The 144,179-nt window shown below is 37.3% G+C and overlaps 1 protein-coding gene across 2 annotated transcripts; it reads left to right on the top strand.

Annotated features, from left to right (window-relative positions):
- The first annotated feature begins 35,623 nt into the window (after positions 1–35,623).
- On the top strand, positions 35,624–110,975 carry VEGFC (vascular endothelial growth factor C). 2 transcript variants are annotated; one of them, XM_033059327.1, is made up of 7 exons: positions 35,624–36,212; positions 90,219–90,432; positions 92,438–92,628; positions 99,367–99,518; positions 103,008–103,117; positions 103,337–103,667; positions 108,153–110,975. In XM_033059327.1, exons 1-7 carry the CDS (start codon positions 36,069–36,071, stop codon positions 108,265–108,267), a joined length of 1,257 nt encoding a protein of 418 aa, XP_032915218.1. In that variant the 5' UTR covers positions 35,624–36,068; the 3' UTR covers positions 108,268–110,975. The 2 variants fall into 2 exon arrangements, with proteins under 2 accessions (XP_032915218.1, XP_032915219.1); XM_033059328.1 differs by lacking the exon at positions 35,624–36,212 and adding an exon at positions 36,731–36,787.
- The last annotated feature ends 33,204 nt before the right edge of the window (positions 110,976–144,179 follow it).

Below are 144,179 nucleotides of genomic sequence, written 5' to 3'. Positions count from 1 at the left end.
GATTTTTAGTTAGAAGGATTATATGTACAGCCTATCTAAAATAAAAAGAAGTTATTTTAAAACTGAAATTTAGCCTCAAGCAATACACACATGGATGATAAGTCTTCACTCTTTTGATGCTGCTTAATGGCCATTTAATGGACAATAAAGCTTGGTCCCTAAATGCACTGTACTGTGTAGTTTGTCCTTGAACTCTCAAGCGTTGCATTGGCCTCCAGCTGTTGGCAGGGCACCACACTAATATTAGCAAGAGGTATCATTAGTGCTGCTAAATGTGAAGAGTATTTAAGTTACCATGATCTGGAACATAAATAAACTGTTATTTCTTGTCCTCTATTCAACTGCTGTCTATGGCAGTGTTTGCATCTTCCTGCTGAGACATATTATGGCATGCACTACAGTCCAAATTAGACATGTGTTCAGGGAGTGTCATGGTTTTCATCTAAATCAGAAGTCTGTGAGGAATAAAAACCAGTTCACAAGGAAAAAAAAATTTAAAAATCAATCTTCTTGGGTGTTTCTTCAAACACTATGACTGCAGTAACTCATAGGCATCCCACTTCCTAAATTTTCTGATCATTTTTTTTCTTTTTCACTTGGTACTTTTAGAAATAGCAATTCTACAACATTTAAATTGTTTTGTTAAGAAAAAAACCATTCTAATAAAAAAATTGCAGTAACTTTATTTTCACCAAACTCTTAACTTTATGCAGCATAAATTAATAAATTAAGAAATGCTTTTATTCTCCTAATTATTTATTAATCATTCTACTCATTATCTCCTAACATCTAAAAAATTTTACAGTAAGAGCTTAATGTAGGAAGAGGGATGGCAGACTTATTTTTGAACACTCCCTGGTTCCAAGAAACAATCCTGCATTCTGTATCTTTGTCTCCTTTGAGCTATGCTTAAGTGAAGTTATAGTATGCTGCCTGATTTCACTGTTCCCACCAACACGGCATAACTTTGAAAACTTGGGAATGAAGGAAGACATGAATAAAAAGTCTTGCATTCCAGAGCAAGGGAGTATACTCAAGAAGGGGGAAAGCAGTAGGGAAAGGGAAACTAGGGCTTTGTCTTCCAAAGCATAGCAGCATGTTTACAATAGAGGAAACACATACCCTTTAAAAACTGACTCGATTGGAAGAAAATTACTTTTAGCCAGCTACTGAAATCCCTAAGCACATGCTGGTTTGTTTAATGGGAACCGATTTTGAAAGCATTTATGGAATGTATAGAGGGATCCTGTCTGAAAACATATACAAGGAAGGCATACCAGCTGCAGCTATTCCCTTCATCCTCACTGACATTAGCAATTTAAGATTTAGCCAAGCACAAAACACCCATGACCTTCTGAGCTATGCAGTCCCACAGAAAGCAGTCAACCTCTGCAGTTAGGCAAGCCATCGTGAAGAAACATCACTGTACCACAGAGGACATAAAATAAATCTGCAACGGTATTGAAAACTGTGGGACACTCAAATAAGAAAAGTCATAAATCTGTGTTCTCCCCTGTCTGTTGCAATACTCTATTCTCAGGATCTTTATCCCTGTAAAGCTAGCCAGAGAACAAGACTGAAGAGGACTATAACTCACCACGTTTGATTCCTATTGTTTTCCCTGACATCCATTTTTCTAGCTTTAAAAGTCATCCAAAACCAAATGTTGAATCATGCTTCTACCTGGTTTCTGCCTTAAATAAATAATCCCCGGTTTACAGAGAGATCTCCATGCTATATTAATTCCTTGCATGGCCGATCAGTTGTTTGTGGAAGTAGCGCCATTGCCATTCCACCTCCCTAGGCTGCCCATTTTTAAGAAGTATCGGTTCATTACAGAAAAATGTACATGGCTGGGTAAATTTTTTTTTGCCCAAAGTTAGTGCAGAATACCTAACAATATACATAAAGGAGGGGGGTTTATTACTGAATTAAAGCTGCTTTTTAGTAGTTATCTTTGTTGTTGTTAATCAGGGCTTTTTCAGTGATCTAGCATGACTCTCCAAACAGGGGCATCAGCATTTAATGAGGGTAGAAGTGAACAGAGTAAGGGAGAAAATGAGCTGGTGGAGACAAAGTGGATGTGGGAAATTCCTAAGTTAAATCATTAATTTACAGTTCTAAAACCTACTCTAAGCACATTAATGTGGGACATTTTATTACAACTTGCTTAGTTATTTTCTCAGATTGGATGTCAACAGAAGAAATCGAGAAAAAACTCCCAAAGCAGATTTTTGCCTTTTACTTTTGAAATGCAAAGCACTGTCTAGAAGGCAAGCATTCCTACAGGCTCCTAGGTCCCAGATAAATTACTTTCTCCCTCAGATACCCTGAGGAATGTCACAACATGTCAAAAAGTTCACTTAAGGTGTAAGGTACTCACCTATTCCAATTACAAGTGAAAAAAAAATCTTTGGAATTAATGGAATTATTGTTCTCAATAGAGAAAAGAAAACCATCCACCTGAACACCTGAATTCAAATTTGTAAGGAAAGACTGACTTAAAAATTTGTATCCTTAAAATTTGTAAACAAAGACTGACTTAAAAATTTGTATCCTTTGCAAATATAGACTTGTGGGTGAAAATAGTTTCATGATACTTCAAGCAAAAGTTCTAGGCAAAATCCATCTTCATAATAAAAAGAAATTTTCTCCTGCAAATAAAAGGATGGGAAATTTCCCAAATGGCTCTTGTGAGCCCTCAGTATATTTTTTTTCTCCTTCCATAGGGAAAGTTGAAGGAAGGATGATTAATGTTGCCAGCATTCTTGGCAGAATTGTAACATATATTTATCCACTGAGTTCAAATTTCTAAATAATATTATAACAAATGTGCTTCATTAGTGGTGTACATAGCATTATAAGATCATTGCAAGCATTATGAAAGTTCAAAAAATGCCCAAGGCAGTCTGAACATGGGAGATTAGGGGGTCATTTTTCACTCTTATTTTAAAAAGAAGCTTCCTTAATTAATACATAATGATTAGCTATTTCTTATCAGCATTATCAAATACATTTTTATTGATTGAAAGCTACAGTTTTAAGTTAATTCTTTTAGTGTGATTAAATTCTCATCCCTTGCAGTACATTACATTTGTATTTATTATTTCCCTTTCTAAGACACAGCTGAGAAATAAGAACTTCTAACCTTTTGCTATTGACTTGAATATTTATTTTACAGCTTCATAGCCTGGGAAAATTTTATTTCAGATGGAGAATGGGAAGAAAAACCCTTATCTTTAATACAAATACCATGCCTCTTCCTATCTTCTCTTTAGTAGACAGTCATGTTGTATGTTGAGAACTTCTAATACAAAGGTTATTTCATGCTCCTAGTCATTCTTCTGGCCTATGACTATGTGCTGTGATTTTGTTGTTTATCATTTGAATGAGTGAGACCTTATTTTAGCTAAGCCACAGATCAGTCAGGTCTTGTTTTTTACCCTTATACCAGAACGAAGAGCTTGGCATATTGGAACAACAGTAATTTCCCTTGGCAAATCTCTTTCGCTGAATGAAAAGCAATCTTACTATAGGTATTGCTTCAGAAATTCTTTCAGGTGATCCCTCAGTTGTGTGGTTAGGCCAATCTAAAGCCAAGATTTTGTAAGTGCTGCCAAAACCCACTTCCAAGGAGGATCAGCAGAGATTACAATTATCTAACTCAAAGTACACTCAAATATTCAAAATAATAAAATGCTCTGTTGGATAGTTTTGGTCCGATAGCTGGCATTGATTGAGTAGAAGTTTTCACTGAATCTTCCATGCTTATCTTTCTAATCATCCTTCTTCCCTGAAAGATTAGCTACTTCAGACCACATACAACGTGAGCAACATTTGGTACAGGGAGAAACCAATCTAAACAAAAAATCCCTGAAAGCAAAAATAAAAGAGCAAAAAGTTCAAACTTTTAGGGAATATGGGGAATATTCAAAAATTGCTTTTATTTTCATGGTATCTGACTAAGCTGAACAACTTACAGTGTTTATCCCACTTACTGAAAACTGTTAGAGTATGGCAGCAAGAATGGAATCAATGGACCTTAGAAACTCATCAGGCTCAACCACTCTACAGAAACGGGGTCAACTAATCCTATGTAATTCCTGGAAGGTACTTAACTAGCCTTAAACATCCCCAGACAGATACACCATATATCTTCACATTCCAACCTGTTTCAGTCCTTAATTATGACCCACCTTTGGATTCTTCTAATGAAAAATTAAAATCCCTTGTTTCTTCCTTGTTTTCTACCTGTTCAGAGAATACATTGCTCCCTTTCCCTTATATCTATCTGAATATTGTTTCCATGCCCACCACTGCTTTTCTCCTCCTCAGATGAAACGATCATGTTTTTCCAGTTTTTTCTATAAAGTCATATTTTCAAAGTATCTGATAGACTCCTACTACACCAAGAGTTATGTACTGAAACCTGCACTGTGCATTGCTTCCCATATAAATCAAGTAGGCAAGCCATCACATTTTCAAACAGGTACCAGAAGAAGAAAATAAGGAAGAATTTAAGCTTTTTCTAGATAAAGCTGCTAAGTTACTATCCTTATAAAATGGTACTTCTGTTATGTTGAGGGAGTAGGAAAAGTGGTCAGAAGTACCCATTTTTACATTAAAACCTTCTCCATTTCATGAATTCATTAGGAATTACATGTGCAGCTCTGGTAGAAGACAGGAAACATTTATAATGAGGCTCTAAAGAAAGCTGAAGGAGTCTGAGTGCCCCCAGGAAAGCTGCTTTTGACCTATGACAGAGGCTGAACAATTTTATTCCCCTTTGAATTATAGATTGGCTAGAAGACCATGAATAGATACCCTTGCAGATTGCTTTAAAGAAAATGAAAAATGTTTCTGTTGTATGTGCTCAGAAAAAGTTATGAAATAATCAAAATTCTTTTTGACAGATTGAGAATTAAGAAGAGAGATGTACTGGAGAGTTATGTTGTCAAATGTTTTTCACCACTTGACATGTCAGCAACAGGATTTGGGCAGGTGCTATGAGAAAAACAAAGTATGTGTTTATGCACATTCAACACTCTTCTGCAGGCACTCTTGCCTCACACTGTCACACTGGGCTGCTTTCAGCACATAATGTGCTTCACAGGGATAAAAATAGCATAGATATGTGATTTTGCAGGACACAGCAATGTTTGACAGAGAGAAAGGAATAGTTTTGGAAAGAGCCGTGCTACCTGGGCTAAAGCTCAGAAAAGGGAAGGAGATGAATGTCAGTCCTCTACAAGTGAGAGAGCTCTTTTTTAATGTGTGCCAATATGGAGGATAAATTGCTGTATGGAGTATGCTATTGCCAGCATGTCTTTTTCAACAAACAATAAATAGATTTTTGAGATATTTAAAAAGCAAATACCCATAGAGAAATTGATTTTTAGGTGCTCTGCAATAGCTGAAGCTGCAGTTCTAAGATTTTATAATAAGGTATTTGAGAGTTTTTCTACAGATCTCAAGGAAAATTTGCTTTTTTCTAACTGAAATTTAGATAAAACTCATATTTCCCAAAAGGAATGGGCAAATATTCATGAGATTAGGATTCTTCGCTTGTTATTTGGTTGGGGGTTGGTTTTGTTTTTGGGAGGTGGATTTGAATAGATTTTTGTTTGGGTAGGGTTTTTTTTTTTTTTTTTTTGGGTTTGTGGTTTTGAAGTTTTTTGTTTGGTTAGTTTTTGGGGAGAGAGGGAGTTTTTTGAGGGGTGTTGATTTTTTGGTTTTGGGTGATTTTTTGGTGGTTGTGGTGTTGGTATTTTGTTTTGACTCTGTAATAGGATCATTTGCAAACTGAAGGAAGTAGCTGGTGATTTTACACTCACTCCACGCAATTAAGGAAAATAAAAGAAATATCCAAACCTAGACGCATACCAATTTACTTACGAGGAAACTTTTCCAAGTCAGAATTGATATTCAGCTTCATTGCAAAACCTGAAACCACAGAGAGATTAAGAAAGGTTATTGGTACAAGAACTGTCAGCATACTCTCCTTTTTGGAATCTCATATTACTTCTATAGTGCTAACAGATATACAGTAATACAAAGTCACTATTTCAAGAAAGAAGGACCTGAAAAATGGAAGTACTACCAGGGTCCTTTCTCAAATGAAGGAGGGAGAATTTTTATTATGTGATTTATCGAAAGATCTCAGGACCATGTTGAAATATGTGTTTAACCTTATACAAGAAGATTATTAGGGACTGAAAAAGCATGCACTAAGTGATCTTAAATAAAGAGTGACACTGAAGAAACTACTGATTCTTCCCATCCATGCTGAAGATTGAAGTCAAATCAAGCAAAAGAATATAATTAATTAAAAAGCAATGATGGATGTTTTTATTGATGCCTACATTAATATGAATTTAACCTTTTGTAGACTGGTCTTAATTCATTGGTATAACTTTATTAGAAGTAATTTTTTAAAAAGCAAGGCTATGTTCTTTTTAGTGGAAAGAACAATTTTGCATGTTTTTTACTTAAATAAAGTTTGGACCTATCTCCACAAAAATATGATTATATTTCGTTTCTTTATCACCTTCTGGCTTTCCAGCAGATAAAGGTGAACAAAAGGTTATCATTAGAAAATAATTTGCAATTATTCTGGTCATATCAATGAAGAAAAATATCAATGTTTATATCTTGGATATGTAAAAGATTAAGAGAAAAACACCAACTTGTTATATTCATTACTAACAGATGCATAAGAGTACAAGGTCACTACCCTAAGAAAGGTACCTCAAAATATTTAGATCTTACTGATAGATTCAGGTCAGCTTTCTTTTTGTCTTGACTCTGAAAAGCTCCAGAGTTTCCTTACTGATTGCACAAAATCTTGTGTGCAAGTTGCTCAGGGGCTTAAAATTTTTAAGTCCATGTGAAGTATCCCAAGAGCATGAAACCAAGGCTGAAGGTCCTTCCATGGAAGAAGAAAGTTTTGCACTCTGCATATTTTTTCCAGTTAATGAAATGTAGAAAATCACCATGAGAGGATATGCAATAATTCCAAGAAACAAACTTAACAAAACAGTTGGAAAAATCTAAGACAACCATAAATACGTGTGCCATAAAATTCTGCTGATGTGTCATGTAAAAATATATGGCTGATTTGCAGAAGATCACTGTCACAGGTACTGATCAAGCTATTAATTTTTGGACATCACAAGCCTTCATGTTAACTTTGAAGGGGGAATGCTCAAGAAAAGTCTTGAGCTAACCAAAACTGAGAAGTTAATTAACATAACTGGGCCAAGGACAGTGACTGGTCCTTTCATGACTTCATATCATATCTCCAATTTAAACTCTGTAGGTTAATTCAGACTTAGTCTGAGGGTTTAAGTAAGATTTATAGGGCTTTATTGCAAAATTGATGAAACACAGTTCTGTCTCCCTCTTTTAAATCATCTAACTTGAATATGTACTAATCACTTAAGAAAAGGTTGGGTTTTTTGTCAGTTTTTTTTTGTTTGTTTGTTTGTTTTCTAAGGTGACAGGTCCCTGTTTGAGCAGGAAGGGTAATGTAATAAAGAATCATTGCAAAGTACATTATTTTTATTTAACCTAGAAAAGCTGGCAATCAAGCTTCTGAAGGCCTATAGTTTTGAGCTAGAAATATTAAGTTTCATTCTTAGACAACCATATTCAGCAAGACTCCTGTCCAGCCTAGTTCCTAGGTATGACTGCAGTTAACTAGAATGCATGTAGTAAAGCAAATTACACTAGATAACCAATAAAGTTATGTATATGCTTACATGTCCTTTGAAGCAAAATCCAGTGGAATAATGCTTTGGCTTCCTGGGGGATACAGTTGCTCTCACAATGCAAAGAAATGCATTATAGAGAAGTTCTAATACAGCATGGAAAGAGCCCTTACCACATCCAAATCAGATCTTTTTTTAACTAAGTGCAATTCTTTGAAACTGCGGTTGAAAATGAAATAGTCAGTTAAGAAATAGCTCATCTCAGCAAAGAGAAGAGTGTACTTTGCCCAGTTTTGGGGGAGATGTAGGTTTTGAAGAACATCATAAGTGTTTGGGGTCTGCCTTGCAAAGTCATTTCTATAACATGAGAAACAGAGGACACAGGAAAACACATAAACATCCACATGAGTCTGTGTAGCCTCAGTAAACAAAGAGGGCTCATCTCTGCCAGAACTATACCAGTCTGGAAGAAGGTGACTAGTAAAAATGGCTACCCTTATACATATATAAGTATTCTACTTTTTCTTTCCACAGGTGTCTAGTAGGTCTATATTAGAGCTGTAACATCCTTCACGTGCTTGAAATAAGCAAAAGAATAATCAGCATTACTATCTTTAAAATTACTCAAAAAGGAATAAAACAATCAAAGCAATTTTTAATGGGTAACCTCTTAATCCTCTTTTCCCTCATTATTTTGGCATAAATTTTTCTGTTAAGAAATTCCCCAGCATCATCAAACTGTGTAACAAGTCCTCATACTGCTTCAGGTTAATAAAATGAATATACTAGGTTTGATGATCCATATTATTCCACCTTGTTTCAATGCAAAGTTATTAACTTCCTTCCATTCTGGAAGGAATTAAGAACCAGCTGTCTTTAATCTTCTCTGCTGTTCTAGTCAATCACAGTTCTCCTGAGCAGCAGAGAAAGGAAGATTCAGGTGTTGACACTTGCTTCTGATTCCTGTGTGGTGATGAGGCACAGCTGCCCAGATGAGGTGCAAGTAGCATGCTTCTCCAAGCCTTAGTTTTTTTCAGTAGGGCATCATATCCGTTGGTTAGTTTTTTATTAATACAATACTTTTTTTTGTGTCATGTTTTTGTTTGTGGCAGTCTATAGCTATGTAGATAGATAGATATATTAATAGATGGATTAATATCCACCTAAGGCTAGATTAAAGGATTAAGTCTTTGTATAAAAGCTTATTGTTGTTGTTTGACTTTAAACACAGTAGTCACATAGGTGAATTTATATTTTCTGAAAACGAGCCTAATTTGGTAGGCCTTTTGTCACTGTGTTTAGCTAAAATTCACTACCTTTAATATTACAGTGTTATATAGCATAGAAGCTGTAGAGAGTAAGTAGAAGTGAGGTAAAGATTTCAATAGCTGTTTCTCTTTAAATGTGCTTCAGTATTGGCATTCTCATTTCTTTATGGTAAAGGAATTGGAATGACAGAATGTCTTTGGTTTAATGTTTCAGTACTCTAGCAAAAGAGTAACAAAGGTAACAATCAACACTCTCTGTAAGAGAAATTATGTTCCAGAAATGGCTAATATTTGTACTAATTTTAAATTAAAATATGGCCAGAAAACATGGTCTAAAGTCTTGCGACAAAAAAAAAAAAGAAATTGGGCAGTATTTTCTTGTTTCCAAAAGAATCCTGTTTTGATCCCTAGAAGAAAATCAAATTATACTTAATTTATAGTAGACTATTCCAAATCAGATGACTTTTAATCATTAATGTAATATTACTTAATGTTATAAACTAATGTGGATAATATTTCTTTTGATGACAAAATGTCTGCTGTGATGAGTGGGAAAGGAGTTTAGAAAAGCTTTCACGGAATTAATCGTTAAAGGAAGCACATCCTCTCACACATGTGCATTTAGCACCTGATTTTTATTATCTTCTTTGGTGAAGCTCTCATTTTACTAGGAGTAAACCTTATGATGTATAATACTTTATTGAATACTTGTTTTCTCATTTATGTATGCTGTTGACTTCATAGGACCTTTAGGTGGTGAATTGAGGGAACAGCATGAAATATAAAAATCAAGGAAAAATAGCATTAAGATCACAAACAAGAAATACTTGTATTTTAAAAAGAAATCTAATTCAGTATTTCTGAAGAAGTAATGTTTCAGTAGTATTATATAGATCAACAGGAGTGAATATGTTGTTGTTTATATACCACAAATTGCAAACAAATTAAGTCCAGCTCTGTTGTTGTTATGACAAGTGCTGTTTTTACAGTCTGGTTATGTTTTCTCTTTTTAACTGCTGAAATCACTCAAGCTTATTACTGTGTCTAGCTTCTTAGCCAGACAGCTGTTACTGAAACCGCCTCAGTGAATAAGTCTTCCTAATTTCTTACGTCTAACCCTACATAATTTACTAAAGGGGATTGTTCTTACAGAAATAAGATTTTACAAAGGGAACCCAGTTTTAAATAGGTGCCATACAGAGACTGTAAAAGTAATTTTTTAGTTGCCTTTTGATGTATTTTTAATTGGTGGATATATTTCTGGAATTAGGAGGGAAATAGAATAAGATCCAGGGTAATTTCTGGAACTGTGGAAAGTTATATTAATCCCTTGGGATTTGGTGGTTGGGTCAAAATTCAGGCGATCATACTACTTTGACACGTTTTTTCTTTTAAAGAATTTTCAATCGGTGTAGTAGATGTTTTCTAATTTGAGTGACCTAATTAGTTTTAGCTAGTGGGTTGCTTTTTTAAAAGTGAGATGAGCTGGATGGGCAAATGAAAGAAACTATATCTCAGCTGACAATCGGTAACTGAAGGAAAACGAATGGAGTAAGTGAAGAGAAAAATTTAAATGAAATGAGATCTTCCTGTGAAAAGTGTTATTTATTTCTTCTCAGAGTAGAAAAATGATCATTAGAAAGGTGTTTTCATGTTTGAGTTTGTAGTGTTGATAATTCATTTTAGGTTGCTGTCACATTTTCTACTCTTACTAAAAATCTGTGACCTGAGTGTCTAACTACTGTTCTGTTCCCTACTCAGTGGATTTGGACAATCAATACAAAGCACATTACAAAAAAGCAACTTTAAATGTGTAAAACATGCTAATTGGTAGCCTGTAATTTGACTTTTCTCTCTTTTCTCATGAGTAAAGTTTGAACATAGGGAAATAATACGCAGAGAGTAGAACCTTAATTTGCCATCCACCCCTTCAGCACAACTGGCTGGTTAGATCTAATTAACAAACACCACTGGCATTGTTAAACTTTTTTTTCTTCAATCTATTTTTGTGTGCAATTTTATACTGGATTTTCTTCAGTGCAATCAGATTTCTGATAAGTGACTACCCATGATTCCTGGAAAAGTTCAATGGAAGAGATCAAAGCAAAAGGTTATATCTTACTTTGTCAGGCTTTGTGCTGTTTTTTTATGTAGAGCCCAACAGACTGGGATGTTTATGTACAGGCAAAATTTTGGCCAAAAATATTAACCAGGAAAAAGTTACCAAAACAGTAGGTCTAAATGTATTTACACTTGCAGTAAGGAGAGAGGGATTTGGTATTAAATACAGTAAAGAGGGAGGTTGTTTCTCAATCTTGAAATATTATTATATCATTAAACAACTTTGATATTCTAAAAAAAAAAACCAAAAACCAAGTGTTTTTGAAGAATTAGTGGTAACTCTAGAGTGTCTAATTTTCTATTACCTGTCCAAGGAAAAGACATGGTTTCTGTTGCCTAAACCTTGGAAATAAGGAAATTACATCAGTTTCCCATCTCTTAAATAAGTTTATTTAGTAGATTTAAAATGTATTTTTAAGTTCTGTTCTGTTTTTGATCCAATAAACCTTTAGTTACTGTTTCAGGAGCTCTTCCAGCTCTCAAAAAACAGTTAAAAATATAGTCTGAATTTGTTTATTTGGTAGTCTTCTGAGGGGAAGGACAAATCTTGTGACTTTTGCATCTCGGGTAAATGACCACAACTCCACATATATTGATGTACTTAATATGGCTGGAGCCTACCTAAATGTATGGTTATTGTTAGTGCTTTAACAGCCTGAATGACATACCAAGCAATAGTAGAGCAGGAGAATAAAGGAAAATTTTTACCCTAGCTCATTCTTTCTATTTTGAGCAAAGTGCTACTGAATCATGGCCAGTTGTCCTGTGACTTCACTCTGTGTATCCCTCTAAATACACAGTACTGGATGTTGATGTATCTCTTAATTCTTGGCACTTTAAGGTGTTTCCTAAGGAAACTGAATTGAAGGAGAAACAAATAAGAGATGATGCATCATTCCAACAGGAATCATCCCATTTGTCACACTAATATCTATTGAAACATAACAAGGCTATATATGTATGTTATTTGTTGGAGTAAAGTGAAATAATTAGAGATTCTGTTCCTTTCTTCTGGTGGAAGTGTTGGGCTTCTAGTTACCCCTTATCATAATATTTTTTCTGTAGGCTCTGAATACATTAAACTAAGAGAAGGTATGGAACTCACTGGCAACAAGAATTGGACATACCTAGATAAACTGCCTGTCTAATTTGCATTTTCCTCCTCTTTCCATATCATATTTTAGGAATGTATTTATGCCCATATAAGAGAAAGCAGAAATACTGAATTTATCTAATACTGAATTTATTTAAAGCAAGATCACTCAAGCAAATTAGAGACTGATAATGGATGTATTTTCCTTTTCATCTGCTGTGTAATATTTCTAATTTAAAAAACAAACTGAATTGAATATTTATGCTGACTCATACCAGCTAAGTTCCTAAAATAGCATAGCAGCATTATTATCTACAATTCTAAAACTAAACTGCCATGCCATTGATCAGGCATTATTTAAAAGGCTTAAGCAGACATCCCAGGGAGGCTCATTTCCATCCAAATCAAACCTATAGCGAGTGTAACCTCACCTTATTTGTAATGCCTGGTGGGATACATAGAGCTTCTGTTGTTTATGAAGTATTGCAGTGTAAGTAATTTGCCCACGTAAGAGATCTATAGCTGGAAGGTCAAAGGTCTTGGTCGCCTATGACCCAGAAACAAGAAATGTTTAGCCTTTCTGTGTACATAAAGTTTGGCCACTTCAAAACCTTTTGAATGTGCCTGTGCTGTGCCGTGCCTCTGCAGATTTATGTTACTCTTCTCTCAACAGTAATTGTTTCAAAAATTCCTTTAAAAATCGTACCTTGCGGGAACTGCTTGGCCTCCCAGAGGGTGAATAAAAAATGCATTCACTGTCACATTTGAGCTCTTGAGAGTGAATGATATACTTGCCTAAATATTTGTTACCTCAGGTTATTATGAAAACAGTAGCTTAAATTGTGATTTCAAAGACAGTATTTATCTCCATGGTTTTAATTACCTGTACAGCTTTGCGTATGATAATTAGCCTTGTTGGTTTTTTCATCTTTCATAAAAATCTCAGTTTACCATAATGCATTATGTATAAGTAACACATTACCTAAGCAAATGACTTAATTTGGTCATGTTCAGGTATCTCTCAGATGAAGAAAGGATTTTCCCAAATGATCTGGAATTTATCCCTGCAGCTGCTGAATCAGGTAAGCAAGACAAGTCAATTCAAAAATAAGACAAAAATTTGTACAAACCAGGGATTTTAGTGCAGTCTCTTTCTCAGTCTCAAGTGTGATCTCAGCAACATTTTAACTCTTTTTATTTAAAATTAACTAACCATGGCGTGATGATCCCTCAAGGATCTTGACTTGAAATGAGATTTTTATAGAGAGTTTGATGTACCTTCTGCCTTGTGCTGAGTGTTTTCAAAACATTCCCTTCTTTTTAGTAGAGTACTGCTTTACCACTAAGAGAAATAGCCTAAATCCATTTGGGGGCAAAATAGTTCTGAAGATGGTCAGTCAAATAACCATTGGTCTCCAATTTGTAGATCTTTTCACTAATGATTGGAAAAAAAATAGGGTATTAAGAACAAAAACCTGATTAATCTGTAGAGTGGCAAACTGTGGGTTAATAGGAAGAGCAAGGCTCTGTATTCAACAATCATTCAGGATACAAATTTAGTTTCAATGCTCACTAGAAAAGTTCTCCCTGACATTACTCCAGCAGAGAGCTTCTCTTATGCAGCTGTGCTGGTCTCTCTAGCTGTGTACAGGTGAAACATCAGAACATGCAGTAGGCAAGTGATGGTGGACTGCAATTAGGATAAGAGTTTACACTTGAGAGGTTGAAGCAATTCTAGATTAAGTCACCCAGACTTGGTGTTTAATGGATATTTTACTGGGATAAAATGTCCATATTGCTGCAGTTACATGCTTATTTAGCTGATTTAAGGCATAAGCCCATTAAATTATTCAATTTGACTCAAGTTTTTTTGTAAGGTTTAATCTCTGAGCTACTGCTTTCTCAAATTTTCCCAAATTTCCCTTTTTTTACAACCTTTTCTTATGGAAAGAGTGACTAGAGAAAAACATGTGTTGACCATTTAAGCTTTTAAATTTTCTTCTCAAGGGCTAGGGCAAGAGTAGAGAGAAAAAGCATCACTATTAAATTTGACTGTAAACAATTACCGGTAGTCTATGTAAAGTACATATGCTGAATTCTTGACTGCATCTTGTTATAAATTAGTTATTAGTGTTTCTGTTCTTTTTCTTCCCCCTCCAGTTACCTCAAGTAAGCCTTAGAAAAAATATTCAAATTAATTTCATTATTCTAATTATCTTATTGTGTGAAGCCTTGTGATTGGATAGATATTTATGAAGTTAAACAACTAATTCAAACAGGGTTGAATGTATTTTTGCATGGTATTTTAAAAGGTCTCTGTCTCCTTAAAGCTTTTGTTATGTCTGAGCTGCTTAAAGATAGGATGACAACAGAAAACCAGATGGACAGAAAAACTAGGATACAGTTCCATGTTTCATTTATTTTCATGATATCTTTAAGAAAACTGCAGAAAATAGGAACATAATATGCTTTTCTAACTACATCATTTTTGCATAGCATATCACATTTTGGCAGTGGATACTAGTGTAGTCTTACATGGAAATGTAACTTAGGATAAGCAGGTTTATTGAAATTCTGAGACAGGCACAGCATTTCTGCCTTTACTGATTGTCATAGCTTTAATATTTATAGCTGACGATGTTTTATCTCTTTTGTACATGGATCTCAGTCCCTCGTAGATTAGATCCAACTATTAATTTTCCTTGAAGGGATGGCATCTTACAGGTCAGTGCTGACTTTAAATCACCATTTATTTTTAAAGAAACTCAAGTAGTCAGCAGACCACATGGGCTGCTTTTCACTTCGGAAGATACCCATAATTGTAATGCTATTTGTCATTTTAAGACTAGGAATATGACCTAAGTTCCCAGGCCCACACAGTAAATAAACACTCAGTGTCTCTTGGGAGCAGTACTACCACTCCGCTACTAACTTGGGCTCATTATACTGAGTTTGCTGAACATTTAGCCCTTTCAATGTACTGTGTATGTGATATATGAGAGTGAGTGAGTGGGTGTTGCTTGCAAATGTCCTCTGTTCATCCATAATATAAACAGGCCATCCTTACTGGTCCCTAGGTAACTAGTTTCTGGCTCAGTGTTTAAGCTGCAGTCTCCTGGAAAGATTGTATGTTGGATCTGGTTCTGTTTGCATTAGAAAGTTATCTAGAGTTTGTAGAAATTCTAATAATTTACTGTACATGATTCTAGCATATATGACCGAATTTTAATGCCCTGATAACTAACTCCTTTATCCTATATATCATAAATGGTTAAGCAATAAATCATTTTAATCCTTGAGTTTGACCGCTACATCTTTTCTTTGTCTTTTGGACACTACAGCCAGCCAACCGACGTTCATTAACTCATGGCCTAGCAGTGTTGTACTTTGTTCTTTTCCCTGGATGCCTTCGCCTTAATTTTGTTACCAGCACTTTAAAAATATTTATTAATGATTTCTATAGAGTAAATAAACCCACTATAATGATTTGAAAAAAGTTTTGTCCCATTTTAAGTTCTTATCTGAGACTCCTAGCATTAGAAAACAGAAAATGAGAAGGGTGTGTGGGAGAGTCTGCTTCACCAATTGTAATTTTGTCATTATACTTACTTGTATTGCACTTACCACCTCTTGCACTGAGGTTGTGATTTTTTTCTAGATGTTCTGCTTTGTATCCAAATGGCAAATTATCAATCTTAGCATAATGGAGCCTTCATCTTATACTTTCTTTTCGATTAGAACTTGGAAAAAATGTTCAGGCTTTCAGAGAAACCAGTTCTTATTTGATTAGGATTTTTTTGTTTGTTTGTTTTTTGTTTTTTGTTTTTTACATTTTCAGAAAGAGGAATTTTAAGATTAATTTTAGGCCTTTCCTCTTACACTAGTCTCTCAAAGTGTCTTTATATATGAAGTTCCCCTATCTGATGTATGTCAGAGTCTTGTCTGCTCTTGTCGTCAGTCCTCTCCTCTATTCTATTTGCTGGAGACCATGCACTATCCAGCTCTTGTAATGTTTATCAAACAAAAGCATTCTCTTCACCACAGACTCAACCATGATAGTTGCTTTCCTCTCTTACGATTGCTATGTTGTCTTTTGCATTAGACCTGTGCTTCATCCATCACAAAACAGTACCGTAATTTTGTGTCCTGCTCAAGCAGAGATAGATCTCTATGTAGATGATATCCTGAATATAATTTTGTAAGTAGCGGGAGTGAATGCCTCCTGTTTCTCTGCACCCCAGCCACCTCTTGAGCACTGTGTTGCACCAGCAATCATGTCTCTGTAACACAGGCATTCCTCTGGAGCAGCACTTACAACACAACATGGAACAGCCCTCTGGAACAACACTTACAATGTGCAAGCAGAATACAGTACACACTAATCTGGGAATTGGTTGTGACATGAATTTTTGGAAGACCACATTACCTGAGCATTTTCATTCTAAAGCTGCTGTTTGTACCTCTTAAATAGTTACATTACAATAAACGAGTAGAAAAAAGCTTAATGAATTTCAGCCATGACTGCAGAGATATAATTTCTATCATAAAACATTTTACATAGTGGTAAATGTGGCATAATATATAGTTCAACATAAGTTTACATGTATTAGCAACTTATGTCAGGGTATTCCGAAAAGCTAATAGAACATAGTGACTCTTCTTTTTAATTTTACTTCACTTCTATAAATTTCACAGTTTTAGTATTTAGTTCAGAGCTCTCTTGTTAGGTAGTACCTCAGGGGCATGTCAAATTCTAACCAAGAAGTAAAAAAACTGCAAAAACGAGGCTTATGACCTGCTTTTAGGTTACTATTCACTTGGACAAATAAGCCTGAGTTCACCAGTGCATATGGATCCATTTACATAATTTAAACTGTGCTTGTATGGATGTTCCATGCTGAGCAACAGGAAAGGAGAAGCAGAGAAGTGAAAGTACAGGGAGCCACAACTTGCAGTTTGATAATTCGTATCACAAGAACTCTTAACTGAAATACACAGGACTTTTAAGATGAACACAGTTAAAATTGGTATTTCAGAGACCATATTAATTACAAATTTTGGTGCTGTGAGCTTGAGCAGTAACAAACGTTTTCTGGTTTATAGCCTGTCTTTCCAAGTACTTTTGATGCCAAAAGTACTAATAAATATGACATGACCATACCTATACTTTCTGAAAAAGGGCCAATAGGCCTTTCAGATCCTTGCCACACTGTATTTTGTGGGCTAGGAGATCAAGGTCATCTGATTAAAAAGTGCACATAGCACTGATGTGTAAGTACTCTGTTTCACTAGGAAACATTGGAAGTTTGGAAGAGAGAAAGGAATAAAATACATCTTTTGTTTTTCCAGATTTAAAGCTGATCAGACCAGCATAACACTGTATTGTAAGAATTTGTTAGCTTGAGTTTACTAACCTAGAACATATCTTCAAAAATATGTAGCTCTAGCTAGAGGACTTGTAGTTATGGTTTGTTTTGATAAGTGCTGCACTTACTCATTACAAATCAATCTCTTTATTAGTACTTGCTTTAGTGCATTGGTTGTCTTATAGTTCTGCTACATTAAATGTTCTCATTTCTACCATTGATTTTTCATTTGGTTTAAGCTTTCTGGAGCAAAATGTCTTAAATAAAGGCAGGATTGGGATTGTAACAAGACTCCATTTTACTTGGTCTGTTAAGATTTTTTGCTCTTTAACTAACCCAAAATTCAAACTGAAGAGCATTTGAAATTATCTTTTATTGTATAATAGAAAACTCAAACTGAAAACCGTAAATCTTTTGAGAGCTGGCTGCAGGAAACATCTTGACCACAACCCAACTGAATATTTTATCTCCTGTATACACAGCTTTTCATATGAATGTAATTTTCCAGAAATGACGGTCAGTTGAATGCCTGTGACAGATGTCACTGTCAGTTGCTCATTGGGCAAAACAGCCTCTGATAATTCTGAGTGATACATCACTGGCAGTGCTACAACTGACTGATGCAGCACCAGCAGCTTGCAGAAGATCACTCTGCTGCTGCAAGCCTTGGTTCATACAGGGCATTAATATAAATTACTCTCCATTACATAGAAAAATGCTATGGGGTTCATGTGGGGTGACAGTAACAGAGTGCCTGATCTTATTCTAGCAGCAGTAGCACTGTTACTCCCTTTCAGATGCTACAGTACATTGTTGAGCTGCTTCTTGTCCACAAAATGAAGGCCTAAAGTATTAATGCGTCTTTATTTCTCAAGAAGATTCTGGATGGTCTGTATGAGTTAGATAAGACTTTAGGAAGAACAATTTATGGCAGCATTAGTATGCTGTCCTGGAAACACTAACACTACTTCTCAGCAAGGGCAGGTTTTGTGATATTAGAAAACTGAGCACTTTTTTTTTTAACATTGCTTAGTTTCTACTTTAGACCTTTAGTAAAGCATCTGTAACTTTAAAATTGATTCATAGGCTTGGCACAAAAAGCTGTAAGACTTGCAATATGAAAGCAAACTTTTGCTTGTTTAGATTTCTCTCCAGGAGCATATTTTTTTAACTATATAGGGAATATTTTTTACTCAATGATTAGTAATTAAGGAAGTAATCAATGTTAAAAATTATTTAGAATGCAATAAATAAATTAAATAGAAAACACCATTGTGGTTATTTTTATCTGTAAAAAATATACAAAAACTGTATACAGTTCTTTTTTATTCATTTAAGTTATGAATGAAAAAGGTTTAGAGAAGGATGACAAAGATAATCAAATGTATAAAACCATCATCTGCATGAGCAAAAAGCATACTACTAGGAGTCTTGACAAAAAAGAAAATATAAGAATATATGGAATGAAGTTTACAGAATAAAGTGTGGAGGAGAATATGGATAGGGATTTATTTCACTTCTGTCATAAGAATGAGAGGCATAAAATAAAACTAGTAGTATTCAGAGCAAACCAAAGAAGTTGATTCTTCACACAACTTACTGAGCTGCCATATGGTGTTATGGATAGTGGAAGTCCACATAATCACAAAGTATGACAGGTCAGATTCCTGGAAGAAAAATAAGAACTGTTACATAGAAAAATAGATAATGTTTCTGCTCAATAAGTTTTTTAAGCTGCATCTTGCTGAGGTTCAGATAATATTCTGAGAAATTATAGTTATTTGCTTGCTTTCTTCTTCCTCAGGTTCCTGCTGTTGGTCACTGTAAGGGTCAAGATAGCAGGCTAGAGAGACCCTTTTGCCCCAATATTTCCACTCAACATACAAACTGCATCTATTCCAGAAATATTTGATGGTACCTAACAAGAAAACAGAAAGTAGGAAAGAATTTTATATATTATATCAAGTTTATCTCTAGAAAAACTCTTATTTTCCTAAAAAATAAACATTTTTGTGGGGATACAGCTGCCTGAAAAAGGCTTTATGATTTTCATGTTTTTTGCTTCTCAGTCACTTTCAGTTCACATAAGTTATTCTTTCTCACTTAGCCTATATAAGCAATATCATCTATGAAGACAATTATATGTTGATATGATCACTTTTAAATTGACTAATATATTGAATCAGAGAGAATTTTGCATCTTCTAAAAAATATGTGTTCAGATTCTTTCATGTCCTTACTGATTTCCTTTATTGACATTTTACATAGTTTTCATAGTTATTCTGATTGGACAACAATATACTCATATCCACTTTTTTGAAGTAGAAAATAGAAAACAAAATTATAGTACTGTCTGTTACATACGAGCAAAATAATTCATCTAGTTTGATACATGCTGCTTAATCTAGTACTGTTATTATTCTTGTCTCCTCTTGATTACTTATTTCTTATTCTATACTTTGAGCTAAAATACTGTAGTAATAAGAGAGGTAAAATAGCTGCATTATTTCTTTTTACTAGAGAAAGTATTTTCGTCTGTTAACTGCTTGGGGTTTGCTTTCTATTTTTTCTTTTTTTTGTCTTAACTGAGATCACTCATTATTTATTTACTAGTTTATTCTAGGTCTCTATTCTGACAAATGCTTTTTTTTATTCGCCTTTTGTATGTTTGTTTCTGGCATTTTTCCTAATTTTTGTAGCCAGAAAGTTTGGGATTTTTGTCCCAAATGCAAATTCCTTTCAAAGAATTCAATTTCAGAGTCACATAAAAGAGTCCTTGACTAGGATTGCATTTTCTTTGCAACACTAAAATATACATTTCGCAATTTTTCTCTGCTTGGTCAAAGCAGTGTCATTAAAATTACTTAACATGCAACCTTAAAACTAAATGTTCAATCTTAGAAACTCCTGTACTTTCAGTTTATGGGCTGAAGTAGTACACTATATATACTGAAAATAATATACTTCCATCTTTCTCAATTTGTACTTATTTCATTTTATGTGATACCAAGGAAAAGAAACTTGGTAATATGTGGTTTTGGTTTTTGGCTCATGCTCTATGGTGGTTTACTGTGGGTTCCCAGTAGTCATCTCTAACAGTATAGTTGGAGTTGTACAGAGACTGGCAAGAACTCCCTGCTTCTGATGGACTTCTATGGCTTTGCAAACCCTGCTAAATCACCGTTACAAATTTTTATTCATACAAAGTTCAAGAAGGAATAATTAATTTTTTTTTAACAGAAAAAAAAATCTGACGCTCAGTATCTGAAGAGAAAAATCCTGGGGTTTTAGCGAATTTCCTATGCATAGCATTTGTTTTTACTATACCTCTTCTTCAAAGCTGCAAAACAGTAATTTAAATGCTTTATTTAAGGGAGGAGGAATATTTTGGTGGTTTTCTTGTTTTGCTTTCAGAACTAGGTATAAATATTTCAAGAGGCATACAATGGTATATGAGGTTGTGCCTGCTCCATCAGTTGTGATTAGATGGGGGAAAATATAGAAAAAAATCCTTTTTTTTACAGAAGGAAAACAAATAGTTAAGCTTTGTCCTCCACTTCTGAACTTACACACCTGTAAGTTACCACAGTTTAAAAAGAAGTATTCTTGTGGGAACTGTTTGTTAAAATAGTAAAAACTGTCAAGATTCTTGGCTTGTTTTCTTCTATCCAAAATTAGTACTAATTTTTAAAAGGAAAATAAAGCACTTTTGTAATGACAGAATCAGCTTAGTGTAAGCCCCATCTTGTCCTTAAATTAAATTTTCATTCCTATAGAATGAAGAAATAGAAAGATACGCTGCTGAGTATGCCAAGTTGGAAAAAGGAACACTTCCCTTGCTTTCAATACAGGACCAAACTTGATGGAGAATTAGTGATTGGTTTTGCAATACAAAACACTAGTGCTATGTTGCTTTCAGTTTTGCATTTGTAAAACCAAAAAGTGTCTAGATTTCTTCATCATGTACTGTTCTGCCTAAAACGTAAAACATTGGGCATGAAGCTTTCTCACTGAAGATAGTGAAAAATGTTGTTACTGATTTTTAGTAAATTTTGGGTTTTATTGCTATAGAATATCGCTTCCCCTTCACCGCCATCCCCAAGGCAAATAATGATCACAAGGCTCTAAATAATATCCAAAGTGTAACTTATAAACACTGTGACTTGAGTCAGATTTGCAGGTAAATGCTTGGAAATTTTTTCTGCTAATTAAGTACAACATAGGTGTTAATTCATTTTTACACTTTGGTTTTTGAATTGAAAATAAAATCTTACTGAAGGGAAATGGGAAAAATCATGGAAATGGAGACAGCAAATCTTTAGAGTAGGACAAGGTAATTCTTTCAGAGTTAAATATTGGATGCCAAAAGGGGAAAATACCTTTTAAAATACCATATTTGCAGGATCTTTATGATTTTTCTATAGGTAACCAATCTTAAACAACATTTTGTGTACATGGTTTATTCATCTCATTTTAACTATTATGGTAGCATGCATTTGACTGAGCAGCAGGATATCTTTCATGTACAAAACACCAAGTATTAGTAAATTGTATCCCTGTCAATCTATTATTTAAACAAAAGGAAAAAGAACTTAAAGACTCTAGGAAAAACTAAAGTTTTGTGTTGCTTTCTAGGATGATTACAAGTGTGGGAAGATATCAAGCCGAAATTTTCTGATATGAAAGTATAAATAAATATTTTAATAAAATATTAATGTACTGTAAGAATGTTAGTGACATGCTTTTGACTTTCCATAGATGTCTTATGGCCTTCTGCCTGATCTTTGGAAACAATAACTGTGACACTGATGTATTCAGTGCTATTGTGCCTGTTGTATTAGGAAAAAAAAAAAAAAAAAAAAAAGACACTTCAGAGTAAGATATTCTGCTTAAGACACATTTGGATGAACCTGGGGTAAATCTGCCTGGGAAAATGGGATTTAAGTGTCTAGAAAACAAGATTAGCCTTTTCCATTTGATCTTTGGTGAAATCATGTTGAACTGAGATGTTTTAGAGTTGACAGCTCCGAGTGAATTCGCTTTTTCTTCACATTACAGAAATGGAGAGCAGAGGCCACAGGCCCTTCTGCCCTTTTATTGTCTTATAGCTCTGTTGTGTCAATTCTCATGCAAGAACTTGTGTTGCATGTACTGAGTAGCTAAAGCTTCACTAATAGTATTTGACATTATAATAGATGTCTAGCCAAAATCATAGAAAAAGATTAGATGGATTCAAATCTCTGTGATTAATAGGATATGTTACTTCATGCAATTTTTTTCTTCTTTGAGGTAAGAATACATAATGAATGCCATAATGTAATTATGATTTTTGCAACTTCCTAGAATTTACCTCAATGTTACCTCATTCCTAGAATGTTACCTCAAATAGGTGGCAAAAAAGGTAAAGACAATTACTACCTCTTCCTTGTTTTAATAAAAGTCAAGCAGAAGCCTCTGTAGATAATAAAAGAGAAAGTTAAGTGCTACTTTATTTTCCTAACTATGTAATGCTGAAAGCTACATACGTGGTACCATTAAAAAAAATACTATGTGGCAGACCAGCAAGATTCAGGAGAAAAAAATCACAGTGGAATTTTAATCTGTTCATAACTTTGTAAAAGATAATCAGCACTCTATGTAAGAGATAAAAAGTACTCTGAAGAACAGATCTCTGATTTGGAAATCATACCTTGGTTGTTGTTCTCTTTCTAGCCTGCTGTTAATTCAGCTGAGCAGTTCGTATTTACTGCACAAGAAACTTATGGCAAATAAGTATGGAATTTCCTCATTCCCAGACAGGCGTTTACCATTCACAATGAGAATGCCTGTAAAGAAATTAGGCACAATTTTCTAACCCTCAAATATTAGAGAAATCAAGGGTTTCATTCAGATAAACTAAATTTAGTAGCCCATAAAGCATGGTACTTCTGAAAATCACCTCACTTATATGGAATGATTTGATATTTAGCTATAAATGAAAGAATACCTGAATACCTGGAACACAGTTGTCTCATTTCCATGTAATTCTTGTGACATGTAAATAGGAAAAATGGTGCAGTTTAAATTTTAACCATAAACATGGTTCCAACAGAGGAATGGATCAACTTGTGGGGAGTTTTCACATCTGGTTTTCTAAAAAAGCCATCTCATAATACATTTAGAGTATAAGGACTATCCCAGTGATTCGTGAGTAAGGGTAATCTGCATGCTCTTCTACCAGGTTGTGAAAAGCTGAGGCTACTGAAACCACCATTCCATGATAGTCTTCAAAAGCCTGATTTGGACATAGACTCAGTCCTGCATAACTGGAAGAGGATCTCTTATGATCAGAGCTGTGGTTTGAATCAGAGGAGGTTTCATGCAATGAGATAGAGGTGTGCACTTTGTTTCAGGTATCTATATTTCTAATTCAGGAGATTTCATAATTTTAAGCAAAATGCTTCATGTTCCTCCCCTCCTCAAGAAGAGTTGGGGTTTCTTTTCTCAGTTTTGGATTTTTTTAACCTTTCTCACTTCTGTTGGGAGCATAATTCTAAATCTAGTTTGGAAGCAAGGAAATGAAATGATGGATTTTAAAGCTTAATATTAGATATGTTCGTCATCCATGATATAATCTAAGAGATTTTGTGGGAGGTTTTTATAAATGGCTTTTTTTAAATCTACAATACAATTGGACTTTTAAAATACCCAGCTGCCTACTTTTTTACATGGCAGAGTTAGTATGTTTTGTATGTACAATGTGATACACATAACAATTCCAGGAATAAATGTACTCTATAGAAACATACCAGTTCTATAGAAATCTCTTCTAGTTCACAGAAAAAAAAAAAACAAAACAAAACAAAAAAATAACCAGAGTCCAGCAAGGCACTTTACTGTGTTACGTTAAAATTCTCATAAAGTTATGATTATCAAAAAGACATGTTGTTTAAACTTGTAGTTGCAGGGAGAAAAAAAAAAAAAAATAAAAGAGTAGAAAATGGCAAGCTCTCTCTAATGGCAAAAAACAATAAAAAACAATGAACCTTCAAATGTTGTTTCTCCTTGATAAAATGATAACCAGAACACTTTGAATGCATTTCTGCTGAAATACCAAAGGAGCCATGAAGGAGTCAGTTCCACCTATGTATAAAAGATTACAGTAAATTCACGAATACAAGCCGCACTGAATATAAGCCGCATCACTGGGTGTTGGCAAACATTTTGGTTTTTGTCCATAGATAAGCCGCACCCGAATATAAGCCGCTTTGTCGTTCGCAGAGAGGACCCGCGTGCAATTAGTAACAGAACCACGGGAGGGCGGGGTTTACTGGCTGAGCTAAGGCTGTGCAGGCTCGGCCCGCTAGGGGCCGCTGACAGGGCCAGGTGGCCCAGCACGGTGCTGCAGCTCGGGGCCGGCCGCCGCTGCCACTGGGCTCGGTCACCCTGGGTCGGCGCTGCCCCGCGGTGGCAGGCAGGGACGGAGCTTCCCCCGCTCCTACGGCAGCGGCGGCGGGCGGGGACGGAGCTTTCCCGCGCCCGTGGCGCCAGCGGCGGGCAGGGACGGAGTTTCCCCGCTCCTGCCGCGGCAGCAGCGGGCGGGGACAAAGCACCCCGTCGGCTCCCCGAGCCGCGGCAATGGCTGCGCGGGGCTCCTGTCGGCTCCCCGGGCCACAGCAATGGCGGCGCGCGCTTCCCCCCCCCTCCCCGGGCCGCAGCAATGGCGGCGCGGGCTTCCCCCCCCTCCCCGGGCCGCGGTAGGGGCGGCCCGGGTCCCCCCTCTCCTCCCCGGGCCACAGCAATGGCGGCGCTGGGCCCCCCCCGTCTCTCCCCTGGGCTGTGGCAGAGGAGGAAAGAGAGCTCTCCCGCCTCTCTCCCCGCCCCCCGTGCTGCCTACAGGGAGCCAGGCTCCACCCGCGGTGCAACAGAGTAGCGATTTGTAACAATCGCAAAATGCCGACTTTGCAGCAGCTCGGCTCGGCGCTCTGGCTGGCACTTCTGAGGTTGTATTAGCCGCTCCTGATTATTAGCCGCATTTCCGGTTTAGGAGCAAAATCTTAGTCAAATTGGTGCGGCTTGTATTCGTGAAATTACTGTAATCAGATCACGAAAATTGTTAGCAAGTTTGTCTCACAATGTAGATTTCCATAAGAGAGGTTCTCTAACCAAAAAGAGCAAATTGATTCTTAGTTTCTGGAGTTTAAAAGAAAAAAATGTGTGTAGAGGGGGAGATGTCAGGTTTTTCTGGGCCTAGGGGTATTAAATGAAGCTTTTGACTCAGTTATTGCTCTAGTTAGGGTTACTTTAAAAAGACTTCATAATGACCAGATGAAATGTAGGATTTTTTTTCTTTTTTGACCTGGAATCAACCTGTTTTTTGGTCTACCTCAGCTTTTTCAGCTTTTTCCATACCTGCTCTGTCTCACATGAAATGGCCTTCATTTAATCTGTAGTTTACTTTCACACTTTGTAGATCACGTAGCTTTTTTAATGGCATATTTGCCAACAGATGACTGCATCCCAAAATTCAATCAGAATGTCTGATTATCTAGAAATATCCTATTTCGGTCCAAATGTTTCAGCTAGAAATTAAAGTACTTTAATAGAAAGCACTCCTTGAACAAGATGGGAATATTAAGGTACTATCAGCTTTTTAGTCTGACTTAATCAATTGCAATATTATTTTTTTCATTCACTCATTTGATAATTCTCCAGTAAAAGCTACTGACATGTCCTAATCACCTTTTGTCAACTTTCAGTTTTTGTTCTATAGAGAGTAAAAAGATGAGCAATACACCAATTTTAATATGAAAGCATTATCAGTCAACAATCAAATACTCCCCTTCTTTTATCAATTATGCCTCTATAATGTTTGCTCTATTTTGATAATCAAATGGCCATGCTCAAGACTAAGTTCCCTTATGGTATTCCCTTATGGCACTGGATCTCCCCAGGGACAGATATTCTAATGTAGATTCTCAACATGAAACTTCTATTCTGTAACTTTAGGGATCTCAAAGTTAGGATATAGTCACCTCCTGTCACTAACAGAGAGAAAACCTTTTTTGGGGGCCACATGTCCTAAAATGCCAAAGAAAAGGAAAACTACTTCCTCTTTGGAAGGAGCCTGTTTTGTTTTTCATTGACTGTAACGAAACATCAGACACTTGGTTTTAGACTGGAGCCTTAATTCTGGGATGACAGAAGGGAGATGAAATCCTCTCCCATTTGTTTTACTCTTTCTGTGTAGAGCTAATTTTGATGAATATCTGCCCACACATGACTGCTGTTGAAAACAATTGTAGTTCTCCATTTGGATTTCACATTCTTTGGTCAGTAAATGTTGGCATGATGCAAGAGGAATATCAAGGCAACAATGCCCTTGAGGCATCCTGGCATTAGCTGGGATTTGAAGATTCCAATGTGTTCTAAACCCTAGAACAAATACAGTTCAACTGATGACCTTAATAAAATGTCATGAAAGCAGAAACATTTTTTTAAAAATCTTTACATGGTAAAAATTAGTAGAAATAGCCAGTAAATGTCTATTTTAATGATAAACTAGCTTTTTAATGAAAGAAAGCATTTAAACATGCTTTGAAATTTCAAACTGACAGCTCTGTTTTGTTAAAAGCAAATGTTTGGCTTTGCATCTTAGGAAGGGCAAAAAAAGGAGTTTGCTTATAAGGTCAAGTATTCAAGCCAACCTGAAAAAAAGAGCTGTGTTATAATTACTCCCACTGCTGTGCAAACATGAAGTTGTGAAGTTGACTGATGAAATGAGTCTTCTTAATTATGAACTTTGATACTGTATATTTAGGGTAAGCTTTTGAAAACTCACTGAGCTTGATCCCAGCTCTTTTTGACCTTGACTGAGAGTAGATTGAACTCAAAAAGTTGTTTTATTCCTATTGGCACTCAGCATTATTATTTAACAAGGGATCTGTTACACAGTTTAACTATACAATAGATCACACAATGTGCAGAAAATCCTTTGAATCTATCACACATCTAGACTTTGATGTTCTGTTTAAAAAAAAAAGGAATCAAATCAAATTACTTTTCAAGAGCTATGAATATTAACAGCCTTTCTGTGAATATCTCTAAACTAATACAACTCTTTCTCATTGAGTCTTACCCCTTTTGGCTTAGGTGATCAACATATGTGGATAAAGATAAGAAGAGGAATAGGGACTTAGAAAATCAGATGTGATTTGAAAAAAGACTATTACAATGTAAAAGGATATTATTACAATTAATTATGGCTCCTAATTCCCTCCAGTTGCCTTAAAGATTCCAGTGCAAAACTCTGGGCCATAAACACTAGTTTGCCAGGTGAATAGTTTCCGAATTGAGTGGAAACAAATATTTTTTGGACTATTTTGATTTTTATGTAGTTTTATCAGCTAGAATAATAGAACTCCATAAATCCACTAACACCTATTTTCATTCTAAAATGTTAGAAACTTACTAGGAGTAACCCAAGAGCAAAAGGTGTGTGGTGAAGCCATCTGCTATCTGCAATGCCTTGGAAGCAGAAAAATGCTTTTAAAACTATAGCATAACTTGTGTCATCTCTCCTGTGGCTGTCTTTATATCTCAGCAGCAGCACCATGTAGTTGGGGTTCCCTGAGCTTCACCAGGTTATTTACCTAATATGGCCAAATCCCAGAAAAAAGAATGCTGTCTCTTGTTTCTTCTCTTTGCATGTAACTGAGCTCATGGGCTTGAAGTGACTGTCCTTGCCTGTATACTAGTCCATAAAACAGATTAAAGTTAACATCAGGTGCTCTGACAGTCCAACTTCCTCTGTACCTCCTCAGCTGGGGCAACTCAGAACCCAGCACCACACCAACATGTTCCCTCATCCCAGAGTCCTTCCATAGCAGAGGGGCAGAGGGGCTGCTCCTGCTAGGAGCAGAAAAATATGATGGAAGGATGACTCAAACTTTGCTCTATCCTGCCTAAGCAAATTATCTGTGAGTGGCCATGTGTTACATAAAAGGTAACTTTTTGACCTCTCAGAATTATAAGGCAGAAAATGTAAGCAGAGGTAATGTCTGTGCATCTCTGAAAATTATTTTAATGCAATAATCCATATTTGGAACCTATTTTTTTTTAATAAAATATTTGCAATTTCTAGCTATTTTTAATATACATGCTTGTCTCCTCCTCCTCCTCCTCCTCTCTTCAGATCAGCTGCTTACCCTGGGCAGATGCCATCACTGCAGGGAGTCTTACTGAGAAGCTGGGGTTAGTTCATTACCAATACAGAAGATTAGGTTGAGTTCCACAGCTGGAATCTGCTCCTGGAAGTGATCTGTTGATCTACCCTTTGCACTTAAGAATTTTATGCTGGGACAGATTAGTTGAAGTGTCCCTGTGGAGTATAGCTGTAGATTTGTGATGGGATAGGAATTCAAAAAATAGATTAGGCCCAGCATGCTACCTGCTTTTTAGGTCAGTAGTAGCTGCTTGAATTCAAGTTAGAAAGAGATAAGCACTCAGAAGGATGATGGATGTGCTCCACTGCAGCCTTCTTTGCCCAGTGACGGTCTTGTACCAGTTGCATCAGTTGCCTAGTTTAGCCTGGAGTGTTGAACATCAAGACTCTGGTGAGAGACAGATTACCAAGTTGTGCTGAAAGTAGGAAGCAGTCAAGAACTGGTCTAAGCATGTCTCTTATTGCATAAATTCATTAATGATAATGAGGTGAAATTAGCATGGCTTTCACTGTATCACAGGGAGGTAGGACCTCTGCCACCCCGTGTTAAGTGTGTAGCAAAATGAAACTTTCTGGCCAGACAGTGAAAGAAGGAATTATTTTCAGGGGCCTCTGACGCAATCTCCATATCAGAGCACTTTTGTTCTTTAATCTGTTGTCATTGCTTTTCCTTGTTTGTTTTTTCTTAGCAGCTTGTGAAAAGTGAAAATCTTAGGGATTGAATTTTGAATTCCTAGAGATGTTGGGTCCTCATCCCCCTAGGTCTGTGCCCAGGATGCATACTGAAGTCTGATAGCAACAATAATGCTCTTGATTCAGCACAAAACCTAGAACTTTTTGAAGGGAACACGTCACAGTTTTTATTAAGCAATTGTTTAGCAGAGAACAAAACCTTCTTAGTAACCAAGTTAAGCATGCTGCAAATTCAAACTTAGTAATGGTAACTTCCTGACTGAAAGTTTGTATGTAGTGTAGGTTTCCCATTTTGCTTTGTCTTAGTTGTTATTAAAAAAAACCCAAAACAACAAAAACAAAACAAAACAGAGGAAATAAAATATCTGAAACTGCTGCCTCACTGTTTTTCTGTGAGATGTAATGTATCCAAAAAGCTGATACATGGAGTTTGGTTTAGGTTTTTTTCTCTTTCTGACTGAATGATTAAATCTAGTTTCAATGAGGATGGCAATAGCACTCTATATTAATTTCATTGAGAATCATGAAGACTATTTTACAGATTTTATTTCTTACGTACTTCCATTCAACCGTATCTGTTGGACTGACATTTGGTGTAATAATGATGTGTAAAAATAAGTATTTTTGTTATGACAAGTATAGTGGTCTGAACATGAGACTGTAAGACAAGAACAAACTTACTCTGTGGTTTGGACCTGAATCAATGAGAAATTGATTCAGTTTCCCTCAAAATATATGATACTGGCTTAGACAAGCCATCTGTCTAGACTGTTTATCTATTTTTTTTTGTTTCCAAAAATTACAATTGAACATGCTATTTAAGGAAAGCACAGTGAATGTTGTACTGCAGTCCATTTCCTTCATGCTTTTCCAGCATCTGTATTCATTGAATAAAGTATTCAACATTGGACTAATCCTACCTTTCAGCCCTCCTGCTCCCTTTTACTTAAAAATAATTTTATGATCCTGATATCCAGAACTGATGCATTTTTAATCCTCACAGTTTAAACCTGTCACTACAACAAATTCCAGAGGTTCACTACCTGGCATATCAAGGAAAACAAAAGAAAAACCCAACAAACCAGAAAACCCAAACCAGTATCCAACCCAAACCATAAATATCTCTTTCATAATTTTTAAATTAATCTCCAACTATTTTCAACTGGGTGAAAAATGAAGTTGGACCTAAGCAAGAATCTCAGACCTGAATGTCCCCACATTTTGGTATTTATGGTTTCTGAATCAGTACGATGGGCTGACGCAAACCCTGCAGTGTGGATCAGAATGTCAGAAGGGCATTTTCAACCTTTAAACTTTGCAAGAGATCAGTAAAAACACTTTTTCTGACCACAGGGAATCAAGGGCAGAACAGGGGCAATACTCCTCTAGTTTGTTATATGTAAAGATGCAACTTAGGGAGCAAGGACAGCAAAGACAGACTTAAAATAGAAGTAATTTTATCAAAGTGAAAAAATTACTAGAAAAAAATAGGAGATAGTGGACACCTTTCTCTTGGGAAATGCGCATGTTCCACTTACGTTGGAAGAGTCAGATCTACAACTGCAGGAAAAGGAACATCTGGCTGAATAGAAAAATCCTCAAAGAATATGCAAGAATTACATCCCATTGCAAGCTTAAAATGCATCTGCCCGAACAACAAATACCTCGTGGGAATGTACATGCAGAAGAATGGGTTGGGGTGTTTTGTTTTGCCCAACACAGACAGTTTTGGAGTACCTTTTTTCAGTCTCAGCATCATCTTTCAATGAACCCCTGGATAAATATTATTCAAATGACAGTTACAAGCATAACTTTGGAAAACAAAAAATTATAAAGACTTTGAAAACACTGATCTTATTTAGCTTAAAACTAGAAGATTAGGTAAGGAAGGTAAGAAGTGTTCAAATATGTAAAAGGCTATTTTAAATAGGAGAAAAGAATTGACTTTTTAAAAGAAACCCTATTAAACAAAAAAATGGGATTATTAAAATAATGCATTTACACTATTCTCGGTTTGGAAGTGAACTGGTCTCAATACTATTTGACAATTTTTTAAGGCTTTAATACTTCAGCATTTTACATTTGTAGAGTTTAGCATATTCTAATTTCTAGAATAGGCCAAATATTGAACAGGAAGTTTGAAGCACTAAAGAAAAATGAAGGAATGCACCAGATATATAAGTGGAGGTACACAGGAACAAACTCAGGGGAAACTGCATCTCTTTAAAGAGACAGTAATTTCTGCCATTGTTTTAGCAATTATATAGAAGTGTCTTTTGCATTGATTTGGAACCACCTTGCCCCGCTATACTACTAAATTTTGTAAATATAACTGGGAAGAAAAATTTTGAATATTCTCATAGCTCGTCACTTGGAAAACTACTGCAGGAAGGTATGTATCATGCTAAGTGTTTGTATGTTTAGTGGTCATATGCTGTTAGCTTCTGATGTTTTTGTTGAATGTAAGGCTGTTTATTTAGTGACATGGCTTCAGCTATACACAGTTTAGGTTGTGCACAGCTTTCAGTTAAGAGGCAGCATAAATTTGCAATCAGTCATTTTATTGTTTTTACTCAGAGGTTATAATAATGAACATCATCAGTTTACAGGATGTTAAATTAGTATTCTATGGATACCTGTTGTTGTGCGAGAACTTACATCACAAGAGGGAAGAAAAACTATGGTAAAGACAAAATGATAATGTAAGTCAGCTGAATAAAATGTGTGCAAGGGCTTTCTCCATTCTAAGCTTTGGAGATATATAATTTACTTTGATTAATTCAAACACTTTTCTTGAGATGCAGCCTGGTGCTGTCCATTTTTGCATCATACTAACTCCTTATTATAGCAAGAGTGGGAAGGGTTTTGCACTAGTCTGTAACAGAGAAATTCTAATGTTAGATGCCAATGGTTTTGATTTTAACAGTTTAAAAAGGGAATCCCTGAGAACAAAGAAATCCCAATAATCCTGTAATCCTTGAATATCAACTGGTGTCAAAAAGCTGAATTCTAAGGATTCTTGTCTTGTTAATTAATTTTCAAAAGGGAACAACTTTTGTACTAAACAAAAGAGAAATTTCTAGGCAACAAAGTGCAGGCTGCTAGGTCAAGCATTGCAAAAAATGATCTTGCAGCAATGATGTCTTTCTCATTGAAGTGATGTTATTTGTCCTGGCAATAATGAGAAATGAATGGATAAAACTACATTTCAGGAGTCCTAGCTAGAAGTTTGGTGTAGAACAGTTTCCCATGGGGTTTTACAAGTGAGGATGTCTGATCAAAGCCAAGGAAAATATTTCAGTAGCTATTGATTATCTCCAAGCTACCACGCTTAGATCCTTTCCTAGGACTATATGAGGAAATACTAAATGAGGGCCCAAACCAAGAAAAAGATAGGGTTTTAAATGTGCTTTTGATGAGTGAGGAAGGACATTACATGTACTCTCATAATCAGTAAAACTGGCAGTACTCCTAAATATTTCTATTATGTTTCACACAAATAAGAAATGTACAGAAATGGACTACAGCCTCAAATCCACTGTACCTCCCTTTCTCAGTAGCTAAGTCTTCTGTAAAGCTGGTTTCTCTGAGTAGATAAACAATATGAAAAGAAATACGTAATAAAACTTTGGATTGAAGGATTCAATTCAGTGTGCAGTTTTTGTGTTCACTTTGGCACTGAATCTGGATTACCTTTCCTTTTTTTTCCCCCTAAACATTTACAGCTAATTTACGGTATCTACAACAGACATTGATATTTTAGACATTGATCAATACTCGATTTTCTCTTTTTTTAAGCATGAGAGGAAGTACTGGGGAGTCCCATCTGTAAAGAAACTAAGGAAGCTTACTTTTTCAACAGTAGCTGTTGTTACTATTGTCATAGAAGCATATAGGATCCAGACCCGTGTCTTTACACTATTAGGGTATCTCTTTAGTCATCTGTGTTTATAAGGTCAGCTCATTGTTAGTGTACACAGTGTCACTTAGAATTTTAAATTAATTCTCCTTGAGGCTGATTTCTACTTAATTTGAAAACAAGAGGAGAAATATTAACCATTGGTTGGTGGAGAAAATACAAGATGTATTTTAACTTGTAAACCTTTAAATTAGACTTTTTTTATGGGATGGAGAGAAACACAGTCTAAATTAAGGACAACTTTAGTGTCCCAGAGCCAATGGAATATTTATATGTTTGTACACAGAACCTATCATAGATTTCAACAACTTTCTTATTAAAATTGATTAGACTGAGACTTGAACCACCATGACTATGATTACTAGCTTTCAATTATGACACTTAAAACTTGCTATGCAGGGCAGTTAGTGGAAATGCTCTATTGCATAGAAGCCTTTGATTCCATGATGGATGTTCTATGAATTGTGGGTGAAAGAATGAAAGTGCTGAAGAACTGGGGAAATAAATAATGAAGCCAGCTGATATTATGATGGCACAGCAGGAGTGGTATGTTTCATCCTGTTTTGTGATTTAGTTACGCAGCTTCTCCTTGCACAGCACTCACTTATTGAAATAAATGTGCATGATTGGTCAGGCAGGTTTTAATAAAGTGCTGCAAAAGAACTTCCCCTCTGTAACAGTGTGGGTACTTCTGAGAGATTTTTAATATGTTTAAACTGAAATCAGTAATGCTATATTTCTTTTTAGATGGATTTTGCATCTTGGACTATGCTCTCTTTAGGCTTTAATCCTACGCTTTGATCTGAAGCGCTGTAAGGGCCCTGTGAAGAACAATGGCCTTTTTAATTTATGTATGCTATTTTGTATCTTCATAGCTGTTCTGCTTAACTTCTACCCCATCTTTATTTCATTGCTTTACTCCATCTTGAAAGTATTTAGAAAAATGTTAGTGCTTCAATAATTTTGTAATGACTATACAGCCTTTTAAAATAAGGCTCTATTTAAACTTTAGATTTCATTCTGATTGCAAATGAAGTGATTATTTTCTAGCATCAAAACATTCAGCAGCATGCTGAAATACCATTTTGGAAATGATATAAAATAAATTTGAAAAAAACCCAGGAGATACCTGAGAGCCTGCTAGAGACACCTTTATGTATAAGTCCCAGAATGTTGCTCCCAGAATAGTAACATAATGGGATTCCCAAAGAATAAGAGCAGTGTAACATGAGCAGACTGCCAGCATCTAGTCAAGGCAGTCAGAGATCTGCCCCCACAGTTGGGTCCCATACAATCTAATTACCAAAAGATGTACACAAGTGATGCAGAAAACAAATTTAAAACTTTTGAAATATTTACACAAGGTTCAATAATCAAGCAAAAAATAAGAGTATAGGGAATATAACATTTTCCTTTTGCATAGATGAGATTTGAGCAGGCTCTAGATTGTTGCTTTGACAGTAATGTGCATTCTTTTAAAACTTTTAATCACAGTGTAACTGGAATGGAGGATCTGTGCTCAGTATTATTTAGGGCTCTGAATGGGGTGTTACTTCTCTTCGAAGACGGCTCCAAAATGTCATTGATAGGAAGGCTACAAAAAATTATGGTGCTCTTTGGATTACTGTTTCTAACATGGCAAAATCCTTTTTTCTGCAGCCAAAAATTGCTGTATACTGTCTTAAGTGAAGCTGCCAACACTGTTCAACAAGTAACTGATCAGGATTCACAAAAATTTTCTTGCATGGTTTCTCTGTGTGAGTTTTACCGAACCTCGCCCCTTGGCTTCCGAGCCAAATGAAACGAGCCGGGCACTTCGCTTTTTCCTCGTGGCTGGGACCTACTGCGGGCTTCATCTTCGCGGAGCCGGAGCTCGGCGCAGGACAAGCCCAGCTCCGCGGGACGGGCGCTCCCGCCCGCCCTTCCCGGTAGAGCCGCGGCGCGCCCCGGGCGGCCTGCAGCCCGCGCTGTGGGGCGATCGCTGCCCGGGGCGCCAGCGGCCGGCGGCGCCGCGGCAGCAGCGGCCGGAGGAGGAGGCAGAGGCGGCGGCGGAGGAGGAAGAGGAGGAAGGCGGCCCCGGCCCCTCTCGGCGCGCAGAGGCGCAGGCAGAGGGCGCTTTCGCCATGCGCGGCCGCCGCCACCGCCGCGCAGCCCCAGGCGCCGCGCACCCCCCGGCCGCGCCGCCGCTGACAGGCGTCCGCACAGCGCGGCGGGCGGAGCGCAGCGCGGCGGGGCCCCTCGGCACCGAGCCCCCGGCACCGCACGGGCCGCCGAAAGGGATCTCCCTGGCTGCGACCGCCGCTCCGTCCCGCTCTGCTGCTCCCTGGCTCTCTCCCTCCTTCCCTTCCCTCCTCCTCCTCTCTGCGCTTTCTACCTCCCCTGCTCCCGAGTGAGCGCAGCCTCGGATGTCCGGTTTCCTGGTGGGTTTTTTACCTGGCAAACTCTGGATAACTTTGGTGAGAATTTGCAAAGCGACTGGGAAAGTTGGGAACTCCCCTGCAGGCGCATAGGAGCTGCTGCTACCGCATCTTCTCCATCCCACGGATTTTACTGCCTTGGATACTGCGAGGGGAGGGAGGGGGGAGAGGACAGCGAAAGAAGGGGAAGAGAGGAAAAGAAGGAGCCTCATAATTTCGGCTGCATTCCTCCGAGTGCCCCGTGGCCCCGCTCCGCGCCCGCTCTGCCATCCCTGCGCCATGCACTTGCTGGAGGTGCTCTCCCTGAGCTGCTGCCTGGCTGCCGGCGCCGTGCTCCTGGGACCCCGGCAGCCGGCCGCTGCCGCCGCCTACGAGTCCGGTCAGGGCTACTACGAGGAGGAGCCCGACGTGGGGGAGGCAAAGGTAAGCCCGTGTCTCCACTGTAGATGCCAGCTGGGCGTGTGGCTGTGAGTCCCTTTGAACGGACGGCTTGGGAATTCCACCGAGGAGAAGATGTGAGAGAAGCCTTTTGAAGCGAGGGGGCTCCTTAAAAGTGAGGGAAAGAATTTTTGTAGAAGTGTCTGAGTTTTCGGGGTTGCTGGAGGGCGGGCTGCACGGGGAGCAGCTGCGTTTACAGAGAGACGCGAAACACCTGATGAGCAGAGGCAGCCGCCGGGCTGCGCTCCTGCCGTGGAGCGGGACTGCCGATCCCGACCCTGGCAGCTGGGGCGCGCCCCGCAGGCGCCTTCCAGCGGGGTCCTGCGCTGGGCAGCGCGGAGGGAGGGAGTGAGAGCTGGGCAGCGCTCAGGGGAGCAGCTGGGCATAAGAACGAAGCGGCCAGGGACGCGTGGGAGGACGATGACAACAAAACCCCAGACTCTCCATTTGTTGAAAAGTCTCTTGGAGTTACTGACGCTTTGGGCGAGCTGCTGCTGCGTGACGGAGTAAGGTGACACTCCAGTCTGAAAACCTTGGTTCTGCCCAGACACATGGTGAAGGTTGGGCTTAAATTCTCGGATTCCAGACCCAAATACTTAAAATTCTCGGTTAATTTTTGTTTGCATATTAAGTTTCGTAACATAAAACTCAAGTACCTTTGGTACTTGTGGTTGTGCGGTTCCTGGTATGCTGATGCATGAAAAAGATGCATAGTATGTGGTTGTATAAGCATGTGGCATTGTTAGGAAGACCTTTGATATCTGTCTTACCCTCATCTCATTGTTTTGAAGATTTCTGACATGCTTATTGAAAGCAATCATGACCTAGCTCCTTAATTATTCATTTCAGTATGGGGTAGGGAGGGAGTTGTGTGGATTAAAATTTAAACTAATATTCTGATTTTTTTTTCTCCCCCTATGCTGTTTGCTTTACTGATTAAAAGTCTGGAAGATTTTACAGTAACTACGTGGGAAGTCAAGTTTTGATAGTAGTATACATTAGCTGCACTTCAGGTATTCAAACTGTTGTAGACTGTAGATTGTACACAGAAGTCATGCTTTCATACTTTTCAAATAGTGATCTGCATAGGAAAAGTTTACTGATTATACTGTAGTCTCTCAAAATATTTTAACTGCAGCTGAATGCTTACATTGCAATATTCTGAGTGCTAATATGCTATCAGTGATCATATTGCTTAAAAGCCTATAAAGTGTTTTTCACACTTAAGTATTTAAAAGTAGGAACACAAAATCAATTCAGCTAGCCACTCTTACCACTTACATTATTTATAAAAATTTTAAAAAAATTAAATTAAAAAATAAATTCAAAACTTAGTGGAGGGTAAAAATACCTCAACTCCTTCCAACCCATGAGTGTAAGTCAGTTATTTACTGGGTGAAACCGGCATTTGAGTTATACAGCCTCAGAATAGCTTATGCTGGAAAGGTAGAAAGAATCCACACTGGAGCACAGCATGTATTTTGTGTACTTAGACTGCTGAGGTAGAACAGCTGATAGTGAAGGTACTCTCCTCAGTGATGCTTGGTGTTCCCACGCCTATGGTGTGGAAAGTTACTCTGTTTCTTCAAGAAACCTCGAAGTCTTTGGGACCTGCCACTGTAGTGCATTGTGCAACTGCAAGTACTCCTGGAAAAAGAGGAACTGTCAGCAAACCAAAGGAAGGAAAGGTCAAGAGACCGGGGAATGGGATAGCATGTGCTAAGCAATTACATTAATAGGAAAATGTATTTGTGCCTGACTACTGCTGAGTACTAAGTAGAGAAAGATTCTGGATCCAAGCAGACTTAGTCATGTTGGAAGTCTTTAGTTGTGACGTTGTTGCTTTTGCTGGAACTGTTTGAGTGAGTACTGCACATATTTGTTTCTGTGAATGTTGAGATTAATATCTTAAGTAATTATGAAAGGATTAAGTAAGTAAGCTGCAAATAATTGTTTCAAGGAAAATATGATTGTATTGTCAGTATAAAGTCATTTGCTTGAACTTTGTTAACTTCAAAGAAGTTCACAAGTTTTATGTTCCTACTTCCCATCAAGATGCCATGCTGCTGCCTGTTAAACTGATGCCTGAGTACAGGTCATACAAGTCTTTGGGTTAGTTCTTTACACAACAATATTTATTTCTCTCCACTCCTATTTCAAGAGCTTTAGATTTAGAAAACACTTTAAAAAGTGTGAATGAAGTTGAGGCTTCTACAACATAGGAGGAAAAGCTGGCCAGAAGATAGGGGCATTGTGTTTTTAAGCAGGTAATTTTCACGTATTAAACTTGTCTAGAGGTTTGCAGCAACTTGGAAGTGTTACAGGTATAAATAGTAGTAACTCTTCATACACAGCTCCTGCAAGGGCATGTTCTGCAGCACGTGGGCACTGATAAGCTTGTGCAACACTGCCTCATCCCTTTCCACTCCTACCCCCCACCCCTATTCCTTTTTTTTTCTTTCTTCTTTTTTTTTTTATCCAGCCTAAGGGTAAAGTTCTTTATTTAACAAGCTCTCAGGGCCCAGATTAATACTTTTCAGCTGAACTGTCAGCTCAGTGGGACGGGAATGAGCCCTGCCCGTAAATCACCTCTTGCGGATTTCCTGCAGCCCAGGGGGCTGTCCCGAGGAACTGAGTCCCTCGCAGCCGCACCCCGCCCCTCCCGGCGGGGCAGGAGGGCGGCCCTGGCCCCTCTCCTCGCCTGGGTGGCTTCTTGCGGTAGGCAGCCTGGTGCTTGAGTTGCCTCAAAGACCGGGGGAATCAGCCCTGCTGCCCCGGATTTCACGGCGTTTGGCAGGGACCCGCCGCCCCGCAGGGATGCTCGAAGCAGCTGCAGCAAGGGGAGGGTGAGCTGTTTTGCCGCACCGGTGGCTTGAAACTTTAGCTTCCTGCACTGTCTTTGAGTGTTTTAATAATTTTTATAATATGTTTGGTCTCTGGTTTTTGTTCTTTAGGTAATTTTGAATAGGGAATGTGCGGTGAGTATACACTGTCTATCTGGGAGAGTATTATTTAAAAAAAGAAACAATTCCATATTGTTTGTTTGTTGAAAGCTTAAAATTTGACTGAGGCAACTACGTGGGCACTCTGTGCAAGAATTAAACTCCTTATGTTACTGTAATGAAGGTGTGGCCAATAGCATGTACCTAGACTTCATTAATGGCAGTGAGGTAACAATAGCAGGAATAGGTTATTATGGTGACATCTGGAACAAAACCACTCAGCTGGTAGGGTTTGCCATAGCTGCACTATCATCATTTTGTTCCATAGTCTTTAGAATTATGTGACTATGCAATGGCAGTATTGGCCAGTGGTCCCATGTAGTTTGAAAAGGTTTAAAACTATATTTATGCAAAGATTCTTAGTTTTGTATTAGAATGGAAATAGCAAATGGAAGTGTATCTGCCTGTTCTAAAATACATCCCTGAAAATTTCCCTGGAGCCTTTTTACACAGACAGCAATAAAGACAGAGAAGTTTGCGCTGTGATTCTGTGATTTTGGGATTTTTTGCAGTGTAAATACATGCGCTTACTTGAGCTGAATTTTTCTTGGATGCTACCTGAGATACACCTTTCTAATTTTATTATTATAAAATTATTTCAAATCTGACCTAATCATATAGTGCTGCTGTTCGATTGGCTAACAGGTTAAATACTGTTAGTTAGCGGGAGTGTGAGGAAAAGCAGCATGTCAGTTTTCTGGGTTTCCTGCTGCTACTGTATATCCATTGTATAATCCCAAACCCATCAGTTTTATGGTCACTGATAAGTTTTTCAAGTGCCTTACTCTGTGTTGCATGCACAGGTGAGAGATGAGGCTACCTTGTCTGTTCTGAAAACAAGCATACACCTCACTCCTCATACTTAAGCAGTGCTAAATTGAGCATGTAGGGAGAACGTTATCTTTTCCAGCTGCTGCTGTTTAGTCTGCTGCAAATTTTCTTGTGTGTATGTGTGTAGCCACTCTTTTTTCAGACACAAAAAGATGCTATTTTTTTTAGAAGCACTATTTGTAGCAGATGCAACAGGATGAACACTGGTAGTAGTAATTATTTTAAAGACTAAGCAATGCTTCTGCAAACATAGATATTAAACTTTGGTCTAGCCTTTTATGTCAGTAAAGTACAATACTAAGCTCAAAGAGCTCACTACACTTTCTAGTTCTTTGGAGTGCATTCCTGGGTGTCTAGTGTAAGCACACTAGTGTGCCTGGGAGGGACTTCAGCTGTTTGTCAGTAGCAATCCCAGGCATTTATGAAGGTTATTAAAAACTGTGGAGGTAATTTTAACTGCAGTGTTGTGCAGAGGCATACAGAAGCATCTCATCAAAAGTATTATTTTTATGTGTACTTAGGTTGTGTGTATTCAAAGTCTTGCCTGTTTTTCAAGGGTGCGTATTCATATATTTTAGCAAAACTAAACCAGGACCTAGACTTCAGACTGTTGTAGCTGAGGGTTATGGTAATACTATTCTCCCATTGATACCCTGCATCCAGGATAGAAAGTCTGTCTAGAACCTTGTGTTTAGCTACTGCTTTTTTGAATGTGGTCAGTGATTCATTAAAAGAAAATCCTTGGAAAAAAGGGAATCCAAGTTACACTGGTTTCCTATCAAATGTAATATCCTGTTTAATGGAAAAAAAAATTAAAAAGTTACAGCTGTTTGTAGAATCAGTTATAAGAAATTCCAAGTACGATTGTCCCTTGAAAGTTGCAAAATCTGTCTTTGAGTGACTAAGTTGCTTCTTAGGAGTTTTGTTTGGTAAAGTACTGAATTTTGCTTAGTGAGTAGGATAGATATGATTGTTTTCCTTATCCATTATAAATGTTTATTACTTTTTAAATTTCACATTGGTTCTTTTCAGAGTGATAATGTAATACCAAATTCCCCTCCATGTAAATGTGTATTTACTTCGAAGACACTAATGGCAGCCTAAATTGCACCAGAATTTTAATTTAAAACATTGATAACTTATCCCTGATAGTTTGTTGAGTTTGTGAACTTGTTTACCTTGTTTTGTGTTTATCTGTCTTCAGAAGTTCTTTTGGTGACAGTATTTGTGTTGCTCTCCCTCTTTGTTGCATTTCAGACTTTAGTTAGGAAATAGCTATACTGTAAGTAATTTATTCTTCTATTCTTCCATTGTAGTCATCATAAATCAATCACTTTAGCTCTGTAGTAGTTTCTTGGGTTTTTTCATTTGACATTTCCTGACTTGTCTAAGATAGCTATAACTTCTTACAAATGTTTAACTACTTACAATATGTAGAGACTCCAGTTGCCAGTGGAAGGAACAGATATTCCAGTAAGAAGCTCCTTTTTAGCAAAGTAATCAAGAGAAATGGTGTTCTTTGGGGCAGGAGGAGGAGGCGTGGGGGAAAACTTCTGATAAGTAGAAGGAAAAAAAATAATAGCAGTTGGTGTGTTTAGACTGTATTGTAGTCTTTACTGTGTGTAAATGAGCATGTAATCATTCTTCATGTTGTTACTAAGGCCATACATCCTCTGCAGCAAACTTTTGGGATCTTGATTATGGTTAACTTCCCCAAGCAATCATTTTTCATTGAAGTTAATGACATCAGTTACCTGACATTGCTGTCACCCTAAACTCTGTATTACTCCAAGCTGTTCACATAATGACTTTATTTATCCAGTGACAGTTTTCTGATAGCTTGACCTTGAGAATGCAGCTTAAAAACTGTTGGAGGTATTTTATATCTTCCTTACTGAACTAAGTAGAACTTTCTATACTGGGCAAGGAAAAATTCTGGCAAAGAATTGGACAGTTCGTGGAAGAAGATGCCAGAAGGCTGCTGGGAAGCAAATGACACATGTATTTCTGTCTGCTGTCATCACCTTTTCCTAGCTTCTTGTGGCAGCACTGAGAAATAAATCATTTCAGGAATCATGAAGAACAAAATCCTTTACATCATTATATGGTTTAATTCTTTGACTTTCCTTACTCAATAGTTGTGTTCTGTTGAGAAAGAGAGAAGAGAGGAATTAAGCAGAAGGGATAGCTTCTGAGAACAGATGCAACAATTGGCTGTTTCCTAGTATTTTTCCCCAAAGATGACCCACAGTAACTCTCCAAACACCCCACAAGCGTGTGTGGAAACTTCTAATATTTCTAAAGATTTTTAGAAACAGTAGTCACCCTGGCTCTCCTGCTGTATTTTGGGTTGTTGTGGCCTCACCCTGAGTCCTGTCTGAGTTCTGAGCCCCAGAAGTCAAGAAGATTGTGAAGGTCCTTGGATGCAGCCAGAGGAGGGCAACAGAGCTGGTGACAGGGCTGAAAGGAATGTCCTTTGGAGAGCAGCTGAGGACTCTGTCCACATAGCTTGGAGAGGAGTCTGAGGTGTGACCTCACTGCTCTCTCAGCTTTCAGGGGAGAGAAAGTTGAGAGAGAGGTGCTTATCTCTTCTCCCTCAGGTGCAGTGGTTGGATGCATGGGAGTGGTTAAAGCTGTGCCAGTCGAAGTTTAGACTGGACATTAGGAAGCATTTCTTTACTGAGAGGATGATCAAACGCTGGAACAATCTCCTTAGAGAAGTGGTCAATGGCCTGAGCCTGCCAGTGTTTTGGGGGCGTTTGGACAATGCCTGTAACAACATTGTCTAGCTTTTGGTCAGCCCTGAAGTGGTCAGGCAGCTGGACTAGATTGGTGTAGGTGTCTTCCAACTGAAATATAGTACATTCTATTTGAGATTATTGTTTAAAAGAGGAAAAACTACTGTTGTTGTCCTTCAACTTACATTTGGCCAGCTGAATTTGGCAGTTGAAGTATTTGTGGTGAACTGCTCCAGCTGTCCAGAATGTACTTGTGGCATCAGTTACAATATTTAGAGCCAAGAGAAAAACGGGCCAAGCAAAGCTTTACACCTTATCTGCTCTTGACTTACTGATGTTTGTGTAGACAATTAAATGTTTGGAGGGCTAGTTAGTTTGTTTCATGGGTGTATTTGTTTCAGAGGGGAGAGAGAAAGTTACAGCTGGTGGGTAAACTGTCCAGTCTGCTTAAGGAGAGATCTCTTTGGTTTTCTTTGTTCCCTAAGGAAAAACAAACCCCCCAAAAAAACCCTAAAAAACCAAAACCAAACCACCAAGGGAAAGCAATTCTTGCCTCAAGTGTTGGAAGTAATTCTGAGAGGGTTTTGCTGGGGTGTTTGTTTGTCTTTTTTTCTGTTTGCTTTGTTGATTGTTTTTTGTTTATTTGTTTTAAAATTTTTTTAACCAATCTATTTTCTTTTAAAATGTTGTCTTTGGAGCCCTGTGAATTTACCAGTCTTGACCTGTCACTCTTGACTAACAACTGCAAGCTGCACACTATGTGACAGCTTTGAGACTGCTGTGAGTTGGAGACCATGGGGATACCATAATAGTAGGTTTCACTGGAAGTCACAGATAGTGCTTGCATTTTATACCCCTAAAACGATAATTCTTTATTTGGTGTGCTGCTGAGGAGAGAATCTCTGCTTAATTGCACACTCACTATTACTTAGAATATACCACTTCTATTTCTTCTTAGAAATAAGCAACTTCAATCATTCTGGTTCTACCTATTTGTAACTATCCACAGATACACTTGACAGAAACATAATTTCCCTGACAGAGGAATAATATCAAGAGTCTTGGTGGAGATAATAGTATAATTTTTATAGAATTGCTACTTATGGTTAGATCAGCAGTGCAATTAACTGCAAAAGGAAAATACAAAATAAACTTGTGAGACAATGTCTTATTGACGTTTGTCCTTTCCCTAGGGACAGATGTTTCCAAATGAAAGCAGAGCCTAGGACTTCCTCTTCACCCCACCCACTCTCCAGCACATCTTGCGTAATGGACAGTGTTGCTGCTGTACAAATACAACAATTTACTTTAATATTTTGACATTTATATGTCAAATGAAACAATGTTAAGCATTCAATATCTCTTTGCCACAAGGATATTTTTTAGTTTAACCTCCTTTAATGCATTAGTACTGAAATAGTCTGTGATTTGGAGGAAATGAGATGATCTTGTTAATAAGCAGGCTTGCACAGTAGATTTGGTAAATACGGAGAATTTTTTTTTTCTGGGAAGGACAACTACTTTGACTTTCCAGTTGGATATTTTTCTGGTTAGAGAAGGGTAAATGTTGGTTCATTTAAAAATACCAAGAATCTTGTTGTGCAGCTCACAGACCACAGCTTTCAGGAGAGCACTAATAGCTGCTAGAAGTCCCACTGACGTGAGGCCCAATATGGTGGGTATTGGCATGTCTCTTTTGTCAAGTTGAGTTTCATCTAAACTGCCAGACAACAGAAGCAAGAAGCTCAAAATCTAATTCTCTGAGGGTTTGCTTGCTTGCTGGAGTGTCAGTGATGCTCAGTTTGTGCCTTCTGCCTTGTGTTCCCAGGCACACCCTGAGGTATGAGGACTTCTTTGAACACATGGTTTGGAGTGGTCTGGGCTGCTTTTGTGGCTCAGCAGAGCCCAGCAGGTGGGCAGCTCCTGACTACCTCAGTGCAATTTGTTTCAGCTGCCAAGAATGCCATGTTAATAGTAGTGGACACAAGAGAATGTCCCCCCTTGAGAGGGGTTCAATGTTTTTGTGCTGAGGGAGGTAGTTTAAATTAACAGCTGGACTCAGACTGAGATCAGACCACCTTAGAGTGGCAAATTGGTTGATGAAGGGCTGCCTACAGTCATGGCTCTCTCCAAGACTGTGGTGCTTGAGTCAGATGAAAGGCAGCCTGTAAAACTAGAACTTGTAAAGTGTTTTGTGATAAAATGCTTTTATTAGTCTTATCCAAGAAGAGCTGCTGATTTCTCTCTGGTTATCGGTTATGAAAATTATGAAGATTTTTAATGATTTTTTTCCTCCATGTGGTTGGGCCAGCAGGTGATCAAATCACTAAAAACAAATAAAGGAGTAAAAGTCCATAAAGGAGCTCTGAAATACTTTCCTTTTTGCAATGTCTGTGGATGGGCTGTAAAGCAGTAAAAGCACAATGAACCATGAATTTGGAACAGGAAGTAGGGGAAGGAGCAGAGAAGAATTTTCAGAGGGCAGGGCTATGCTTCAAAGGAAGGAAGAATTAGGCTGTTCTGTTGCATCAGGTAGTACTAAAGATTTAGGCAAACTCTAAATTGAACAGTCAGTACTAATCTGGATTAACAGCATAAAAAGGCTCTTTGTAGTAATGAAACTCTTTGAATATTTTAGCTAGCAGTTTCAGAAAATTAATGAAATTTTCAAATCCTCATCTCATATGACAGATGGATGATCTCTGTTTTTACTTTGAGCCTGTAAGTTGCTGCTTTACTCTATGATTGGTTGGTTTATGCTATGTATGTGGAGTACTGAAGTCATATAAGAGTAGAATATCTGTAGCTGGTCAGACAAAATGTCTGATTGGCCCTATATAGCATTCTCCACAATCTCATTGGAGAGCCCATGCTGCACAGCCACTGAACTTGCTCCCTGTGCCCCACTGATGTGGCAGAGGATGATTGGAGAGTGATGTTGGAAACCTCACACATAGTACATGATGAGAAATGATCCATCACATCTTCCTCTGACACACCCTTCTCCCCAGTTCTTTCCAGGTGAAGGCTGCCCTTTAGCCACAGTCTTTTTATTCCTGTAAGAAGATAGTACCCAGTGAGTCCTGCCCCCAGAAGTTTCTTCTTTTATCCTTGATCATGTGAGCTGCCCTGATTGATTCACCTGTAGGGAGCTTGTTGCACAACATCCAGCTGATTTCTCCTCAAACCATCTCATGGAAATGGCTTGGGAGATTCCTATTCCACTTTGTTCCTTCACCTTTGCATCCTACAGACCACATTCAGGAGAAATTCAGGTGTGTCAGCTTGTACCTGCTGCTCACTCCTTGGCCAGCTGGGGACTTCAGTTGGAAAACCCAGCAGCAGGCATTTGCAGGATCCCCAGACTCATCATGCAACCATGGGCAACATACACCTGGCTACAAGCACTCTTCTGGTCTTCCAGTACCTCTTTTTTTTTTGGCTGGCCTTCTTTTCTTTATATTTATGCCCTTACCATCCAAGGCTCTGCCAAATTACAGGATCTACTTGACAACCTCCTTCTAAGCTAAGAAATGGAAAGTGTCACTACGTGCTAACAGGCTGTTGGCAGCAGCTTGTGGACTTCCTTGCCTTAAATAATGGGGTGTGTGTGTGTTTGTTATTTCATTTTCTTTAATGGCTTTCAGTTGACTTTACTCCAGGTGCTCACTGAGCCCACAGAAGCTTTTCACATCAACGCTTTTCTGTATCAACAAGTATGACTTTTAAGTGGATGTTCTGTTTACTATAGATAATAATAAATTTTAAAACAACCAAATAAAAGCTCAAGACAAGCAAAAGAATTGTTTTTGATACCTGCTGATTAAATGTGCAACTTCCAGAGTCCCTCTGGACAAGGCAGGGAGCAATTCTGTCCATGCCACTTGTATTTTTATTGAGTTCCCCTCTTCATTGTTCTTTTTCAGGCTAAAGATTTTTCACTTCTAACCTGCTTTTTGAAATGAAACTGTTCTTTACCTTTGATCACCTGAATTTCTTAATTTTCTTTAAGACTGCAGAACAAGTAGGCGGGAGAGCCTGGAGTGCACACAAAAGTCCATATGTGGGACACAACAGATGTGTGTCAGGACACAATGATGTTTTGTTTTGTTTCCTTATAATTCCACTTAGGTATTTGTTTTAAAATGTGTGTCTTGATATGCCAGTATTTTGTAACATGTCAGACATGAGTATGATTAAAGTGCCTCCTTTAAAGAACTGCCCATATTTATACTGAAGAACAGGATGGGGGAAGGCATTTCATAGTTATTACTACTTCCTCAAAATTCACATAAAAGCTGTTCTTAGGGGCCTGTTTCAAGATGATGTATGATTATTTAAACTTTTGTGTTCATTATGCTTTTAATGTGTTTTTCTGCCTGCCACATGTGCACAGTGAGAGATTTAATGGAACTAGCTATCTTTTGAGTTATAAACCATGAGATGTATATTTAATGTCCTTAATGATTTTTCCTTAAAAATGAGATGTCTCAGTATGATCTGTGAAACATGTCAGTAGTCTTGCAAAGACTGTTTATGCCTGCTAATAAAAAGATGTTCCTGTCAGGCAAGATTTGTGAGGGCTTGGTTATATACACTAATTAGGTGCATATGACCAAGCAAATTTTAAAACCTGCCCATGCTTGCAAATTTTTAGATACATGTCAAGCCTAGCCTAAAGCATAAGAATATAGGAAATACCCCACTGGGGCAAACTAATGGTTTGCAAGTGGTCTTTATCGTGTCAGCAGCATGTGCTGTACTGTTTAAATAGAATATTTGGATTTAATCAGTTTCTGCAGTTCCCTCCCCTCCTACTCACCTAACATGCCCTGCTGTTGGATTGAGGATATGAGAAGACATGCCTCTGCCTCTTTAGTATCTCCTTAAGGATGTCTTGTCCATGGGTTTGGTCTGTTTTTATACTGAAGATGCTATGAGCAGTTACTAGATTCTGAGCTATACCATATCAGGATGGTGCTGGTTTGGGGACAGTGGAATTTCTTTCATTTTGTTGACTTACAATATATGCAAAGACATATTCTACAGTTAATATTGATTGACATTATTAAGATTTATAATTCAGACCTGGTGTTACACAGGCACAGAAGTTATTTTCAGCACTTGGAGGGAAAAAATGGCATTTAATTTGAAGATCTGGAATATATGTCCTTAAATTTTTGAAGATCAAACTAAAGAAGAAACGTAATGTGTCACTTAACTATTTCATTCTGAATTTCAGTCGAACACAAACTTCATTAGTTTTTATGTTTTGGCCAGTCAGAGTGACTGGGTGCATTGTCAGATTTCTCTCACCCTTTGCTTAAGAGACTGATTTTATTTTTTCCTTCAGACCTTTATGACATGTGTGGTGTCTCTCTAGTTGCTGTATGCCTGTGGCTTTGCCAGCCTGGGGAATATTTTCCCTCCAGGTCAGAAATAAAATCTGTAGCTCTTTTGAGGTATTTGTGGTAGGTGAAACCCTTATTGTGGATTTATTTGTAGGAAATTCCATCTTCCAAATGCCACTTGATGAACAGTAGTGCAATGCTGAGTACACGGGCAATCCAGGAGATCCTTTCTTTCTCTTGATGCCCATTCCATAGAAAAGTACAGGAACAGTTGCAAAGGTTATTTAGAGGAAGGTGGTAGAGTTGGGTCACAAATTTCCCTTAATTCCCTATTTTCATCTTCTAGCAGGAGGGAAAAGATAAAGGAATTAAGAGAAGCCCTTCAGATAAAGATTATATAATGTGAGCTTTAGCAGACATTGAGTGTTACCCAAGGATTACATCTGTAATCTTCTGAAGAAGACTTAAGTCATCTAGGGTTAGGATTTTTTTGTTTTTATTCTTGCATTGGTTGTTTCTTCTGCTTTGTGTTATTGGGACACTTTTAGTTCTGCCTCACTAGGAAGGTACCATGTTCTGCTGAATTTGAGGAATTTATGCATCTTGCCAAAGGTTCCATTGAGACATATTTGTTTAAATCCTTTTTGTTACAACAGAGTTATTATCTAACTAGTGACACATATATTGAATAAAATGGAAGTTCTTCTGGATAATAACATTCTTAAATTTTAAATATTTTTTTCATATTTGTGCCAATCTATTGATTTCTGCCATTGTTCCACACATTTTTATTACAATTGTGAAAACAATTGCAATTGTATTAAGCTTTGATTTTATTCTTTCCTTCCTCAAAAACCTTGGTACATGTATTGTCATAAAGCCCCTGGCTTAGACTATTTAACAAGTATTCTTGTAAAGACTTAAATTTTTGTCATCACAATACATATATTTTTTGCCTTCAAACGGCCTAATGAAGAAGCTATCAAAAAAAGCTTATTCTGAGCCAGAGTGAGTTGTGTACATTAGCTAATTTGTTTAATCAGAATAGGAATTTCTTTCTCACTATGAGTTTGTGCTGTATTGAAGAATTTAAAGTAAATGCAAAGTCTAAGATATTAAATTAATTACTTATCTTACAAAACTTGCACTTATACCTCAGTAGCAATCTTGAAAAGAAAATGGAATTAATAAATGAAGAAAAATGGAATTAATTAATGATTTGGTAATCATTAAAGTAATGGAATTTCATGCAGAATTACAGTAATTTCACGATTATAAGCCGCACTGAGTATAAGCCGCACTTCTGGGTGCCAGCAACTTTTCATTCTTTGTCCATATATAAGTCGCACCTGATTAGAAGCCACACATTACAATACAGAGTGTGATAAAAGGCATCTATTCTATCACCATCTGTTGAGGGTGGGGGCAGTGATCCTTATCTCAACGGCAGATAATGTGCTAATGGGCCATCCATTGAAACCAGGCAGGGCATTGTTCTTTATCTTTTCACAACCCATCCTTCCTCCAGCGAGTCATTTTCTGCTAATGGCCCATTGAGTCCCTCTGTGTGACTGATAAAATTACTTCATCCCATTGGAAGTTGCTCCAGCCAGGGGGAAGAGCCCAACATTTCTTACCAAGATAAAAACAAAGGTTTTGGGACACTAAAGTAGCCTCTTTCTCCACTGGACTCCAGAGGAAAACCAGATTTCTCCACATCACCACTGGACCTCCGGAGGGAAACTGCACCTTCTGCAGGAACACTGCTTCACTGTCACTACAAAAAGACTGCAGCCACCATTTAATGGGACTGCTACCAACACCCTGCCTGACGGGATGTCAGGTTGTACTCTGATTTTGTCAGGGTTTGGATTTTGTTTCTTTGTAGCACTGTATTTCTATTTTAATTTCCCTAGAAAAGAACTGTTATTCCTAATTCCCGTATCTTTGCCTGAGAGCTGCTTGATTTCAAAATTATAATAATTTGGAGGGAGGGGGTTTACATTCTCCATTTCAAAGAGAAGCTCCTGCCTTTCTCAGCAGACACCTGTCCTCCAAACTAAAACAGCAACTTTTTGTTCTTTGTCCGTATATAAGCCACACCTGACTATAAGCCGCACTTTGGGTTTGGACCAAAATTTTAGTCAAAATGCTGCGGCTTATAATCATGAAATTACTGTACTTTAGTCCACTGGTTAACAGTTTTCCTATCTGCTTTCATAAATCAGAATTAGTTTACAACCAGCATCCTGACACTCTGATACGTAAGTGCTTTAGCTGGTCTGCAACAATGGCTTCCAAGTCTTCTAGGAGATTGAAAGAAAATGAAGAAAATCCCACAACCTCTCTGACTCTAGTCAGTGAAGATCACAACAGTTTGAGAAGTTTCTACCACCCTCTTTAAGGTCACTGTATTTCATGCCAAGCTCTGACAAATTGTTTGATATAATTATTTTTTCTTACTGAGTTTGCAGCATTTTTCCATAAATTGTCTGAAATACATTAATTTTCTAGTATCATTATGCTCTGTAAGCGGAACTGATAGAAAGGTGTAATTGATCATACCTGTCTGGTCCAGCCCTAGTAGGTGAAGAAGGTAGTATCTGTGAGTAACAAGTAATTGTGTTGCATGTGAGTTATGGTAAATAAATCTGTGCTTAATCTGACAGATGAGATGCGCCAGCCAGAAGCCTGTCCCTGTTCTCCTAGTTCTTTCTCCTCCCTGTACATGTGTTGGAAATCTTGTAGTGGGGAGGGAAATACTCCTTTTGGTAGCAGCATGGATTTATCCTCAATTTACAGTAATTGTGCAACAGATTACTTATGATTACTTCGGGTGAATAACTTCTAGTGGCTGATCTTGCCTTACTGTGTAGCAAAATTAAGTAAGAGTAGTTGTGTACGTGGATGCAGTGTTTCACAAACACATCCTTATGAACTGTGACTACCAATGTGAACAGATTATCCTAATAAAAGTATCTTTTGAATTGAATCTTTGTAGGTAATAAGGTTCCTCTTAGCCAAACTAATTTTGCTGGTTTAGCTTTTTTTTTCTCCTTACATACATATGAGATTCAGCAGTACTGACGCGGAGGGCTGGTAATACTGGACCCCATTGCTAATTTAACTAGTCAGCTGTGCTTCCTGCAGAACATGGCTCAGGATCAACTGTGAAGTGCCAACTCAGATTTCTTTGTGATTAAATAGTTCTGTGGTTGTGTTCTGTGTAGTGAGAAAGTGATGTGGTTCATTTTTGCAACAAATTTCATGAGCAGCTATACTTGCACTGACAATTTACAAGACAGTCCTTTGGTGGGTTATTTATGTTGAGTGAAAGTAGTTGTTCAAAATGATTCTGTAGAAATAACTAAACTACCAGAAGGACATATAAATATTATTTGTCTTCTGCTTTGTACTTGGACTTTCAGTGACACGAGTTTGATGTCTGGGAATCTTTCTCTTGCTAAGATATAAAGATTTATTATCAATGCCTTGCTGTCACTTTACATAAATAATATGTTAAACTAGAGCCAAGATAAATCTGGTAGTGCTGACAGGCATTGCAATCACAAATGTACAAAGTATATAATATATACACTACAGCTTGCTGCTTCAGTAGAAATGAAGTGTTCAGAAGCTGGACAATGCTAGTGCTAAAAAATTAGGTTTTTTTCTGGTGTGCTTCGGATACTCTTTGGAGTTACCTGCTGTTTAGGGACTTTGAAAAGATAAAAATGCCTGCAGCTCTATTGTCCAAGTCTGGTGGACACTTTACAGTCCTCTACAGAATGGGGCTGGATATGGGGAGCTGGGAAGCAGCAACAGCCTAAGTGCTTCCACTTACCTCCCTCACTGCAGCCTGCGAATCACATGCTGAACCTAATTTGAGGACTGTGAATTGATACATAAGCTGATTCAGCTGAAGAGATAGAAGCCTGTTTGTCTTAAGACCTTGGAGTATTTCTTGATCATTCAGGGCTGCTTTGTGTAAATAGTAAAATAGCTGAGGGGGGCAGCAGGTTTGTGTCTTTTAGGCTTCTTTCACCTGTGATGTTGAGCAGTTCCTTTGTTTTAAATCTATCTATAGTTTCTCACTGTGTTTTCTCTACACCTCATTTCTCCATCAAACTGTGAAGGGATCTGATCTCTCCCTTCTTGTCTTTGTACCTCTAATCATAATTGCCCTTTCTCATGTGAATAAATGGCAGTGAGGTTACAACAGGCTGTTAAGTCTCTTTGATTCCTTTTCCACTTTTTGTCTAGCAAATAGTAAATTATTGACAACTTATGTCCCTCGTTAGAGTGTGTATCTCTCCCCCCTCTCCCTCACTAGCTTCAGGTCACAGCTTTTCCTCTTTTCCTGACTGTCTTCTCTGAGATCTAGGTTTCAGCTTCAGACTCCACCTCTCTTCCCTCTCTGTGTCCTTTCTTTTCCTCATTTTATTCTTAGGGCAAAAGGAGCCTTTTTCTGCTTTGTTTCTTTACACTGAAGTTTATTCTTCTCTTTGCTGTTGCTTCATGACCTGCTGCAGACTAAAGATGTACCTGCACAGCAGCTGCAGGGAATATACACTGTTCCTAGAACTTTTTGTGTTTTAGCAGAGCAATTTGCCAAAGTCTACTGGAAATTCATAAGCTGTGATGCTTATTTGCTGGCCAAATTTTGCTGGAGATGTTAGAAGTATGCCCCTGAGACACACTCCATTTTTTCTTTTTCTCATCACTCCATGTAATACTTCCTTGTCAGTTTAAGGTGCTGCAAATCTTCAGTGCAGGAGCCACACTATATTAGCGTGGACAAGAAACAGACATTAGGACAGTTCCTCAGTGGAAAATCAAGCTTCAGGTTAAAGTCTGTCAAAACCTTTGAATAAACAGCTAGAGACAAGGTCTTACAAGCGGACAAACTGGAGAAGTTCCAGCTGAAGTTAATCACCAGAACCTGCATAGTTTGGTGCTGCCAGCCCAAATAGTATTCCTGTTGCCCACTTGTTTGTCACCTGCACTGTCCCTTCTTGAGTGCCAGTGGGAGTTTGTAGCGAACTGAGTTGGGAGCATGATCCCAGTGACAGCTTGCCTGGGAGTAAGGTGTGAAGGTTAAGGAGTACTTGGTTTACCTGATTTTTTTTTTTTTTTCAGTCTGGTTTTCTTCTTGGCTTCACGTGTGCCTGTGTCTACCCAGGAGACAAGAATTTGTGGGAGGCCATGAAGAGTAGAAAGAGTGGATGTGGGAGCTTTTTTGTGATAGTCTAGGACATTTGTTGATCAAGAACTTAGATCACAGTGGTCCTGTTAACCCAGCAGCGAGGGCCTGTTTTCTTTTCACTTTGCAATGTCCTATGAAAAAATAGCCTTAGAGCAGAAAATGCCTTGAAGGAGGCAGTAATTATTTGAAAAACATCTGTGATTATTGTGCCTTAACTGCTCAAAGTTAAGCAGCTGAGTGACACTGTCTGGTCTTGTGCTATAGCTACAAGACAGAGACTGGCAGCTATGAGGAATACATGGCATGGCCTCAGTAACCACAGTTTCAAGGTATATTCACAAATTTCAGTTTTCAAACATTACCTTGTTTAAATGGGCAGGCTGATTGTGGGGGAGTTAAATGAGTATGCATTTGCACATTCAACTCTTTTCAGTTGCATTTCATGTTTTCCATAGTCGCTTTTGTGAAATTGCTGAGGGATTTTTCTGAACTATATGAAACTTCTGTCCTTAGATCAAGCTCAGGTTTCTGCAGTACTGACCCTTTGCTCAGTGTTTAAGTCCCTTTGGTTCGTGCTGAGTTATACGTAGCAAGTAGCTGAAGGAGAAGGTGAAAGGGTTAAAGAAAAGTAGCAATGAAGAGATGGGAACTGGCATCCAATTTATTCCTATTACTCCAGTAACATCCTTCCAGACACTAAGGGTTAGTAGGAACACTATATAGCATACTCTATGCTGAGAGAGTCTAAAGCATATTTGAATTGTTTTAAAAAATAAAACTGTGTATAGGTCATTGTATCTGATTCCTTGCCTCAGCTGTTGTCTTGATTCCCATTCAGTGCTAATACAGTGGAATTAAAGGAGAGATAATTTTAGTATGGAATTTCCTGAGATCATATAGTTTTATTTTAAGGTATTGTTCTGTATCCGGATGCTGTTGCTTAGTTTAGATCTATCTATAGAATATAATCATGGTGTTCCCACCCTTTTATGTATAGACACATAAACACACACATGCACATTCACAATGTGTATCTATATCTGTATATACACAAAGATTCTTTAAATAACTTGAAAATAAGAATATGTATTTAAATGCATATTTAAAGCTGTCAGCTTACAATTCTGCTATAGCTGAATAAAAATTACTCTATTTTTTTTCCCCATGAATTAATCTCTTCTAATTTTATGGTCCTGTTTCCAATAGGTCAGTTGCAGTTTAGAAAATATAGAAACCAAAACCAAATTTAAAATTAAACTAGTCTGAAAAACCAGTATTTGCTTCCAAATTTTAGATTTTTTTAAACTGCCTATTTTTACACAATACCTAAAACTTTCATACTGGCTGTCATGGTTTAACCCCAGCTGCCAACTAAGTACCACATAGCTACTTGCTTCCCACTGCCTGCCCCCCAACTCCTAGTGGGATGGAGAGGAGAATCTGGAAAAGGAAAGGTAAAACTCACGGGTTGAGATAAGAACAGTTTAATACTTAAACTGTTGACTTATAATAACAGCAATGATTCTAATGGAAAGGAGAAAGAAAGAGAGCACTAAAACCAAAGAGAGACAAGTGATGCACAACACAACTACTTCCTGTCTGGAGGAGTGATTGGCTCCTCACCATTTCCATACTGTTTGTGATGTTTTCTGGAATGGAATATCCCTTTGGCCACTTTGTCAGCTGTTGTGGCTGTGCTCCCTCCCAGCCTCTTGTGTACCTGTTCACTGACAGAGCAAGGGAAGCTAGAAAGTCCTTGCTTTAGGCTAAGCACTGCCCAGCAGCACAGTGTATTTTCCATGTCAATCTCCTACAAATCCAAAACACAACCCTGTACCAGCTACTAAGAGGAAATGAACTCTGTCCCAACTGAAAGTAGGATGTTGACTCTATTAAATGGTGAAGAGAGACTCAAATTGCAGATCAATAAGCTGTTTTTCAGGACCTCATGCTTATACTGGTTGCAGTCCTGGTGTATCTTGCCTGGGTGTATGTTTAGACTCCAGGATATTTACTTCTTATGCTTGTTAATACTTTACTGATGTAAGATTTGAAGTCTGTATACTCATTAACAGTTGGAATCTCAGGGTAATAGAATGCAGCAAATGTGCATTATCAGGAGAACTGTTCATATTTAGAATGAAACACATTTTCAAGCCAAAATCATGTCTTCATTTATAAAAGATTTTTGTAATTGGTAGCTGCCTGACTTATCATACAGTCAAATCATGGTGTGCACGCTATCTGATGTGGGTGAGTAGAAGGCTCACTGCTTTCACTCTAAGTATTAAAATGTTCTTTGTATCACTTCATAGTATAAAAGGTGATCAAGATGCACAAGACAGAAGCAACTGACTTGCTAATCTTCCTTTTATTAATGAGATATTTTTAAGTAGTTTTTCAGGTCTTTATTCCCTGATCTGCATGGAGCGAAGTATGTGCATGACTAAAACTCGTTTCATATCTAAATGTGACTGTCCACAAGTGTACCTTTAGATAAGCTCAGAAGCCCTTGTGGCAGTGCCAATGAAACAGATGCCAAAGGTGGGGTCTCTTTCACTCCTTCTCCTACCTTCTTGCTTCACCTTCATCCTTTTTAATAGTATTATTTTAGTGGGGAAGTGAGACCTGAGTTACATTCATTTCATCTGAGTCAGAAGTGTTTCATAGTTACCTCATTTTTTGGTCATATTTGCTCCAAACTGTGAAGAGTAATATAATGCATCTCTTTGCTTTAAACGGAAAAAAAATTGCTTTCAGAAGACTGTAGTTACAATAAAACCCAGGTGCATTGTAGGTGAAGTGCAGTTCTTGCCTCAGCACTCCAAGTGATAATTTCATAGAAAATGGGACAAATGAGGAACACTGAATGCAGTTCCTGATATTTACCATTCATGTTTTTATGGCAAAAGGTTGTTTAATTTCATTAGAAAGGAAAGAGAAAATGAATCAATTAAAATCCTTACCTCAGGTCAGGAGGAGCACCTTGATTTTTTTCAACTTGGTAATCCTGACCTTGTCAGTGCCATAGTTATGATTTGCTAATGTGCATTGACAGAAACAAAGCATTGGAGAAAAGGTATTTGTGAATGCCTGGAAACTGTAATTTGAAGAATGGGTCAACTATCCTACCATGCCTTATTTAAATGGCCTTACTAATAAATTGCAAGTATTTTATATGGTCTATAAAATAACAACCTATAAAGATAGGAAGAGCAATAAACAAAAGTGCATTACTGCTGCAGAAATGCTTCCTGTGTTGTTATCTGCTATGTCACATACAGAAGCTTTTTTTACCTGCTGCAGTAAAATGCCAGCACTCCTAAATGTGAAAAATCATTACTCCAGCAAAGCAAAATAATGAAACTTTAACCTCATAATAATTGAAATAAACCTGTGATTTACCTTCTAGTATTTGAGACTGAATATACTTGTTGCATAGAAGACAAAATGTGAAATAGTACTGGATGATTGATTTAAAAGCCACAGTAATTTCTACATTCCAGTGTTGTCAATGAGACAGCATCATAAGAATCTCATGCATATAAAAGGGAACAATGGTGAATTGTACCCCCCTTCTCTTCTGCATGTGGCACTAGTAAGGCAGGTACTGAGCCACTGTTCTCTAATTTCAGTTTCTACAGATGAAATTGTATTGAAAAACTGGGATGAGGGAAAGAGATTCATAATAATAGTTCTAGTAAGAAGTTCTAATAGAGCTTCAAATAAGAGCTTAAAGAGTTTCAAATCAAAAGATGACTGAAGAAACCATGTAGAAATCTTTGGAAAAGAGAAAATGTAACATGGCAGAAGGCATAAAACTGAAGTCAAAGACATTAGTGTGGCGTTTTTTTGGTTCTGAGCAGTGAGAATGATTAATCTTTGGAAAAAACTGTCAGGTGAAATGGTGACTTTATTAGATGCTCTGAGATAGGTGTCTTTGTGTTTCGTAACATTTGATTCAACACTGAGATCGCATAGATGAAAATGGCCATTGCAGGGAAGAGCTTGGAGAGACCTTTGCACCAACATGTATAGGATAGCATGCCAAAATCCACTCTGGTATGATGACAAGTACAAAAAAGCCTTGGAAATACCCTATAGATGGGCTAATATTTAATCTGCTTTTGATGGTAATACTGAAGGATGGCATCTGAAGTGGAGACGAATTTTTTCCAGTTTTGTCCTTAGGCTTCCATCAGGCAGCAGGTAAGGCCTGAACCAGGTAATTAGCCCACCAAGTTTGTTATCCAGTTATATATGCAACTCCCCAAGTTTGTTCAATTCTTTTGTTGTGGCTGCTTGTAGCTGATGCCTCCACAGCAAGGAGTTTGTTGCATTATGAGTCTTGGAAGTGGAAGTCTCCTCTCTTCTTGCTTTACTCTGTTGTTTGATTGCTTTTCTAGATTTCAAACAGTCCTAGTTTAGTAATAAATAGTGTTTAATTATTTTTGTGCTGATACTCAAGATATTATTTTTATTTTACCGCTCTCATACAGAAACAGTGGGGTTGTGGCTTGTTTTTCTTGTCTTTAACTGTTCACTTGTCAGAGCCTCTTTGCATTTTGAAGTGGGGTGACCTGATTAGTGCAATTTGTGAAGAGAAAGTGGGCAATTAATGAGGTATGATCATACAAGACCAAAATGTAGTTATTTATTGTTGAAACAGCTGGTAAGAGCATTCAGTTTTATTCAAGTGATGCATCCAAACATCATTTCATCCCTATTATGCTTATCAGTGAATAACAGGATGTCTCTCTTCATTGTAATTATAATATATCTCATCATATGATTGAAGGTTGTGTGCTGCCTCTTATATTTTATTCTTGTCCTTAATTGTCCTCTTACAAGCACACATGCTGCTTTTATGTGAGTGTGCATTCATCCATCATAGATCAGTAAACCAGAGCAGGTATCATCATGGCTTGCCTGTTTCTAGTTAAGTGAAGAGGGAAGAGCTGTGATCTTTCCATAAATGTTATGACAGGGAGCAAGCTGTGTGAGTAATTCATGCAGCCCCAACTTGCCGTTATTTACATCTTGAAGTATCTGAAAAAGAGCACTGGATGGAGAAAGTTGTAGCTACGTGCAGAAGGAATCATTCTAGTGAGCCAAATCCAGCCAGTAATTTTGGGCATCTCGGTCCAAATGACCTTTCTGGCTTTAGAAGAAATATTTAATTTTTTAGAGTTTTTTTGTCACTGCTGGGTTTTGTGTAGAAACATATGTGAAAGTTTGAATTGTGCCTCCAAGAGTTTAAATAAAACAGCAAAAGTACTGTTTGAAGATGGAAATAAGATTTGGTAATGTTGCTAACAGGAAAAGAAAAGCTTTCAAGCAGTGTATTTAGAGAACAAAGATAATTTATTTTATCATTAAATATAAATGAACTTTTCCTCAACTGAGCATGCTAAACCTGAAATACACTTCGCATATCAAAAATATGTGGCCATTCTGATCTGTTAAGGAGTATGAAAGTCATTAACTAAAGAAGTTAAATCTATAAATCTAAGAGTTATTTGGCTTATGTTCTCTTATTTACTCAATTTTATATCCCAAATAAGTATATTAGGTCAGTAGTTACTATGGACTTGCATTTATGTGGAAACAGAATGCAATCCATGTTTTTGTCCCAGTCTGCAGACTTATGTCAGATCCACACGTAGAAAGAAACAAAATATGGTTCCAACATCCCTAGTACAAATCTCATGTCTTGGTTACACTTTTGGATAAAAGATCAAGGGTCTGATCCTTGTGGCAACAAAATGCAGAAAAGTGGCAACAAGCTGCTAAGGGCCAGATCCTGTGATCCAACCTGAGTGCACTCAAGGTATCCATGGCTGGCCTCTTGGCACTGAGATGCTGGGTAGCTGCCCAGTGTGAAGCTAGACACCCTGATGTTTGGGTAGCTGCTAAGACTCACTGGGTGGTTTTGAGCTTCTGATAGAAGCTTTACTGGGATAACAGATCCCCATTTCCATGGAAAGCATTCAGGATACTAGATCATCCATGAAGAGTGGTCACTGACCACTAAGTGTGGATTTTAGGCAAAAGCACCTGTTGCACTTTGCACAAAACTCAAGCTTTCAGAGTGTGCCAAAGTGATCAGCTTCCTGGGGAGATCATCCTTGGTGACTCTCCTTTGTGAGTCCCAAATAATTTGATGTGTGCAAAAGGTGTTAGGGCACACTATTGTTTCAAACTGGTAAGCAGGCATATGGAGCAAGTGTGGTGAAACACCTTTAGATATTGAGCATTGCTAGACAGAGTCCACAACTTCAGTTTATTTTGTTGTCCCTGTAAATGTAGCCAGGTGAAATGCTGTTTTTGTGGCATGGGATAGAAGTGTTTTAGGTGCATCTTTGGTGTACATTATTTTCTGTCATAGGCCAGAAGAAAACTGTTAAGAGGGATTTTTAGTTTTCACCTTCTGAGAAGCACAGAGATGGTGTAGGTGGGTGGAGGGTAATGGCTAGCCTTAAGGTCCTGCAGCAGCCTGCTGAGCACATTAGAGATGCTTCGAAATTTCAGGCTGCAGTAACTGTACTGTGGAAGCTCTTCTGTGGGCATTTGTCCTTTCCCTCCCTAAGAGGCTGTACTTAGAAAAACCTGTAGCACTTAATGTAAAACACTTCTGCTCAATAAAATGCTCAGAGCCATTGAGTCCCCTTCCCAGCCTGTGAATGCAGCTGCAGTGTCATGTACAGAGGGCAGACCAGGTCAGACTAATTGCCTCTTTGGGAATCATGGGCACCAGCCAGAGACTTGAAATATGCAAGAAGCTAGTGTTGTAAAAGTCATGGACATGGTAGTGAGAGTTGTTGTAATTCTCTTCTTATTTATGGAAAACCAACAAAAAACCACAAACCCCCAAACTGCTGCATTGCTCAATGTGTGTATATAAAGCCATAATAATTGTTGCAGAAAGTGGAGACCCAAAGACCTTTTGTTTTACTTTTATAATTTCTGGCAACCTTTTAGTTAAGGATTACAGTGGGAAGTTTAGAAAGCAGTATCTTGAGTTTATCAGAGGACACCTGTTCTTGAAGCCCTGTTTGAGATAACTAATGGGGTATTTCTAGGCACGTAGCTGGGGCAGGGTGTATCTCTGTGAGAGCCTGCATGAAGTTTCTTGGAAGGATTTTATCCATGCTTAGTTCCGTATTGCAGCAGCCACATCACTGTTAGTGCCTTCACTAGGTAACTAGGTTGCTGTTAACTTGTGCATTGTCACAAACTACCTTCATTTTCTGTTTGAAACTGAAATAAGTGCTGTGATGGAATGTATGATAGGTACCATGAAGACAGTGACAGGCTGTCTTAATTCAGGTGTGTCACTACTGGTTTGAAGACCTATTTTGGATAATCAGGCACTGAATAACACGTGTTGGCTATGCAAACAGAAAATTGGCAATGTCAGATTTTTTTCTGCTAGCAGTCGTAATTTTGATATCTGTATCCCCACTTTGAGATTACTAGCTACATTTCTATGTTCAATATTTTTGAACTGGTGTCCCTGTACATGAAGATTAAGAGCTCTCTGATAGTTATGAAGTTCAGGATTTGATTCAGTTTCTGAAGTTGGCAAAAGACCATGGATTTAGTAGGCTGTGTTTAGTCCTAGTGTACATAAATAGTTATTTTAGTGGGAATAAAGTATGTACTTCAAGATCTTATAAAACTTAAAAATTACTGCCAAGAAGTTCTTTTGCCATTACTTATAAGACCCAGTTAAATATTGAAGTACATTTATGTTATTAGAAAACTGCATAAGGATATATGAAAGTATTTTAAGCTAATTGTTTTCTTTTTAGTATCCTTTCTTTAAAAGGCAGCATAGAATAATTTCAAGTGAGTGTTGTCAACTTTTTTTCCACAGTCTAAAAAAAAATCAGTAATCTTTGAAAAATGAGAGATTTGCAAGTTTGTGAGCAAAGGAGTAGTTATTACCACTCGAGGACTTTAGTGTACTTGCTAACCAAATTGCATTTTGAACACAGTCCAGCATCTGTGGGCATTTAGCCATGTGCTGTACTAAAAACTTGGTCACCTAAAGCTGTTGTGAGAGATCAGGGAGAGGGAACAGCTTCAAAGGATAAACCCATGCAAATTCTAAATTAGCCTCTGGAAGTTTTCTTTGCATGGACTAAGGCATTGGGAAACTTGAAATATCCTAATGCCTGAAGTGGAATGTAGATATATGTTGGATTTTTTCCTTTTTTTTGAAACTTATTCTCTTTGTTGATAATAAAGGTCAAGTTCATTTCCTACATTGCTTCTCTTGAGACAGATTTAAAAATATTGACCTTTTTGGTTCATGACTTGGATCCATTTTTTGTTCGTTTGGATTTGCAGAGGTTTGGAGGGTTTTTAATTTTTTAAAGAATCCCCTACTTATGGGTTTGCAGTGCCTGTATTTCACTAGGATGAGTCTGCGTAATCTTCTGTTAATCAACCTGTTGATGTTAACCTGTTAATATATTTTATCAGATTTTTGTCCGTATGTTTTTCTGAGATTTTGATTACTATTTTGTGATTTTTTTTTCTGTAGCTAGCTGATCCAGCTGCATTTTATGTTCTTTGAAATTCTCATATCTTTACTTTTTTTAAAAAAAGTCTTCATAAGCTTAAATGTTCTGATATCTCATTGCCCCTGCAATCTCAGCCATACTATTTTGTGAGTTATGTAACAAATTTCAGCTTCTCCAAAGCCAAAATAATCATATCAGGAATTAGTTTAAAATTAGTATGAATGCCAAGTAAAGGTCCACAAACAACTGATATATATATGTCACACATTTTAATTGACTTAATTTTCTTTTCTTTCTAACAAAGCTTTCTTTTCTGCTTAGTCAAAACCTAGTAGGTTTTTATGAGTGGAATTAAAAGAAAGCAAAATAGCTGTTGCTTAGGTACTGGAGTATGCACCTTGAAGGAATAAGAATTTGATACTTTTTGTAGTGGAATTTTTCACATGCAGAAAATAAGGTTAGTCTTTGGGACGTCATCTTTAAATTTATTTAGAAATTAGCTAGAGTTAAGATTCAATATGGAGCTGTTTCAGAGGTATAGTAATTTCACGATTGTAACCCGCGCCTGAGTATAAGCCACACTTCTGGGTGTCGGCAATTTTTCGTTCTTTGTCCATATATAAACTGCACCTGATTATAAGCCACACATTACAATACAGAGTGTGATAAAAGGTATCTATTCTATCACCATCTCTTGAGGGTGGGGGCAGTGATCCTTATCTCCGCGGGAGATGTTCTGCTAATGGGCCATCCATTGAAACCAGGCAGGGCATTGTTCTTTATCTGTTCACAACCCATCCTTCCTCCAGCGAGTCATTTTCTGCTAATGGCCCATTGAGTCTCACTGTGTGACTGATAAAATTACTGCATCCCATTGGAAGTTGCTCCAGCCAGGGGAAGAGCCCAACATTTCTTACCAAGATAAAAACAAAGGTTTTGGGACACTAAAGTAGCCTCTTTCTCCACTGGACTCCAGAGGAAAACCGGATTTCTCCACATCACCACTGGACCTCCGGAGGGAAACTGCACCTTGTACAGGAGCACTGCTTCAACTGAATCACATCTGTCACTGCAGGACGACTGCCGCCATCATTTAGTCAAACTGCTACCAACACCCTGCCTGATGGGGTGTCAGGTTGTACTCTGACTCTGTCAGGGTTTGGAGTTTGTTTCTTTGTAGTGCACTATTTCTATTTTAATTTCCCTAGTAAAGAACTATTATTCCTAATTCTCATATCTTTGCCTGAGAGCTGCTTGATTTCAAAATTATAATAATTTGGAGGGAGGGGGTTTACATTCTCCATTTCGAAGAGAAACTCCTGCCTTTCTCAGCAGACACCTGTCCTCCAAAGTAAAGCAGCAACTTTTCGTTCTTTGTCCATAGATATAATCCACTCCTGATTATAAGCCACACTTCAAGTTTGGACCAAAATTTTAGTCAAAATGGTGCGTCTTACAATAATGAAGTTACTGTAATTTAAATTGTCTTTTAAGAGTTTGAGGGAGTTAAAATTTTTAGCAATTGCTTTAAATTAAAATTTAATTGTATTTAAAGTAGGATCAATAGTAATTTTCTTTTTTATTGTCCCTAAAACTAAGTACAGTAATTTCACGACTATAAGGCACACCGGATTATAAGACGCACTTCTGTGTGTCGACAAATTTCCAAACTTTGTCCATATATAAGGTGCACTGGACTATAAGGCGTAGCTAATTTTTTGCAGCAAGGATCCACACGCAACAAAGTAATGAATTAGTAACGGAATCGTGCGATCGTGGGGTTTACTGGTTTACTGGCAGGTGCTCAATTTGCAAACATTTTTCACAGATTGGCGTAGCCTTTAAATGCAGCCCCAGGCGCCCTCCCCGCGCTGCGGGCCCCGGCACTCCTGCCTGCCCCCGGCACCGGCTGGCGCAGCTTGCGGCACGACTCGCGCTTCCGGGTTGGCAAATTTCCAAACTTTGTCTATATATAAGGTGCACCAGATTATAAGGCGCACTTCCAGGTTTTGAGCAACATTTTAGTCAAAAGGGTGCGCCTTATAGTCTTGAAATTACTGTAGTTTAAAATGGAAACACATTTGAGCTCAGTTACATAAATGTAACCTCAAACAAAGCTGCGGTGCTTGTGTCTTTATTATACAGGAAAATTATTTTTCCCAAAAAAGGCAAATGTTGCAGTTTTTTATTACTTCATGATTATAAAAGATTCTTACTGTAAATTGTCACACAATACAAATAAACTGATGATTTGGTTTCTGTAACCTTCCTTTAGATTAAAGCCATAATGTGGTACTGAGTCAGTTTTGATGAGATTAATTCATACTCCTAATTTTTAGAACTTAAAAACAGTTTTTGTGATTAGAAAATTATGGTTTAAAATCAGCTATGTCAAGTAAATCAAGTGTCTCTTACACAAAGGATTGGCTTCTGGTGAATGTCTGCATGATGCAACCTACAAAGGAGGGTCATTTTGTAGCTAAACCAGAGATCTCTTTTCATACAGACCCATTTCAGGGATAGATGGCTTATATCTGAATTCATGAATGGGAAAGGTAGTCAGCAGTGTGTGTTCTGCTCACTGAAAGATTACGTTTCATTGTTGTGGCTCCCCTTGTGTTTTGTCTTCTTAAAATCTAATTAGATTTTCTGTTTTTCATGTTTGCTTTTATATACACTTATGTATGTGGCCTTACAAGACTGAAGTGTATTTTGTCTGAAAGTCGTAAATTTTTCACAACTACTAAGAAAACAAAAGAAAAAAGAGCTCCTGCATTTCAAAGTGTTTGGAATTGATCCATTAGTCAGAAAAATATCTGTTTCCCTTTTGCTCCCTTCCTCTTCCCCATCCTCTTAAACTACAGGGTGGCAATATGATGGAGAGAGCCCTGATTTTGAAACAGGTTTCCAAACAACATTTATTAGGCTATTTTGTAACTGCAAAACAAAGTAATAGTTTGGAAATACAGTAATTTCACGATTATAAGCGGCACCATTTTGACTAAAATTTTGGTCCGAGCCCGAAGTGCAGCTTATAATCAGGTGCAGCTTATATAAGGACAAAGAACAAAAAGTTGCTGTTTTACTTTGGAGGACAGGTGTCTGCTGAGAAAGGCAGGAGCTTCTCTTTAAAATGGAGAATGTAAACTCCCTCCCTCCAAATTATTATAATTTTGAAATCAAGCAGCTCTCAGGCAAAGATATGGGAATTAGGAATAACAGTTCTTTACTAGGGAAATTAAAATAGAAATAGCGCACTACAAAGAAACAAACTCCAAACCCTGACAAAGTCGGAGTACAACCTGACACCCCGTCAGGAAGGGTGTTGGTAGCAGTCCCATTAAATGGTGGTTGCAGTCATCCTGCAGTGACAGATGTGATTCAGTTGAAGCAGTGCTCCTGTACAAGGTGCAGTTTCCCTCCGGAGGTCCAGTGGTGATGTGGAGAAATCTAGTTTTCCTCTGGAGTCCCGTGGAGAAAGTGTCCTAAAACCTTTGTTTTTGCCTTGGTAAGAAATGTTGGGCCCTTCCCCCTGGCTGGAGCAACTTCCAATGGGATGCAGTAATTTTATCAGTCCCACAGTGGGACTCAATGGGCCATTAGCAGAAAATGACTCGCTGAGGGAAGGATGGGTTGTGAAAAGATAAAGAACAATGCTCTGCCTGGTTTCAATGGATGGCCCATTAGCAGAATATCTGCCGTTGAGATAAGGATCACTGCCCCCACCCTCAAGAGATGGTGATAGAATAGATACCTTTTATCACACTCTGTATTGTAATCCAAGACAGTTGCCAACACCCGGACATGTGGCTTATATACGGACAAAGAACAAAAAGTTGCCGACACCCGGAAGTGTGGCTTATTATCAGGTGCATCTTATAATTGTGAAATTACTGTACTTTATGTATTTTCACAAGGTAATTTTTATTGGCTGGTTATATCCAACACCTTTAAGGAAAAATCAGTTTATTGGATTATTACTTAAACATTTTTAACCAACTGTATTTTCCTTCTAATATATATAATTACACAAAAGGACACTTTTTCTTGGAATCAGAGTCACATCTAGAGCTGTCCACCTGAATTTTGAAGGAGTTACTTGGTCCACTGGATCTAGCTGAAGCTTCACAGTAAAAGAAATTTTGAATCAACATGTCCATATTTTGTTATGTGTACTTGGAATATTCACAACAGTTGCTAATAGGAATTGCTTATCCAGTTCCATTATAGAAGTTTGTCTAGGTTACCTTCTCAACTTTGGCTGTGGCAGTACTGTTTTCTGACCAGACTGGTGGAAATCAAAGTGCTGTCTGGATTCAAAGCAAACAGAAAAGCCTCAAAAAAAACCTTTGTGTGGCACAGCAAAGGGAGACTATTAACAGACAAGCGGGGAATTTGGTTAATATAACTTCCCATATAGATCTCTGGAAAAGAAGTTGATTCAGCAGAATTCTTTTTCCCAATATCCAGTATAACTGCCGTGTGCTGTAAGTAAAAACCTGTTACTCCTTGTCCAAAATAATATGGATATGGAACATTACTTATTTCCTCTTTCCTTATATTTAGTTCTAAACTACCCTCAGACTCCTCTTCTTTAGACTAAACACTGGTCCCTTCAGTGTGTTCTTTTTAGTTTTTAACTCATGTTCAGTTTATGACTCATAGATGGCCTTACTGGAGAGCTGCTACAAAGTTTGAACTTCTTCAGTTGTGTTTTCCTGCTTGAATGACTGAACTTAAAAGACTCTGAAGAATAGATGTTGCCTTAACAAAATCTCATGGTCTTTTTTCCCCTGTATTTCCTATATTGACAAAGTTTCTTTTGAATTCTGATCCTGTTGTCCAAACTTTCTACAGCCTACCACTAAGCAGTCAGAAGCATATTTTGGTAATCATCTCCCTCTTCAGCTACTCAAATACAGACTATGTTCAACTGTACAGCAGCAAGTGTGTTAACTTCAACAGTGAACACAGCTGTGTTCACTTTGACAGTGAAACACTGACAAACAACATAGGGTACAGTTTTCCAGCAGTTTTGCTTCCCTCTTTGTGGTAACTTCCTCTAGACCATATTTCCTGTGTCTTAGAATATCAAGGAAAAAACCTTACTAAAGTCAAAACAAATTACAGAGTGGACAAGATGAGGCTTGTAATTCACACTGAGGTCACAAGCTTTCCAAGAAAACTGAGCTGGCAGAAGAAATTGCACAGACTTTTTCCTCAAGAATAATTGTAAGAGGAAGTGCAACTCCATGACAACTGTTTGTATTTTTTGTTGTCCTTAACCAGTGCAACACATTGGAGAAAGGGCCAAGTTTGCTAATCGGTATCTTTTAGTGGGTCATATTGAGCACATATCATTCATGGGACAGGATAGTGGAGGCAGGGGTTAGGGAAGCTGTTATAAAGTTATCATGTGCACTGTATTAGGTTTTGGGTTTTGACTTTATTTAGGCTGCAGAAATAGTGAGTTTAAAGATATCTGTGATCTGTCTTGCAGCAGAGGCTACCTGGATCTGACTTGAGGCTGCTTGTGCACACAGAGATGGTGCAAGGCTGGGAGAAGGGTGTTGGGAGCAGTGAGGCTGCAGGCAAGCAGAGGGGGTGTATGGGTTCCTCCCTCCCCATGTGACAGGGAGACAGTGCTCTAGAAGGTTCATCCTAACTCATCTAATCCATATTGCTCCTTCCTTATCAGGAAACTACTTCCATGCCATAACAGGAAAAAATAATGATACTAATTTGATGTGATTGGTGGGTTACAGCAGTAACAGATGTTTACAATCTCTTGGGGGGTAAAGGATAAGGATGATTCTTCATTTTCCTCCCTAAGAACTTGCAAATAACTTGTTTGTTTATCGTTTGCTCTAGTGTTTGTGCAATTGGAATTGAGCCTGGGGTAGGAACTCTGGTTTTCTTTTCTAGTTTCCTGAAACTACCAGTCCTCCAGATTGGTTGCTCTCAACAATGGCAAATAATAGCTCTGTTGTTCCTCCTGAAAAAGTTGAAAGTATCTTAGAGAAAACTAGACTAAGTAATTTGATTTTTTTAAAGCATCCAGATTAACACATAAGAAAATGCTTTCCCCATTTCAGTTGAAGCCCTTTGTTAGCCATGTCAGCTGCCTGGTTACAGTTGACCCTTTTAAAACCTGAATGTAAAGACTAAAAGGCATAAATGTATCTTCTCATCACCATCTGTCTATGAGTTGCTCCTCTCCTGATTAGGTAGAAGACCAACTTTCCTCTGAAGGTTAATGCTCTGTTAAATGGAAAACTATTTCCTTCTTCACAGTCTGGATTAAGTCCTCCCATGTAGTTTGAGTAGACTTTAGAAATATTTGCGCTCTAGTGGCTTTCTCTATCCTCTGTACTGAAAATTGTGATAAGCACTTAACAGAAGCTTGCTGAACAATCTGTTCTGCTTCATTCTTCCTTCATCAGATGGGAGAGTTAAAGCATGTTTGTTTCTCAGTATTAATGTCCCATGCATTGGGTGGTCGGATCATGAGAGGCCAAGTCCTGCTCATCTTTCTGTGGTTAACGTTCTTTCCACTGCCTTTATTCTTTCTATTCTTGTCACTATCCAGTTGCAGTGGATTGTCTGTTTAAAAACAACATAGGCTGTAGTAGACATAATGATGCACAAATTGACATCTATTGCAGATAGAGCTTTAAAAAAAAAAAATCCAACAGGACTTGCTGATACTCTGATTTACTGGTATACTGGTACATGGCTTGTCTTCTCTGCGGAAGTCAATCACTTGGTTAAAAAAAAAAAAAGGAATCAAACAAAAACCCCATGAAACAACAACAACAAAAAGACCAAAATCCACCCCCATCTGTAAAAGCTAAACTAGATAAATTTATGTCTGGTACATAATTTGAACTGATTAGAGGATCGAGAACTGGATTTAGAACTGTACCACTTTACATAAGCCAGCAATCTGGTCCAGGAAAAGAAAAACAGCTATATATTTATAAGGACATAAGGTAGATTTATTGGAGTTTGTATTTTTGGTGATTGATGTAGTACATAGACATAATAAGTGCCAGCTGTTACTCCTTTGTAAATCAGAAACAATAATATTTCCTTTTATTTCAGTGTGAACTATCTGACTTGCTTGAATTCCTTTTTAATTCAAAGGACTTTGTATTTGCAGTTACAAACTAGAAATATATCTACCCAAACAAATTAGAAACATTGCACTACAATACTATAATGGAACCTGAGAGCAGCATCCCAAGTGTGTATTGTCAGGGTTTATTATCCTTCATGAGCTAGATCAAAAGCATTTCTCCATTTCTGCCCATGCTTCAGAAATACGTATTTCTGTCTTTCTTCATTACAGCTGATGTGGTTTTGGCTGTTCACATCACTTGGTACTCTAGCTGTATGTGGAAGCATCATGTTTTTGTTAATGGAACTCAAACAGAAGTCTGTTTGAGTCTGTTTGTTCTATTCCTTTTCATCTCTACTTTGAAAGTTCCTGCTCTGTTAGCAACTGTTAAATAACAGATTTACATATTTGGCATGAAAAAATTCAGAGTTTTGATGTACTGTCAGATGAATCTAGTGAACTGGATGCTACAAGTAGCTGTTATAAACTCGTTATTTATCTGGTCTCTTTAGCCCTTAAGGAGACTACATTTCCATACTCTTTCTTTTCAGTTTTCTGTAACTAATTGACATGTTGATAAATGTCATGTGTGACATAATAGGATCTAAAAATAAAATGTTGTGTTTGCATAGTGTAAAGGGTTGTGAACTATGTAAAGTGGAATAAAACAATTGTTCTATATGCATAGTCATGTAATGCAACAAGCACATTCCTGCAGCTTGTTAATAAATTCAGTAAATGAGAGTTATCAGCAGCTGGTATCTGCCTGTGTTGTTATCCAAATGAACAAATGGTCCATAGTGACCTTTGATAGTTTATTTTAAATATATTTTAGAGACTGTTTAGGGTTCTCAGACGGGTTTAGTTAATTAAAAAATATATTTTCCCTGACATTCTTACAGATAATAAGTGTCTTACAGTGTTTCTCAATCTTTAAGTTACATAATTTTTGTCTTTTTAAATGAAACCATGCTGCTGCTTGTAAAATACACTGCTACTCAGTTCATATATGTGACAAATGGCATCAGTTTCCTTTAACAACTTGCTGTAGTCCACTGACATTTAATGTTTAGGCCCAATCCTGCTAACTAGTGTGTGCTTCATGTGGTGCAAGTTTTACTGAACCTTAAACTCCAGATTAGGAGAAGTTACAGATAGTAAAAAGTAGACAATACTTACTTTTTGTTTGCATCTGAATATTTGTTTTAGAATATATGAAAAAATTCTTTCTTTTGTGGTTACTTGTATCTTTATAATCTTCAGAAGTTTAAGCATTTTTATTTCTTGAAGCACACAAAATCATAATTTGCTTTTAAATATGGCATTCCATCATTTCAGATGTATTTTATTCTGTCATTTGCATCTGTTTACTCTTTAAAAAGATTATTGAAGTCAAAATACAGAGGTGCTACCACTTAGAGATGTAAACTGAAGCTTTATTATTTTAGAACCTGTGCTTTTCAGAAATATGTTTCCCTAATTTGACCCTCAGTAACCCTTGAGAGACTTAAGCACAACTTACAAACTAATTACATTAATTGCTTTACTGGAACTTGCGAGGCATTTTCTGTTTATACATTAATGTAATATAAATATATCTCAGGCAACAAAAGCCCTTGGGGCAAATTTATGTCCTGAGTAACCCTGTTCTGGTGACCTCAACAGAATTACTCAAAGTCAAGACAGAATTTAAATTGGAAGACCAGATCTTCAGCTGCTAATAGTCACAACTCCACTAAAGTCAGTGTAGCTCTGGTCACAACAGCCAGAAAGATAGAATGACTCCTTGAATTATGTTTTTTGATTTGTAGGCACTTCTAGCAAAGGGGTTGGGCAGCCTTTTCATTCCAGGTTTAAAAATGAGCAGAACTTAGCTCTAGAAACAATTTTGATTTTATCTAGCAACTTTATAATGTACACAACCTTCTTTTGTCTGCATTTTGAAAGAAACCTTCATGGAATGGTGAGGAACACAGCCTCTTTTGGTCCTGCATCTTTGGTTTTTCTATGCCATCTTCTGTGCTATGATCTAGCTTCCAAAAAAAGTTTCTCTAACCAAGCAATACATCTGAACTTATACTTAACAGTTACATGGTGTTGCTTGAGAGTCTACATAAATACAGGAATAGTGACCTAGTAATAGAAAGCTTTTTTTCAAAATAAATTTAAAATTAAGGCTAATCTGTACCCCATCCCTACAGACATTCATATCACTTTATTTTCACCTTGGGGATTATCTCCTTGGTTTAATTAAAAAAAAAGATGTGCTCAGAATTAAATCTTGATGAAATAAGATTCTCAACTGGAAATTTGGATTCTGAGTATTTTGTTTGGAAGGAACTGTGGGTGACTGCAAGTCTACAATATTTTTTACAGTATTACAGGAATAGCCCATCAGTGGGAGTTGTTTGAGTTTTCATTCAGTAGTCAACATTAACACTTCTTTTTCCAGTGCATTGAATTATGTGTCTATTCTTCCTCTCAGAGGTTTTTTGAACTATTTGTAGGGGTCAATAACACCTTGTTTTTTAAAGTGCCCTCCATTTGCTAAACAAATATAAGTTACCATCAATCATTTGACTTGCTGGAAGAGAAGCTGCATATACTTATAAAGGATAGCCTGCAAGGAGCCTGTATTACTGTTCTCTAAAGCTCTTCTGCAGGCTTAGCCAAGGAAGTGGAATTGTAGTTCAAGATGAGACCAGTGATCCTCACTGTTGATTAATGTTTCAATGTCTTGCTGGTCAATATCCTCAGTAGAACTGAGACCCTTTTTTGTCTTAGGAAATGTTTTCTGTCAAGGCCTCTTGTCTATCAAGAGAGTCAACTGCACCTCCCAGTTAGGGTGCCTGCATTCTGATCCAGAGTGTATCCTGTGCCAAATGAAATCAAGTTAGGCAGTCTCAGTTCTGCAATTTATAGATATTCCCAGGGTAACTTTTAAAGGACGTGATTGGAGGACCTGTGCAGGATAGCTGTACTTATGTGGATGTTTGCTCAATTCCAGATAATATTTTCAGTATAGAGTTCTGGTCTTTAAACTCATTATGTTAGGTGAGATTTTATCCTTGTCTGACTAGGATAAAACCTTTCCTCCCATTGCTTACATATATGATCCTGATTGAACAAGTTATTACATAGACTTCTATGTTTTTTCATAATTTTAATTTACAGCAGTACAGATTCTCCCAAAGTAGCAGTGCTAATTTGAAAGCATGCTAGCTGACAGACAAACTTTGTGAGATTGTCTGCACACACTTTTTAATTAATATTTAGTTACTGCAGTTGAGAGGGATGAACAGATTTTAAAGAGAAGGAAAAAAAACTGTTGGAAGAAAGCAATCAAAATTTGGATGACAGACAGAAAAGCACTATCAGCAGATGGTCAAATCTAAGGAAGAGCAACTCCAAAGCAAAACATAAATCTTCTGGTTTATAGATGTCAGGGAAGAATTGCCTGCAGAGAGATGCACACAACCTAGGAATCAATCAGAAGGAGACAGACCTCTGCATGCAGACCCATCAATAAGGCATTGTTGCAACAACTATGATGGATGGATGTAGGAAGATTGGCAGGGAAGAAAGGAATGGGGGTTTTCCTTTGCAAGTAGAAGCAGTTTGAGTGGATGGGTTTCTTGTTGCTTAGGATCAGAGAAGGGACAGGTATGGGTGACATAATGGTGAGCACGTTTTAGAGATCACTTGCTTAGTATGAGAATAGGACAGTGTCATATTTAAACAACTCTGAGACCCTTGTTCTTGGGATAGACTTTAGCCTCTCTCTTGCCTGTTGGAAGGGCAATGCATAAAAGCAGCCCAGAATGTTTCTGGAGACTGTCAAAAGGACACTAATGAGGGTGCAATATATCTGAGTGAGAGAGTCCTCACAAATAAAGAGCTGGCCAAGAAGGCAGTAATCAAAGACAGCCTTGGCTTATAGCAACCATGAATTACTGAAGCTCATGTGAGGAATTCAAGTAGCAAAGTATCATCCTGCCCTTGAAAAGAGCCAACTTTGGGTTTAATTAGAGAATTGCTAAATGGGATATTTTTGGAGTCAGACTACAAAGGGTAAGTCATGCTTGACTAATCTGATCAGTCTCTGATGAAATTGCTCGATTTGTGGATGAGAGCCCTCTCCTGGGATTTGTTCTGTTTTACTACAGACACAGATTCACACGTTCTTCTGAGTTGGAAGGGACCCACGAGGATTGTTAAGTCCAACTCTTAAGTGAATGACCCATACAGTGATCAAACCCACAGTCCTGGTATTACTGTGCCCTAAGCACCTTTTCATATCTTTGAGAGTTAGAGGAGAAGAAGGTACATAGTGGTGAGACAGAGAACACTCTCATAATGGTTTTTGTATAGCGACAAACTGGAGGTGTGGAGGCAGTGAAGCTGATAGACTTCCTTGCAGGCTTGCTATTCAGAGGGACTCAGGTACACTGGAAAAATGGACTGACTGGAATCTGATGAGATTCAATAAATAGAAATGCAAGTCTTTAACCTGGGATGGAAGAACTCCTTGCAATGATGGAGTCTGAAGCTCTGTGGTTGGGAAGCAGGTCTGTGGGAAAGGACTTAGGGCTCCTGGTGGATGGTTAAGCTGAACATCAGCCAGCATTATGCCTTGACAGCCATGCAGACTGAGCATCCTGGGCTCCCTCAACAGGATCATGGCCAGTAAATTGAACGAAGTGGTTATCCTCTACTTGACTGTTAAACCACATGTGGAATACAATGCTTGGTTTTCAGGAAAAAGAAAAAAAAACAAGAAAGATGTTAATAAACTTGTCTGAGTCTAGCAGTGAGCCACCAAGATGGGCTGATACATCTGCGCTATGAGAAGGGTCTGAGAGGATGGACCAAATAGTGGTAAGCTCTTCCACTTAGAGGTTACTTCAGATAGGAAACCAGGGTTTTCACTGAGGGGCACAGGCTTAGAACAAGAGACAATGATCATATGTTGAAACAGGAGAGGCTTTCAAAGGGGGAAAATGTTTTCTATGGGGATGATTAAGCAATAGAACTGGTTTTGTAGAGATACTGTGAATTTTTTTTGTCTTTGGAAGTTTGATTGGGATGTTGGACTAGATGGCTGTTGGGGACCCTTCCAATCTGCTATTCTAGGAAGATTAGAAAGTAACCAGTGTTAGCTGGCCATCAGCAAGCAAACATAGAAAAAAAGAAAGATCCCCCCACCCCAAAAAAAAGACAAACAAAAAACAACCCTCCACACATTCCCTCCTCTCCCAACCAGGCTCATAAATCTGCATTTGGGAGATTTTTTAATGAAAATTATATTTCAAAGTTTTTAACTCTTCCCTTACTTACCAGAAGTACTACCATGTGACCCAGTAATATATCAAAATCTTGAAAATGGAAGTCACTAATATACCTGTGATAAATCTAAAGTAATGAAAGAATAACATATATAACTATATATTCATATATGCCATTTACACCTTTGCTGGACTTGACTATACTGCATTGTCTTTTAAATTTTTTTCTTTGAACAAAAATCATAAGCAAATCTTTTTTAGAATAATGTGCCATATTTTCTGTCTCAATGCATTTTCTGACATCTGTTTCTATCTAGAATAACTCATGCTTTCTGAAAACCAGATTAAGTACATAAATCCTGAGACAATCACTTCAAATATAATGGCAAATCAACATCTTTTTGATATGCTATACCTTCTGATTCAGGATATGATATCAGGCATAACTTCTACCTTTTTTTAGGATATGTAAGGCCTTTTATCAGGAGTATTGGTCAGTTAAGGACCACCTTCTGTTTATTTTTCCCTGGATTTCTGTGGCTTTAAATTTGAAGGTACTCCTAAATAGGTATAATTCTACCTACTAGTGATGTTTGCCTGACATGGCTATCTCAATGAAGTCATATGGGCAAAACTCTAGGAATGGAAGACTTATTACTCCCTTTTCCATGTATTTCCTGCAGCTTCTGTATGATTTTATACTAATCTGATTATTATGTGATATTTGTGCTAATTTTGTACATGTGTAATGGGAGAGTATCACAAAATATTCCTGTTCACATAACATACTGTTCACTGTCCATGTGCTCTTCAAAACTATTTTCAAGTGTGTTTAGCCCTAAGAAGGAGCACTTAACCCTACCCTAGGAAGGGTGCTGAGTCTGGCAGCACTGGAATCTATCTGTGGGCAGAACCAGTAAGCACAAATAGCTTTGACAGTTGGAGCTGGGAGACTTCAATGCATATGTCATTTGGTCTTAAAGATGGTGGTGAGAAGTTTTAGGCAACTCATATAAGGAATACTCTAAGGAAATGTTGGCATTGAGCTCAGGAAACCAGCTACATGTGGTTGCAGAGAACAGGGATCCATCCTTAAATGCTGAGTGTTGTTGAAAAATCTGAAAAAGGCTGAGAATAGAAAGTATGTATCTGGACACTTCAGAGAATTATTTTCTTTTCTGAGTGCAAATTGCAGAATCCTGTGACTTAGTGCAGGCTTTACTGAAAGAAGGTCAAAATAAGACACATAAAAATTTCAATTCACAGTAAAGTCGTAGTTTTGAGATCAGTTTTAAAACATGCGCTTACTGGCTGAGTAACATGCACTTTGTTACCTTCCAATTTGGATTGTCTAGCTCTAATTCATACTCTCCATGTATGTGCTTCATGTTCCTTACAGGGAGGACAGTGAGATAACACATCTTTCATTTAAATTACAGCAGTCTAGACTTTGAGCTGCATTACTGCTGAGTTATGCAGCCTCCCTTATTTGATGGGAGAGAGTACCATGATACTGAAGAGGACTAAGAAGTCCTTGTGCAAAGCTCACAGGCTGATCTGTACCTCATCTGGCAATTAGCTGTGCTCTTTACTGCGACTGTATATGACGGAGTGAAAAGAATACGATGGCCAGGCTGGTGCTGGAGCCACAGAAGTTAACTACTATTTCTGCATAGGACTACTGTTTCTGAGTCTATACCTGCTGACTGTAGCAGTGTCCTAAACTTACCGAGTTTGCATCCCTTTTTTGTCAGTGGGAGTTAAGTACTCTTTTGCATTTAAAGTAAATAGCTGATAAAATCTTCAGACTAGCATGTGCCTTTCAAGCATGAAAAATACCAGTTTGGATGTTATTTGGCAGTGACTGTTTCGAACTCTGTTGGAACATAAGGTAACCTTGAAAGTGGACCCCATTAAATAGTATTCTTATCATTCACATAGTGATGTCACAGAAACTGCAAACTTTGAGCAGCAATTATGCATTTGCTGCTGCTTGCAATGCATGAGAGATTTTTTTAACTAAATAAATATGCTTTCCCCAGTGTGTCAATTTAGTTTATACTTCTGATCTTGATGTAAGCAATTCTTCATCTTTTGTCTGCTGCACAAGAAATTTTGTTCAAGTTACAGTAAAATGCCATTAAAAGCACTTGGCATGTTGGCCTCTCAGAAGCCAAAAATCAGTGAACTCACAATTTCTCAGTCTGTGGCTTACAGCTGACATATTGCTCACAAGTCAGAAATTAATATTTATAATTGAGGCTAACAGAGACATTTGAAGTTACCCAAAGACTCACATGAGCTAAAGACCATGGGCCTGGGTAGAAACAAAGTCTGTAGATTAAAAAATCTAAATGTTTAACGTAATAAAAACATTGAGTGCTCACCAGCACATCTTTCTAATCAATAGGAAAAAAAATAGTTAAATTTTCCTTGACAATGCCTTAAGGAGGCATGTGTTTCTCTAACATAAGAGTTTGTTTTTCTACGTCTCTGTCCTAAGTATTGTGCTACAAAAATGAAGACGATAGCTAAGAACATGAGTATAGATAGCGTGGTAGGTAGGATTACAAGTGTGAAGGAGTTCAGAGGGTGTGAGACAGTCAAGTAATGATTTTCTATGGTGAGACCAGTGAGTGCTTGCCTTTCTACCTGGACAGCTTTGCTTGGGTTACTTCTGGTATTTTGCTTGAAATGTGTACAATGACAGAGGCTAAGTTTGTAATGTATAAAGGCTTCCAGCATGAATACTTTTTTATTTAAGCCAGCAGACAGCTTAGAATATAGAGGTCAGAGACCTTGAGGTAGCTGTGTTTGCACAAAGACCTTGCATAGGGAAGGGAGTATGGAGAAAAGCCCATTTCCTAAAAAATTATCTAGTAAATACACAAATGCAACAGGGATTGAACATGTATCAGTGAAGTTGATTGGACTGAACTGTTGCTCCCTGAAGCTGCTTGGCTTCCTGGTGATACAACTTGCTTGGGGAAGTTACTGAGATGTAAATTAAATGTGCTATCCTGTAGTTTCGCTGACCTGTTTTCACTTTCCAGGGAGTCCATGTGCCAGGCTTTTCTTTGGGAGGTGGTAGGAGTTAACTGAGATTTTTACCAGGATTGCACCAAATCTATCTCATGTTCATGGCGTTTGTTAAGGAAGGAAAGGCTCCATCTAGGTGGGCTTTGTGGATTGTAGTGGAGAACAAACTCAAGCCCTCAGGCGCCTTGGTTATGGTTCCACCAAATGTCAATACTGCCCAGAGTAGGATGAGGACACACACTTGTCAGAGTATTTTGTCAGTACCCTCAGCTCCCATTTAGTGTCTCTGAGGAATAATTACTGGTTTTGTTGCTTTGGAGGGTCCATCAGTTCAGAGAAACTTGGTTTTTGCTGGAGTTTTTGAGTATGTTTTGGATTTTAAATTGTCAAAGTGTGTGCTTTGGCCCCTTGGCAAGGTTTTTGTGTAGTGTGATACTGCAGGTTGCTTGCCCCGGGAGGTGACAAAAGGGGTTTTTTGTTGCTAGAGCAGCTGGCATTTGCTGGGGACAAGCTCATGGTGTTTTGTTTTGTGCTGTTAGAATCAGGCACTTGAGTGAACTGTCTTGTCAGCTGTGTCTGGGTTTCCTCATGTGTTCAGTTTGGATGAGGAAGAGAGCCAACAGGCCTGAACTGACAACATAGAAACACCCTTGTCTTTCAGATGTACAGCTGGTCTGATAAAAAAATGATGGTGTGCACTTTGTCTAAATTGTAGTGTTTGCATAATGATGAAAAAATGTTTCATGAACATATGTTGTGGGGTAAACTAGGAAGACTGCAGGCAACCTGATGTAAACGTAAAAAAAAAAAGGCATTGAGAATTAATCATACAAACATGCTGTGGCAAGCAAAAATGCTTAGAGAAGTCAACAAAAGCTATTATGGGCATTGGTAAGATCGTGTAAAAATCGCCAGATTGCTTTAATAAGGACCTAAAAATGTAACTGAGAATTTAAGAGAAATACTTTGGAGTAGAAAACATACTGTCTCTGTGTTTTAGTAGAATGGCTGATATAGTAGTTAGGTCAGTAGGTTTAGGAAGCAAATTAGAATGTTTCAAATGAAAATTATAGCAGCAGTAAGACAAAGATGGACATCCAGGTAACTATTTTTTAAAGTCCCATAGTGTTGACCATGGAATGGCCAAAAAAAGAAAAGGATAAAAACCAGAAACTGCATTTTAGGGCTTTGGAATGGTAAAAGTCTTTAAAAGCTCAACATTATATCTATGGCTAGTAAAACTACAGATACTATAACTGTAGGGACTGAAGCATATTACACAGAGTGATGTATAGATGCAGTAGTTAAGCTAGGAGGCTGAATCCTGTAATCCTCACTAAACAAAAATCCCATTGAAGTCGGTAGAAGATTTGCGTGAAAAAGGAATGTATAACCAGGCAATTAGAGACAAAGTTGCAGCCTGACCTTGACTGGGCCTTTGTGCCTGTGATTAGCTGTACCCAGAGCATCTGGGCACATTTGTTTAAAGGCACAGTCAATTTTAATGACAGCTCAAAAAAGAAATATAATTATGCCATAGTTTAAGTTCTAATGGATCCAAATGGAAAGTGCAAATAACTGCAAAGAGACATATTAAGGCAACACTTCTATAATCTTAGTCTTTTGAGACAGCAAGTTCTGTTTTCTTTGTTCGTTCTCAGGAAAAACAGGAACTTAATAGATACTGCTCAGGTTTTGCCACTTACAATTGAGAGTGGCAGCTCTTTGACTTTTCTTAAATGTAAGAGAGCCTGGGAGATTATTGTGTGAGGTGTCAGAAACAACCTCCAGTTAAATTAATGAAAACATCTAATAGCATCTACCATACATGTTTATAAAATTAAATTGATAATTGCTCTTCAAATTCTTTTAGAACTGTTTCAGAATGTAACAAAATGTCCTTAAAATGAATCCATTTACATTTTTTCTTCTTTTGCGATCCTAGTTCAAATAAACTTGAAAATAAACAAAACACTTTCTTTTGAAGCAAAACTTAATTCAGCATACCAGAAATGTCATTCTCACTGCCAGTTACTCTAATGAGACATGTGTTCCTTGTGTCTGAATCAACTTTGTTTGAAAAGAGCTGCTGTTAAAGCATTGAGGAAATTACTGTTCTCAGTAAAAGAAATGTTAGAAATATGCAAGAACAAACAGAAGTTGTTTCATGGTCTGGTCCTGTAAATGATGACCTCAGTGGCTACAATGGACTCTTGGTATTACCAAGTGTGTGTCCAAAATTCCAGTGTCCAGGACTGCAATCCTGTAAATACATGTGTGTGCTCTGAGGTACATGCAATAAGCTACTAGGGGAAAAAAGTCAAAGGAATCCTTCTACTGCATTATTTTTATGTGGACATAATTCCATCCTGGTTTTATGTGAAAACCATTATTCGTAATCTCTCCAGATAGTCTTTAGGAAGTGCTAGGAAAAGCACTTCCTGAAAGGTTACCAGTAGTACTGGAGAATTTGAATTTGAAATATGAATTTGAAAATTTCTTTCTGCATAAGTTCTCCTGCTTTGACAGTTTCTCCTGCTAAAATCTAAGGCAATCTCTAGAACCTTTGATTTTGAAGATAATGGAAATGATAGGACCTATTTTTTTCAGAAAGTTGGGAGCCTTTTGTTGAGTTTTTCCCCTACTTTTTATATCAGAATCTGTCATCTCAAGATGTGTACCTTTACTGCTGAATAACAAAAATCTCAGTGTGCTCCAGATTGGAGACTGGGTGTTGCATAATCATAGTACTAACTCACTTTTACTCCGTTATCTCTTCTCTCATTTCTGTTTTCATGTCACAAACCTCACTGAGTTTCGTTATCTAAAGTTCTTCTGTTCAAGACTCTGTGACCAACTGACTACAAAATGCAATTATACAAATTATGACCATTTTTTTGAATTAAAACATTTATTTCTAAAAGCAGATAAAAAGCTTAATATGACTAAATATTTCCATATAGCAGTAAGGTTTATGCCTATGCTTAGCTTAATTTTAAACATCTTGCTTACAACTTTCCATAGACTTGGAATAACTAGAGCCTCTTTCTCCCTTTCTCCTGCTCTTTGTATGCCTCCTTTTAATATATATGCAATCCATATAAATCTGATTTATTTTTCATTGGTTTCTGGGCCTGGATAAGAATGGAGGCAGCAAGGTGGTAGAGGACAAATATCAACTAATTGCAGTTATCATGGATTTCAAGATGCAATGTTGTACCTTCCATCAGGGGTGATATGTCTCTTGCCATTCAATGGAAGTTGATACCTCAGGGCACACTTCTTGCAATAACTTCATTCTGCAGTCAGACCTCATTCAAAAACTCTTCTGATAGCATACTGTATTCAGCATTGGATTACTCTATGTCCTGTCAGTGTAAATTAGGATCTGTTTTAATACTGCTGATGTTCCCTGATCCTTTTTAAGTTACATTGGTGTACAATACACTATTATTCAGAAAAATTTAAGCCAAAAATAATGGGCAGCATATATTTCTCCTGATTTAGTTGCATGAAAGGAAATTGTGACCAAGTCTCAATTTAGTTCTTGGATTTACCATTCTCAAGGTTTCATTTGCCTTTCCCTATCTCTCATGCCTTGCTGGCAAATCTCTTAATACCTGTCAGGTTTTGCATGGTACAATAAGCTTTCTCCTTCAGTGATATGCAAGCATGTTGCTCTTTTTGTGATTAAAGATCCTTGGGTTTTTTAAATTATTTTTAGTTCCCCTTGTTCAGAACAGATGTGACAGCTCTACAGAGCTACTGATTTTTATACTGTACTTTACAATGAAGTTAGCCAATCAGGGAAAGCAAAAAGGGGAAAAAAAGTATTACAGGCTCAATGTCTAAACAAATGGTCTCTGCATAACTTATCTGTAACAGATGTCAAATTGTGGTCCAAAGGATATTTCACAAGAATTCAGAGTAGGACAAATTTCCAACACAAATTATCAGCTTAGGCACAGGAGGGTTGTGGGTAGCAAGTCCTCTGAATTATATACTGACTCAGGCTAAAAAAATTCAGATGATCACTTTCTTTTGCCTGGATTAGCAAAGATCCTTTACATAAAATATTTTAAATAATAGCTGGGTGACAAAAATAAAGGCTTTTTCTGGTACTTTTTTTATTAATGAAATCTCACTATTTAATACCTTAGTTTCCAAAACCTGTCTGATATGTTAGTCTGGTGTGTTACTTTGGCTTATTAAATAGATTTGTGCCAACGGATCTGAAAAAACATGATGCTAAATATCATAAACCAATAATAATAGAATCTAATAAAATGCAAAGGTGTCTGAGGTCACACATACAAGACCTGTTTGTAATAATTTAAAACTAGGATTTTGTAAATAGAATTACTGTGCTATAGCTTGCTCATTTTTCTTTAGTATTTTGTTGAATTTTAAGTAGAGTATGGTATTTGTGGTTGGAATATTTTTTTGAATAGTGACAAAGTAGGTGGTCTTGTAATTAATATTTCTGTACAGATCTGTAAACTGTGCAAGATTTGTTTAACAAAACAGAAATCATGTCCTTTTAGATTAAGGCATTTGTTTAGGAATAAAGTTCAACTTTATCTTTGAAATTCAATGATCTAGTTTCATGGCCTGTGAAATTATTTGTTTTATGAACCATTTAAAAAGTATAACTAATTCAACAAATTTTGGTGACCTGTTGCTAAATATTTAGACCATGGATTAATTATATTTGGTCAGTGTTTCAAATAGTGATTTTAAAAAATTGGTGAAAAGGAAAGTTACTTAATAGTGGTAGAAATCATTCAGCAATGATCAGATATAAAGTGTTCTTGTAATCTTTCCCTCCTGTAAATGACTACATTTTCAAAAATTCAAGAAGAAGCAAAGGTGTTTAATTGAAAATTAAATGGTCTCTTCAGTGAGAACCTGTGTTCAGCATAACTCAGAAGTGTTCTTACAAATGTGCAATTTATTATTCCTGTCCTTAGTGAAACCTTCTTTTTCAAATGACTGACCTGTAGAATAGAAAACATGAACACATGACACAAAACATGACACAAAAACTGCCTGCTGCCTTCTTGACACGTAGCCAGAACTGCTACCCACAGACTAAGTAAGATCTGGGATGTATTCACGTAGCACAGGTACTATGCTCAGGGTCACAGAATGTGCTGGCATTCAAATTAAAATGAAAGAGCTGCCCCTTACCTCTCCACTTTGAGTAACTCTCAACTTGATACTGAGGTAGTTTTTGATTCTCACTGCTGGTGTTATACTTGCTCAAGTGATGGCAACTCATTGCAGTGCTACCATGTTAATAATTTCAGAAAAAGACAGTTTGATTTTTTTTTTTTGACTAAACTAATGGTAGTTGTTACTAAAATCAATGCCTGTGAAAGCTAAGCAAAGACTGAGAATAAGCAACCTTCTTTGAAAAGCCTGATAGTTTATTCTTTTGTACTGATTTTGATGGGATACATGTGACTGCTGAAAAGACAGCAAGAGGTTGCAAGGTATTTTGAAAAAACAACACTATTCAGACCATATTTTAAAAAAAAAGTTTAACTGGCATTTTATCTATTTCTTAGAGTATAAGATCTTTTAATGAGGGGGATTTCTAGTAGGAGTGCAAGTTTTTCTTTTCAGAAGTCTGTGCTTTCCTTTTCTCAATGTTAGTTAGAAGTTGCTTAAAAGCATTCAAAATGAACATACTGTTTTTATAATGTGTCAAATTCTGCAGAGCTGCCATGTGACAGCAGCGCAGATGTCTTGCAGACGGAGCACATGCAATCAGCCCCAGAACCTTGCTGGCTGCAGTGGCATTCTCATACTGTTAGCTGTCCCCTTTCTGGCAGGGCTCTGTGGCTGCTAAGCACCTTGATATCCCAGCAGTCATCACAGTGTTGTCCTTTATTTTCACTTTACAAATGTTTTGTACTTAAAAAGGGCTTCCCCTTTCTTCTAGTCATGCATCTGTTCCTGCATGGTGACCCACACGTTTGTCACCGCTGGTCACTGGAGCTGCTGATGACCAAGAAAATAATACACAAATCTCATCTGGTACAGATTGCTCTGCCTGATGTCTCCAAAATTTAATCAGATGTAAGCCTTTCAGCAGCAATAATCCAAATCCTTATTGATTCCAAATCTATCTGTAATGCTAGCTGGAAGCTTCAGTACAAGCCTTTGAATCAGTTAAACAATCCAGATGCAGCTGCACTTACACAGCAAATGGTTATCCTATGTATTTGCAGCCTTTGACCTTTTTGTGGGTTTATCCAGTGAAAACTCCTGAATAGTGAATTAAGTCTATTGATAATAGGTTTGATTTTTGTATTTTATTTTTCAATTACAATTTGCTATACTCCTAGAAATAGTCTGCAGGGATTTAGGAACACTGAAGGCTGCTGCCTTGGAGCAATGCAGATGTTAAAGATCAGGCTGAAGTGTGAGAACAAAACCTTTGCTGTTACTATAATCTAGTTGTGAAATTGCTTCCAAAAAAAGAGTCTAGCTAAGGTGCCACAAATCCTTGCTCTGAAAACTGCTCTCTGTTATAGTCAGGAATGGCATTAATTGCTCAAGTTTCTAGAAACCTGTGAGAACTGGCTGTCCAAAATGAGTTTCTAAAGCAATCAGGCAGCAGCCTACAGAGTTGCTCTAGGAAGCAACTAGGATTTTTTTTTTTTCAATTTTCTCTCTGCTTCCCCGGGAACTCGAACTCAGATTTTTAAAGGGTGTTTTCATAAGTAAATCCCATTGAATATATGAAAGTACTGGCATTTTTTTAGTGAAGATTGAGAACCACTGAGGAATGCAGGTACTTGAAGAGTAAGTACCAGCCAAGAAGCATGTTTCAGAACCTCAGCTGCAGCTAAATGTTTAACTAAATGACCTAATGTAAGTATCTTTGTGCAAATCTATTTATTTAGATATATATTCCAGCATTGTCTAAGAATAGCTAATTAAAATATTGCCCTAAAAACGCTGACATGCATAAAATTGAATTTCCCTAAATGTGGAAATTTTACATTACCTACTACCTCAGCTTAAATGCCTGTATTTATAAACAGGAGGAGCAATATTAAATAGCAGAAGCCTAGGATGATTTTCTAGCAGTTTATGTATCTTCCTCTCAAAAAATGGTCAGAATAAGAAAAAAAAAGACATAAAATATAATATAGAAGTGAAACTTCTGTAGTTTTAAGTTTATCCTTATAGCAAATATCTTTTTCTGCCTTCTTAGGAAATTCTCTTTTGGATTTCTTTCCAAACTCATTTATTTTTCCTTGCCTATCTACTTTGTACATTCTCTTCCCTCACCCTTCCCATTTATGTTTTCTCTCTCTGATGTTATTCCTAGTATTTAAAATGCTGTAGTGAATAGAAGTCACTTAATACAGTCTGAACTGTATTATGCTTTATTTATTTATTTTGTACTTTGATTCCTACTTTTTATGTTTATCTGATATGCTTTGTAAGCTCTTTGGAGCAGAGACTGATTCTAATCTCTCTGCAGTTGTCATGATGTTTTGATCTAGTTTTATTAATTGCAGTGGTCTTTCTACTTATTTGAAGTGATGTTAAATGAAATTTATGTTCACTGTTACTGTTTGGCTTCTATAAGGCACTGTTTTGTTACTGTATTGAATGGTAACTTAAAAGCGTGTAACTGCAGTCCTCCAAGTTTGCGGGTGACAAATGGATGAATGGGAGATCGAAATCAGGGCTTTTCTAGTAAGACCATAGAAGTGGGCATAAAAGTTGAATTTGATTCTTAACCAGAGTGACAATTTTAAATTAAAATACTTTCTTTTTTTTTTTTTAACTGGCATCAACTTCTAGAAAAGCTAGCACTGAAATGCATGAAAATTGCAATAAATTATTATGCAACTGAAGTGTTTATACTTTTCTCTTGCAATATTTCCATTTGCTTGCAAGTAATTTCAACATTCAGATTTAAATACTGGATTTTAATCTAGTTCAGTCGATCAATAAATACAGAATATAAGCATCTTAAAATGGAGGGGTCTATAGACAGCATTTTCCTATTAAGAAGTGTCTGCAAAATCTTTGAAAATGAAATGAGCTGACAACTGTAGTCAGAACAGATACATAAGGTACCATTATAGCATATTGCACCATCAATTATGTGTCAAACATGCTGCCAAATATTAAGTGTTCTGACCTCTGTTATTAATAATAGAGGCAAACACTGGGGGCATGTGAAAGATAAGTACTGTAATGCATGGAAAATCTATTATACATTTGACTTTGTTAATGGATATAGAGCCTATTTGATATCCTGCCCTTTCACTTGCAAGCCATAATTTTATGAAAAACTAGACATACCATGTAATGGAAAACCACATTGTGAAAAACATACTTTGATAGAACAAAATGTTCTAAAGTTAAGTAAATAATAGAAGGAGAGCCCTTGTCATCAAGCTTTACACCTTTATTTATATGTATTTGTCATAGCCCCTGTTCCTCATGAGAAACATGAAGTTAATGAAATGGGGAAGTGTATCTTTATTGTATTCTGCATTCATACTTGTATTTGTAGGTTGTTATTTTACTCAATATCACCTATCAGAGTTTGGCTAGCTAAAGATTTAATCAGTGTCTTTTTCTAGAATATACCTGCTAGCATTTTTAGGTGTTCATGCAGGACAACACTGATAATAGGTAAAAATGACAACAAATAGTAAAATGGTCAACCAGAGGTTGGAGATAAACACTTATAAAGGAGTGGTGGTGGTTAAAAAAAAAGTTCAAACCCCAGTCCCTTAACTGACTTGAAAATGCCAAGAATATAGAAAGCATGGAATAGAGAAAACTCCTTCATGTGCAATCACTCTTGGCATTATTTCCTGCTTCCTTCTTAATGTAACATAGATCCCAGAATGCATTACCAGTAAAACATTAAGCAGTTGGTCCATGCTTTCATCAGGAGCGCTCTGAAAATATGAAAATCAACTTGTCAGTTTAAAATTATCAAAAAGCTTTATTCAGTCCTTCTTATTACCACCTGTGCTAATGTTCTATTACTTTTTTTTTTCCTCCTTTTGAACTTAACATTTGGGAATAGCTAGCTTGGTGAGAGTCATTTCAACTACAAGCCATATTTCATTCTGAGTTTCACTAATCTGCACTTGCATAAGAAGAATGAAAAATGAGAGCTCCTCTGATCTCTGGTACATTTTTGTTGCTGTTGCTTTCTTTGTGTTGTCCTATATTCTAAATGTGTGTTTAAGTCTCAAAATTGTTTTGCAATAGAAATCCAGTGTTCTACACTGCAAGCCAATGCATAATTTAGAAAGAGCAAAGAATAAAATATATGGACCAAGACAGTATATTTTTGTGATATTACCAAAATTTACACAAAATCAAGAAATGGTGCTACCCTACTATTATATTTACAGAAGCAGATTAATTCTTCTCTTAAAAATTAGGAAACTCTTTCTAATGATCCTTAATGATCTGATGCCTATCCTGTGTGCAGGACACATTCTTGTAATCATCCAGAACTTAAGATTCCATTTGATGTTCATGTCAACAAGATGTTTGCCTGTTCTACAAAATTAAATCACAAGTTCCTTAAACAAATGTTCCTCTAAACAGTTTTTCACAGGTAAGTGTAGTTTGCTCCAGTTAAAAAATGCATAAATGTACAGGAGGAGATCATCGATCTGTATCTCCAGGTATCACTGTAAGCATATTGAAAAATCAACATGTATTTTTTTTTTTTTTTTGGTTCCCTAACTCTGAGCACTAGGTGTAGTGTATTTAGTACAGGTATACCAATTTCCTTCTCCTTTTCTTTCTAAATTGAAAGAGGGGAGAGAGCAAAAGTCCTCTAGTGATCAAATTGTTTGTCCACTGTGTAAATTTGAATTGAAGCCATCTTTACAAGCAAATGGCTTTATTAAGCTGACTAGAAAACACTTCACATGCAATAATGATGATTTTTATATATTTGCTCCAGAAATTATTTTCTTTTTGTTTATAATTACTGAGTAGTTGGAGAATCATAGAATAAGCTGAGTTGCAAGGGACTCATCAGGGTCACTGAAGTCTCTGCTCGCAGCAGCCCCAAGAGTCACACCATGTACCTGAGAACATCGTTCAAGCACTCGAACTTAGACAGGCTTGATGCTCTGACCACTTCCCTGGGGAGCCTGTTCCAGTGCCCAACCGCTCTGTGAGTGAAGAACCTTTTCCTGAGATCCGAACTGAAGCTCCCCAAGTCAGCTTCCTGCCATTTTCTCAAATCCTGTCACTGGTCTTGTGATGATATCAATGTCAGCCCCTCTGCTTTCCCTCATGAAGATGTTGAAGACCACCATGAGGTCTCTTCTCAGTCTCTTTTAGACTGAGCAAACCAAGTGCTCTCAATCAATTCAGACTCTTGCCAGCCTTGTGACCCTCCTTTGGACACTCTCTAAGAGCTTGATTCTTTTTTTTTTTTTTAATATTGGGGCACCCAAAACTGCAGATAATATTCAAGGTGGGGCTGCCCCAGTGCAGAGCAGAGCAGAACAATCCCCTTCCTTGTCCAGCTGGCGTACTTTGAATATCTGCAACAGCAATAACCAGTGTTTTTTCTTCTGCGGGCTGTACAGGCTTTTAAGGATTCATTAAAGGTGGCAAAGCTTTGGTTGAATTCTCTTTGTGTTACCCCCACGATCTGCTAGGACTTCCTAGGATCAGCTTACTGGATGGCTAACCAAAGGTTTTATTCCTGTGCCTTTTACATAATAGACTGGCTTCCAGCCTTGTGACAGGATATACACGCTGTGCCCATGCATATTCCCATCACGTGGCAGAGCACACACATCCGCAACGCTGGCATTGTGCTGGTGCAGCAACTTGCTTCCCATTACTCAAAGGCCGTGTGCTGCAGCACCCTCAGGAAGCAGTTTGGCAGGAGTGAGGCTGCTCAAACCCTGTGCTTCTCACCTCTCAGGTGGTGCAAGCAGTGAGTAGCCAGATCAGTTGTTTGTTTGTTAAGCTTGGATTTTTGTTTGTGACCCACTGATTGAAACCCTGTGTGGCATCCTGCAAGGAGAGCAGGGGTGATGGGGAGTGAAATTAATTCTTTGTGTTGCCATTAAATTTGAAGGCAAAGCTCTCGGAAACTGCTTGAGGCGTGGCTTGGGTCAGGGATGGCCCTTCCTATGGTGGCAAGGAAAGAGATGAAGACCTGCATGGGCACATTTCTGAGACAGCATCTTGGTTGTTGAAACCTCCCTGGACAAAGTCATCTGCAAGGACACTGTGGTTAGCAAGGCTTCAGTAAAAACATTTTTTTTAAACTTCATAACACTTTATCAAATAAAATGAATTTAAAATTGGTATTAGAGTAATAGAATCACAGAATAACCTAAGTTGGAAGGGACCTTAAAGATCATCTAACTAACTGCAGGTGCCCTGCTTTGGATAGGTACATCTTTCACTACAGCAGGTTGCTCAGAGCTACATCCAACTTGCCCTTGAACAATTCCAGTGATCAGACATCTGCAGCCTTTCTGGGTGACCTGTTCCAGTGCCTCATCCCCTTCACAGTTATGTATATAACTGTATTTACAGAAATGAGTTCTGTGAATTTGACCTATCCTGAGGTGGTTCTGCTGTATTTGACATCAGATGAAGGAGTAGATGCAACCATATCTGCCATTTTATACCCTTGTAATTGTTTGTGAGACAAGGAGCAGTTTTGATTTGGGTGGGCGAGTTCTGAACTACTTGTTTTATTAATGTAATGTTCAAAATCATTGAACTGAAAGAGTTTATTTTTTGTTAGTTGTAGAGTCGGATAAGAAATGGTAAAGTTCAGTTCATATAGTTTCGTATTTCTACTTTTAGATGTTTCACACTCTTACAACCTGGTGGTTTTTGAGTAGAGCAACAGTTTTGTAGTAAACTGTAGAGAGTCTCCAGCCAGTTGATGCATTTTGTACAAAGCATTCCTCTATATTTTGTGTCTCATACTGCCATCTAAGGGCCGTGTAGGCTGAAAAGGTAGCTAAAGTTTCTTCTGTACTCTTCTTTCTTCAATCTGCCCTTCCCTTTGGGAAGTCAGCAATTCATGGATCAGAAAGATGGTGATGCAGTATGTTTCATGTAAGAGAAGCAAAGGAATCTTCCTGACAAACCATAAACTGGAATGTAAATCTCAGTCATTTAGAAAACTGCAGTTGCAATGAGTTTGTGTAAAGGTCAGAGAATAAGAAAGCAAGATTGCAGGATTTGAGGCTGCTCCTGAAACAGCAAGGGAGTATGAGGCTTAGATTCTTCAAGGTACCAAAGTCCTCGTGTTGTACTGATTTAAGGATTAGTGTTTAGAATAGAATTTGCTTATTAAGATTTTCCGTAGAAAGGTGCTAAATAACATAAATTTGTTTTTTTGGTTTGGTGTTTTATTTGGTTGGGTTTTTTTAACTGGTTTTGCATGTCTGGTGTTTTGATTTTTATGGGACTAAGGGAAAATGGGAAAAACTTGGTGTTACTTTAGGAGTATACGTTACTAAAGAACATGAACATCACTTAAATATTTTGGGGTTTAAGAATTCAAAATTTTATCACAAAAATTTATCTTTCCAGGACAAAAATGCAATTTTTTTAAATAATCTGCAAACTGTGTTTGTATAGGCTTAATTCTATAGCTCCTTTCTCACACAGATATTTTGAACAGCAAGGGTGATAAAGAAGTGGTGGAAGAAGCAAAACATTTGTTATATTTACTGTATTATTTGTCAATATAGTAGTGTTGACATTGACCGACAGAAGGAGTTTTTATGATGAGGACCCCTTTATTTTATAATGCGTGAGTTGCTTTTCAGGCTAGTTTCCAGCAAACCTTGTACTAGAAAAAGTAATTAATCTTGCATGTTACTTTGACAGGCTCATGGAAGCAAAGACCTGGAAGAGCAGTTGCGGTCTGTGTCCAGTGTGGATGAACTCATGACAGTACTTTACCCAGAATACTGGAAAATGTTCAAATGTCAGTTGAGAAGAGGAGGTTGGCAGCACAACAGGGAACACTCCAGCTTTGACACAAGATCAGACGATTCCCTGAAATTTGCTGCAGCACACTATAATGCAGAGATCCTGAAAAGTAAGTACAGGACACAATCCACATTCCAACGTACAATAAATGAAAATCCAAAGGCTTTTCAGTTGTGTCAAAAATATTTTAAAAGCTAAGTGTTGTCAGTAAGCCAACCTCAGCAGTTTGATAGGATGTGTTGTCTATAATATAAAATCTTTGATAGCCTTTCGTAAGAAACATCACTCTGCAGACATATTTTAGGTATGGCCATTGTAAGAAAGTGCCTTCTCAGCTCAGTAGAGAAAGTGAAGTATTTGTCTTCAGGCATAAAGGATCCTGCTTTGTAGAGCCTGTAACAATTTTGCAGAAAGCAAAGAGGATGCTGATAGTTGGACTCATTGAACTATTTCTTCTCATTTTCTGTAATTGCATTATGGTAATACTTTCTTCTCTTACACGTTTTGGCTTTGGAGCACCAAATAATCCACTTGTACCTTTTTCATGTTACAAGAGGATAGTTGTAATGATGCTGTGCTGAAACGAGCAAAACAGTTTTCAAACCAATGTGTTTGAATACCTTTCAGTGTTTCAGATAACTTGGATGAAAAGATATACACTTACAGTTTAAGAAAGTGCTTGTAAGCAGAGAAATGCAGGAGGTGTGTTTTTTGCCATAATATTGGAAATCATGTACCTTAATGGAGAGTTTAAAGTACACGTAAGACAAAATTTCCATTTTTGTTGAATAGCTTACCAAAATCTAGTGCCAGAGGGAATAAAGGGACCTGTACAGCTTCAAGTCTTGAGGCTGTTTAGTGTAGGATTATATTTAGTAAAATGCTGTAACATGATACAAAGTCTTTGCCCAAATTTATGTGCATCATCTGGGCACAAAAATCATCCATCAGGTTAAATCACGTGCTGTACATAATTGCTAAATAGTAAGCTTTTGCTTTAAATTATACTCTTCTAGTTAACAAACTAAACATGTATTTAAATTATTTTCACATTAACTGTCTAAATTTAAACAATTCTAATATATTGCATCCAAGGTGAAGTACTGTGTGGGGCTGGTTAAAATTACTTTGCAGAAGTGAGCACTGAAGTAAAGTGCACTAAAGTGAGTATTAAAGAGCAGAATTTACTCAAGATGAGACTTGCCCCAGGTGATGAAAGGACATGTGCAGCTTTAACTGCTGGCCAGCAGTTTGAGGGAGGTGATTCTGCCCCTCCCTCTGCTCTAGTGAGACCCCATCAGCAGTACGGTGTCCACAGGGTCCAGCTCAGGGGCCCCCAACAACCAAACATCCAAAGAAGGATGTGGACCTGTTGGAGCAGGTCCAGAAGAGAGCTGTGAGGATGTTCAGAGGGCTGGAGCACCCCTACTATGAAGATGGGCTGAGAGAGCTGAAGAAGAGAAGACTGCCAGGAGTTCTAGCAGCCTTCCAGGACCTAAAGGGAGTGTATAATAAAGATGAGGAGAGGTGTCTTAGCAGGTCCTGTTGTGATAGAACAGGGGTAATAATTTTGAACTAAAGAAAGTAGATTCACACTATATAAAGGGCAGACTTTTTTTTTTTTTTTTTTTTTTTTTTACAATAAAGATGGTGAATTATTGGAACAGGTGGCCCAGTGAGGTGGTAAATGGCCCATCCCTGGAAACATTCTGAGTCATTCAGGTTTGGATGGGGCTCTGAGCAACCTGATCTGCTTGAAGATGTCCTTGCTCACTACAAGGGGGTTGGTATAGGTGACAGGTGACTTCTATAGGTCACCTTCCAACATAAGCCAGGCTGTGATACTGTGCTTTAAGGTCTCCCCTGCCTGTTAGATTCCCTTTTAGCTCCATTGTGACTTTTCATCTCCTCCATGATGGTATGTCATGTTGCTATGAGGAAGTAAAATCAGCTAGAAGGTGACACAGAGAGATGTATGTTTCACTGACTAAAGGGTGTGACTCTAGAAATTCATATTCTGGTTTTGAAGTTTAAAAAGGAATCCTGATTTACTGTGGGACAGTTTTGACTTTAAGCAGTTACTTTATAACATGAAATTCCCTGTAACTTGGCAGGTATTGATACTGAATGGAGAAAAACTCAGTGCATGCCACGTGAAGTGTGTGTGGATGTGGGAAAAGAGTTTGGAGCAACTACAAACACCTTCTTTAAACCCCCATGTGTATCCATCTACAGATGTGGAGGTTGCTGCAATAGTGAAGGACTTCAGTGTATGAATATCAGCACAAATTACATCAGCAAGACAGTAAGTTCTCACTCTTTTATTACAGTTCATGTACTCCTTGCAAATACAGTTATGTTCATGCTTATTTTAAACCTTATTATTGCTACTATGACAAAGGAAGTAGTCAATTCCAAAATACACAGGAAAAATAGCTGAAGACACTACAACCTGTAAAAAAACATGTAGCACTCTTTTCCCCAATTTTTTTTTATTTTTCAAGGGAAAAAATAAATTATGATGTCCCATTGTCAATTTTGAGGTTATCCATGAAACTTAATTCGCTTTTATTACTTTTTTTCATCTACCTTATGCCTGTATGGGGCAAGCACTCCATGGAAAACTGGCCTGTAATTTTATTAGTGTAGACTGCTGTAGGACATATGCAGACAGGATACATGTTTCAAATAAAACCTTTTAGGAACGGTGTTTTACTATATTAAGATACATTTACCTATTTGTTTTGTTCTAATGCATCTTTTACCAGGTGTATGTGCAGGTTTGTTCTTCAAGTTTAGGGCTAGTAATCAGGTAGGAGTGTGCAGAGTTCATGCACTGAGCCTGTGAGCTGCCTTTAAAGCAGCATATACTACATTATTCTAAGTAGATACAGGAATTATCACAATTATCTTTCAACATTTCCTGCAAAAACCATGTGAAAAAAGTCATACTTAAAAGCATTTCCTAGGGTATTTTCCTGTTATTATATTATTTGGCAGGGTTTTGTTGGTTGTGGGCTTTTTCACTTTTTAGTGTAGATCTTGCTTCCTTTTTCAAGAGCATTCATCTATCTGAAGATGCAGCACATATTTATAATGAAGACCAGTCATAAAATTAAAGCCTTTAGAGATGTTACTCCTTTATCATAAAACTTTTCAGTGCTCTGAGCCTTTTTCAGGGGGAATTAGGAAAAGGGAATGTAAAGAAAATAGCAAAACCCATGCCATAGACAGCATTTTCTGCCCTCATTTCTCACCAAGTCTGTCTACCTGAAATGGTGAATCCTTCCAAGAATTTTCAATCCTAAATTTAGGCTACTGGTAGACAACCACACAGAACACAAGTAATGTAGCTCAAATAGCTTAAATAAGGACAACTACAACACTGACTTTGTTCAAGCCTTACTATTTTTCTCGTTACTAGGAGAAACCATTGTCTCAATTCCCCTTCCTTGAATGATGCAAATATAATTTTCATTTTAAAAACCCAAGAAATGAGATGACTTTTTTTTTTCCCACGCATTGGTAAAGTTTAGCTTACCAAAATAAAAGATTATCTCATCACACAGAGAGCTGTTCCACATAACAGATTTCCTAGTTTTTGATCATTATGTCTGTTTGGGCTAAATCATCTTACTGTTCACATCTGTTAAGTGATTTTTTACCCAGTGGAAAATGTTTGGCACTGAGTTTCTATTTGAAATTCTTGATGTTATTGGTGATGATATGATGTAGGAGTAGTTAAAGATTTAAGAGACTCTGAAAAGGAAAATGTTAAAGGTCTTATTAGAAAGAAGAGGCAATAACACTGTTTTGTTTTCTTATTCTGTAAAAGCAAGCAATTGTATCTACGAGTTTTTCTGTCTTGCTTCTGATTTCCAGTTGTATCTGGTCCTTGACAATAGGCAGTTTTTTAAAAAACTGTTAATAAAGAACAAACCTATAGCCACCACCTCATTTTTTAAAAATTATGTCACCACAGTTTACCCCATATCAGATGAGAATTAGGAGGATAAAAGTATTGGATTCAAGACCTTCAGGTATCCTACACATCTATTTTCACCACAGTTTCTCTTATTTCCTGAAAGTAATGAGAACAAATAATTTTCTCATAATTCACCAATTTTTAGCTTTATTTTTTTGTGCATAAACTCTGTAAGTTAACTACATACTGTTCACCCTGCAGAAAAAGTGCTTAATGGGAAATTCATATGGAGTTCTTACTGTGAGGGCAAGCTCTATCATTGGCTCCAGACATTAAAATAAAGATTATATCAGCTTTCTTCAAAATTAATTAAAAATAAAAGAACTAAGCACAGAAATTATTTTTGCAGGGGAGAAATCATTGATTTCCAGGGTAGTGGACCAGGTCAGATGTTCCCAGATTGCCTTGTGGAACACAGTGGTGGTCCACAGCAAAGTCAATAGTTTTCTAGTTCAGGCTGTGTTCTTCCCTTCTACCTATTTAACTTTATTGAGAGAAAAGCAGAAAAGTATTCTGCTTTGGTTTTAATACCATTTTTTTCCTAAAACCTGTTTTTGTTGTTGCTAAGGGATGTTTACAGAACCAGGATTGAGATATGAGACAACTTGTTAATTAAGATATGGTACGAGATCTGTGACACTCTTTGAAGGCTCCCTACGCTAAGTCACAAACTGCAACAGATCCTCTCCTGACTGCAGTAGCCCAGTTTTTAAGTGGTGGCTTGTCTAGTAAGGATCTGTGGGAAATGTGACTGGTTGAGTTTTCATTTTGTGGTGTGGATATTTGGACTATTTCCTCTAATTTGTTATCAAACAGCTGCTGTCTTTTTCCATAGCACCAGGATTGTGAAACTACCTGGTGCAGCTATAGCCTGTCCCTCAATAGCACTTTTTTATGCCTCACCTACAGGCACTTGCTTGTAAGTTGAAGGGAAGCGGAGAGCAGATTTCAAAGAGCTGTTTCATCCCATTCTCCCTCTTGGCTGTCAGGAAGGACATATTTTTGGCTTCTTTCAGATCACTTGTAAAAATCCTAAATCATCTTGTTTCACGGTTACAGTTATAGTCTCTCAAGGGAAAACATCTATCCAAACAGATCAAAATTAGATTTAGAGGAGATTTTCTCACAGGAAACAAGTTAGCAGCTTGAAATTGTTTGCCCAGTTTGGGATGTACATGGTGTTCTTTTTCACAACTCAGATATATGCCACAAGTATATTCAGTTGTTTTCAACATTACCATTTCTACCTTTTCCCTTGCAATTTTCTGTTAGACTAGTTATTGTAGTGATATAGTAGGTACTTTTAACAGTGGAAGATATATAAGTTCCAAATGTTTTTTGTTAATATTTCTGGGAAAAGAAAGGGATTAAAATAGAAGAAGGTTAAAATAAGGAACCTAAGCATATAAAATAAATATTAATTTATTATAGCAAATGTCTGTTGTTATATCCCACATAAGCTCTGAAATATTTTTTTGAGAAAGTTCAACAGTAAAATAATGATGATGTGCCACTTCTCAAATAATTTATTTTCATTCTTTTCAATATAGAGATGTTTAGTTTTGAAATCAGTCTTATGTCCTTAGTTTAAAATCTCTCTAGACACACTGTACTGTGTTACACTGGTTATATTTGGCTGGCCTAACTGACACTTTAGAAAGTGCAAAGATCACAAGTGATGGAAACTTAGACTCAATCAATTCAAGGGAAACTTGCCAAAATAAACCACAGGCCATCAGAATAACACAGAGTAGTTAATGTAAATCTTGGGAAAAAAAGTTACATAAATCCTGTATTTGAAATGTATCTAGAATTATGGCCTTCCCACATAATAACAGTTTTGATATATTTCAGAAGTCAGTGAGCTTAATAATAATTTTATCTGTGCTGATGCAATGGATATTGGCACATATGATGATAGTGCTGAATAAATTAATTTAGCCACTGAAGCAAAGAAATACTTTGTATACAGAATCTCAGTTTTTCTGGTAATTATGTTATGAAGTCCTTCTGGTGTAAAGAAGAAGCTATCAAGGCCATAGATCAAATTTACATGCCTTTTGGGTCTTTGAATGACCTGGTGTCCCTGACCATGGCAGAGGGGTTCTAATTAGATGATCTCAAAGGTCCGTTCCAAACCAAACTATTCTATAATTTTACGGATCAGTGAGAAGGAATATATGGAAATTTGCTTTTTCAGGAGATCTGATAGTGCTTTTTGTCAACACTTTCAGAGATTTCCATCTTCTGTTAGATTTTTTCTTTTTTTTTTCTAATTTTAAAATCGTATTAAGTTCTAGGTTCTGGACAGTACTTGGAAGAGAAACCCTAGAAATGGTGCAATAGACTGGAAGACCTGCCAACTGGCTTTCTGTGATAAAACAGCCTTAGACTGGCTGAACGGCAGGTGTTGAATTCTTATTAAATGCATTAATTATTTATGACCTTCAATTGTTCTTCAGTTAGAACTTCTGTTAGTATGTGCTGTACTCTGAGATTAACAATGTGTTACTGATTTATGTTTACAATTAGCAGCTTCTCTGGAGGAGGACAGAGCTTTGTGGTTATGTGGGGAGTTTAGGGTTTGGTTTTTTTATATATATTATTCTTTAGTTATACAATCTCTTATTGCTTCTCTTGTTGCTTCCCACTGGTTTCCTGACAATGCAATGTTGGTGGCAAAAAGGTGCAGACAACATGGACAAGTTGAGTCTATTTCTTTCTTTTATTTGCCTCTGACTGGAGCAATACTCATAAATTGCTGGTTTATTTATTATAACTACTAACATTTTTCAGAGCAATAAAAGCTCTCCACTTTTCAAAGAATTTCTCTAATCCCTACTACTATCAGATATATTCTTCTGGGGACTGAAACTCATTCATTGTAGTCTTTGGTACTAAATATCTGTCAGGATATATCTTTTCCCTTTAGGGTGAGTTAGTCTGTTTTTTATTATAATTTAAAGTTGGAAAGGAAAAGAAGATTTGGACTTCTAAGAATGCAGTAAATCCAATCTTTTAGGGAATGAGGAATCAAGCAGAAATATAAGCCATTTGGTCTCCAAGAAGAAATACCCGTTTGGGCAATGTGGGTACCAGCAATAGTAGCCACAGTGAACAATGGTGCCAGAAAAAGAATTGAGAACCAGCCTCATACATAGATGTTATGAGGCATTTTTTACAGAAATATCCTTTCTGGGTGTTGACATTTGGCTGTTAAATTCTGCCAGACGTGTCCTATAGTGACAGCAGATGTTGAGCTTCTTCTTCTGTTGGATGAGGAAGGTGAGCAAAAAATAAATTGTATATGTTATCAAAGCCATAGCATTGCTTACGGTCAGGTTTTACATACAGTAATTTCATGACTATAAGGCGCACCCTTTTGACTAAAATTTTCACCCGAACCCGGAAGTGCGCCTTATAGTCTGGTGCGCCTTATACATGGGCAAAAGTTCGGAAATTTGCCAACCCGGAAGTGTAAGCCGCGAGCCGCGGGGGCAGCCGGCAGACCCGCGGCTGCCGGGTGGAGGCGGGGCCGTGGGGGCCACGGCTGCCGGCTACAGGGGGGCCCGCGGCGCCCTTCCTGCTGGGTACAGGCGGGCCCAGGGCCCCGTGGCTGCCAGGTTCAGGCAGGCCTGGGGGCCCACAGCACCCCAGCAGGCCTACCCCGGCCCTGGGCAGGCGGCACGGAGCGGCGGCGGGCATAGCCCAGCCCTGGGGAGGCGGGGCTGAGCGGCGGCAGGCATGCCCCAGCCCCACTGGGTACAGGCGGGCCCAGGGGCCCATGGCTGCCGGGTTGAGGTGGGGCCTCGGCCAGCAACCACGCGGGGGGAGCTGGGAGCGGATCCTCGCTGCAAAAAATAAGTGCACCTTATAGTCCGGTGCGCCTTATAAATGTGCAAAGTTGCAAAATTTGTCGACTCCAGGAGGTGCGCCTTATAGTCTGGTGCGCCTTATGGTCGTGAAATTACTGTCATCTGAAATGTTTTACATAGATTAAGATTCAAGAATAATTTTTGCATGTTGTGAGTTTATTCACTTAAATTGTTTCACTGAATAAGTAGCAGCAACTACTGGGTGATGTAAAATACATTACTATTAAGAAAACTTATTTGGACAAATTGAAAGTAATTTGAGGAGGTCAAGGAAGCCTTTATATAAACTACCTTTCTATTGTCTTACTAGACTTTTTTCTCGGTGCACCACTGAAGTAATGATGGGAATAGTCATTATCAATATTCATCTCCAAACTGGTACCTTTCAAAGATATAATGGAAGGATAAATAAGATTAATTCATGTTCACCATCATTTCCATTACCATGTTTGATACATCTCAGCTGTTTTTGTGAAAGTTCTATCAGTGATCTCCTGAAGCTGAATAGGGCAGTTGGGCAGGGATCTACATCTTTTAGGTGCTTTGGAAATGTAGCAGTCATCTTCTGCTGCCATCTCCAGTGGTCTGGTGTCTGCTTTGCTTTGTTAGTTCATATACAGATGTTTTATCAGTAGTGGATATTTCTTAATACTTTGAAACGAAAAAAAATTATAGTTCAAGATATATTCCATCTGGATAGGCATATACCTGCAGAGATACAAGTACTAAAAATTTTAAAAATTCAGTATGCTGTAGTTCAAATGTTATTCAGAACTGGTTCAATCCAAGTCCTCTATATTGCTGTTTTACATAAGTTTTTATAATTGAGCAATTCTTCAGCTTTTCAAAGCACCTTCCAAATGTTTCATTTAGGATTTTTTTTTAAATGTTGCCAATTTGAAGTCCTGTCCTCTAGAAACATGAGTTCTTTGAACATTTTCCTCCTGTGTATTATATGTAGTAAGCAAACTGGCATGTAGCAGAGTTTAACACTAAAAATGTTAATTGTCACACCAGAACTATTGTACTCATTTTGCACATAATAATTATTTAGCAGTATAATTGAATGCTGAATGACAACAAAAAAATCTGAACCTAAATTCGTGATAGGTTTTTCGTATGTCCTTGCATTGGTTTTAGTTGGATCTATATAAGAAGTTTTTTACTTTGCATTGCCTTGTAGCTGTTTGAGATCACGGTACCTCTGTCCCACGGCCCCAAGCCTGTCACGGTCAGTTTTGCCAATCACACATCCTGCCGCTGCATGTCCAAGCTGGATGTCTACAGACAAGTCCACTCCATCATAAGACGTTCCTTGCCAGCAGCACAAACTCAGTAAGTATGAAGCTTGTCTTTCCTTTGACATAATGAGCAAGCCTATATAATTCAGATTTCAATACTACTGGGAAGTTTTCACAGTTAGGATAGGCAAACTATGCATAGCAGTAGCAAAATGCATTCTGTGAGGGAGCTGCCATTATTTTACACAGAGAGAATTTTACTAGATTAACATCACCTTTTTACCCAGCAGATAAACTGCAGCAAGATGATTTAAAACTGTCTGCTGGAATTTTTGATGAAAGAGCTACAATCCAATTGAGACTTAAAGAAAACGTCAGCAAAATACATTTAATTTTAAAAAAAACCTAAAAATATCTTTTTAGATAATTAGGAGACAATATTTCTCTCTCAATTCATATTTTCATTTTTTTAAATGCTTTTTTGAAAAAGGCTTCTTCTTTTAGGGACTCTTTAATTTGCAAGTCTTCTTTGACATCTTCATGTGACAGAGGTGTACAGTAATTTCACGACTATAAGGCGCACTTCCGGGAGTCGGCAAATTTCGCAACTTTATACATTATATAAGACGCACCAGACTATAAGGCGCACTTTTTTTTTGCCGTGAGGATCCACCGCCAGCTCCCCCCACACGGCTGACGGCCGCGGCCCCCTCCTGCTCCTGCCAGCTGTGGCACTGCGGCCCTGCCTGCCCCTATCGGCTGTGGCCCCGCTGGCCACGGCACTGTGACCCCGCCTGCCCGTGCTGGCTGCAGCCCCACTGGCCCCACAGGCCCCCACTGGCCCCGCCTGCCCTATCAACTGTGGTCCCGCTGGCCCCAGAGCCGCGGCCCCGCCTACCCATGCCGGCTGCAGCCTCACCTGCACCTGCCAGCTGTGGCAACGCAGCCCCGCCTTCCCCTATCGACCGCGGCCCCGCTGGCCCGTGCTGACTGTGGCCCTGCTGGCCTCGCCTGTCCGTGCTGGCCGTGGCCCCGCTTGCTCTGCCTGCCCCTATCAGCCGCGGCCAGCTGGCCCCACCTGCCCCTATCGGCTGTGGCCCCACTGCCCCCAGCACCACGACCCTACCTGCCCCTATCAGCTATGGCCCCGCCGGCCCCAGCACCGCGGCCCCGCCCGCGGCTCGAGGCCAGCACAGGGCGGGGTTGCCCTTGGCTCAGGGCCACCCTCGGCTTGGGGCGGCGTGGGGCCGCCCGCTCCCTCCATCCCCACGCGGCTTCTGTTGGCTGGGGGCTGCCCGGTCCCGCCCCCCCTTGTGGCTTGGCTCGCAGCTTGCACTTCCGGGTTGGCAAATTTCGCAACTTTGTACATTATATAAGGTGCACTGGACTATAAGGCGCACTTCTGGGTTCGGACCAAAATTTTAGTCAAAAGGGTGCGCCATATAGTCGTGAAATTACTGTACATAAAATAGAATGGAAGGGGGAAATAAAGGGTTAATTGGCATTCCACAGAAGTATTGTATTGATTTTTTTGTGTGTATGATTTTGAATGAAAAATATCATAGAACAATCTGGCACCAGAAATCTCATTTTCAGTTATTGCAACACTTGAAGATCTCCTTCCTTAATTTAGAGGTCTGAGTGATGATTTTATGATGTATAAATATTTAGGAGCTCAAATATACATAGTAGACTAACATCTGCTTTGAGGAAGAATCAATAACTAACTGGAATGAATTGACATTTTTTTAATAAGGGGAGTCAGTAGAACAAATTTCTCAGAGGTGTTAAGCATTTTTCTCAGTGGTTTCATTTAGTTTAAGTCTGGTTGTTTTCTGACACATTCATAAACATAGAGTATATTCTTTTTGAGTTTATTTAATTTGTTCATCAAAATATGGATCATAAACAGTAGCTTGGAAATAAATCTATTAATAATTAGTTTAATTACATAATTAACAGTTTATAAAGAAAAAACAAACACAAGAGTCAGTAAGAAAGTCAAATTATGTTGACTCTCTCCAGCTTCTCAATGTTTATAAGTTAAGAGCAATTGTAATGGCCAGTGCAAGTGTTTATTCTAGCCTGGGAAGAGCTCCCTGTAGTTGAGGGAGGTGAGAGTACACATACCAGGCTTGGACTGGCACTCACAGGTAACTGTTTGTCCTGTGGCAAAGGAATCACACTTCAACAGAGGTAAGACAACATAGTACAGGATCAGAATATATGAAGGTCTTCTCTACTGTCATTTACTGCCTTTAAGTTTAGAGTCTATGACTTTGTGCAATAAAACAGACAGGTGGGTTTGGTTTGTTGTTGTTTGGTTTGATTTGGTTTGGGTTTTTTTAACACAATGCAATAATAGTCTGTAAATTGTCTGTACTATTTCTCAAGTGGAATTGGAAGGCAGGCTAAAGGAAGCGTATGCCAAGTGAGGCAGCAAGAGTGAGCTTATTAGTGGGATGAAATCAGGAAACACCAGTTTGCCAAAACGTGAGGCAAAGCAGGGTGATGTTAAGCCACAGCAGTCTTTTCAAGCTGAGTGATTTAGTGTGTTGAAGGGGAGTGGTCTACTTGAATGATGATCATGGAAGAATATCCCAGCACCTGCATTTTTCAATGTGAGTAATGGTGCTCAGGGGAATGAACAGTGCATCAAATGTGTAATATAGGTGTTGTCTTAAAAGGTTAGTAGGATTTTAAGAATGCAACAGAAACAATGAATAAATGACACAGCCCAGATGCATGAAGTTAGGCTCGACTTGTTCAAAGATGTAATGTCAGCTGTGGTGATAAAGAAATTGCAAGCAAGGAAGATGAGATAATATATATAAATATTCTATCAGTGATTAACCAGATAGCTCAGTTCACTCATTCTTTACAAAGGCAACAGCTGCTGTTTGGATTTTTTGCTCTATTTGGTACCACTACCTTGGCTGCAAACTGTAGCAGGAAGAGGACTAAAGTATTGACTTGTTTATTGCCTTTATTTTTTAAGGTGAAGAGGCATCACTGCTCAAGTCCAAATCTTTGGTTCAAGAAGGCTAGACAGAATGAGTGACTAATGAGAAAGTGTCAGCTAATGGCATGTAACTTTCACATAAAATGAAACAGAATCTGATAAACTTGATAAACTGATTTTATTTTTTTAAGTTTTGCTTACAGAATTCATTCAGAAACTATCATATCCGCTGTCTTTTGACATCTTAAATTTAAAAAAAAAATTGTACTTCAAGAAGCAAAATGAGAAATTAAGTTTTATACTCATAAATATGAGGCTTATGTTCTAGGGTTAGATCTGTTTCCAAACATCATCAGCAAAGTACAAATATCAGCTTCTAAAAGTTGGAGATAAAACTTGAAATATGAGAAGATTTCTTCAACAAATGGTTGAAAATAGCTGTAGTGAGGAGAACCTTCAGTAATAGATTTGACAAGAATAAAAATTAAAATTATGAATGAACTGACACTCTTAGATATTTGCAATGGAGAGCAAACAACAATCAATCAACAGCTAAAATAGGGGTTTTATTTCTCCTTGAGTTCTTATGGTAGTAAATCAACATCATTTTTAATTTCACAGGTGTCATGTGGCAAACAAGACCTGTCCAAAAAATCATATTTGGAATAATCAAATTTGCAGATGTTTGTCACAGCATGATTTTGACTTCTCTTCTCACCTTGGAGATTCTGGTAAGCACTTTCTTTTAGAGCATAAAATGTCCTTCCAAAGACAAGAAGTTGTAGTATCTTTTTCTGTATCGATGCTTCTACTGGTTGTTGCCTTTTGACATAAGCTTATTTTTTAAATACCAACAAAGGAATGCATTTGCTCATTTCTTCACATAAGAATAGATGAGAGAGTAGGCACAAAATTCTGGTACTAGTGCAACTTCTCTGCTGCTTTCCTAGACACATCTGAAGGATTCCATATCTGTGGACCAAACAAGGAGCTGGATGAAGAAACCTGTCAATGTGTCTGCAAAGGAGGTGTGCGGCCCTCGAGCTGTGGACCTCACAAAGAATTAGACAGATCATCGTGTCAGTGCACGTGCAAAAACAAACTTATCCCTGCTTCCTGCGGACCCAACAAGGAATTTGATGAAGAAAAGTGCCAGTGTGTATGTAAAAAGACCTGTCCTAGACATCAGCCACTAAATCCAGCAAAATGCATCTGTGAATGTATAGAATCTCCCAATAAATGCTTCTTGAAAGGAAAAAGGTTCCATCACCAGACATGCAGGTAAAACCTCCACTTTTATTTCTTTTATTGTGTTCAAGGCCTAAAATTTTGGGTTGTGATGTTAGCTGTCTTGTTGAATTGCTTTGTAGTCTTAAGTAAACTGTAAGCCTGTCATCAGTTCAGTTTTATCTTCTATGACTTCTATAATCTCTAAGAGGAAGCTACTAGGCATAATAAGTATTTGAAAGCATGTTTAGTTTCTAGTACTCTTACAACTGCTTCCTGGAACTTTTCTTCCTTTTCCTTTTTTTTCCTGGTGAAAATTAGCTCTAAGTTCAAGCTCCCTGTATCTTATGGTATTTAAAATCCCACTCTGTTTTTTCCAAGAACTGAATATTGCAATTCGAGTAACTCAGATATTCAGATAACTCAAATATTCCTAATTCGATTTCAGTGCTTAGTTCTGAAGATAACATCTTTCATTTCCACCTCCTAAATTTTGGAATCACCTAGCTCTGGGTGATTTTTGTGAAAAGTAGACATATATAACTATAAATCAAACTTCCCACATTCACCATTTAAGATAAAATTTAGTTGGGAATAAAATTCTGCAATTTCTTTATGTACCCCAGGACCTTTCTTTCCATGACTGCTTCACCCATAGTATTAGCAGTCTATATATAAAAATGTGAGTTACTTTGGATTCTGAGAAACAAATAGTATTATTTTTGCTTTGTGCATTGTGAGGAAAGTTTCCCGTAAAGTTCTCATAAATTTCTTGAACAAATTTCTTAATTAAATTAAATTTTTAAAAATTTTCTTAACAATGCCATTTAGAGCAGAAAGCTCACTTATTTCTAATATAGGGAAGTATTTCTATTATAGGAATGACAAATAACAATTTAGGCCCTGCAAATGGAAAATAGCAAATTGGGACATTTAAATGTCTGTGTATGATACTTATCAAAAATAAACCTTATGTAATATTTAATCTAAAATGTAATTAGTTGGACTAAATATATTGGTACATCTATATATACACACATTTGTTCACCTTCATAATAAAAAATGTCAAATATAAGTAATGACACTTGTGTTGAAGTCTCGCAAATGAGGGAAAATATTATTAACTGGCATTATTTGTTTACCAATATTTGGCCTTTTAGGTTGTTAGAATTATCAAAAATTATTTCTTCTCTATATTTCAGCTCATATAATTTCAATTTTATGTTTGCAGAGGAAAAGAAACCAACCTGGTTACATAAGCTTTACATACTAGCAGAGCCTTTGTGCTACAGGTTTCACTTCCAGCAGTGCTACAAACGTAAACCATCTACATTTTAAAAGAACACTCACAACTGAAGAAGTTAGGCACTGAAGAAGCTTGGAAATGCCATGATAAATACTTGATGTTGATTTCAATATCTTTATTGATTTATAGACTTAGTATTTGAGGGAGGAAATTAAGTTCAGCCTTTCTCTGTTGTGGTTGAATACGATAAAGAGTTTGAAACACTTTCTCATTTCCAAGGACAGTATGATATAGGATGCTTTTACCTTTTTTAAAAGCTGTTTTTCTTTTGTATTTGAGTGCAGAAAGAAAGGTTTATATATGTTGTTACTTTATACCTGTAGAACCAACAGTCCTGTAGATGTTAGCACTGTCAAGGAAAATAGAGGGGACAGTCTCTCCTCCTTAAGAAAAGACTTAGCATAGCTTTCTCATGTGTTAGCTCTGTCCAGCACACACTGTCTCTGAAAGGAAAAAAAAATCCTGCAACATCTTTTTTATCTCTGAGAGATCCCTTGCTTGTTTAATACAGCATCAATTATACAATTTAATTTATATAATACAAATATAAAATATATTAATCCTACAAATTTATTAAAAATGAATAGAAGTAACCACTCTGTTTAGCTTTGTGCTAGACAGGTGAAACCTAGACATGAGCATAATAATTCTGTAGTCATGTCCTAGACAGCTACCTGTCCTACAAGCAGTGCTTGTAGCTTCTGATTTTGAAGCACTAATATTTTTATATGCTAAAATGCCTCTGTGTAACACCCTGCTTCAAATGAAAGGAATACAAAGCACAGGATTGGAAGGGAAAAAAGGCTCTCAGCATACTTCTTTTTAGGGTGATTATGCTCTTTATCAGCACAAGAAGTAGCATTTCTACTTGTTTTATTTGTGGGGTTAGACAGCCCACAGTGACAATCTGGGCATTCTGCATAGCAAAACTTCACAATTATTCACCATAAAGAGAAAGTTGCTGCTGTTTTGCCCAGCACTGTGAATAGTGACTGAGCATCTCTCTGTTTTAGCTCCAGCGTGCTCAGATGATCCTCATTGAAACAGACCTCTGTAACGTGAAACCACTCCGTAAACAGCATTCAGACCAAATCTCTTGAAAGAACTGGTCTATTGTTCAGCAGTTTCCTAAGGAAACCACATTTATGTAGTTACAATGACTCTGTTGCTATTCACACTGTGCTACCACCTCCAAAATTTATTTTGGTCCGTTTTTACTGGGCCAGATAACTAGGAACTTCATCTGCTAAGCACTTTAGAGGAGGAGAGGGACTTTCTTGCTCTGTTAACATGTCCCAAATAAGGATAAGACTGGAGTAACCTGACCTTGACTGCTGCTAGATACAAACTCACATGGGAGAGGTGCTGTATAGCACTCCCAGCTGCAAGTTGAAGTTCACAAGGAGGCATGAATCCTAAACAAAGCAAGCTCCTCATGATTAATGTTTGCATGACTGCTTTTCATTGTGTCTAGTCATAGGCGTGTGGAAGAGTTTGGCTTTGCCTCTTTTTCTTCTTATTTCATTTTACTGTCATTCAGTGCATGAAATGGTCTGAACTTACATGACAGAGACAGCAAAAAGTTCAGTGAGTTCAGTGTTTCAACCACTGCATCTCTGTGGACCACCTTTTTCCCAGAGCAGACCTGCTGCTGATTGCCTATTCACTCACAATATTAGATCCTTTCACAAACTTTTTTGTTGCCTTTTACCACTATTTCCAAACTTTTGGGGGAATGGATCAGTAGGGCTTTGAGAGATTCCCATGAGCTGCTTACACAGATTTCAAATATCTATTAGTTGGCACAAAATAATGTAACTACCTTAATTACAGAGACCACAGTGGTGAACTAATCTATGATAAATGACATTGAAAACACTGAACATGTGACTAGTTAATAAATGTCCCATTTGCTGTCTTCCTCATTCCTTATCACTTTCCTCATAGCCAGATTCATTGGTTGAACTACATGGTGTGAATTAATGTAACTGTAGTCCAGACCTCATATAATAAACAAATTATTGCAAAGTAATAACTTGGTATCCAAAACAAGCACACAACATACTAACTTATTTGCAACAACAATAAGAGTACCCACAAGCCTGAAACAAGAATTACCTAGGGAAGAGGAGAGTGACATTGCACAATTTAGCGAGCTGTATATATGTAAGTAAGAGTTATCATAAAAGATCATAATATCAGTGTTTCACAAACAGGCACACATTATTTAAGTACAAGTATAACTGTGCTGAAATTCAAGACATATACTTTTGTCTTTTGACCCATTGCCAGTGTCTTAAAAAAATCACAGACTTGTACTTTGTCTCCATTATATACCAGAAAGTATTTAGCATTGTTATTGTAAGGTTATTTTGGGTCAAGTTCTTGTTTTAATAGAAAAATTAAATAGGAAAAGGAAGGGTTCAGGGACAAGCAGAGATATTATCTATGTATAAGTCCTATTTTTCAGTCAAGGAATTGGTGAGGAAAACTTCTGCTACTGCGTAGGGAGATATGATTTGTGGTTCAATGCTGTATTTCTGTTAAACTTATTTTAATTGGGTAGACATTAATTCTGCTCTTTTTCCATTAAGATTTATCAGAAATGTGATAAATAGGCTCTGATTTTTCTTCAGAATGCACACAAATGCAATATGAATGTAGATATATTCCCACTGGCTCGGAGATTGCCTGTGGGAATTTGCAGCTTGAAAGGAAGTATGTTCTCATTGTCAAGATCGGAGCCTCAGTGACACATGTAGCCAAACCTCTCTCAGGTTTATCAAATAGTCAATAAGAAGAGAAACAGTCCTGGGTAGGAGGATGATCGATTTGGTTATCACCTGATTCTGCATTACCACCTCCAATTTGCAGAATGCAGTAAATTATAACAAATCAATTTGACTACAGAAATATATCCTATTTTCAAACTAAAACTTTGAAAAATACTACTCAAGATTGGAATATGACTACAACCAGCAGTGTGATAAAAAAGATCCATGTGTATCTGTTGCAATAGAATAATTTCAGTATCATTTGTTATTGTTTCACTGTGTTTTGTGAAGAATAGTTCAACTAAAATTGTTGCAAGAACATAAAAAGTTAAAATATATGTATTTGTAGGAACTAAATACTCCATTGAGAAGCAGCAATGTGAAGGCACACAGATTTCTGCTCCAGTTAAATATGAATGATCATGTTATATTAATGGCCACTTTTTTTCCCCTTTTTAGTTGTTACAGACCTCCGTGCACAGTGCGGACGAAACGCTGCGATGCTGGATTTTACTTCAGTGAAGAAGTGTGCCGCTGTGTACCTACATATTGGAAAAGACCACTTATGAATTAACCAAGAGAGCACTACTTGCCACGTTGGTGTACATTTTTCCATTAGAACAAAAGAACAACAGAAACTTTGCTAATATTTGGAATTAAATGTTCACCAGAGACCCTGTGGGACTTTCAGAGACAGACTTGTGCTTTTCTCGAGATGTGGAAAGCAAATGTAGAAAACAACTGGGGTTCACATTTTGTAAAGAACTCAATAAGGACTTATTTTCTGTCAATGACCAAACAGCCTAGGTTTTCCTTCTTGTGATTTTTTTTTTTAAGAGATAATGACTATATAATTTATTTCCACTAAAACCATCATGCAGCATTTCTGTTTATAGCAGTAACAATTGTTAAAGCTCACTGTGATCAATATTTTTATATCATGCAAAGTATGTTTAAAATAAAATGGAAATCGTATTATGTAATAGTGAGAATGTTTAATCATCTGCCTAAAAAGGAACTCGGATTCAGCTCTATTTTCTGGATTCTTGACAGGGAAGGAAGCAATAAGGAGAAAGCACTTTTATGAAGGAAGGCTACAGACATTTCCTTGTACCTGTTATGTTTGCCATTTGGAATAGAGTTATATGGAGGGTTTTGTGAGCCAATGGTATTTCTGTCTCTAGAATGAAAGTAGCAAAGAAAGTACAATTAATAACAAGGAGAACATTGGAGATTCTGTACGTTGCCCAAGTATAAGGACTATGTTTCAAGCACAGCAGCAACTACTCACATTCCAATATATTCATCTCCTATTTAATTTATTGGTGTCATTCCCAAGGAGAAGTATAAAATAGTGTCTGTTCAAGGTTATTGGCATGAATGTGGAACTACCAACACTGGTTTTTATTTAGCGTTACAGGCTGCAGCTAAATATTTCAAAGTGGTTTGATGAGCACGTACGTACATTACGTAGTCAATCAGATCTTTTGATCCATATGTACACATGCCAAAATATTTTGAAGGGAAAAAATATTGCAATGGGGACATAAAAGGACTTACACCAGTCTACTGTGGACTGACACAGTCTCTACATTAAAAAAGTCTCTTTCAGAAAATGTGAATTCAAATGTGAATACAATTTTAAAATAAGGTGAGATTTTTAACTTGCATGGAAAGCGCAATCTGTTCAAAATTAAAATATCTCAGAAGCTGGATTGGAGTCCTTCACTTACAGAAACTTGGTTGGGTGCAGAGTGGAACAAGCAAAACTGAAAAGCAAGATTTTTATGACAGGAATAGTCAGATCTGTAGAAATAATTGTTCTGGATCTAAGCAGCTGTTCTTAAAAAAGTTGTTAATGAAATAATATTACATCATAGAACTTTGGCCTGGAGGGGTTGCTTTTCTACTCTTTGTATTTCATAGTTCCTAAAACATAGTGAAAGTTCCTGCTAATTACTCAGTCACATTGTGGGTTGAAGCAATCTAACAGAATGAGAGACACTTTGAGGCTTCACACTTTCCACTGTCTACCTGCTTATGCTATGTTCTTCCTAAGAGCCAGGTATTTATTATCCAAATAGCATAATAGGGTCAAATTTAGGCATGCAAATACTGAACAATGTCAGCAATCACATTGCTTCAGCAATCACATGCAGGTAGAAACATGGATGACAATTTAAAATTGGTGTATAACTTTAGCTGTTATAACAACTCACACTTCCCATTAGTAGGTTTAGCAGTCACACAAATCATCAGTGTCTAAATTGGTAATACCAACCTAAAAGCTAGAGGTTAGTGATCAAATTTAATTTATTATTCAAAAAAACCCAAGTATCCACTTCTCCAGGTTACCTTCTTGATAGAAGCCTAAAACCTTAAGAAACAACTAAATAACAAATGAATTACTGCTCTGACTTGACTTGGCAAACCAAAACCACTACACTTGTATTAAGACTTGAAGAAAAAAAACCAAAACACTGTAGATAAAGATTTTTAAATTACTATCTCAGCCCAATACAGAAGAGAGATAGTGAAGAGAAAGACAAACCAAATCTGGTACCAGGAACAGAGGCTAAATGATCAGGTATCTAATTAAGCGATCAAAAATATACTTGTGGTTAGAAAGGAGAAGGGCACAAGTGAAGGCGGAATAAAATCCACATTCCATCAAGTAATTCCACATAGATTATAAAAAATGCATGTTAAATAACTATGCAAATAAGAAAACCAAACCCTACTAAACTGAGCAATGATCAAATTTCTAAATTTTTTTTAAAGGGTTCATGAAAATAACTACCAAACCCATTATGGCTAAGCAGGTACTTGCATTTCTAGTGAGTGAGCATACCACACTTCAAAATGGTAAAACTCATCTGACTAGGGAAGGGAAGACAGAAGTTCAAAAATGAGATCAATGAACAAGAGGCTTCAACTTTATCACAAACACCAGTATTCAATAAGAATTACTTTCTTGGATGCATGTTTTTTTCTGGTTCTTAACTTTCCAAGTATTGAGACTTTTTGGCATAAATTATTCCAATCTAAGTAAAATAAGAATTTTAGAAAGCAAATTCCTGACTTTTAAAAGTTACCACAAAATCAGGTTTATGTCTGAGCAAAGTGACTAGTTAACCATTAAAATTTTGTAGATGCAGAGAATAATACATACAAGCAATTGGTAATATTTCATGATAATCAGAATCTTCAGTTCTACTTTCCATGAGCACGTTTTATAAAAACGCATTATACATAACACAAACATCAGAATTATTATCATTACTATTAGACAGACTCTACAGATTCTATGGGATAAATGTGATTCCATTTATCTCCGTACTGTCATAAAAAAATCTGTAGAACAGGTCTTCCTTGCATTTATTACATAAAGTAGCATATAGGTTACACAATTTTCAGTTTTTTAAGTGATACTTGATTGTGATCTCTGAAATTTTCATCTTCCCTTCAAACCTTGATATTCTTAAAAAATATAAAAATCGGTTATAAGATTCAAAGAAGATTTGAAAATATACATAATAATTCTATATGCGAGTTATTCTGCACTGACTCCAAATAAAAAGCTTTTATTGTCATTTGTCTAAAATCCCTGTAACTGGTGCAAAAATTACAAGGTGGTTGGGAGAGGGAGAGCGCATGTAACTGCAGTAAATCACGTTTAATAGTAAACAGACTTATGCTCGCATTTCATCAGGAATTTACAGCAGTTTCTGTACTCTTTCAATACTGTACTCTAGGGAGACCATAAATTATGCAGGGTAAACCCTCTTTACCTGCACTACCAGAGGGACATGCTGTTTATAGTTTGAGTGTTGTTAGTCAGCTGACATGTTTGTTTAATTCATGCTGAACAAGTTGATATTAAATCAGGTCTCTCAGCTCTATTTGAAAGACCAGCATGAAATCTTACATATGTACTGTATCATCTTGAAAGGCTTAGTGTCAGGATTGCTTTCGGTATTCTCATTTTCAGTCTTTAGATCTCAATTGCAACTCCAGCTGCCCTTGAATTTTAGCATATCTCCCATGTTTTTGAAGAACAGCCTCCTAGCACATCTATACCAAAAGACAGGAATGGAATCATTTATGCAGTAAACTCATCAGCAGATTAGCCTGAGGGATAGACTGTGTTCTTTTAAATATTATTTATTTTATATTAAATTTAAGGATATATTCTTAAAAGATTGTGATATAAATATATTTAGTTTTGCATCATTTGGAGGTACAAATGGTTGCTGTCAGGTAGAAAAGTTTAAAAGTGGTCAATTCAGATTTTTGAGAACTTTTTAATTTAGAAAATATATAGGATGAATTCTTTAAATAATAGGTTTTTTGTGTCCTTGAAAAACTGAAAATAATAGTTGATAATTTATTTAATAGCTTCTTTTTGTTCTCTTTCTTTTTTCCTTTTGCTTTGCAGATGAAACTAATGGGAAAGAACACAGGACAACCTTCTAATTGATTGATGAAATAATAAGATCAAATGGACCAGGTATTTAATTTTTTAAAAAATAATTACTATTAATGGCTAATAAGAACTAATGAAATTAAGCCATTTGAATACAAGTTTAAGACTCCACACTATGCTAGAGATCGCAAAAGCTCTGGAGAGATGAAAACCTTTTTATACGTCTGGACTCATTTTATCTATACTTTTTTCTCCCAATGTTGTAATGGAATGTAAACAGTAGAAGGTGTTAGGAGGTCACCAATTTTATAATTACAAGTTTTAAAATTTCAGTAACTTTTCATTAAATTTACATTTTTTCTGTAGTCTGGATCTGTGAATCAGGGGACCTTATTTCAGCTTGAGAATTTACTGAATTACAAGTAGCACCTTCCAGAAAATATAATAAAAATCTTAAAACACAGTGCTTTACTGTTTTGTATAACCATTTCTACTTCTGGCAAACAACTACAGAAACCTCTAATAATTGTATATTACCATTTATTCCCTTTTCTTCTCAGCAAAACCCTGTCATGGAAATAACATCCTGTAGATTCAGGTATTTTTCTTGTTCCTGAGTAAGGATATTGTTTCCATTCATGACAGTCACTGACCTTTCAACTGTGTTTCAGCAAACTCTTTATCTGTTTTCTACATTTATAATCAGCTGTGTGCGGTCACTGAACTCTTCCCCTTTGCTCTCTTTCTCAAGTTACTTCTCTTATATTTCTGTACCATATCTCAGTCTCCCCATAAGGATATCTGTATTTCCCTGTCAGCCTTTTTCACATATCACTGTTAAGTCTAACCCTTCTATTTCCCTTTTATATCCAATCTCTCACTCAAAATAGCATTGCTTTCTTCTCTATTATCATGAACACTGCTTTCTTGTCTCTCTCTTAAATAATCATGCCAACATAGGGATCAATCTCATTTTAAATACCTAGAGTTACTCTTCATTACACATACGTGCAAGCAAGTGTTAAAAAAGTCTGAAACTTCACATTCCAAGTTTGCAAATCCAATCTGTCCAAACAAATAATAATAATAATAAAAATAATTACAGTTGAGAGCTCCCCAAAGCAAACTTGCAAAAAAAGACAACAGATGCATTGATCACCCTAGCAGATACCACTTGAAACAGAAAGGATAATTTATAAACAAAAAAACAATTTATAGTATCATTCTCCCAGTAAAAGAATTCAAGCTTTTATTCTGCTGGATTCTCCATACTACCCCTGCAGTCTTAACAGTGCACTCACCCATTCTTGAATGCCCAGCACAGCATTTGGCACTAAATTCAGCCTTGTTTTTGAATTTATGTTCGCATCTCATTCATCCTGTGAGTGGAATAAAATCTTGGTTTCAAGGGCAGGTAAGGAGACTTCTCATATATAACCCAAAAACCCTGGGGTCTGTGCTCCTCCTTAGGACAGATGTGCTCACCACCTGCTTTACAGCACTGTGAAGACAGATTAAATGGGGTTATGGAATCTTTCCCAGAAGGATAACGTCATTTTTAAGGACAGATACTATTTGTAAGCTCAAATCTTACATCTTATGCATGTAATTTTTATGGGCCTGCACCCTGGATGCAGAACACTTTTGGGTCAATGTAGTCCATGGGTTACCATCAGGGTAGATACTATTGATTTCAGCTTATCCAAATAGTTTTTGTAAACCATTTAAGAGATACTTATTTTAAATTACAGCAAATAACGCCTAACTGAAGCACAAAAATACCTTGGATTTGTATGGCTTTCAGAAAAAAAAAACAACCAACAAACAAACAAACATACAAACAACAAAAAAACAACAAAAAACCAAAAAACAAATCAGACAGCTTCTAGGGCTAACTTGGAATGAAGACCATCTGTGTTAGGAAGTTCCTCAAACTCCCAGGAAGAAAAATTGACTCAAAAAAAAAAAAAAAGTCAATGCCATACATCTGCAGGAAGAGGCTTGTTGCTGATGTCACTCATTCTTTCTTCTGATCTGAATGGAATTATTCATTTCAATGGCATCACTGTAAGACTGATCAGTCCTCAGAGTAGCAAGCCTGGTAAATGTCATCAAGTACTGATGTTGTTCTAACATCACTGATTACTGAAGAAGGGAAGAACTACATTTACTCTGGAGTATTTTACCTGAAAACTCCAGGTTTCCAAGATTGGTAACTATAGCTGTTACAGCTCTCTAGCTTGAGAAGACACCATATGTAAGTTTTGTTCCTGTTGTAATGCAAAATGAACCAGCAGATACCTACTGGGATTTCCTGTTAGCTCTCTCAGAGAGAGCCAGAAATACTATGAAGCTCAAAGCATCCCTTATGGAAAAAGACAAAAAAAATAATAAGAGAAAACTGAACATCTCACCATTTATGATGCATTAGTTAAGATTAAGAGCATTTGTAACAACTTCCACTGACAGCAAAACCATTCATATGAGGTTTGGGAGGTTTTGAAACAGACAACTTAAACCAAATTGTGGTCTCCACTGTATTGTTCCTGCCATGAGAGTTTGCAACACAGTGAAATGCCACACCAAAACATAGCTAAGCCTTGAACATACTTACCAGTCAGTGCTTAAAATTTTCTTCCCACAGAAGAATCTGTAAAGAGTAAGATGAAAGAATATATTAAGGAAATATATGCAATTAATTAGATTCACAATTGATTATATAATCACTGTGAGCGATCCCTATATCCTAAACTTAGATCAAAAAAAATCCTCTTTAATTTGCTCCCAATTCATAGGAGGAAATTTCTGAAGAAATCTTCCATAACCTGAAGATGCACTTTGGCAAATGCTGAGAATGCAGGATATATATCTAAACTCTATCAAGGCATGTAAACTGATGACTTCTCTATTTAATCTGTGAGGTAAAATTCAGTAGATATTCATAAAGTTCTAACAGTTTTATGCCCAAAACTCAAGTGAAAGGTTCTCTTAGTTCTGTTTAAGTTACTGTATTTTGTATGAAATAAATAAGATTCAAGAAATGGAGAACTTAATATTCTAAAACTAGTGTGGTTGACTTGACCAGGAGTCCAGTACTATTTATTTGACCATCATGTTCTTGTAACAGAACACCAGATGTTAGAGAATGGACTGAACTATCTGGATGTTACCACCTGCTATAAGCCAATAGTTCTGGAAATTTTACAAGTATGGGAATAAATACTTTTCATCTAGTTCACGTGACTATTTCCCATTTCTCACTTTTGTCATGCTTCTCTTCTGTAGGATGTGACACGCTTTGCTCTCTTTGAGTAAGTGAGATGCAATGGTTCTTCAATGTGCAAACTCCACATCTCTTTGTATTGCTGTAACTTCATTAATTTGTACAGTAAATTGACACAGTTAAAATTTGTTTATACCTAAATTTTCAACTGCCTTGCCAGGTGTGCACTGGATTATTTTGAAGTATTTATTGGTTTACAATGCTTTTTTAATGATTATTTCGTACTTTATATATGCCTTGATGAAAACAATACATTTCCATTTCCTAAGCTGTCATCTTCATGTGTAGCAAGGTATAACCACTAAAAGAATTCAAAAAATAAAACCATTTTGAATAAAAAAACCTCTTTACTTAAATTTCAATGGTTTAAAAGCTATTAAGGAGTTAAATAAGATAGTAGTAATTCCACTTATGTCAGTAATAAAAGCCTGATTTTTTTCCCTTCAAACCATTCAGAGATCTGAGAGGCAAAATACTGCATTGTTTATATACCTGAAAAGTCTGTCAAGCATTCATCTTCAAGATTATCAGTAATTTCATGGCAAAGACTTGGGGCTAAAGTCAGGGCAAGTTCCAATTTGACGTGAGTGGAGTAATGCACATTCCCCTTTGGCTGACTGTGATAACCTCCCTGGGAATCCTGCAGAGCTCAGGGCTGCAGCTGCTGTGTTTGGGGAATTTTGGCCAATTCACACTCTATGAGCTCTGTATCTTCCACTCATGTTACAAAAGATGCTTCCATAAGGATTTGTGGATGCTCATGCAAACCAAGAGCACATTTTATTGTTAGGAAAGAATGGAATGCACTTGTATGTTCACAGTGCTTAGCAGCAATACTGAGTCATTGACACATGACATTCTGGTGGGATGATTTCAGGTGATGAGTGTTTAACTTGTTTTACAGATGTGAGAAAAAAGGTGGAAAATCCATCTTTTTACTTCCCATCACGCACCTTGAATGCTAAAGAAAATACAGGAGTTTAAGGAAAGGACTGGATTCACAAATCTAACAATTCCCCTAGTGGGCTTAAAAAAATTTAATATGAATTTCTGTGAGATAGAGCTCTACACATAGGCCATGAAATTATTTTACATCTTACTTGCATTGTTTCAGATGGAGCTGTCTACTAAATGAGAAGACTTAATTTGACATTTTCTTGCAGTAAAAAATTGTCATTGAAGCAATTAGATAATGTTCTGCTTGCCTGTCTTCAAGACCCAAATGTGCAAATTGATAGTTAACACTCACATGTCCAAATTTATCTTAGCAGCAATTAAAGAACAAAAGTAATTGCCTTTCAAAGACAAAACCAACATTCTAGAATTGATGAAAGCTGACCTGCTCTACCTATAAAGCCTTTTGAAAGTTTGATATCCCCCTTTGATATTATTAATTTATCCCTATTATTTGGTTACATTTTCCTTTGTCTTCACACCAAATAAAACAATCATTGACCTAAACTGTCATCTGCTGAGTAGAAAACTATAAGCAGAGAAGGTTGCTTAGCTGGATCATTCCATCTTTTGAGACACACTGTGCATGAGAAAAGCATCAAATATGCCCTTAATGTGATTAAAAATAATGTTACGAAAGCTAATTTCTTTCTTTAGTCAGAATTCTGATACATTCTGTTTTACTTCCAGATTACACCAAACAGTATGCATTTCTAACAGACCAATCTCCCTCTCATGCCAAAACACAGAAAAAAAAATATTAAACATACTCTCTAGAGATACTAAAATACAAATAAGACAGAGAACACTGCAAGGTTTTCATATAACTCCATTTAAAAAAATCACTCCAGTACTATTCATACATTTTGTACATTTTCAAAATATTTAAAAAACCATATGTAATTGAAAAATAAACACAATAGAAATAATTTTCTCTTGCATAAGCCATTTCAGACCAGAATTAGGCTGTTTTCCACACAGTCCATAAACAGCTGACCAGTTCCCATGACAAGATGCAAACAAGACATATCCTCTATTTCACTGCAGACTTTGATGAGAATTAAAAATGCTTGAAGTTCTGCACAAACAGATACTAAAATCTGATATCCAGCACTAGTAAGATAGGCTGTCTCACCATATTACATCTAATTCATATGGAATATGCAGTTTATATAGAGTCTGATCCCTTATAATATTTACACTACAACCACTGGCCAACTTTTGTGATCCATTTCTATCCTTTTCCTGCAGCTACTGTTTTTGTGAGAAACACCAGTATCTTCACAAGAGTAGAGCAACAATCTCCCTTCTGGCTCAGTTGGGTTCATGCATCCTTCTGTATGGAATCTCATAACCCCACATCCATATACATACTGCTAAGAGGCAGAAAAAAAACCCCAAAACCTGTATTGTCCAGAAAAGGGTAGTTGTTGTCTTTTGTTATAGACAATAACCGAATCAAGTTGAATTAAATAGCAAAACAACAATTTTTATTTTTGCGACCGAAAATACGGTCCTGGGAAGCCACAAGCGAAAACACGACAGCGCCGAGCCCGGGGTTGGCACTAGGTGGACACACATGCTGATCTGACCTCTACCGCATCAGACCCCCCAGTGTTCACCCATTGCCATCTCGGAGAGCCCAGCTTTATACAGTTTTTCTGGCCTGAGGTGAGAGTTTCCTTTGTTTCTGCTGCAGATTCTCATATTTAGATTAAATCCTTTTTCTGGTGCTGCCCTGGACAAAAGGTCCTTCCTGCGCGTCGATGAATCTGGTACTTGATATGTTCTTTATCGATGATCTTTTCCTGTTTAGTTGTCGAGTGGTTTCAGGATCGTTGAGCTAGGTTTGTTGATATGCTAATTAAGGCCTGTGTCTATGGCTCTGGGTGCTGGTGGCAGTGGTTTCTTTTTATTTTATTTTATTTCATACAACCTTCTTATATTATATAAACACAAATTATAACGACATATATTACATCTTTGAAAGACAGGACGAGAGACAGTGAGAAAAAATAATTCATAACAGTCCTGGATCTGTAGTAGAACCATCTGTTCCCATTCCCCCAAGGGTGCCAGAATTGTAGCTCAGTAAAGCTATTTCTTTTCTCCCATTACTTTCTATTGAAATTCATTATTTTAGTCAGTTTGTATAGAGAAATAGGTCTTGAATTCTAACATGCTCTTATTGGGAAGTGTGTCCCATGCAGAATTTAAATATTCACAACCAAGTCAAGCAAAAAGATGCCTAAATTACAGCATAGTTCTTGGTGACCTCTCACTATTATGTCCTTTTTTAATGATCAATCAAGGGAGTAGATATGTTCTTCTTTATTGTTAAAAACAAAATAAAAAATAAAAAAATCCAACAAAATTGAATATTCACTTCAAAATATAGAATATAGCGGTTTTTCCTAAATATTAACAACAGTTGCTAAATTGCTACAGATACATTTAAATAGCCAAAAAAGCTTATATATCTCTATAGAAATAAATATATGCATAAATGAATATAAATATATATATATATAAAAGTATATATACAGATAACTAGAGTAAAAAAAACCATCATCTGGGGTGAAACTGTTGTTTTGGGCTCCTTCCTCTTTTACTAGATAAAATATCATTACAGATACACAGGAAAAATATGATTGCCAGGAATAAAAAAACATTTCTTTCCAAATACCAAAATTTCCTTACAAATAAGAGTGAGAATTTTAACCTGAGCAAAGAAATTATTCCTCTGCTAGGTCTTAGATACTGCAGCAGTTTGCAAACCTTTTCAAGTGTGTGTCATGACACGTGATCTCCTCAGTATATATTGTGAATGACTTACAGAAAATGGGGATTTTTACCTATTATTGTATAATGGGTAAGAGCACATATGTTTATCTTTTTGTAAGACATTATATTTTAAGTAGTATTACCTGAAATTAATTTTATGTAAAATGGTATCAAGTCTCTCTGAGTTTCTGTCACCTTTTATCTTCACCACTTAATGTCTTGTGCAACCACTCTATAGGGAATTCTCTCCCAACATTGTTTCTGTAGTTGTTAGTTGATTCCCTATTCATCTCCCCACTTCCAAAACTAAGACCAACTGCTGTTTGCCCCTAGATCATACCACAGCCAGTGTTGGATCATCCAGTCTCTTGGGCATTTTTTCTGCCTACATTGATAGCAAACTGTAGTAAGAATGGCCCGAGTGTGGCATCACACAGTTTCTCTCCTAGTAAAGCAGTTCAGACTCAAAGTTAAGCGCAGCAATTTTAAACTTCAGATATTTACATTGCAGGACATTCAGCATCTCCTCTAATGAGACTCGCCTTCTCTTTGATAAGATGTGGTAATGAAAATATCAGTCTTCCCACTATTCTACATACAGTTTCTGCCACTTTGAGTCAGTTATTGAGCAATGGGGATCACACTCTCAATTCTGGTCTCTGTAGCAAATTTCTAAATTTGTGCAGGTGGGTAGGAAAATGTGCTCTGCTGAATGCAGTTTTGCCTTTCCAATTTCATTTTATGTGCTAGCTGCACAATAGTTACAACTGAAGACTGAAAATGATGTCACTGCACATAAAATTCTAATTAAAATGGCATTATTCTCATTATTTAACTGGGCATAGATACACTTACAAATTAGTAAGTATTTTTGGCTCTTTTAAGCAAATGCACAAATATTTCTGAGCTCATTTACTTCCTGAGTACAAACTTGTAGAGTAGTTGCTTACACTGGGTATATAATTCCAGCTGCCTTTCTACACAGCATGGTGAAACTGTACAACTTGTGGATGAAAACAGGAAAAATTATTACTTTGGATCAAAGCCCTCCACGTTTTTTTTCTGTGGTTGGAACATAGGAAAATTATGTGATGTTATACTCCATTCATTAGTATCACGTTTGCCCAGTAGTCAAGCAACCACTTGTTCCTAAGTGGATGACTGTGCCAGCAGCATTTTTTTGACATAAATTAAATGCATATTTGACATTAGTTCTGCGTCACTTCGAGTCCTTTCCAGAAATACTTTAAGTAGTAAGTCTAAGAGTACTAATTATGCATCATTCAGCATCACAAAACATATTTTTCAGCAATTACCGTCTTTAAATATTTAATCCAGTTTTACCCAATATTTGGAATAGGAAATAACTAAACAATCTCATTTTCAGCTTCTAAGTATTGGCAAAAATTAATTTCCCAAAAAAACTGCCTTTAAGATCTTATAGGGCAATAGCTGTCCAACCCATGTATGTGCCAAATTGGCTCCACATAAACCTTCTAATTGGTTAAAGCATTTCAAATGCCAATAGGAAATCCAACTCGCCCATCCAAAAACTCATAAAAGATGATAGGATGAATAACCTAACTGAAATACATCTGCACCAATGCACGCCACATGGACAGCCACCAAGAGGGGTAGGAAATCATGGTGCATCTGTTGCCATCACAGAAACAATTCTGGGCTTCTCGCTGTGAGTGAGACATGGAGGTGCTGGAGCAAGTCCAGAGAAGAGCAACAAAGCTGGTGAAAGGCCTGGAGAGCAAGTTTTGTGAAGGACCTGGGGATGTTTAACCTGGAGAAAAGGAAGCTCAGGGGAGATGATCTGGCTCTCTACAACTACCTGAAAGGAGGTTTTAGTGAGGTGGGAATAGAGCTCCCAAGTAACAAGCAACAGGCTGAGAGGAAATGTCCTCAAATTGCAACAGAGGAGGTTTAGATTGGATATCATAAGACATTTCTTCACCAAAAGGGTTTTCAAGCACTGGAACAGGCTGACACAGGGAAGTGGTTAAGCCACCATTGCTGGAGATACTTAAAAGACATGTAGATGTGGCACTTGAAGACATGGTTTAATGATGAACTTGGCAGTGCTAGCTTCAGTTTGGACTTGATGATTTCAGAGGTTCTTTCCAACCTAAATGACTCTATGATTCCTTGGATGCATCTTCCCAAACATACGACAGAGAAGAGTCTGGCACAAAAGAGACATCATACCCAGCTATGGCCAAAAGTACTTAAGAAAAAAGGGTATTAAATCTGAGATGTTTAACGACTCTGTTGAACTATCCAGAAGAAGTGATCTTATTCATGCTGTGTTTTAACTACTGACCAGAATACACTATTACTATAGAATAGTTAGTAGAATATTAAAAGGTTATGTCTGAGACTAAACTTAGAAAGTCTTATTTCAGACACCAAGCATAGCTGACACTTCAAGGTTGTCAGGAATAAATGCAAGGCCTACAGAAGACCAGGATTCACCTGGGTATGTAAGATGCCACTGGATATCTGTAAGCATTTGGATTGAATATTGAACTTTTACTTTCTCAGTTATTTCTTTTTATTGCATTAATTTCTTTCCTTGTGTCTGAGATACTTAATTCTTCAATTATATTACTTAGCTAATTCAGATAATATTAAAATTTTACTACCTTCTTATTCTAAGTGGATCCAGTATATAGCTGTAATATTGTTCCATCTCAACAGTACTTAATAAACTTCCCAAATACCAAGTTGTCTTTAACCATGTCAGTATTTTTATACATATACAAAGACACCGCTTGTGAGAAATGCTTATTCTAGGAATATTATCTTCTTATTCTAGGAATGTTATCTTGTACAACTTTCATATTAACAATCTTCTCTCCTACTGACTCTGATCCCACTAATAACATTTTAAATATCATTGTCAGTGTCTCCTGGTACACCTGAGAAGGCATTTGATCTGATACAATATGTAGTACTTGCTATTGTTCTAAAAATTGCCTCTATCAGCTTTTCTGTGTGAATGGTTTCTGAAAATTATGATGATTGAATTTGTGGTCAAGTCAGTCATTCTGAGAAAGCTCATAAAATCCCGAGAGACTTGCAAAGAACAATCAATCCCTACATCAGGAAGCAAAAAGGAAGTGCCAACCCAGTGGAAATTTATTTATGACATGTTTGAAGTCTGTTAAAATAACAAAATGCTGGACTTAACCATCAAACAGGGCCTATACAAAGGTAATTAAATTAAATCTTATTTTCAACAAGGGAATGGTATTCAAGTAACTATTTAAAAAAAGATTTTTTCTTTTAAAGCCACTCCTGGAAAAGTTGAAACCGAAAGGTAAATGTGATGATATAAATTACATTAGGCATCAGTGAGAAACTTTCCTTGAACTATATCCTTGCAGGAAATTGGCTAAATGTAGCCCCTCGGCGCCAAGGAGGTCATGAGCTCTGCGTCAGTGCTAATTCATTTTTTCTGACCGCATTGTGTTGGGAAATCCTGATTCCCAGTGCTGAAGTGTAAAACAAGACTTTGAACTCTATGGGATTATGCATATAATATACCAAATATTAATGAAATTTCATTTCCTTAAACATGCAAGGAGTGTATTTATGCAAAAAATGTTCCATGTATCAGTAATTATTTTCGTTCACTAAAGTTTCAGACAATTTTCTCTTCTGAAATGAAAATTGTGTTTGGAATTAAAACACTTAATCCAATGCAATTTTTTTCTGTTATTTTTTAGTTTGTCTCTGGAGATATAACCCTAATTAAAGCATTCTAAAAGTAAAAATAGCCTGTAACCACCTTTCAAGAATCTGTCAATGGTAAACAGATATTCAAAAAAAAAGCAAGCTAATTCTTATTTACAAAAAGACCACAAAAATAATTAATTTAAGTATGAGCACAGTAAAGACCAAAACCACCACACCACACCAGGCTTTTCCTCCAAGTCAAACTTGCATTTAAGCCCTAGCTTCTGCTAAATAGAAGAGTCTGGAATGCATGTCCTCAGAAGATGAAAAATATTAAGACACTTCAGCAATTAAACACCACAGTTAAAAATTTGCAAGTTGTATTATCCAGATAAATCAGTAGATGAATAGAAGGGACAAAGACTGGTAAAATATTCTCAAAGGTAAAGATTCATCATGCTTACAGCACACATCCCTCCACAGGCCAACTGCACTTGTACTGGCTCTGAGTATGCCAACCTTTAGTTTATACAGTGAATGTTGAGACTGGATTTAATAAAACTTGGGATAATTCTGGAATGTTACACTTCAGAGAGAAAAGATAATACTCTTTTCCCCCAATATGCAATTACTGTGCATGTAGAAAAGGGGTAGAATTCAGGACACTGTAAACCTGCTTTACAAATTTTCAAATCTTTGCAGATCCTCCTTGAAGACTCCCAGCAGCGTTGTACTGCTTCCCCTGCTTCATGCATCAGTATTCATTGTTTGTCTAGACAGAGCTTGCTGAACTACTTCTGTTCTATACTCAGCTTCCTCTGTAAAAAGGAATAGAAAGGACATGCCACAAGTAGCCCTAAATAAGTCACGAGAGTAATTTTTTTCTCTCCTCTGCAGGTAGTGAGCTTTGGAGAGTCACACCTGCAATTGGCATACCAGGCACACTCCTCCTGCATCCACTGCCACCCACAAAGCAGCCTTCTGAAATGGCTCTTGCAGAGTCTGGGAAAAAAGGGATGTCTTAAGCAGCAGAGCACAGAGATTTAGATAAGGCAGGATATCTTTTCCTAGTGCTAAATCTTAGCAGGGTGTGCAGTAGGACACATTGAAGTTCTAAGGGTTAGGACACATATCAGTCACCAGCAAGGAGGAGGGTCAATCCCACCAAAATATATATGAACTGCAAAGTTATTCTAGGAGGACAAAGTCTAGGAGGTGGCAAGAATTACAAGTTTGGGTAATGTTAGGGAACAAGTTGGCTGCTAATCACATACAGGAGGTGATATCTTTCTCTCCCTTGTGTGGCGCTTCCACGACAGGCAGATAATAGTTGTCAAAACTAAAATAAACAAAAATTTGCAGACACCCCAACCCTTGGCGAAAATGTTATGAAAGCTTTTGTTGTCAAGTTGTCTATCTTCTCTTTTCTCTGAATACAGTCAGTCAATAGGAGCTAATACCTCTTGGGAAAAAAAGTCTAATAAAATTTGTCTCCAGTTGCTTGTGAAAAGGCAGTAGTAGTTCAGAGCTGTTGGTTCTTTTCCATAGCGTCTTAAACTCTGACTTTGGAAAGCAGATTTTCTCCAAGCTCTTTGGAGAACAATACTTGCTCACTAAAGTCAGTACAGTAACTTCTATTAATAGCCAGTGTATATAATGGGTTCATAACACAGCCTTTAAATCCCTCCCAGGCATCATTGCCTTGTTCTTGCAAGCAAGAAGCCATTTATTATTATTTTGTATGCATGAGTTGTCCAAGAAGGACATTCAGGAAACCTTGAGCCACAGCAGCAAAGGCAAGGCTAGCTGTTTATATATTCGTACATATAATTGTTTAGGTTGGAACACACTTCTGAGATCATCAAGTCCAACCATTAACACAGCACTGCCACGTCCACTACTAAATGACATCCCCAGCACCAAGTGCAGGTTTGTGAACACTTCAGAGACAGGGATTCTCCAACTTCCCTGAGCATCCTGTTCAAATACTTGACCACCTTTTCAGTAAAGAAATTTTTTCCTAATATTCAATATCTAAACCTCCCTTGGCACAATATGAGGCCATTTCCTCTTGCCCTATTGCTTGTTAGCTGGAGCAAAAAATGCACCCCCAGAGAAAAGACTTTGAACTCGTATGGAACATGTCTTTTGGTCAGAGGAAAATAAAGGAGTTTATGTAGCACCCTATACAAGCATCAGATTTCATTCCCAGAATTAAACTGACCCAGAAAAAAGAAGTTTGTGTGTCCGTGGAACCAAAGTTTTGACTCTCTCAGCACAAAACAAGCCATAAAAAACTCCACTGCTCCACAGCATGTTTGGAGTGTTTAATACAAAACACAATGTCCATGGCTGACACAGAAGGCAGGCACATGCCTTATGCTTGAACTGCATTAGGGATATTTAAAAAATAACTTCTGGTAATGTGATCAGGTATCTTATCTAAGCTTATATTACTTTAAGAAGACACATAATTGAAAAACCTTAATTATACTTTTTTCTACTTTTTTATTCCGCTTTACTTCTCATCCCATTTTCCTAAATAGCTGCTACCAGTTTGAAATGGCAAAACTCTTGGGAGCACCTATCCAATTGCCACCCATAATCCATTTAGCATATGTTACATACTGAGTTTATTGTACCATCATTAGGGAGATGGTTTCCATTGCCACATGTCCATAATCATTAGCTGTCTGGCTTGTGCAGATTTTTAGTGTCATTTTTTGAAAGTGATTCGAAATACTACCCCTATTTGAGGCCAATACAGGTTACCTCATGCAAATAGATCTTGTTCTCTTCTTTATCTAAAGAATCTTTCTGTTTGTTTGTTTTAATTTCCTTGCTTCAGCTTGACTTCTGGCAATTCTAACCTCTTCCTACTTTCTCTGACCTATAAGATAAAGCTCTCTTTCATGCTATCTCTTTAGGGCAGGAGGGAAGAGGTTCTTTCTGAGGTCAGGATTCATCCAGATAAGCCTGGAAACATTTCTTTGAATGGTGATGGGTTTGGGGTGTTCTACATTTTGACTTGCAATTGTTTTCTGCATTCGAGTCCTTGACCTATTTAGTTCAAGGTACTCAAATCAATATATTGGGAACAAGTTTCTCTTCAAATTTCTTTTTTTTTTTTCATACTTATATTTTCTATTTTAGCATCTAGAAATATTTTTTTAAAACACATTAATTCTTATAGTTTCTCACTATACATTGAATAGATATGTAAGCCAAACAAATAATTTATAAAGATGAGCATTATTAGACATATCCATATCCAGACACTGAAGAAATAACAGATGCACACACATGTTACAAGGGACATTTAATCACACATCACTGTTGCAATGCAGGTCTCCACAAATTCAGGGTTTGTTTTGGTTCCCCACACTTACAGCATAATGTTGATTCTCCTTTAAGTAGCATATACAATTTGAGACCTAAATATAATGTCCCTCTTCAAGTTAATGACCATGCACAAGGGCTGCCACTCACACATCTTGTAGGTCAGACAAAACGCACATTAGGTGTTGTCTCACATCCCGAGGATGTTATTTGATGTGTCAACATTACAGTTTTTATTAGTCCCAGGAGCTGCACTAATTTTGACAGCTGCTAAACTCGTTTCCCTGCATTTCAAATTTTCTAAGACAATCATCATAAAGGGAGAAATCCTGCTTGGCTTTGCAAAAGAGAATGGCTTTGCGCAAGCCTTTTAGAACGTGATGAAAGCAAAATGATTGCTAAGACTTTATGGTTTGTTTGGGTTTTTCTTTCCATCCAAAGCAAGGCAAAGTACCCAAGCAGTGATCTTTGTTCCTCCTTTTCTCTCTCCGCAACATTAAGAAGGAAACTACCTAACCCTGACCTTTAAAAGTGCATATTCTGACAGCTCCTAAACTAAGGATAAGCATTTGTTTAATTAAACAACTTATGAAGACAAGTACAGAATCAATTCACTAATGTAAGCATTTAAGCAAATCTCTTTGAGGAAATCTCTTACTCATAGAATTTAATTTATAATTAAAGTGAATATAAATATATTTTTAATGGAAATAGGAGACATGCTTTGTTCTGCTGCTTCTCCAGAGCGCCTATTGGCTTAGCTTATCTCATACATTACATGTGAGAGATGTTGGAAAAGTCCTCAAAAGAATATAAAAAACATAGTAGCAGACCTTTTTTTTGAAAGTGAATAAAATGGGAAGAGCAGGAAGAATTACCTTGAAGGATGCTGCCACAGTAAGAAAAGGAGCAGTACATTTAGCCAAGGAGATTTGTGATATGCATTTCAAAGGAGCAACTGAAGAAGTTTGTACTTCCAGAGAATCCACCATCCTTTCAGATAAAGCATCAAGTAGAGAATGTTGTTTAAAATGTGGCTAATGAAATTAAGCTTATGAATGATTATCATAAGCTAAGATCTACATGACATTCATTTCTTGCACATAAGGGATTATTTCTAGTTATTAATCCAAAAGCAAGTCTAGAAGTGAGTTTTAAAGGCCCGAATCTAAAGACTTTGCATATGCTGTCAGAGATCTTACTTCTCTCATTTTCACTCCACAGAGCTATTCAAAATCCTGATAATCACATGTGAACCCAACCAACAAGCTGGTTTCACAGAAATTAACAATCTGACTTATTACCAGTCCTACATGTTTTATTTCTCATTATCCTATTCTGATTTGATTGGTAATAAATGCAACTAATCTCCCCAAGCCAAGTCTGTTTTGATGCTGAGTGATCTCTGCCTGCCTGCCCTTATCTCAACCCACAAGCTTTTTGTTATATTTTCTCTCTCCTGTCCAGTTGAGAGAGAGTGATAAGTTGGCTTTGGTGGGCACCTGGCATCCAGCCAGGGTCAACCAACAACACATTTATTTGTAGTATGTGAAACTTCATATGCTTTCTAAACTTCAAGAAATACATCAAGTTCCCTTCTTGGGCTTATAGCAATCTGTTCTTTGAGAAGCAAAGAAAGACTCTCAAAAATCTACTCAGGGGAGAAGAGAAATACAATAAATCTCCCAAATCTTTGCTTGTACAAATTCTACTGAGTAAAGACAGTAAGTGCAATTATTATTTAAAACTTCCAAGAGGAGAGGAGGTAGGAATTGTGAAAATTATGGTCAAAAGCTTATAGGTCCCAATACTGATTGCACACAGCCTGATAAGAAATGTTGTTAATGAAAAAGCTGATTTTTTAAAAAAATTAATTGAATATTCTTTTCAAAAATTACATAAATTATCATTATGCCTGCCTATGAACTAAGTTATGTTTTCTGTTACATGCTGATGCATTGTGATGGCATCAAGATGGTGTCACTAGACAGCAGTGTGAAGAAGTAATCTGCAGGTGGCACAGACTCATGCCAACAGCTGTGTGGGGTTAACAGGAGCAGATGCCTACTACATGGCATCTGTCTAGGCATTTGTTACCTCATAGCTAACTTCCTCTGAAATCAAGTCTCAAGGCAAGTATTTGATTTTATTTCACCTATTGGGACCATAGAAAAATGGACTAGAATTTCCCTCTTCATGTCCATAACTTCATAAAGTTCATCGTTCATGCTTCTTAGCAATCTAAAGCTACACCATAGCCTTATTCAATATTCACACACAAAGATCCTCAACACCACCATTACAGTCATGTCCTGAGATACTGTCAAATTATAGCAAAACTCAAGGCAGAGACAAAAAAGTCTTAAAGGCTATTTTAAAAATCTTTTCTTTAACAGTTCCCTTAAAGGCGTTTCCTTCCATTGTCTTTTAAAAGTTATGTCAACTGTTCATTGTTCTTCATAGACTGGGCTGACAGCATGATTTTTATGTGTGCCTAAATTTCAGTGTTCTTTTCCATTTTCAGTGACATTGAAACTTCCAAACTATTCAAATACATAACTTTCAGGACTGGGATTTCAATGCTTGTAGGACTTTGAAACTGGTTTTATGGAGCGTTACATGGCTACAAATCACAAGCCAGTGCTGAAGAACACCTGTTTTCCAAGGGTCAGCAGCCTAGTGCAGCATTTCAGTGAGTTCAGATCATTTTTTCCCAGCTCCATGCACATATATTTTTCACAACAAATACTTCATCTCTTCAATATTCAATATTTGAGCTAGACTAGTATGTTTGCAAATTTGGATTGTTTTGCCGTAGTTTCTAATTAAGTCAATGTATTTCAGCTTCAATGCTTTTACTAACCTTTTCCTTCTACCACATTTCTGAAATACTTTTTAATACTTTTTAATGTTTTTTAAAAAACATTATAATCTCTCACCCTCTATGTTTTATGGTTTCCTTCTAGGTCATTGTTATCTGAAAATATGCTACATATTCTTTTTATTCTGTTATTCAAGGCATTAATTAATATCAAGTTATACCAGTTTTAAGTTAGATGATTGAGGAATACTATTTAATAAATCAACATTGCAGCAGTAATCTATTTCACCTCATAATGCTGAGAAATATAAACATTGATTTTATTATTAACATTTATCCTCTCCCCACTGCAAATTTTTGATATAATACTCACTATCCCAGCCTGAAAGAGCAAATACACTGAAAGATTGACTGTGAACCTTATGGGTCATTTTTAACTCAAGACATTCTATGGTAGTTATATTGTATCTTTTAAAAGTGTTCTGCTTTCATTGCTCAGGAGTGAGGAATAAGGACAACAAAGACCAAAAATTTTAAATGAGATTATACATTTATCACATTTTGTCACACAATTAAATGCATGTCAAAATAGTTATCCAAGAATAGTCATGCTCCAAATTTCTTCAGACATTCAGAAAATTTAAAATTTTGGTACAGAACATTAAAATTCTGGAATAATGTAAGATACTTTTCTCACAACATATGAAATTGCCTACCTTTATTTTACAGTTGTGGCCTAATAGGACAGCTAGGTTCCTTTAAATAACATTCTTATGGCCTCCAGCCTGTCCTCTCAAAGAGCCTAGTTTCCTCAGCAGATTCCATCAGAGGTGGAATAACAAACAAGTAATGCATGTGTGCTTTGATTTTCACTTTATCATTTCCTTAATTAATATAAAGAATAACCTTCAGTTCAGTGAAACCAAGGGAAAAAAAAAATCCATATTATCGAGGATATAAGAGTTAGGTATTTCCTGCAATGCAATGAAGTCATTGAACAGATTTGTTTACAAAAGGAGGTTTTTTCCCTCACAATCCAAACCTCTTCCACTTGATCCTGCAAGAGAAAGTACAGACTTTTTTTTTTAAACAGTCAAATCTGTGAATGCAAAGGACTGTTCTACTGTTCTATCCTAAATATGTCACTGGGTGGGGACAATTTTGCTGAAGGAATGTATGAGATGACATATCACGAGTGGTCAGCTCTAGTATCATGCCATGGAGTTGTGAACTAATGAATAAATTTAAGATGGAAAAAAAGATACAGTCAAGTGAAGAACTATTTATAAGGACTAAATTGTATCATTAGACATGTAGGATTACATTTCAGAGCTGTCTAAGAAAAAGAAAAACTACTACAATTGATTCTTATGCATTTTGGGGTGAAAGTGGTCAAAAATGTGTGCTGCTGTCACCTTGCTTACTGAGGACCTTCCAACAATACTAGACCCCACTAAATGCAAGCGGTAAAATATAAAAAGTAAACCTGGAACAGCCCCATTCAGGTCGTCTTTGGGATCCAAAATTGAAGCAGGTGACAACAAATATAAAACCTTTGTAAATGTGCAGAAGATAATTCCTCTAAAAAGGTATATTCTTTCTTCAAAACGAAGTTCTAAAACCAAGTGAAAGAGTCCTAAATATAGTTACAATGCTCCCCCTTTTCATGGAAGTCCAAAAAAAGGCAAAAAAACCAGAAAAGCGAATGCAGTCAGAAACCGTGCACGCAACTCTGTTGAAGCAGACCACTGCTAAGTAAACCTTCAGAGCCACTTTGTAAACAGCCAGAAACATCCAGTCAGTTTTCTGTAAACAGCAAAGTCATGCACCAGCAGAAGGACAGCAGCCTCCTGTGGAAGGCTTTGGTTGATGTTTAACAGGGTTACATTTCAAACCAGCTAATACTCACAACTATTATCATTGCAGTTCGACTGCACAAACCAGAAAACTCTTCAAAAAGTGGGCCACAGCCAGTTCTGCTTTGGCAATGTTGTTAGGAAATAAATCAAAGAGGAAATCAATAGATCCCCTAAAATTGCCAGGCCAAATTATACAAGGTCCATTCTTAATCTTCACGAATAAGCAGTAAAGTTTTAGTTCACCTTGCGTTTACAAGTTTCGACCCAGTGCAACAGATGTATATGCAAGTATTTATTCCATCCTTGTTTGTTTCTTTCTACTTTCGTGCTTACCCCCATTAACATATTTTGAGAAGCAATTAAACTGATCATGTGAGTTATTTCCCGACTTTCAGAGCTTGAAATATTTAAAACTTTTATTTATTCAAAGCAATATTAGTTGCTTTATTCAAATAAATTCTCTTCTTAGTTTTGGTGATCCTTCCTATGTTCTTTATAAAGCGAATACATAACCAGCACTCCCATAGAAATTAAATTTAGTTGAATAGCTTAAGTCTTTTCATCCTGTCTTTTTCATGGCACCTTAAAATAAACTAAATTACTGTAAAACACTCAAAGTATCACAACAATGAAGATGAGACAAACTGACCACAACTCAGATCTAAGTTGCTCTTACAAATTACTTTGTGAAAATTCTAAAACTTCCAAGATCTTCTAGGTTGGAAGGCAAATGAAAATCATTAAAAGAATATTTACGTGTTTCCTGTACATCATATGTTTTCTGCAGAAATAAGTTCTCTATGACCTGCTCTCCATCTCAGTGATATAAATGAAAGGTGACATTGTAGGACTTTTGCACTAAGGGCTTTCAAATATAAGAGCAATAAATATTACATAGTTGATTATCCACTGTTATTTTGCAGTAACGATGACTATTTTTGATAATGTATATAACTTAGCCCAAAGCTGAGTTTAAATAGTCACCCAAATTCTTATCCTTTTTTTTAAAAATTCAAAGTGGTTCTAGTTTTTCAAAACTTGAGAACTGGTAAAGAAATTGAAAAATTTTAAATATCTATAGAAAAAATTACCACAATCCTGCATTATTAATGCAAGTTTCTAAGTGATTTCAATAAAGTACGGACCTATAAGGAGGAAACTAATGCTTTTAAATACCTGTAAGCTAGAGGATAAGCCTAATATATTTAGGGTACCTTGATATCTCTGATTAGCATGCAAAATATGTTGGGAATTTTGTTATGGCATGGATTCTGAACACAGTTTCCCAGCCCTAAATTTGACAGATTTCTATAAAGCTGCAGATTTGTTCTCAGAGTTGTCTGCTTTTTAAAAAATCTTATAATCTTATTTTATAATAAGTCTAAATTGAAAAGAGGTAATATCACCAGGCAACTTGACAAAAAATTCCTGAACAGATTAGGTAATTAAAAACATTTCTCAAATGGAAATAATATTTGCATATCTGGATTGCTACTAGTCAAGTAAAAAAATTGATTGATAATAGAATCATAGAATTACAGAATATGTGGAGTAGGAAGGGGCCCACAAAGGTCAGTGAACCCAGCTCCTGGTCTGAACAGGGCATTCCCAAGAGTCACACCATGTGCCCAAGAACCTTGTCCAGACGCTTCTTGAACTCTGTCAGGCATGGTACTGTGACCCCTTCCCTGGGGAACCTGTTCCAGTGCCCAACCACCCTCTGGATGAAGAATCTTTTTCTAATATCCAACCTAAACCTCTCCTGAAACAGCTTCAGGCGACTTCCTTGGGTCCTGTCCCTGTCACCACAGAGCAAAGATCAGCGCCTGCCCGTCGTCTTCCCCTCCCAATGATGTTGAAGACTGCAGTGAGGTCTCCTCTCCAGGCTGAACAGACCAAGTGACCTCAGCAGCTCCTTTTGTGGCTCCCCCCCTCAGGCCCTCCACTGTCTTTGCAGAGTGTCTTTGAATGCTCTATAATAGCTTGATATATTTTTTTATATTGAGGCACCCAAAGCTGCCCCCAGCAATGGAGGTGAGGCTGCCCCAGCTCAGAGCAGAGCAGCAAAATCCCCTCCCTTGCCCAGCTGTGATGCTGTGCCTGATGTACCCCAGGACAGGGTTGGCCCTCCTGGCTGCCAGGGCACTACTGGCTCAAGTTCAATTTGCCATCAACCAGGACCCCCAGGTCCCTTTGCACATCACTGCTCTCTAGCACCTCATTTCCCAGTCTGAAGCTACATCTAGGGTTGCCCCACCCCACGTGCAGAATTTAGCATTTTTTGTATTTTTTGTCTTTCTTAAGCTTCATACAGATGGTCATTGCCAGACCCCTGATTTGTTTGGGTTTTTTGTTTAGTTTTTACTAAGTTATGAGTTATAAATAATAATATCCTAATGTTTTTTATTTGCTTTAAAAGGCAGCCTTAAAAGAACCTAACTAATCTAAACTTCTCCTTACCTGACCTTTTTCAAAACCTTTTGTGTCTTAGAGTCACAAAAGTAATCTTTGTTTTTATCTTATACAATCCTTGAGAAAGGGGCCGAGGCAGACAGGAGGTGAAAAACAGGCTGCACTTAATTTCTCTGGTTTTGCTTCCTTGCACCCTTAGGTTTTCCTTGATGTATGCTAAGGAAATAAACAAAAGCACATATGGTAGTTTTTGTTGAAGGTTGGCAATGACTGAATATCATCATCTTTCATACAAAGAATTCCATACATTTGGTCAAACTCCTGTAAACATTAGGTATTCCCAAACCTTAGTGTATTGGCATTGATTTTTTTTCTGGCAGAATATTAGGATCATGAGAGGTAGCAAAGAGAGATGCACAGAAGAGAATGTCTGAAAACACTTGACCTGAAGTGATATCTGCTTATGACAGTCTATGTACAGCCTTTAAAGACAAAATGTAAGAGAAAAACCCTATAGTGGCCGAAATCTAGTCCTGTCTGGATTTAAAAGGACCATAACTGTGGATGTGTTTTACTTCTTAAGCCACAAGAAAGAACTTTCACCTTTTGTGAACTGAGTGGAAACAACATAGAGGATGTGAAACTAAAGCTAAAAAGCTTTTGGCAAAAATTTGCAAGAACAGCTATGGAACAAGGAAGGATGCAATATGAACTTTTCCAAAGCGCTTGCAGAGGTTTTTAAACGTTGCTTCATTAAGCTGTTGGAGGAGTACCAGTGAAAAGCACTATCTAAAAGAGTCTGCTTTATCTTCAATGATATTTATTGTGTAATTATAAAATTATGAGATATGATGAGCTTTTGTCTACATAAGCTGATAGCATCTTTCTCATCTCAAAATAGGTGTTCATTGTTTTAATTTCCTATGGGGAAAAGGCATTTCCTCACCTTGGCATGCTATATTTCATGATGCAACAATGCATCTTGTTCCACTTATTGCAAGTTATCTATTTTTCTTCATCTACTCAAAATTAGACTGGAAATGTGATTAAAAAAAGAACTTTCATAGTTACTGAATATTACTTAGTGAGCCACAGAGCTCACATACCCTAGAGGAGGAACCTGGCAGACTGAAAACAAGAGCTCAACTCTCATGGAGCAACATGACACTTTAAGGAGCCAGACTTTAGGCTGATGCAAAAAGAATGATATTAGGTTTTTGTGATACATTGAAAGTAAACATTTTGCTTCAGAGATGCTGTTGTAAAGATTTTAGTTTGAAATAGAAGTAGCTTTGCAGGTAGGAAAGAGGATGCTGGGAAAAACATTCACTTTCTATTGAGTCATTAGTAGAGAATTTTATATACATATATATCTGTAGAAGGACAAAATACTAGACCATTACACGTTGCTGAAACTCTTAAAAAAATGGTGGTACTCAGTATACTTAGGTTCTTCTGACTGGGGTGTCATGGTTAGATGTTCAGGTGTCTACTGAGTTGAGGTTTTTCTCACAGATGAATCTACTCATAGGTCTCTCTAAACTTATGCCACAGCATTTTAGTCAGGATGCATCACCCATACCCAAGTTTCAGCTTAATTTTCATGAATCTGTATGAACTTAATAGCCTTGAGGCTATTAGTCTTTCAAAATTAATTGAAGTGAGCCAAATGATGCAAAATTTTTCAGAAAAAGAAAGCATGCTTGACTGAAACATTTGTGGTGATTTTTTAATGTGAAATTTTAAATAACAGAAAAGATGCTGCTGCATTATTACTTTCTGATTAGAATGGAAAACAATAATAAAAAGGAATACATTGCTTCATTTTTAGGTCCATTTTGAAAGTAGACATTCATTTTAAATTTACTGTATATAATTTTGCTTTTCAAACATAAAAAACCTAATTTTCCTCCAGAAATTAAAGCTGAAAGTACCATCAGAAAGGCGAATTGAAATGCCCCTTAATAAATAAGATTAATAGATAAAACAATGGATAGAACAAGTTCTTGGACAGAAATCTGAAAAGCAAAAGTAGGAGGAAAGAGTTTTCTAACATGGAATTTGGCATTTTTTGTGTTTTAAACAATTTAGAAAACTCAAAAATAATCAATGCTGACAGCATGAAAAGTATTTTTAGAAGTATTCTCCTAAATCTTTACTACTTTTAGGTTTAATGAAGCAGAGATAATTTCTGCAATATTTGCCTACCCAAAGCAAAGTCCTTCTGGATGTGATAGGAAACGTCTGATGAAATCTTTCCTTCTTAATGATTGTCAACATGTAACTCTAGTTTAATACAGGACACTTGACCAGAGAAGGGCTCTATTCAAATAACCTGAACAAACTCTGATACAATAATGAATGACTTGTGTAGAACTAAAAATTAGATATGTCTTTTGATTTGTTCCTAGGGCATGGGTTCAAACTGTCTAACATTGTTAATCTAAATGTTGAACTGGAATGCTCTCACATCTTCCTAATTCACATCAAGGCTGGAGAGTATTTCCAGCTGTTACTGATATGTTAATAGGACCACTGTGAATGCATAGCATTTTTTAAAGTCACACATATAAAAAGAAGTATGGGTAATATTTCCAAGATAATTTCATCCAGCCATGCTGTGACTTCTTTTTGCTTTGAAAGTTGTACTCAATTTCCATTCTTCTTACTAATTATGAAATTAGTCACATAAGGTATGCTAATGGCACCCTACTAATATTTGCTTAAATACACACACTTGGAGTACAGAAGAGTGAGAAAGTGCTGTGGAAGAGTTACTAATCATCTGTAAACATACATAGCAGTTATGAAGTCTCAATCATGTATCTTGTCACTCAAAATTATTTTCTTTATCTTCTTTCCCTGGCTCATTCAATGATCTCCAAGAAGGGGAAGTAAAACACAGAGCTGCCAGAATGCTGGAGATGTTGCTTCCAGATCACAATCCAAGTTGCCCATCAGGTTGGTTAGCGACAACTTGTACAGTTTACATGGGATAACAAAATACCTTATGGGTTAAAAACTCATTTTTGTAAATCTCAAATCATAACAGACTAATCAAGAAATTATTGTTAGCCCAGGACTCCTTATTACAGGGAGGAAAAAAAAGAGAATACATCATCAAAGAAAAAATATTATTATAGAAAAGTCTTCCAAAGTAGTAGTTAAAATTGATCCACCCAGTTACTAGTGTCTACACCTTATTTTTGGTGTTATCACACCCTTCCTTTTGTTAAAAGTATAAGTTCATGAATGCTTTCTTGTCTTCTCAAGGAGAAGTGGGATATTTTCTTCCTTCTCTCTAAGGTCTCTATAGCACTATTTTGATGCACTTTCTAACATTCTCTACACATTGCTCATGCCACTGGCTTACAATTCCACAGTACCACCAGATTCCCAATACACAGCATATTTTAACATATTGGATCCTTCTCCCATGTTCTCCCTGCAATCCCTGGCACTGGTTTTGACCAGTCCCAAGGCTGCATTTCTGTGGTGACCAGTGACTGACCACATGGAGTGGTTTATAGCAATGGGGCCTCTAGTATAATTTTAAAGGCTTTACTGTCATTCCCTGTCCCCTCTACCCTACATTTTATTCCAGGGTCAAACATAGTTCATTTTGTATAGAAAAGCTTTATTATATTATTGCCTATTATTAGGCACTTTACATCACAAGAAGCACTACACCACAGAATTCCACAAAGCCAAGCAAAAGATAGAACGAGCCATTCGTGGTCATCTTCTCATTAGACAATTGCTGTGGCAGCTAAACAAGCTAAAACAAACATCCAGGAAGATCAAGACAAGGTCCAGGCAGAGCCAGATAAACCTGAAGCTCTGCTGTCAGCTTAACACAAAGACCAGTGGCATTTTTGGAGTAACAGCAACTTCTATATATGTGGCAACAAGGCTACATAACTGCAACGTGGATAGTAGCACGAATTCAAATTCAATGTGTGCTCCTGGACATCTGACAGATCTATTCCACACTATGTGCAGCATGATTTACTTCTACAGATGTTGGTAAAATAGTGGTATTGATGCAGGCACAGATTATAACAGCCTCCAGTAGAATCTTTTGAGCATAACATCCAGGATTTTCCCAAAAATATCCAACAGAAGGAAAATCCACATCTGAAACATCAGTCTTAAGTACAATAACGATCAAAAAACTTTGAACTGTATTTCATCATACCAAAAATCAAAACAGGAAAATAGACATTTCAATGTTGTTCCTACCAAATAAAAGATCCCTTAGAGCATCTTAAAAGTACATTGCAAAAGTGCATAATTTCAAAATTATTAGAACTCTGTGGAAAGCTCACTCCAGTAAGTTATACCTTTACAGGAAAGTAGAAGGAATAAAGCACATTCAGCAACTGCTGTTGGAATTACAGCACCACCTAGTGTGATCTGGAAATGGTCCTAAGGGGTGCCTTTTTACCTTTGATTTATGTTTGCCTTTGGAATAAAAATCAAGTCATCACCATTTTGCTTTTCATAATTCTTGCAATTTGTTTTAAAAAATTGCAGTCCGAGCTTCATTCAATTAATGGATTTTTACTCTACCAAAACACCACCACAGGATGCGTTACACAATATTAAAGCAATTCCTACTCTAGATGCCAAGAAAGTACTTATTTCATTTCATAATGAAATGATCTATCAGACCTTTTCCTCTAACCCTCTTTTTAAGGAAATGAGCATAGTTCTTCAGGCATGGAAGGAGAAGCCTGTCTGCAGAGACTAAGCTGGTCCAGCAGTAGGACTGAGTACCTCATAAACACCCAAAATGGGGCTCTCCAGGCTTTCAGACTTCTCAAGAAGTGCGAGGACACCCTCCTCTCCCTAGGGATCCTGAGCATTGTGAGACACTATGGAATAAACCCTGCACCAAGCAATGACTTGTTGGGTTTTTTTCCTACCCTGCAGAACAGAATATTCCTTGTTAACCCTGGACACAATTTCATACTTGATAATGATAAATTACCATTCATAGTCTTTTTCTCTGTTTGCTGTGCATTACGAGAGAGAACAGTAAAAGTTCTTGATAGGGAAGACAGGTTATTTATTTACATCCTTATCAAATCAGAAAAACAGCACTAGAATTAAAAAGAAAGAACAAACACAGTGATTGAGCAAGCCTCTGAATTTTCACATGTTTTGAGGTCACAGCTCACTTTTACCACCTGATTACTTTCAAATTTCAAATTAAATTGTTGGGGAGCTCTTGTCTGCTTTTCATGAGAATGATCAGAAGAACTAGAAAACCTCAGCCTTTTCAAGCATTCCATAACATATTTGTTTATGTACAATTTAAATATATTTAAAAATTTGGAAGTGGAAAAGACCTACTAAAATCTAATATACAAATGCAAATTTGAAGTGGCCTAGACTAATCTATGCCATTGCTAAAATAGAATAGGCACATGCCTGCATGAGACATAGCACTACTCACTAACACAGTGAATTTATGGCTGAACACAGCTGACTGCTGCTTAAAAAAAGGTTGTAAGAAAGAGTCATTATTTAGAGCTTCGCTGCTTCTGTACATTGTTCAAATCCAAAGCTGAAGACAAAGGTAGTCAGGTTTCTAGATTAGAGGGCTTGCCTTAAAGAAGTACAAATCTAGTTGTAAATGGTAGGAACTACCTATCTTTGTGCAATCATCTTCTGATAAGAGCACCTTTCCAGGAAACAACATATCCCCATAACTGATAAGCTGTGAGTGAGCTATAAAGGGACCAGTCTCCTTCCCCTCTCTGGTAAATGCATATCTGTGCTGAAAAGATTCAAATATTTAATGCACAAGTGACAGCCTGATTGTGTGACCTAACAAGAAAGATGTTTCCCATGGGAAGCTCTGAGGTCTTGTTTTTGTTCACTGTGTCCCTCATGCACTCGTTTTCAATGCCTCTTGAGTAAATTACTACCAAGAATGGTTTATGAAGGAATAAGAAATGCAGTCACCTCTGTTGTTCAATGGAATTTACTTCTTTCTCAAGAATAAACATATGTCATTTATTAAATCTTAAATAAATAAAGACCAAATACAGCCCAAATACATAAGGGGGAAATTGCAAACCTGACTGTAATTGCACTCATCATAATCAGCTTTACCTAAATTACTTATTTTTCATCACTGATCATAAATTTCTGGAGCAACCCTATTCTACCACACAGATACTTTAATGCAAAACTTTTATACATTTCCAAACTTTATATTGGCAAGCCATAATGATCCTGAACTTCATAACCTAGCAAGAACACAGAATGAGAATTATAACAGTACTTGTAATTTAAATTTAAGAAAGGATTCTAAGAAGTTCACAGAGAGTTGCTCTTGAGGTTTTTTATTGAGCAAGAAGTCCAGCAGGTCAAAAAGATATAATAAAATACAAAACCAAAATCTAATTAAATTTTATTCTTAGCAACAAAATGGAAGCATGTATTCTATGTGAAGAGTAGTGTGTACTCACATCTGGCTTCAATTACACATGGTACATATGGGAGCTGACCGGAGATGTCCCCCAACTCTGTAGACAGCGACATGACTGCTTTACCTGAGCTACCTCTGTGTCCTTTCACAGACAGTGAAAATGTGTGTTTTGTCTTACCCACTTTAGAATGAGATTAGTTGTGCCATAGAATGCCTGTTTCTCTATTCTGCCTATAAATAAACCCAGATGACTAATTCTGATTATGATATTTTGGTTGTTAATTGTGTTTATCAATATTTAGTCAGTTGTATCCCAAACCAACTGTCTTTACTAGTAGCACCGTTTTTACAGCAGAAATATTAACTTTTGTATCTTGAATATATGCCTGACCACATCTGTGACTTGGGAGCAAAATATCTTAACAATGACTTTTACCTTATACATTATTAGTGTGACTTAGAAATACCAACTTGAATCTGAAGTGGCAACCATCAGTAACAATATTATTTCTACAGATTTTTTTTTTCTGGATATGAATGACTGGAAACTCTATACAGCATGCTATGCTGAAAATATTATTGACATGTTATTTTTGTGCTATCATGATTCATTTAAAGGACCACAGGACAAATTAAACAGCAGTATCTTGCTCTCATTAAAAGATAAAATTGCCTAGGTTTGTTTAAAAATATATGTATAAAGGTTAAGAGATCAATTTATTTCAAGAGTCTGTCAGTACTGAGTCATTGAGTCTCCAAATATTTTTAAACTAATATGTTAGAACTTGAGGGAATACAGGGGGAAAAAAAAAAGGGAAAACTGGCAAAAACACATCCCAACAGAACAAAGTCAACATATTTTGGGAAATGGAATGAAAATCTTCTGTATGTTTAAAATCTGTCAACTACAGGACTTCAGAACAGCAATATTTCAAATGTAGTAATGTTTAGGAAAAACGGCTTAGAAGATAGAAATTATCTTAAATATTTTAAGATATAATTTTTATTGTATCTGCATTGATATTAAAATTTTACTTCAGTTTAGGATTTGGAGAAAAGGAATTCTCTGAAGTACTAAGCAGGTGAAGATGGCTACTTGTTCGGAGGCTGATAGGCAACAATTCATAAGTAATAAGAAAATGCCTTTTCACTGAATACATGAAGTAGGACTTGCTGAGGTGTAGGAAGAATGGAGCAATTAAAAAAATATATACAGTAATTTCAGGACTATAAGGCACACCCTTTTGACTAAAATTTTCCCCCGAACATGGAAGTGCACCTTATAGTCCAGTGAGCCTTATCTGATGCACAAAGTTCAGAAATTTGCCTACATGGAAGTGTGAGCTGCGAGCCACGGGGGGAGCCGGCAGGGTCGCGGCTGCCAGGTGGAGGCAGGGTGGAGCGGCGGAGGGCACGCCCCGGCCCCGTGCAGGTGGGACTGCCCCTCCACAGACATAGCCCGGCCCTGTGCAGGCGGGATGGCCCCTCTACAGGCATAGCCCGGGCCCGTGCAGGCAGGACGGCCCCTCCACAGACACGCCCCGGCCCCGTGGAGGGGTGGCGGCCATAGCCCGGCCCCAGTGAGGTGGCATGGAGCAGCGGTGGGCATGCCCTGGCCCCGCTGGGTACAGGCAGGCCTGGGGGCCCGCAGCACCGCCCCTGCCAGCTACAGGCAGGCCCGGGGGCTGCCAGGTTGAGGCGGGGCCTAGTCCAGCAACCGTGCGGGGGAAGCTGGGGGTGGAGCCTCACTGCAAAAAATAAGTGCACCCTATAGTCCGGTGTGCCTTATCTGATCTACAAAGTTGCGAATTTTGCCGACTCCCCGGGGGTGCGCTTTATAGTCTGGTGCACCTTATGATCATGAAATTACTTTAGTTTTCTTCCAATTGGAAATAGTTACTTAAATTAACGTCTGGAGACTTTGCAATGACATAAAAGCATGAAACAAGACCATAGCCTAATCATATATTAGAACTTTTTTTTTTTTTTGAGCTACACTAATGTTTGACTCATGGCAAAGCACCAAATAAAGAAAAGCAATCAAAGGAAATTGAAGTAAAGACTGAAAACAGTTGTACAATCGAAATTAAATCTAGACACAATTTTTATCACGCAAAAATGAGATGCATGCAGACAATACCCCCTGGAGAACATATTCATCAAAAAAGACAGAAGACAAAAACAAAGAAACAGACGTTAAGAGTGAGATAACATTTAGAATCATTTGCAATTATAAAATATTCTCTCAAGTTAAAAGCAAATTATATCCTCCAAGGAAACTGACCTTCCTATTTATATGTCATCATATGGCATGAAATCAATTTTTTTTCCATGCAGCCATGAGTACAAAGACCATTTGACAGCTCAGAAACTTAGCAATATTCAACAGTAGTGCAATATAGTGGTATATTTTAAGAAGAGCTAAGGCCCCAAATTTTTTTTTTCAGTTGTATGCATTAAAGACAAATTAACCATGAAATGTGATTAAAAAACCCCTTTCTGCGAGCCTTTTTCCACCAGATGTGCCTAGTCTTTGTATTTCATCTAAACTTTTCTGGGGGAAGAAATAAAATTTCAAGAGAGACCATCTTTCCATGTATACTATTAAAAGCATTTGAATTAAAAATCTAATTTCTTCTCTTAAGCAATTCTTCAGTTCTTCACAGATATGAGAATTGGGAATGTAACCTTCTTGAACAGAAAAAGGACAGACTGAATTGCACTGAAATACAATTATTACATAGCAGCAACATTCATTGCCAAAAACTGTTTTGTTTGCCCAGTCATTATTCAATGATAGTCTTAATAATTGTTATAATTATTAACATAGCTTTCTCAGTTCCCATAGGAAATTTAGTATGTGAAATTCTTAGAGTTCTTTAATGGAGAAGTTTCATAGCACATTTTCCTAATGACACAGATTTTTGCAGGAAAGTTGCATCAAGACAACATTACCCAACAACTCAAAATATAGATTTTCTTTGAAGACAAAATCAATAAAATAAAAACTACAAACACTAACATAGGTGAAAACTTGAAGTTTTTCCTCCTCATTTAGCAGAAAATGCTGGGGAAGCTCCCTGATATAAATGCCTAGTATAGATGCCCTTACTTTGCATGTATGTGATAAAGCAAAATCAGCAAAGCAAAACTACAAGCTAAAAGTTAAATTCTAAATAAAATCATATCACACAATTATTTACTCATAATGAATTTACCACTGCTAAAAGAGGCCTTAAAATAACAATACATCGCTTGTTCACTTAACATCATTTCCATCTTAGCATCAAGTTTTTGCTGATGCCTTTGAACTTTCAGATTTTTCTGATTTAACACCATGATATTTTCTCTAGTTAGTACTTTCTCTGTCTTGATTCAACTTCATAGTGATCTCAGTCAAATTCTGAGAGCTTTAAGTTACTCTATAGAGTGTATTTAAAATGCCTGCTGTATTTCACCTTCCATCCCTTGCATACCTTTCCATTGAATCATTTGATAAAGTCTTCACTCTTATGACTAATCCATTCATCCAGGTCAGATCTATGAGAATGGACCCCACAAATAAATAAGGAGAATCAGGCAGTGGCATAGGAATGAAAAGTCTGTGGGTAGCATTTAAACTCCTTACAAATGTCTCCTTCTCTAGTGTATCCATATGTGTGTCTTACGACTTCCTCTCTTCGAAGACAAAAAGCCAGCCTGGTTGCCTTAGAGACAGCTGAGGTAGTGTCAACTAAAATGGAACATGCTGCAGGGAACTTACAGGAAAAACGCACTTAATAAAAGACTTCATTGCCAATAGCCCACCCAGTATAAACATATGCTGGCAACCGAAGATGCAATTGTCCTTACAATACAGCCTATTTTTAACCTGAAGCCCTCTTTTTTTACACTGAGTAGCTGCATTGCTGAAAGATGTATCATCTGTGAAGATGTGCTAAGTACCTGCTGAAACATGCTTTACTTGACATTGTACTCACTATTGTGCAAAAGAAGCTAAGTATTGATTTGTGAATAAAGCCTGAAAATGTATCAGTGGGAGGCTTATTTGACCTTCCGAGCCTTTGAGAAAAGTTTCCCTTCTGCTGAGAAGTTTCCAAAGGTCTATGACGTTTTCATAGAAAATGAGAAAATTTAAAAAATTCTGAAGTACTATTGCAATCAAGTATCACAAAAATAACACTCAAATCAACCTTACTAAAAATGAAATCAAGAAGCAGAAAAAAACCCCAGACCAAAATACTAAAACAGCAGTACAATAATGAATCAAAACTGAGTGGATTTTACTCAAACACTAACCTCATAAATCTGATGAACACAGCTTTATTCCCAAGATCTTGAGTCTATTTCCTAAAGGATGCTCTTTACCAAAATATTTATTCTTTAGAATAATTATATCAAAAAATTCAGCTCTTTTCTAGTTGTTGACTACCCACAAAAAGTTTTCAGAGAACTGACCTAAGGCATGTCTCTCAGCCA

Source organism: Catharus ustulatus, chromosome 5 (assembly GCF_009819885.2).
Source record: "Catharus ustulatus isolate bCatUst1 chromosome 5, bCatUst1.pri.v2, whole genome shotgun sequence".
NCBI lineage: Eukaryota > Metazoa > Chordata > Aves > Passeriformes > Turdidae > Catharus > Catharus ustulatus.
The sequence above is the reverse complement of the archived record's forward strand: the minus strand, read 5'-3'. Positions and strand labels throughout refer to the sequence as shown.

Coding starts and splice junctions, on each gene's coding strand:
- VEGFC (XM_033059327.1), top strand. CDS start 36,069: ATGCACTTGCTGGAGGTGCTCTCCCTGAGCTGCTGCCTGGCTGCCGGC. Junction 99,519..103,007: donor TTGCCAGCAGCACAAACTCA/GTAAGTATGAAG, acceptor TTAATTTCACAG/GTGTCATGTGGCAAACAAGA. Junction 103,118..103,336: donor TTCTCACCTTGGAGATTCTG/GTAAGCACTTTC, acceptor CTGCTTTCCTAG/ACACATCTGAAGGATTCCAT.